The 144,179-nt window shown below is 36.8% G+C and overlaps 3 protein-coding genes across 5 annotated transcripts in view; all 3 read right to left on the bottom strand.

Moving 5' to 3' along the window:
• Positions 1-2,338, bottom strand: part of LOC138713653 (chromobox protein homolog 1-like) — a 125,999-nt gene extending 123,661 nt beyond the window's left edge. For both annotated transcript variants that reach the window (XM_069845910.1, XM_069845911.1), the window contains exon 1: positions 1,956-2,338. In XM_069845910.1, coding sequence (XP_069702011.1) covers positions 1,956-2,243 — 288 coding nt within the window. In that variant the 5' untranslated portion in view covers positions 2,244-2,338. The remainder of the gene's footprint in view (positions 1-1,955) is intronic.
• A 16,224-nt stretch (positions 2,339-18,562) lies between these two features.
• On the bottom strand, positions 18,563-50,899 carry ND-24 (NADH dehydrogenase ubiquinone). Its single transcript, XM_069845909.1, has 7 exons — positions 50,622-50,899; positions 35,401-35,466; positions 31,952-32,014; positions 28,105-28,292; positions 26,766-26,973; positions 22,187-22,263; positions 18,563-18,766 (listed from the first exon to the last, which is right to left on the bottom strand). Exons 1-7 carry the CDS (start codon positions 50,655-50,657, stop codon positions 18,673-18,675), a joined length of 732 nt encoding a protein of 243 aa, XP_069702010.1. The 5' UTR covers positions 50,658-50,899; the 3' UTR covers positions 18,563-18,672.
• An 18,652-nt stretch (positions 50,900-69,551) lies between these two features.
• Tgs1 (Trimethylguanosine synthase 1) lies at positions 69,552-121,443 on the bottom strand. 2 transcript variants are annotated; one of them, XM_069845908.1, is made up of 10 exons: positions 121,151-121,443; positions 111,601-111,763; positions 106,455-108,301; positions 103,082-103,339; positions 100,935-101,049; positions 98,650-98,789; positions 92,153-92,541; positions 88,430-88,561; positions 74,575-74,873; positions 69,552-69,968 (listed from the first exon to the last, which is right to left on the bottom strand). In XM_069845908.1, exons 1-10 carry the CDS (start codon positions 121,336-121,338, stop codon positions 69,861-69,863), a joined length of 3,639 nt encoding a protein of 1,212 aa, XP_069702009.1. In that variant the 5' UTR covers positions 121,339-121,443; the 3' UTR covers positions 69,552-69,860. The 2 variants fall into 2 exon arrangements, with proteins under 2 accessions (XP_069702009.1, XP_069702008.1); XM_069845907.1 differs by having other exon boundaries at positions 100,935-101,208; positions 121,151-121,442.
• Between the last annotated feature and the right edge of the window lie 22,736 nt (positions 121,444-144,179).

The raw sequence follows: 144,179 nt of genomic DNA, 5'->3' as shown, positions 1-144,179 counted from the left end.
GAAGGGCAGCACATACTCTCATTTCCGTATGTTTCCTTACTGATCACAGAGAAAAAGTTAGTTTTCGTAAGATGAAATTAGTGACAGATTAGGTTAGTTTACGCTTTTTCTATATCGTGCATATACTCACAATTGTCTGTAAGATAGGCCTATACCAAAATAAATAAAAAACCTAACCTAACCTGACACTGATTCAACTCACTTTGGTCGAATCAGTGATAGATTAGATTAGGTTAGGTTACTTTAGGCTTTTGCTATGCCTTGCATATACTCACAATTGTCAAAGAATGTACCCTTCTTCCAAGGCATATCAAAAGCATAAACTAACCTAACCTAAGCTAACCTTCACTGATTCGACCTTACGAAAACTCGCCTTTTCTCTGTGAATCAGTAAGGAAACGCACGGAAATGAGATGCATGTGCTTTCCCTCCCTGTCACTTACCCCTTGCACCTCACTCAAGCAATTCTTCCTGCCCGTACCTCTCTGCTGTTCAGCACTTTCACAGCAACTTTCGACCCTTGTTTTCGGTGGTGGGGAGAACCGCAATGACTGTTGCTGATAAGCCCCGTCCAGTATCTCCTCCACCAGACACTCTACGGGACGTGTGGGGAATAGTGGGTACTGGGTGGGGACATCTAGTGGGCAAAAATGAAAGCTGAGATATGCTATCTGGTAACGAAATATAGAACTTTAATCTACGTGCGTTTTCCCTCTCTTTCTCGTTCCTCTCTCCCTTTCTCTCTCTCCGTTTTTTCCCTATTACTTTGGCGAGGGTGGGTTTTAATCTCACGAAACAGCCTACTGAACACGCTAACGGTAAATGGGCTATGCGCAAAGCGTCTGACGAGATGCGAGATGAGGGAAAATGATTCTAATGAAGTTCACTATGAAATGACGAGAAATGGCAGAGGTTCTTCCACTGGGGAAAATTTGAGTATACGGATACCTCACTGACAAAAATTACCTTAAAATCTGAAAAGAAAAGATTTGTCTGTCGAATACGCATCATCATACACTTTTTAGTGTCAATAATTTATTTTGTGTGCACAAAGTTGGAATTTTGGAGGAAGAGGGAAAGGAAGGTATCCGTATTCTGAAATTTATCCGAGTGGGGATAAGGCGCAGCAAACAGCAACAACTGTTGCGTATGTATCAGAATTACTAGGGCAAAAGACCATAAAGGTACTACATTCATCTGGTAATACTGAGGACACAATACTAGGAATTCGTTCTGGATCGTAAAAATATACTATTAGATATATAGGTACCTATTTCGCTTATAATGCTGAAAGTACTTCTGGGCGCAAACCAGAAAACCGTTTATTATTATTCTTACAGACATTATAGAAACCAGTGAAGCTCGTTAATCTAGATTATTAGACCTACCCAAAGAAGAGCAAATCAAAATATGGTATTCAGAGAATTATGTAGTATGGATCGGCCAGCATAGTCATCTTCCCGCAATAAAGATCCAGGGCACATACTTTCCCGTTAAGAGTGTAAAAAAGGCTGACAATATACTAATCATAAGAAAACGTTGAAAATGTATTTAAAATAGATAAGACTATTTGGTAATGTATGTGTCCTGAATCTTTATTGCGGGAAGATGGCTTGTCGATACTTAATACATAATTACTCCATATTTAATAATAAAAGTGTAAAATTATACTTTCTCGTGCAAATCTGGCAAGTAAGGTTAGGTTATCAAAACACTAGGGCCTATCGTATTTTTGTCGGTAAGATGAAGAAAACACAACAAGAAGTCTTCCGGATTATGTATTGCTCTATTAAAAAAAAAAAGGCGCGATGTGAATAACACTACGTGATTGGTTATATACACATCAAACTGATTAATCGTTTTACAATCGACATCGTATAATTACTGCTATCGCATGCATAGCGTGCCATACACTATGTAAATTTTCAGAAAACATTAAAATTACAATGGCTTACCTCATATTCTTCCGTTTCTGCGGATTCTTCCTCTTCTTCATCGGCATTTGGTTTCTTTTTCTTCGTATCTGTAGCCTCATCATCTGCATCCACAGCATTATTTCCTTTTTTCTTACCACGCTTGTTTTTCCGTTTTGAAACTACTTTTGCGTCCTCGCTAGCTGCAGAATCTCCCTCGCTTGCCGCAACATTGGAATCGCCATTACCTTGCTCTTCATCTGGATGTGCACTTTCACTATCACTAACTTCGGCTTTTCCTTTCTTTGCCTTCATGGACAAACGCCTCATATTTCTGTATAAATAGTTCAAATACAACGACGATAAGTAACACCAATCACTCTATGATAGCAAAGACAAACAGGAAGGACGCCAGAAAACAGAATAGCCAATACACTTTCCGGGACAAATCGAAAATTTCTACGGCATTCATATCCAAGAGCCGAAAAAAGAAAAGGCAGAGCCATGGATAAACCGTATTTCAAACATCAGATATTACCAATGAGAATAAACTGACATTACTATTGTATAGTTCGTTCTTTACTTTTTTTGGAACGGAAAATGCAATTTTTATTGAACTCACGGAGACGGTAATGAATTTATGGGAAGACGTTGGGGCAATTTTCCCTCAAAAAAAAAATTATTCCCCAATAGCTCTACTCTTGATATTCATAATAATGGTTATTTGTAAAATAAAAAATCCACCTAATACAGATATTTAAAATAAGACCGCAGTTCTATTGTATGCACATTGATCGATAATCATGTAAGATGGCTGTTTAAAATATGATAATTTTTTCACAAGTAATGTAAGCTGGCACAGGTGGAAATAATACATTTATTTTCAATGTCAATTCGAGTCCACTTTAGTTGCATGATCTGTGAATTAGCATTTATCCACTAAAATCAAGTGATTTATGCCCGTCAACATGCAAAGAAATTATGGAAAGTCGATTGTATAGGACCTAGTATTTTTATATAAAGCTTTTAGCCATTAGTAGTAATAATAGTAGCAGTGGTTTAGTTGGGGCGCGAAACGCCGTTCCGGAAAATAAAATTATATGGATGTCGGATACATGAGGATGCCAAAATTGACACCTATAGAGTGCATTTAACGATTGCTATATTGATACGGTGAGTTCCTGTAAATATTTTTTTCCAACTAAATCACTGAGTAAGTTAATACATACCGTAGTAGTACTATTTTTTTTAAATTATATACTGTATTAATGTTTCTAGAATATTAAACATTTTAAAAACAAAATGAACTTATGTTGTGTCTGTGTACTCAGCTATTCAATTGACTTTAATTTTAGTTTTTTTTTAAGAAAATTTCACACTTGTATCGTCCACAATATTATTATTATTATTATTATTATTATTATTATTATTATTATTATTGTTTCGATTATGATATCATTATTAGTATATATTGTCTTTCAGCTCAAAAGAAAATGTAAGTTCAGATGTGAAACTTACTTATAGGCTGAGTATGAGTCGAATATTATGACAGTAGATTCTGTGATTCGGTGCTGCTACGTGTTTGTGCTATGTTATCGCGTAAATGAAGTTGTTGGTAACTCTTTAATAATAATTTTTAATCACATACCTTAATGTTCGTCCTCAGCACAAGACATTGCAACCTCGGTTTTAGTCCACGTGGATTAGACAAGTAGGTGTCATTTATTACTGAAGGCAGCTTATTGGTTGCAATATTGAAATTGAGGCGAGTGATTGGAGCGGCGACATAAGAAATTGAAAACAATAATACAATTAAATTTCAAAGACTTGCCGATTGTTATGCATGAGGCCGCTCAAAGATCTGCCGAATGTTAACCATGAGAGCGCGGCGATAATACTTGAGGTTTTCCACCGATTTACACAAATTAATGCGAGAGTGGGGCTGCTTCCGAGCTGCTTCTGTGTAGTGTTGTGATGTTATTCAGTAGAAACTGTGAATGAAATTACTATTGAGAAATGCGTTGCTAGAAAATATGCCGAAACCAGCTGCTGAACGAACGAGAGTGGCGCGCAAGAAAGCGTACAAATTAACCGCTGAAAATTGAGCCAAGAAACGACACTTCTACAGCTCCAGTTATTTATTGAATGTCCCTAAACCGCGAATAATTGATTATAATCCCTATCCAGCTGGTGTCAGTGATTTAGAATGAAATCGTAGTTAACCGTAACGACTTTAAATGAAGTAAAATTTGGTCAGACATTAGAAAGCAATAATTAATTAAACAAGGTATTTGCTTTTGTGTGATTCATTTTTCATATCTTATTTTAGCTATCATAACCGAATTGTTTCATTTTCGAATTCTCAAGCGTAGTGAGCATAAAAGTGGTAAATATAATCCTACTTTATCGTCTGTTATTGCACGAACATTTAAAAAGTTTACGACATATAGCACAAGAAATTTCATTTCTGCCGCGCGTAGAAATTACATACTCAATCTTTTTTCAAATATTGTACTTCCATATACAATTATCTAGTACACGTTTTTGGGCTTAAAAGGAAGCAGAAGGCACATAAACCGATCAAAGATGCCTATAGTTGGCAAATGGCAAGAAAAAAGTGCTTTTCTTCATAATATAGAACTATTGTACCGTCGCGCTCTTTACGTATGGTGTGGCGCGGGAAGTGTGCAGAATTGCCAACTACACAGTAAGAAACACACCATGTCACACTAATATCCCTGTTCAGATGGGGCAGATATACAGAGCTGTTATGATTGCAATGGAATTAGTGCTAGGCTTTGGAGACTAGATTTTGAAGAAAATTTATTAAGCTTGCTATGGAATTATAGTACGGTGTTGCCAGGCCTGCTGATTTTGCAGTAGATCTGCTTTTTTAGAATATTGACCTACCGGTACTTCTGAAAATCGAAAAATTAGACAAATCTCCTGTTATTTATCCTTTCGCAGATTATTTCCAACAAAATTTATTGAAATGCAATATGAATGGAAGCCCTCTTTAATGCATTACATGTTGCAGGCAAAATCTTCTTAAGAGATCTGCAGAGTGTTTGGTTCCTATTCCATTAAACAAGCAAGGATAAAGGTACCATACCATAAAACATACCAAATTACTTACGAGCGCAATACATACATACCACAACCACAAACAGTCAACACCACTTCTTGCTAGCTGGGAATGTCTGACAAAAGGACACCTCCCTCCTTTGATGTGTTGCAGGTTGCCGGCTGGTTTTCTTAAAAGTTTCGCAGAAAGTTTTCTGAGTCCCTACTTCCTTAAACAAGCATGTAAAACCATAAAACGTGCTGAATAATTCTTAAATTATCACTTCGTTGGAAATGCTTTCTCCATTAAATTTCCAAGATTCGAATTTTCAAAATGGACAGTGTAGCAATAACTGTAACTCAGAAAACTCGAGTGTTAGAACAATGTATCGACATAATACAATGCTGTCACACTTTTCTTCATCCACACTGCCTCAGAAGACAAATTTTTAGCATCCAAGGGAGTGGGTATAGGGGGAAGAAGGGAGAGGAGGGATAGGGGGAGAGAGGGAAATGGAAGAGGAGGTAGAGAAGGAGGCGGAGGAGAGGAACGGTGAGCAAAAGGGATGGGAAAGGGGAGGGTGAGAGCAAGTCCGAAGGGTCAAAATAAGCGAGAGAATTGTCGGAAGAAGGTTGGAAGAAGTCAATATTCTCTCCAAAAGAATTGCCATGAGTCCAGAACTCACTTGGTAACGTCATGCAGCTCCACTGCATAATGCAAGAGAATATTGTGGCTGACAATGCAATAGTGGAAGCAAGCATTCTTCATTGATGTCGCAATTTTTGGTCACGAAATGGCAGAGAAAGTGTGTTGAGGACTGGGAAGAGCTATTTCCCCGAAAATTTTCTTCCAGGACAGTTCTGTGATAGTGTGGATGGGAATAAGTCTGAGACAAGGACGGAACTCCTCTTCATGGAGCATGGAACATTATGCTGCTCATTGATATACTGAGGAAATCCTTCAGAAGCATGTTGTGCCTTTCGTTCCACTGAGGAAATCCTTCAGAAGCATGTTGTGCCTTTCGTTCCATTTACTAGTGATGGGTTCATGCTGCTAACACATGACAGTGCATGGCCACATATGGCCTGATGTGCGCAACAGTGCCTGGATTATGTGAAAATTCAAAGTCCGGCTTTGAATCCCATCAGGCATCTGTTTGTCTAACTGGGAAGAAGAATCCACTAGTATTATTCAGACAGCCTATAGGATCTGAATGAGGCTATTTAAGAAGAATGGGAAATGATTCCTCAAAAGGAGATTGCAGCATCAATCAGGAGCATGCCTGAGAGGTTGGAAGACGAGATTAATGCAAATCCGAAGGTAAAAGAAAAGTGTCAGTGGAATGCTGTAAACAGAAAAGTTCGAGTGAATAAACATTAATCAGTTTAATAAAAAATGATGAAGTATAAGTACAGATTATGTGTTACTTGTGTTCATTCTTGCACAATTCCATCAAAATTTGATAAAAATCGCCTCTTTTAAAAGAAAATGATTATAAAACCTTCAAAACTCAATATTAAACCATAAAATACGTAATATAGTACCCTTCACGAAATTCACAAAACTATATTTTTTAATTTGAAGTGTTTCCTTCCTCTCTCCTCTGTCAATGTATAAGTTATTAAAGAGGACCATCTTTTAAGTCGTTTTTTTCTCTCTTGAAAACAAACTAATATTTGTGTGTTTATGAACATATGCTGTCAACATGGTGTGGGAGCCCTTCGTATGCAGCCCCAGAGCTCTTTTAGTGCAAGAAATATGATATATTCAGAACAGACATTTGGGTACGCGAGAGACGTGTTGCATTTGTTATTTTACTGTGCTACTTTATATTATAAAAAGATTGATTTTTAACAATTTACAAGAGAATTAACAAAATAGTACATGGTTATGATCAGTACAGAAAACAGACTACTAGTGCGTGTGTGTAATGTAAATAGTAATTTTATTGTCAACAAAGTGTGTGCTGAATGAATTCAGAGGCCTGCCTCATTGATCATGAGTTTGATACATCCAAATTATTTTAGTTCTGTTTGAAGCATTTATGAAAAGTTGAACATCAAAGCCGAATAAAAAATTTAAAGAAATCCCTTGTTTTCAGTTATATATAAATAAGTCCAAACAATACTCTCTCCCAATAGGTAGGGATGATTATATGTGGTGTTATTAGCAGAAAAGGAGACGATAGGTACTAGGAATATGCTACTGGAGCTAAATGACAGCTGTAAGCAGTATGGGATGTATATATGTGCAAACAAGACGAAGACCATAGTTGTCGAAAAAAAATAAAGAAGGTAAACTTGCGAATAGTAAATGAGGCAGTAGAGCAAGTGAACTGCTTCAAATACTTGTCTGTAAGCAGTAACATTAGCTGCTGCCAGGAATTCGAAAGAAGGATTGCAATGCAAAGAAAGCTTTTAATAGAAAAATGAGCATCTTCTGTGGACCTCAGGGAAAAGAACTAAGAAAGAGAGTAGCAAAGTGCTTTGTGTGAAGTGTGGCATATCATGGGGCAGAAACGTGGACATTACGACGAATTGAAGAGAAGCGAATAGAAGCATTTGAAATGTGAATATGGAGAAGAATGGAGCATGTCAAATGGACAGACAGAAAAGATAAGCTGTATTGGAAAGAGTGGGTGAAAAAAAAGAATGATGCTAAAACTGATCAGAAAGTGAAAAAGGAATTGGTTGGGTCACTAACTGAGAAGAAACTGCCTACTGAAGAATGCACTGGAAGGAATGGAGAATGGGAGAAGAGTTCGGAGCAGAAGAAGATATCAGATGATAGACGATATTAAGATATATAGATCATATGCGGAGACTAAGAAGAAGGCAGAAAATAGGAAATATTAGAGAATGCTGTGTTTGCAGTGAAAGACCTGCCCTGGGCAGAACACTTCTGTATTATTATTATTATTATTATTATTATTATTATTATTATTATTATTATTATTATAGATTCAATATGAAAAAATTATCAGATTACCAGGAAACAATCGGCATTCATACAGTTCTCTCTGTAGATTGAAAAGTCAAAAAAGTTTCATATCCATGGTTCAAGAATTAAAACAGAAAATCAATATCCCGAAATTAAAAGAAAACTTACAAATTAAACCAAACCCTTTAACTCTTAAATATAGAATATAATCTAAATTTAAAGAAGAAATACTGAAATCAGAAGTAAACACTGAAATAATGAAACAATTGTCTTTAGAGAAAATATTAGGTACCCTCCACAAAACTTGCTTCATTTATACACCGACGGATCCTTGATCTCCAGAGAACAAGGTGCCGGTGCTGGTGCTGGTGTTATGTGCTGTCTCTTCTCACTTTATAGATCTCTTGGATATGGAACAACAAGTTTTGATGGAGAAATCATTGCAATAAATGAAAGTCTCAGGAATCTTCTATGCCACATCCATAAATTTAAGAATGCAGTTATATTGTCAGACTCCAAAGCAGCTATTCTATCAATAGTCCCTAAACACAAACCTTCATCTTACACAGCAGAAATAACTAAAATGCTTTCTCAATTAATATCACTCAATAAAAGAATTGTATTCCAATGGATACCATCCCATTGTGGAATCCTGGGAAACGAGAATGCGGATGCTTTAGCAAAGAAGGGCAGCGCTGCTACTTACAGACCTGTTACTAAATCTATGTATTACTCTGTGAAAAGATTTATTAAATCTACATACTTAGACTTCAACAAACAAAATTTGATAACACAAGCTCAAGGCAAAAAATGGAACTCTCTGCATCATAATCCACAGTTAATTTCCGATTTACCACGAAAATCGTCTGTAGCTGCATTTAGATTGGCAACAGGCCATGATTGTTTGGCCAAACACCTGCATAGAATTGGAATATATCAGTCCCCTAATTGCCCATTGTACAACTCAAACCAAGAAATGGATTTGGAACACCTCAAAATCTGTGCTTCAATGGCTGGCCATGATAATATCTTTGAAAAATATTGGAGTGCAAGAGGTCACATGACTTTATCACAGGCTACTATATACAGTCACGAAGCTTGAGTTTTGAAGGTGCTAGAAACAATAGACTGTGATGGTACTATTTTGCATTGCCTGTAATGAGGCGATATTAGTGATCCTAGTGGTGAGCAACTACCTAATGTTTGCATATTTACTACATATTGAGCTTCGCGACTGTATATACTAGACTGTGACTTTATTGTCAAACGCCTGGCATTAGAAAACAACAACATTATTGATTTAGTGATGAAATCCAAGAATTATTTTAAATAAATTTTATTCAGCTTCCTCAAAGTGAAGAGTGCCTAGAAGACAAAGCTTACCAAAAAAAAAATTTTTTTTTTTAGTAATGGTAGGTAAACAATTATAATGGAATAAAAGACAACAATGAAGGAAAAGAAAAAGAAATAACACAATTAATTATAAATAATTGAAAACCATTAAACAAAACATCATTAATTCCAGAAGAAACATAAAATTTTCTTGTATCTATTTGCTATCAGGTGATCATAGTCGTCTATTTAGCACTAGTTGCAAGACCCAACTTAAGTGAGCAGATCGCCATAGGAAAGAGATCAATCTATTTACGTGTAGAGATGGTTTCTTAGGATTTTTATAGATCCCTTCACTGCAGACACAGATACTTCAGTGACAAGAGTTTGTCCTAGATCAAACTGCTTGCAAAAATGCGCGAATTTTTTTGTGATGGTCCCTCTAGCCTCAATCAGTAATCCAATAACTTCGATCGACATTAGAATGGTGATTGTCACATAACACAGACATTGGGTCGCTAGAAGCAGTACATACTGGAATAGTTGTAGATTTCTGGAATGATGTCCGGAAAAGATCATTTGAGATCCGTAACAAGTGAGTCATTCAGATTCAAAGGCACTGTCATCTGTCTAACATAGTTTTGAGTAAATAGCAAGAGACATTTATAAAACCTGATTTAATCTATAAGTAAACAGAAAATTATCATTGAAATTTCATAAGGATAAAATTTATTTTGGTACTTAAAAACTTAACAGAAACGTGCAGAAATACAGTAACAACTAAATATAAATCAATAAAATTTATATCTCAATATTTTAGAACAATAGTGCCTTTGAAACTACACTCAAGTATTCCCTCTCTTGTCGAAGTATCTTTAAAACAATTAATTTTGTATCTTTTGAGTCTACGCCATTCTAGTGCTAGAGTCGAGGGAGTCGTTTTCGTTGGTGAACTTCATGGAAACAAAAACAAGAAACAGACTACTAGGTACTCGTCCGTTGTAAATTTACTGGTGTAGATTCCACGAACTACACTTGTTTTTTGAAAGATGGTACATGACAGGAGCATTGCGATCGGAAAAACAACTGAATGTCACATAGCGTGGTAGGCCTGTTGCTATGGTAACAACGGTTGAGTTGCCAAACTTACAGTTCGCATGTGGCGAGTGCTTAATAGCTATCTTGGCGACATTTATTGTGCACACAATGTTAGCATTGTTACATTTCATCGTTGATTCTCTGTCGATTTTTGTACTGTTTTCTTACCTTCACGTCAATTGTCAATGAATGTTTTAATGTCAGCCATCTGCTACCTTCCATCAGCTGGCAGTGTGGTAGTCCATATTGGCAACATGGCACTGTAGTTCCAAGCTCGGCCGCTTAACTGTCATGTCCCATCTTTCAAAAAAACAAGTATAGCAGATTGCGTTACCCCCTCTCCATGAATGCTTCGATCCCCTCAATGCTTCTTTCTCCATTATTGCCTACAATGTCTTGCATACAAAGACAGTGGCGATATCAGAACTGAGCAATTATTGAACATTGAATGACAGTTCCTGCAAAGACATTGTGGTGGTTGTCAAGAGATATATGTCAAAATTTCGATGCCAGTAATTTAATGTAACACAATTTGTTGCTGAAGAAGGCTAAAACATGATTTGTATGACAGCAAGGAGGCGTGAATTGAGTGTGTGATTATCAGCTGTGTTTTATTATGGAAATTTAAAAATCTGTAACTTGAAATTTATACTGCAATCTACTGTTTTTTGCATGTTTGAATCTCTTGCTTTTATAACAGGTAGGGCTGACAACACTGTTATAGTATCTAATTCAAGTTTCTGCATCTGCTGAAGACAGATTTTTTTCGGCTCTCAGTTGAGTCGCAGAGATACTTGGGGGGTGTAAGGAGCAGTACCTCCCACCATGTCAAAGTGATAATACACTACTGTCTTTCTCCAGGCTTAAGTATGAAAAAAACATAATTATCCTGAGTACCTAGTTACAATATGTTTATTTGTAAACGAATATACAAATTAACTTTTACGTACACGTCATGTATCTAAATATAGGCAGTCATTACGGGGATTTATCTTTTTATAGTCTGAATACAAAAGAAGTATGACAAGCTTGGAACATTTTCTAGAGGGTTCATTCACTTCATATCATGTGACAAATTTGCGAGATATCTGTTCCTTTTAAAAGTGTGGAACAAAGTGGAAGTACATGTATTTTTTTTCTCTTGTACAGAGGAGGGATCCGAAGGCTTACACTGCAGCCTGAGGCTTATTGTGCTTACTGCTCTTATTCTGTGAATGATTGGGTAGCTGAAAGGCCAAGCTCTTGTACAAGTACAGGACACCGCACCATGAACTTAACCCAGACTATGATATGAATGATGATGATATGTGAATTAATGATGGTGAAATGAGTCCGAGGTCCAACACACCTCATTTTAATCTCAAAATTTAATTTCACCATGTCAGGTTCGATTAAGAGAATTACATTCAACCAATGAACAAATTATTATTTTCACTCAAGAAATCAAAAATTCTTTTAATGAGAAAAAGATACACTAGCAGTTATTATAGATTTTCAAAGTGCATACGATTCTATCTGAAGAGCAAAATTATTGAAAAATTTATATGATTTAGGCACACGAGGTTGTGTTTTTCCTGGATCTTTCATTTCTTAACTCAATGTATAATTACAACCAGATATGATAGAAATATCTCCAAATGTAGACAAATTCACCGAGGATTACAATAGAAAATCAAAGTCTTCAATTAATTATGGAAGTTGTCAAATCTACTCCAATACCTGCAATGCAATTACATAATAGTTCACCAGTCTCCTATTGTATATGAACTAGAAAGGGATGTTATTATTCGATACAAAAAAATTGATCAGATTTCTATTTAGCAATTGGAAACTAAGAAACTTCATAGCTAACTTTAAATCTCACGAAAGCTTTCTCTCTAAAGTACGTGAAATTACGAAAAATATAAATCTCCTAACAAGCAAAGGAAATCTAATTCATAAAACTAAATCTACACATGCAATAGAAATAGAGTATTATCTGAACCTGGTTGAAGATACCAAGTAAAAGTGACACTCCAGAAGATGTCTAAAATTGCTAGTATTGGAAACTATTCATAGTAGAAAGAATGGCTCCATATTTTCACTGATGGATCCCTACTGTTGAATCAAAATGAAGCAGGCGTTGGTGCTACATGTCCAGTTTTCTTGTTTTGTAAATTCTTCAGTTATGAAACTACAAATTTTCATAGAGAAGTTGAAGCAATCTATTCGATACTTCAAAATCTGTTGTACTGGATCTCTTATTTTCAAAAACCTGTTATATTCAGTGATTCTAAAGCAGCTATTACTGATATAACAACCTATGTGTCACCTAAAAATAAAAAAAATATAATATATACAGGGTGATTCAGACCACCCGTAACAGTCATTTATTTCGGAAACTAGTGCATTAAAATTTTCGAGAAAAAAATATTTATTACTAAACCACATGTGAACTTTCACTTGAGCTTAATTTCATTAATCAGCTCTAACAGGAAGTAGGGTCAGTGGTGTATCACTTTAAAATTTAAAATGGGAGTATAGGGTACCATTTCATAGAGCTCTTCAAAACAAACAACTTTCATAGGAAACATTTTTATTAATTCCTATTCTTTCAATGAGAAAACGTGCGAAAAGGAAATAGGTGATTCGGACCACACGTAAGTCATTTATTTCGGAATCTAATGCATTAAAATTTTCGAGACAAAAATATTTATTACTAAATGACATGTGAACTTTCACTTGAACTTAATTTCATCAATCAGCTCTAACAGGAAGTAGGGTCAGTGGCGTATCACTTTAAAATTTCAAATGGGAGTATGGGTCAAATAGGGTACCATTTCATAGAGCTCTTCAAAACAAACAACTTTCATAGGAAACGTTTTTACCAATTCCTACTCTTTCAATGGGAAAACGTATGAAAAGATAATGCCATCAATATTGAGAAATGTTAAAAGACGAAAATGTAAGCAAGACAATTAATGTTGACATTTTACTGAAAGACTGGACAATTCCATTAATTTTTATAAATGTTCAACTGTCTGCCGTTCTGAGCAGCACATACCCGTACTCTTCTTCTAACACTGTCAGTGACTCGTAACACTTCGGCGTGGTCAAGTGACTGGTAGGTCTCCTGGATTCACTGTTTTATGTCATCTCTTATTGTGGGACAGTCTTGATAAAAGATGTTTTTAACTGTTCCCAAGAATAGAAATCCACAGGATTCAAGTCAGGAGATAGTGCTGGCCATGCCACAGAACCACATCTCCCAATCCATCTCCCAGTGAAGAGCCAATTGGCTGTATCACGTGCCACCAAAGAGAAATGAGCCGGGCAACCATCCTGCTGAAGCCACATTACTACTCGTGTTGCCAGTGGTACGTCCTCCAAAAATTGGTTGAGGATGTTCTTCAGGAAGTCAGCATACATGACACTATTCAGAGCATCTTCAAAGAATTAAGGTCCAATCATTCGGTGTCCGAAGATGTCACACTGACACTCCACCTATGCTGGTTGTCCACTTCTCTCAGCCAGAGAGGACTGACTTGAGACCAGTAGTTACCATTATGGATATTGACATCGCCATTTCTCTTAATGTCGCTTCATCTGCGCAAAGAATACAGCGATGAAACCGACAGATTTTACGTGACAATTAACTCTATTTTTGGGGACGGTTAGAAAACATCGTTTATCAAGACTGTCCCACAATAAGTAATGACATAAAACAGCGAATCTGGGAGACCTGCCAGTCACTTAACAACGCCAAGTGTTACAAGTCACTGACAATGTTAGAGGAAGAGTACGGGTGTGTGCTGCTCACAACGGCAGACAGTTTGAACATTTATAAAAATTAATGGAATTGTCCAGTCTTTCAGTAAAATGTCAGCATTAATTGTCTTCTTTACATTTTCGTCTTTTAACATTTCTCAATATTGATGGCATTATCTTTTTGTACGTTTTCTCATTGAAAGAATAGGAATTGGTAAAAACATTTCCTATGAAAGTTGTTTGTTTTGAAGAGCTCTATGAAATGGTACCCTATTTGACCCATACTCCCATTTTAAATTTTAAAGTGATACGCCACTGACCCTACTTCCTGTTAGAGCTGATTGATGAAATTAAGGTCAAGTGAAAGTTCACATGTGGTTTAGTAATAAATATTTTTTTCTCGAAAATTTTAATGCATTAGTTTCCGAAATAAATGACTGTTACGGGTGGTCTGAATCACCCTGTGTATATGTATGTATGTGTGTATATATATATATATATATATATATATATATATATATTATACACCATCTGATGAAGCTTAACAAAAGAATAGTTTTTTAATGAATACCGGCAAACTGCAGATTATCAATTGCTGACCATTTTGGTAAGAAGTGTATTAAAATCTTACAGAACTCCATATCAACTTTAATATCAATTATAATATCATACCATTTTCACGAAATTTCAAATAGTAAGAGATGGGAGTGTCTCTATGTACGTACAAGGTATCCAAGGAAAAGTGCAGTTGCATCCTTTCAGTTGAAGGGTTCAGAGCCATAGTGGGCCAAGCGCCATTTATTAAAAATGGAGAAAGCAAGGCTTAAAGTGAAATACCATAATTTAATGAAGATTGACATATCATTTAATTTTAATGTGCATACTTTATCTTACTTGCTATAGGTTTCTTTAAATTATGGTACTCATTTAATTTTAACTCTTGTTTTCTCCATTTTTAATAAATGGCACTTGGCCCACTATGGCTCTGAACCCTTCAATTACTCATAGGGGATGACTGTTTGTCAAAACACTTGAACAGAATTGGAATTTTTTCTTTACCACTTTGTCCACTGTGCAGTCTAGGAAGAAATTATTTTAAGTACTTAATTTTTAGGGTGGGGGGAAGGGTGGAAATTGTCCTACTAATAAGCTAGTTGTCGGTTCCAATTCCTTTCAGAATCAGAATCATCTTTAGTGATGTCCATGCCTTTTCTCTAAATAAGCTGGGACAAAGACTATTATGCTCATGAGTGACTTCGCCAAGTGTGCTTACCTATTTACATATTTCGTGTCAGTGACGAAGGGGTGAGTATATTGAACAAAGGTTGAACAATGCATTATACATGTCAGAGCTCAGGAATCACTTCATTACTGAAAGAATCTCCATAAATAAACAAATTGTCCCATCTGATTTATTTGCAGTACTTTTTTAATTGGCTATTTTACGATGCTTTATCAATTGCTATGGTTATCTAGCATCTCAATGAGATGGTGATAATGCCACAGAAATGAGTGCAGGGTGGACTATTTGCAGTCTCATAATTTGACTGACACATCTACATGTCTGGTGCAGTGCCATATTGTAGCCCTCAGTATCCATACCATGACATTTGGTATATCAACACCTATAAGATTTTTTTCTATTTCACGGACATGTTGTAGTGTGATTCGCATATACTGTATGAGCACTTGTGGACAGATATGTGGACTTTTTTTATATATTAAATATGTCTGGTATATTAAAAAAAATAATTACTTTATTTTGATAATCCATTTTGAATCTTGCATACACTACCTTTAACGCTTTAATATAAGTAATTGATTAACTAGCGGACTTACGTGTGTTAATTATGTAAGTAAGTGTGGCTTACAGCTGTTTCGGTACTTTATCACACCATCGGCAGAGAACTTCGAGATGACGCCGAGATCTAGTAGGCTCTGAGGATGGTGTGATAAAGCACCGAAACAGCTGTAAGCCACACAGACTTACATAATTAACACACGTAAGTCCGCTAGTTAATCAATTCTTACTTTATTTTATTTACCTCAAAAAAACTGCTGTTCCCTTGATGTTATGGCCTTTCTCCAGTGAATGGGTGTCTAGCTTTTTAAAATAAACTTCTATTTTACTGAACAATATGTCAAAACAATTTTCAAATATTCTGAAATACTAAAAAAAATTTCTTTCCATCATCAATCAATTCCTTATATAGGGTTGCAAATTCTCTTTCACGTTCTTATTTCTTCCATGCTTTCCATTTCTTCACCTAATATACTTTTTGTTCTTCATTCAAAATTATGGCGATCATTAATAATTCCATGTCTGTGAACTTCCCCATTTCGAAAATCACAGACTATAATCTGTTCAAAATGTATGATGTGTGCATAGACCAGTGGTTCTCAAAGGGTGTGCTGCAGCACAGTTATGCCGCGAAAATTCTGAGACTTTGTGATATTGTTGGTAAAACAGAATAACTTCATTCAACATTTATTTTGAAAAAGAACAAGAGAATAATATTCAAGAACTTAAACTTATTTTACAGGAAATTTATTGGCTTACGCCTTACAACAAAAGTAATAAGTTATTAATGAGATACTTGAGCTTGTCGCTTCTTACACAAAAATTCAATTTGTGGCGGAATTAAAGACAAACACACACGCATTTCTTGTTCAACTCAGAGAAGTCTCTCGCGCTTCTTTTTTATTATGTTTGTTAGCGCAGCTCATTTTGTTGCAAGATGCTGGATTTGAAATTAGGCCTATACACATCTATTCCAGTTGACGTTGAGGGTAATTCTGTACATGAAAGGAATTGTTCAATAAAATAATAGAATCCTCATCAAAAAATCTGATGTAACTAAGCAATCGACATTTCATAATTATGTCAATTGATTCATCGAGCTGTACTGAAAATACTCGACCGTCGTTTAGCTTTTCATGTACATGGCACTGGATATCTGAAGACATGTCATTAATTCACCAGGAAATAGTATCGCTTGACAATGGAACCAAGGATATTTCCTTCTCTGCACCGTCACCTAACATCCATTTCACTATTTCCTTGCAGGCAGGTAAAATTATGTCCTCTGCGACAGTGTGGGGCTACATTTTTTTCACTATTATTTCTGAAACTTTATAACTGGTACTTGTGCTTTTTCAGAAATAGTTTCTCTCCGTACCATGGCTTTTCCTTACTTTTCTTCCGATGAAAACAATCTGCTAAAATACAGTTCTAATCTTTCCCAGATAAGTTACTATGTTTGGTATTCAATTGTCTTTTCAATTTACTAGGGACCGTGGATCCATTGTTTAGTTTTTCTCCACACACGACACATTCTGGTGCAGGACAGTTTTGAGATCCACTGAACGTAAATCCAAGCTTTAAATAACTATCTTGTTAGTTACGAATTGTTCCAGTAGTTTCTACGCCCCCCCTACCCCCCAATACTGCTTTCACGACACTTACACTTGGAATTATTTACTTTTCCCACTTTTGTTATATTAAATTATTGTCATTGACTCATCTTCAACTTTTCTCCTTTTAATCAAAAACTTATCCAAATTGAAGTTAGATTAACACAATAATGCAAATAACACACGTGAAACTAAAAATCAGTCTCAAAATACACCAGAAAACGGACAAAATGGCGTCACGACTGCAAGCCTACAAACAACTGACTGTTGAAGACAAGGTGTGAGTGCGCTAGACCGAGGCTCTTGCACTGTTGCCAGCTCGTATGTTAGTCTCCTCTTGCATTGTTGCCAAGTCGTACGTTAGTGTGCCGCGGGGACTTGCTACATAGATTAGTGTGTCGTGAAAAAAAAAAAAAAAAAAAAAAGGTTGAAAACAACTGGCATAGATATTACTGTTAAGACACAGATGACAATTACACTGACTTGAACTGATGTGGCACTGATAGTGACATATGTGAATACTTGCCGTTATTCATCCCCTACTCTATAAGCATTGCTCATAGAAGCCATTCCACCGTAGTTGAAGCACGGCCTTGTCATCTCACGCAAGTTATGTGGGCGACAGCACATGGAAATCTTATGAGGCAGACGCATTTTCATCAACTACACATCCAAGGTCATGCTTCAACCACTGTGGAATGGCTTCTAATGCCAAGACTATCAGAGTGCATCACAGGAGATAGTCTACTTTACACTCAGAATGATAACAGAGAATTGTCAGGATGTTACAGGAGAAAATCCCTGTGTTGCTTGGACCATGGGCTTGCCCAACGCCAGTTACAAATTCAGGATAGATAAACTGGAACTTGAACCTGGACCTCTGGCTTATAAATCCACTGTGCTAGCACTGAGCCACTGCGGTGGTATATAATGAAATTTAAAGTCTGATATTTGGTTTTAGTTTAAATAAATTATTTATATATGACACTGTAACTTGAACAGAATGAATTCTGAAAAGTGTAACTAATTTTTCATTTCAAATAAAAAAAACAAATAAATACAGAAGTTAATTCTTTTTGTAAATATTATATACATTCTTAGGATACAAGATTAACACAATCCAATATGTCAAGCATATTACTAACATTAAACAAATTTTTTTTATTACAAGTCGGATCTTACACCAAACCCAGGGCCTCGTGGTTCACCTGTAAGACTAGTCAATCCACCTGCAGGTTCAGATGCAAAACGTCCATTCCTAAAAACAATAGAAATTTACATTTTATAACAGAACTTGGTCATCAATTAAATAAGAAATGCATATAAGGGTCTCCAAGAATGAATGGTGGGGTTTCATGAGGTTACTGTGCTGTATGTATTGTGTGTAATATACTGAAAGTGCTTTTATTTAATTCAGTAACTCAAAAAGATTGCATTGATGTATTTTTATTTTCTGCCATTTTGTTAAATTTATAATTCTGAAGTAAATGCACTGAAAAGTCACGATAATAGACGTGTTTTTATGATCACAGGTTGTTCTGCAATGTTTACTGTACAAAAAAAAGCTGTGTCTTATGCCTGGTGAAACACAAATTCATGTATATCTTGATTACACAACTTTTAACACTATATCACTTTGGAATATGTATTATGTCTTTCTCATGTTAAATTTTACAGTACCTGGTTAACATGTTTTGGCCTGCTATTGGCCTTCTTCAGAACTGGTTGTTGCAGAACACATCACAAATGCTAATCACACCTACAGACATCAACACAGACACATCCAACCAAAAAGTCAGAAACTAAACACACTAGAACAATACGAAATATGCTGACATACAAAAACACATCCAAATGAAATCTCAACACACAACTCAATTTCAGAACACACACTCTCTTTGACTCCACATTACACTACACAAACACACCCCACTAGAAACAAAACGAAAGGCGCCAAGACCAGCAACAACCAGTTCTGAAGAAGACCAATAGCAGGCCGAAACATGTTAACCAGGTATGGTAAAATTTAACACGAAAAAGACATATAATACATATTCCGAAACAAATTCATGATTCTAGTACAATGATGATTCAGATGAGAATACCCCAAAGGATCCACCACACAAGAACAAGGAAAAATTACAGGAGGACCTAGAACATCCGAAGAAAATGTAAAAAGGATCTGTGTTCAGAGTCCTCGAAAGTCCACTGCATGCCATAATAAAAAATTAGGTCTTCTTAAATCATTGTTTATGACATTGTGTGGAAGAGAATGAAGTTACAAAGTTACATGCCTATGAATTTCAATTGCTGCATGCAATCAAGGCAAATGACAAAATGCGTAGGGTTGAATATGCTGCTAACATGCTACAAAGAATTGTTGATGAACCAGGATTTCTAGATAAGGTCCTCTTTTTAGATAGGCAACATTTCATATCAGTTGTTGTGTCAATCAGCACAATTGCGCATTTGGAGCTCTGAAAATCTACAGGTCACACTCGAGATTCTCTAAGTTAACACTGAGTGCAGTCTAATGCATAACCAGATTTTTGGGCACTTTTTCTTTGCTGTAACCAACATCAACCACACTGTATACATGGACTTTCAGGAAAACTTTCTGTTTTCTCAAATCGAGCAAATAGAAGATACAGTAGCATGCAAATTAATCCGAACAACGTAATTACTTATGCAAAAACACTCAAACGGGATAAAAAAAAGGATCTAAGACATACCTCAGTAATCTATGTGGCCTCCCTTGTTCCTAATAACAACTCTGAGAAGATTTGGCATGGATTCCACTAATTTCCCACAAATATTCTTCATTTCTTCATCACGAAACCATACACCAATGAGGGCAGAAATCATCTTCTCCTTTGTAGAACAATCCATTTTTTGCATTCTTCTTTTGCAAATTGACCACAAGTTCTCAATGGGGTTGATGTTGGGTAAGTTGCCTGGCCAGGGGAGTACCTGAATATTCTTCTTGTTGAAGAATTCTGTAGTTTTTCGAGACGTATGGCATGGTGCCAGGTCTTGTTGGAACACACCTCTGCCATCCGGAAATGATTTTTGCAGCTGGGGTACGATTCTGGTTTCCAATAAGTGAATATATTTGTCAGAATTCATCATTCCCTTGATAGGTATTAATGCTCCAGGCCCTTCATGTGTAAAACAACCCCAAAACATTACTTTAGGGGGGTATTTGGGTGCTTGTTGGAGATGAGCTGCTGTTACTTTTTCGGATCCTTTCCGTACGTAAGAAACACGGTGGCCATGGACCTCGAAATGAGACTCATCGGAAAAAAGTACATTCTTCCAGTCATTCACTGACCAGTGTTGTAATTTTGCCCCATTAAGCGTTTTTTGCACATAACAGGGGTTAGCAGTTGCTTCTTAATAGCCTTACGAGCCCTTCGTCCAGCTTCCAGAATCCTACGCCGCACTGTTGTGACGTAAATATTCGCCCCAGTGGTAGCCATTAACTCGCGGGTTAAGTCGACAGCCGTTAGTCTAGGATTTAATTTACTTTTCCTGACAATTAAACGATCATCTGCAGGTGAAGTCTTCCTTTTCTGGCCACAGTTTCCTTTTTCTGGGGTGTGATGGATCCAGTCTCCCTGTATCGTTTTATGATCGAATTAACAGTAGCCAAACCGATGTGACATTCTGCAGCAATTTGCCTCTGTGTCATAGAAGAATGCTCTGCTAATGTTATAATTTTAGACCGTTTTCGTGGAGTTGTATCCATTTGTGAAGACGACAGAATGTACACAGGATTGCAGTATTAAGTCTTTAACACAACTGAAATGCTTATAAGTACAAAACGACAGGCAAAATGTCACATATTATAAAAAAAATAATGACACACCTTCAACAATGGAATTACACGTACTACAGATGTCAATTAAAGCGGTATGAGCAGCTGTGAGGCCAACAATGACAGAAAATGTAAAAATATGTCGTGTTCGGATTAATTTGCACGCTACTGTACTGAGTTTAAGATCTTTCAATAATATGCAGCACAACCCCATGTGTACAAGAAGAGTTGAATTGTCGATTCCGAGAACAGTGGATTGGCAGAAACACACCCATCCTATGGCTCACAAGAACTTCTAATCTTACCCCATTACACTTCTTCCTCTGGAGTTATGTCAAAAGTAACGTTTAGTAAAAACATTTCGAATCTTATCTTTAATGAAGAATCAGACAAACAATTACAAGTGTTACTGCTGACGTCTTTTTTAATTGGTTTATTTCACGACACTTCATCAATTGTGATGGTTATCTAGCATCTGAGTGAAATGGAGGTAACAATTCCAGCAAAATGAGTCCAGGCTCCAATGCTGAAAGTTACCTAGCATTTGCTCTTAATGTGATAAGGGAAAATCCTAGAAAAAACATCAACCAAGGAACTTGTCTCAACTACGATTTGAACCCAGGCCTGCTTGTTTCATAGTCAGACATGCTAATTGTTACTCCACAGAGGTGGACTTCAATGTTCTTGTCAGAGTGTGGACTAAAACTGAATATCGTTATGACATGTGTTGTTCTGTTAATGGTGCATATATTGAAATTTACTGATGATGTCTGGAATCTTTTTGAGTTACTGAAATAAAATCTTTAATGCACTGCAGAACTGTACAATTTTAGGTTATGATATGAGCTCTTATAATCATACCTTGGTCCTGCTTTTGGCACTCTGTCATTCTTCAGATCTTCTAAAATTTCTTCTGTATCTTTCACCGACAGGTCTTCCTGTAAAAACATAAAAAAGATCGTTAATTCAAAACAAAAAGAAACTATGAAATTTGCAAAAAAAAAAAAAAAAAATCTGATTGTATTGAAAGATTTCTTTTTCTCAAACTGTTGAAGAGATGAAAATCTTTTCAAAATTTTCAAAATTTGAGCACTTAAAATGTAGAAGGGCTATTTGAGACAGAAAATCGTTCAGATAACTTAGTTATAGAAGACGAAGGAGCTGTATCAGATGACGAAAAAGGATTTTCTATTCTAAGGGAAGAAGTTGAACTAGCACTTAGGGAAATGAAAGCAACAGGAATTGATGGAATCTCCACGAATTTGTGAAATACGTGAATGAAGATAAGAAGGAAATTCTACTGTTATGCAATGAATTATACCAGAGAGGGGAAAGGCCTGAAGATTTCACTTAGACAGTGTTGCTGCCAATACTGAAGAAAAATAATGCCAAGAAATGTAACGAGTTGAATACTGTCAGCCTGATACCACAATCAGCAAAGATTATCCTGCAAATACTGAATCGACGTTTATATTCTAAGATGGAAGGACAGCTGGAAGAAGAGCAATTTGGCTTCAGAAGAGAAACAGGCATGAGAAATGCAATTGGACTGCTGCAAACAACAGGCAAAAGATATTTAGAAAAGAATAAAGAAGTGTATGTAGTATTTGTGGACCTGGAAAAGGCTTTCAATAGAGTGGATTCTGAAGAAAATAGGTGTGGATTGGAAAGACAGAGGAGGCTCTTCAGTAATCTTTACATGAAACAAGTCAAAGTCAGGATAGGAGAAGAAATGTTAGAGGGAAGTGAAATAGGAGAGGAGTACAAGGATGTCCTGTATCATCAACATCTGCTTGGAAAACTGTTTTCAGAACATGGGAGGGGTGATAGGAAGAGGAAGAAGAATAAAGTGCATAAGATTTCCTGATATGGCACTGTTAGCAGGAGAGGAGATGATATTAAGTGATATGCTTTTTATTTATTTTAGTAAGTTAGTTTATGATGCTACTGGAGCTAAATCACAGTGAAGTAATTTGTGTGGAATGTGACATTGTATGGGACAGAAAAATGACATTACAATGAAGTGAAAAGAAACGACTAGAAACATTTGAAACATGGATATGGAGGAGAATGGAGCGTGTGAAATGGATGACAGAATAAGAAACGAAGCTGTGCTTGAAAGAGTGGGCGAAGAAAGAATAAGGCTGAAATTGTTCAGGAAGAGAAAAATTAATTGGCTGGGTCTCAGAAGAAATTGTCTACTGAAGGATGCACTGGAAGAAATGGTGAATGGGAGAAAAGTTCGAGGTAGAAGAAGATATCAGATTATAGCCGATATTAAGATATATGGATCACATGTGGAGGAGACTAAGGGAAAAGCAAAAAAATAGGAAAGATTGTGGAATGCTGGATTTGCAGTGAAAGACCTGCCCTTGGCCAGAAAACTATGAATGAATGAAAACTTATTTCATTATTATTGGTTCTTCGTCACAATTTATGCTTATTTATGTGTAGAATGTTTATGAAACAGAATTCAGTAACTAATACAATTATTTTTAAGAATCTAATAATGTTATTAGTGTGTTTATGAAACAGGCTCCAATCCCTTGAGAAGTGTAAAAGAGGAGTTCTACTGTATGTAACAAATTAAAAATATTAAGGTACTGGTAGTCTAAATAAAAAAATATAATGTTTGTAATAGCCACATTGTTTTCAAATAATTTTTCCACCTCATTAACATATTGTTAACTCATTAAATATGAAGAAGCTTGCAGGCAGGAAATAAGTGGAATGAGAAGAAATCACTGGTGATATTTGATCAAGTTTCGTACTTACATACCCTACTTTCAAACCACTACACATATTTATGTGCCCTGTTTCAGATTTTTTTTCTTACCGTAAACACACAGACGATACTCCACAGCTATGTATGCAATCACTTTTGAACACAATTGTGGGAAATAAAATTTTCAACAAAGATACAGTAAAGCTGGACTAGTCAAAAGTCGTGTATGGGCAGCAAGTAACTCCTACTACCTTGAGAAGATATTAGGAGTGTTTGGAATGTTTTGGTATGGACGTGAGCGATGGACAAGTTGTTGTTGTTGTTTTCTAATGCCAGGCATTTGACAATAAAGTCATCTGACCTCTTGCACTCCAATATTTTTAAAAGATATTGTCATGGTTAGCCACTGACGCACAGATTTTGAGATGTTCTGAATCCATTTTTGATTTACAAATGACAAGTTGTAGCCGACTTAAGTGAACACCATATTTTAATGTTTTGGTGGCTACTTCATTCACACACAACCCCCAGAATGTCTGGAGGACCACACCTGCTGTTGGTTGACGGGTCCACTGGACCTAGATGGGAGATGTTGTTGATCACCAACTTTCCCTCCTTAAGCCACTGGAGGACGATTTTAGTGCCATAGGTCAGCACTAGGAACAGAAAAGTAGGAAGGGTAGGAAGGAAAGTGAAATGAACCCCTAGGCCTCGAATGCTCTAATACTGTCGGGGTCGAAGAAAGTAAGAGTTCAGTCAGAGGACTCGATAGGAAAGGGAAAGAGAGAATTAGGTATTGAATAGAGGAAAATTATACCAAATTCGGTCATTAACTCATCAAGCTGACCAGTGCTAATTGATGAGTAGCCCTTCCCTTTAGTTCAGCTTGTAAAATTATGCTTACTAACAGCTGCACCACGGGAAGGTAGGGATGGGACATTGGGTATTTGTCCAGGTTGGTTCCTTAAAGCCTTCAATGGGAAGGATTAATGGCTCTCTCTCCTGTATTCGACAAATACCGTTTTGCAACCAAGTTTTGCGATGGACAAGTACAGGAAGCATTTAGAGTAGGAAAGAAGCAAATACAAAATTCAGAACAAGTTAGGCCAATATTAGTAACATTTAAGAGTTTGGCTACAAAGGAAAGGATTATGAAGAATAGAAGGATGCTACAGAACACAATGATCAGAATAGATAATGACTGGAGCTACGAAGTGAGAAGTAGAAGAAGAGTTTTAATCGCTTTTCTTAAAGCAGCATGAAGAAATGGACAATTCGCGAAACTTATCAAGGGCAAAATTAAGATAAACAATTTGATTTTTAGTGTCGAAGAGTGTCTAGTAACGTTAAAGGAACTGATTGTAGGCTCAGATAAAAAGGAAAGGAACAGAAAAATTTTGAAAGCAAAAATCAAGAATATTGTATCTAAAGGCGATATTAGTGACACAAGTGTTGAAAGTATACATGAGGCAAATGCAAACGTGTTAAACTCAGCGAAATTTTCCGGAAAGCAGGCAGCGAAGTCATCTGAAGAAGAAACAAGAGTGACGTGAACTGGTATTCAGCAAGCATAGCAGAACATGACCTCAGTGCAAGCGAATGGAAATAGTGGACATCAGATGGGAGCAATTCCGAAGTGGGTGAAGGAGCTAAGATCTAAATCGAGGCTGACAAGAAGTAGAGTAACGCAAGTAGGAGATAGTTCAGGAAGCAATGATGAAGCAAGAGGGGAAAACAAGGGAAAAAAGCAGTAGAGTTAAGGAAGTGATGTGAAGGGGAAATAGATTGAAAGAAAAGAAAAGAAAAGAAAAGAAAGACCTAAAATTAAGTAGCATCTTGGAAAAATTATCAGTGAAAAGTGCAAATAGATAGAAATGTGAAGTGAGGGGAAATGTGTCATACGTGGGGAGAGGGGGTAAAAAATGAGAAGTATAGTATTTTTGGTATAATAATGGGTGAGGAGTAAAGTAGTGAAAGAATTGATGACAGACAAGAAAAGACTTGAGGAAGAATTTCAATAATAAATTAAAAATAAGTAACGATCTAAATGACTTGTATGAGAGGCATTGTAAAATGGGGAGACGTCACTGTATATTAATAATGTGAAGTGCCGCCTCACCAAAAGGTATATTGCTTTTTTTTTTTTTTTTTTAGTTGGTTATTTAACGACGCTGTATCAACTACTAGGTTATTTAGCGTCGATGAGATTGGTGATAGCGAGATGATATTTGGCGAGATGAGGCCGAGGATTCGCCAGAGATTACCTTGTATTCACATTACGGTTGGGGAAAACCTCGGAAAAAACACAACCAGGTAATCAGCCCAAGCGGGGATCGAACCTGCGCCCGAACGCAACTTCAGACCGGCAGGCAAGCGCCTTAACCGACTGAGCCACGCCGGTGGCTGGGTATATTGCTTAAAGACAAATATATACAGACATTCATTCATTCAACTCCTACTACCTTTTGTCTTCAAATTGCCTTTACACCATCTCTGCACATAAAGCTATTCTCTATTTAATCAATTTTCAGGTGTCACAAAGTCTGTGAATTGCACTCTTACCTTAGCAAGGAAATGTCTTTCATTTGTAATCAGCAAAGAAATGGACAGAAATTCATACACAAACATCACTACTGACTAGCTCTTGTACTGTACAACAAGGAACATTCTAGACACTGAAAAATATTAATTGATTCTCATCCTATCTGAACTTACAAAATAGTCATCATTGACTTGAATCATTGGAGCATTGACACAAGCGCCAAGACATTCCACTTCAGACAGAGAAAATTTTCCATCTGGACTCATCTCTCCAACATTTAAATTTAACTTTTTCTTAATGCAATTCATGATATCATCTGAACCTCGAAGCCAGCAAGGAGTAGTGGTGCACACTTGTACGTGGTATTTTCCTGTTGGATTTCTGTAATAGTATAAAAAAGTAAACTGATTATTAACAGAATAACAATAATATACAGCAATGAAAGAGCACAATAGGTTTTTGTAATTATGTAACAGATGGCAAGGATAATTTTGTTTTTTTTTTTTGCATTTCCCAAAGAACACGTACAACTACTGAACAGTTGTATTTTCATTAAACCTGAAAGATAATAATTGATCTCTGTGTATTATAATGTAAAGTGTATTTAAATGTGCTTGCACTTATGATGAAAAGTATGTCGTCTTCAGTTCTGACCACTTGTTTGCATGACATAACTAGACTCCCACTATTTGGAATTTTACGAAATTTAAAGGCTAGCAGCAATTTCCCATAATTTCATCAACAAAATTTAAGAGCCAGTATAAACCAATTCACGTAACTCTGCATACAAAACCCCATTCCATCACTGCATAGCTAATATTTATCTCATGACAGCATAATTAATTTGTTACTCTGTAATTCACAGCAATGTATTTTATTTTACCATGACACTGACAGATTAAAGAACGAAAGTGAATATGTGTGATACATTAATAACCATGGTTTTGCTTGATTGTCAGTGTTAGAAGTGACAATAATGTAATGTCTTCTTCTCTTTCTTCTAATGGTCTGGGAGGTGCGAGAGCATGTTCTTTTCTTGGTTGGATTTATCTAGCGTGCTGCAGTGTAGAAGATGTTGTTTGTTCATCGGGTCTTAGCTATTGTAGTGTGTGTATTGATTTGATTTGAAGATTTTTAATCTATGAAGGTATTGTGCTAAACAATCATGACCTGTATCCAGTCTGAAAAAAATCTCTCTTCCCCCCCCCCTTTCAATTAGGCCTATTTGTATTTTATTGTTTCGATAACATAACATTTTGTATCTTAACAATATATCAAATATGTATGTCGGTGTGGGTCATTGGTTATTACTTCGGCATTAGTAAGTACAAAAAAATGAAACACAATCTCATTTTGATAATTAATCCTCATCTATTACAAAAAATTGCAGAAATAGGCCTACCTATTATATTATTAAGGTCAAAATAACACAGATGCATAATACTCAAAATTATATGTTATTTTAGCAACGTTATTTCTAAAAATGCAAAATATAGGCAATAAAACTTGTACCTGTTGAACATAGTGTAAAATGTAGCAACTTCATACACTCGCATCTTTGGCATGCTTAGAATTTCAGCAACTTTATGCATTGCTGTAATTGGTAGCCATCCATGCTGTCTTTGTGCCAAGTCAAGCAACGGAATAACTGCTGCTTTTTTGTGTCCTTCTGGATATATAGCCATGATGGCTTCAGCACGCTACAACATAACATTTAATAAACTTCTTCATTCAAACTACTGTATACAATAAGAATAAGAGGCAGAATAATTAATTGGATTTACAGTTTCATTAATCAAAGTTTATGTGCTACGAAATATGGACATTCAATATCTCAATTTAAACCACGAAAAGGGCTGGCTCAAGGATCCGCTATTAGCCCTACTTCTTTTAAAATAATGATCAACGATTTACTATCGCATTCAGAAAAAAATAGATTATATAAAATATGCTCTTTATGCAGATGACTTGGTCATTTGGACATAATCTCCTATAACTTACCATGATAAACAATAGGAGAAAATATCCGAGACTTTAACAAACCTGGAAAAAAATGGTGTCAAGATAATAGTGTGGAAATTAACACAGTAAAAACTTCCCACCAGATTTTCACATTAGCACACAGCCTTATAGATAATGATTAATATAACTGGAGAGAACATCAAATACCGGGAAGATTAGAAATATTTAGGCATAGTTCTAGAACAGAAGTTAACATGGGGTGCTCATATCTGAAAGAATGTTAAAAAGGCTAATAAGCAGTGAATATCTTGAAAGGTTAATACGAACTAAATGGGGTTGTCAAATATCTATACTCAATATGACATAAATCCTGCATTAAACCAGTATTCTTTCATGGAAGTGAAACCTTAATTATGGCAAATTCAAAAAGAGTAGAACAGTTAGAAGTAAAGAGACTCAGAACCAGTGCAGTGAAAACCATACCCATAACAACAATGTAGATACTTACTACTAGTACAAGCAGCCCCATAGAGTGACATAAAAAACTGGCCTTGTTGCAGTACGAAAAATTGATAAGGATGCCTCATGAAGATTACTGGTCAAGATATCAGAAAGGAATTTAAAAAATATGATAAAAGTTTAAAACTTCATAGTGTTAAAATACTGTTAAAAAAGATAATTAACAGTAAGACCGCTGATGATGAAGTAAACATACTTCGAAACAGCTGCACTACATATTCAATATATATTATCTTTCTTAACAGTATTTTAACACTATGAAGTTTTAAACTTTTATCAGATTTTAAAATTTAGAAGCATTATAAAGTGAATCAATATCAAGAGAAATCACAAAGGAACTTCAAAACTCAGATTGGCTTTATCCAAGTCCATACAATGGCCGAAATTTAATGGGAAAATTCCTTCTCCATGACTATTCAAACCAGCACACATACATAATTCAAGTCCTAGGCATGATGCCTTAGACTAGAGATGTCCAAAAGGTGATTCACAAATTACCGTCTAGTCACTATGCAACCTGCAATGTAACCCCCTCCATTCGCCCTCCTCCCCCTTATGACTGCCACAGCGTGTGCTTGATACAGTAAACAATGCAGTGGCGGCCGTACTGGGTGTATAAGGAGGTTTATGAATGTCTCTGTCCAAGCCTTCGACCTCCAAAAGAAGGAGATTTAGTGTAGAGTGGGAATTAGAGTTTTTTTGCTGTGAAGATGGTGATAACATAAAATGTCTTATATGTTCCAAGATAATTTCTGGCATGTTTCCAGGGAATGTACGCCATTATGTTGCATAGCATTCTCAATATGCTGAGTTGAAAGATATTATTGATTATTATGAATATATTATTATATTAGCGTTATTGGATATTTTATTAACGTTATTATTATGCATATTCCCTCATTATTCCAAGAGTAGATCGGGCAAAAGAATTGAGTAACCTGTTAAATAAGCATGCCCTGCATATTGATGTTCCTCCATTTGACATGACACAAAAATAAGACTCGTTAGTTACAATGCGTCATGGGAGAAAGCCAAATGTCTCGAATCATTTCAGAAAGGGGAGTTTGTAAAAACATCCATGATTAAAGTTGTGGAAATTTTGTGCCCCAAAGAATTGCAACTCTTTCGCAATTTACACCTTTTTCGACAAACTGTTGCACAAAGAACTGACATATCTAGGCAGACTGATGCTACATTTCATAACTTTGTACATTTTTCTCTCGCTTGTGATGAAAGCAATGATTTGACAGATACAGCTCAGTTATCTGTATTTATACTCGTTGCTGACAAATGCTTAATGCTGAGGAATATTTATTAGACCTGATTCCTTTAAAAAGTAACACCACTGGAAAAGAAATATTCAATGACCTTTGCTCATGTGTACATAAACATAATTTACAGTAGCCGAAGCTAGTGGCCATAGCAACTGATGTAGCCCATTCCATTGTTGCCGAGAAAAAGGGTTTAATTGGCAGACTAAAAGTGTTTCTTAAGGAAAGAGGTGCATCAGATTTGTACCCAGTACATTGCATTCTTCATCAAGAAGCCCTTTGTGTGAAAACTTTGAATTTTCAGCACGTCATGATGTGGTGATACATAATATAAACAAAATTCGAAACTGCGTAAAGTCAAAATGTAGACCCACATGGCGGACGAACATCTTCGTGACCAGGTACGGCTGGCAGTATGTGATGTAACTCCGAATTTCAATACAATATTGCTGAAACGAATATGTGAAACTGAAGAAGGTTAATTTCAGCAGAATGCATTTCATTCCTTATACGCAGACATAAATATTGGTTTATTTTTACATCAGACTAATGATGATTACGTTTTAATTTCAATTTACATGGGACTTGTAGTTCCTAATAATTATTTCCAAAGTGTTTTGATTCTATTTAATGGTTTATACTACGAAGAGTTACCATACTGTTCCAACATCTATAGTTCATGTATTTGTTTGTATTTTTATTTGTGATTTTGCATAAAGTAAAAGTACACGAACTTCCTCGATGATGTCTAGCTTACAATAACCCGCCACTGTTCTATTTAACGCACCTGTAGCTACCCACGTCTTCAACACTCCCACCCGAGGTCATGGGCTTATGCAAGTGATTTGGCGCAGACGATCCTTTTGGCTGCCCATGCCTTAGACCATGATGTTACAGCACAGAACATCTTACAACTAACAATGTCTATGATGAGGTCATAATACCATGATATGATCATATGGTGAGAGTAATGATGTGATTTAAGTGTAAAGTCATTCATTGTCAACAGACTAAAAAGACAGATGGTTCATGCATAATAGTAGTAAAAAGAAAAAAGTGGTAAAAGACAGGGAAAAAAACAAAGGAACTATAACAATGGTAGAGAATCTCTACATCTGTTGTCATCATGTAATTTCTCTGCGAGGTGTGCAGATGGTGGCAGGTGGGCTAGAGGTGGAGCTTACAGCATGATCAGTTTGCGAGAATACAGCACCTCTCGTTTATTTTCACGCACTTGCAAAGGCAAAAACGGGATCAGGATGAGATGCCTATTGTGCTGATACAACTCCTGCACAAGGTTGGCAAATCAGCAGACTGGGCCAGACACATGTGTGCTAACCATGTCTGAGCGGCTGGGAGCACTATCGGGGAAAGCAGAGTAGAAAGGGAAAGACTCCCGTCATGTGATCTTAAGGTAGACATGACTGACCAGAAATTGGTTTCTGTGTTGCGGACAAATTACATGATGACATCTCTAATGCCATAATCAATAAGCAACATCTCTATCAGATTAGCTATGGTTTCTTACTCTTAATAAGGATACACATGGGCAAAAGAAAAGAAAATATCACGATTTTTTTTTTTTTAGATTTGCTTTTATTTGTTACCTTTAGGTTTTCTGGAGTAAACTCGAAGTGTACATCTGGATTATTTTCTTTTGTGTCTCTATGCTGTAAGAAATTGCAAAAACATAATATAGTTCCATGTTTGTGAGTAATAAACCTACTATCTAATAATGTTACATGGAAATTATACAGAAACAGAAAAAAAACACATGCCTTCTGTTATATTATTAAAAATTACAAGTCACCTAAAATGTCTTAACATTATTGTTAATACTGGAGGAGGGGAGTTCGATCCGGTGCTGTGGACTGAACTTCACTGTAACTCAATTGTGAGAGCACTTGGTACGTAGAACCAAGGACCCAGGTTCGATCCCCGGCGCCGGAGCGAATTTTTCTCCTCAAATATTAATTGTTACCATAACAGCTGTATTCTGTAGGACCAAAATATAATAATCTTTACGTAGAGTCTTAACATTATGCCACTCGCACTTAATGCCATAATACTAAATTGAATGTATACTTGTTTACTATTTGGTTGCCTAATTGAAGTTAACACTGCTATTTATAAGAACTCGAATGCATCACAAGACCTTTAGTCTACCAAATACTGTACTCCAATCAGGAGAAAGTCTTAGGGGAATGAGACACAGCGGGTCAATGCTATGAATGAATGTTGATGTCATAAGGTCACACACGTGGGTACATGCATCTCCATTGGCTATCAAAGCACAAACGATAGCACTGATACACACATACTTATACTACCCTAGTTACAAAAGTAGATCACGGTTAATTTCCTGGTCTTTTAATCCCTCCATACAGGAAATAACATATGCAGGAGAGCGTATGTTTTTTAAACTGATGTTATAACTGTAATATTATCTATCTACTTCGCTCCAATAGATGACGTAATAGTAAGCACATTCCTTTCACGGTTAATCTCCTGGTTGGAGAACAGTATGTTACCTATTCCTCTAAGTTAATGGGCATTATTGTGAAGCATGTTCGGAAAATCAGTACCATTTGTGTGAATATTTCCACTATAGAGCAGCAGTTATAATTTTGTACATGCGCACTGACTTCTCTCATTTCTTGGCAAGCCGGGGACACAATATCATACTGTGTTTACACTGTTCTCTGCAATTAACATGTTTCATTGTCAGATTTGTGATATCTTTGGCTTAAATACCACAAGATGACGGAATGACGAGGAAACAGGACAGAAAGTTCAACAAATGTTGTGGCAACAAGCATGAAGAGGTGCAGAGAGGCTGGTCATCTGTGGTCAATGAACTGGAAGTATAGCTGACACAAAAGGTTCGTGAGGATAGTCAAATCATAATTCAGATCCTTTCATTGCATTTTACGCAAATTTCAAGGAATTTTCTCTACGAAATTGTGACACACCATTTGGACTTTCGGAAATTGTGATCATACTGGGTCCCGAAGGTATTCTCCAAGGAGCACAAGAACAAGATGACTGCAGTGTGTTGACCTTTCACACATGATACAATGACAAACGTAATAAGTTCTTGATCCGTATTATCAGAGATGGTGAGGAAGCCCATGTGACTCTAGAATCGAAGTAGAAGTAAAGAAAGTGTCTCTCGCAACATAACTGAAAAAGCAGATATTCTAGCAGACAATTTCAACCCGTAAGTTGTGAACACTATTTTGGGATGTGAAAGGAGTTTTGCTTATTGAATAATTCTTGCCTCAAAACAGAATAAACTTGGCAGCCTATGTGGGATTCTGAAGAAACTGTAACACAATGAAGAACAAAAGGTGTGACATGCTTACTCACAGCGTTGCTTCATAACAATAATAATCGGTCATGCACTGCTGCTCAAAATCAAGTTCTTATCAGGTCACTTGATGGGAGCAAATGCATCATCTACTCTACAGTCCATACTTAGCACTAAGTGATTTTCATCTATTACTGCGGCAGTTCTCAAACTTTCGTGTATCGCACTCCCTTTTTTTCCTTGATAATTTTACGCCCCTCCCCCATAATATAAAATAAAACGATAGATGAGTATAACCCAATATATGCGGGAATTTAAACTCGACTGCAAACACTGGCTATCGTTGCCGAAGTAGTGCAGTCGGGCTGTATTATGACGTCATTTCCTGTTACCCGAATGTTCATGGCAGATATCGATGAGTCTCGAACTTTCTGGATTAAAAATATATGAATATAAATGCAGCATGTCTGCAGGTGACTTGTTAATTGTTCCACTGCAACCGTGTTGGGAGTTCCAATGCTAGTGTATGTCTCGAACTTTCTGGATTGAAAATATGCGACTATAAAAGCAGCTGTCTTCAGGTGACTTGTTAGTTGTTCCACTGCGACTGTGTTGTGAGTTTGTCACTTGGAGTTCCAATTCTAGAGTATGTCTCGAACTTTCTGGATTGAAAATATGCGACTATAAAAGCAGCGCGTCTGCAGGTGACTTCTTGTTTCATTGCAACTGTGTTGTGAGTTTGTTATTTGGAGTTACAATGCTAATGTATGTCTTGAACTTTCTGGATTGAAAATATGAGACTATAAAAGCAGCGTGTCTTCAGGTGACTTGTTAGTTGTTCCACTGCGACTGTGTTGTGAGTTTGTCACTTGGAGTTCCAATTCTAGAGTATGTCTCGAACTTTCTGGATTGAAAATATGCGACTATAAAAGCAGCGCATCTGCAGGTGACTTCTTGTTTCATTGCAACTGTGTTGTGAGTTTGTTATTTGGAGTTACAATGCTAATGTATGTCTTGAACTTTCTGGATTGAAAATATGAGACTATAAGAGCAGCATGTTTGCAGATGACTTATTAGTTGTTCCATTATGACTGTATTGAGAGTTTGTCATTTGAAATTCCAATGCTAGTGTATGTCTCGAAAATTTTGTAAATCTAAATATAGAAACAAACTTCAAATAGAAAATAAGCTCAGAGTAACTATCTCTAATATAAAACCGAACCTGACAGGCTGCGTACTTCAAAGCAGGCACATATTAGTCATTAGATCTATGCCTCAGAAATGTTTTATTTCAATTCGTTCGTTTTGATTATATTTTAAATTTAAAATTGGAAAAAAAAAAAAATGCAAAAAAAATTCTTGTTCGTTCATCTATTTGATACCCCTCACTCCCATTAAGCTACGGCATGCCCGACAGTTTCAGAACTGTTACTGTGTTATTGCATAGCATATAATGAAGTTCCTTTCCAGCCAGCATTTCTTCGATGACAACATCAAACAGCAGTGCAGAAATGGTTGTCTTCACAGGCAGTCTTGTTCTATGAGTAGGGATATAGAAACTGATGGCCTGTTATAATAAATACCTAAATAATTATACAAAACCATGTAGAAAAATAGTTTAAGATATAGTGAATCTGATAAAAATATACATTTTTTTCACATAAATCCTCGTACATTTTTAACAGTCAAATGGTACTTACTTTCCAAATATGCCTTCCATTGTTAGGAAACTATAATACCACTTACCACAAATAAACTATCACTCAATGCATATGGAGTAGTTTGAAGACCCCTCACATTTGAATTTCGTAGCTAGAAAGAAAGAAAAAAGTTATATTAGTTAATTTAATTATATACTCACTGTTGTGCAGAGTATGTTATTACTATTCTTTACCTTCAACTTCTGTTTTTCATTATATACAGTAATGAGGATTTTAGGTAAAAATTTTTTTGAGTACATATTTGCACAGAAAGTTACATGTCTTAGAAATAATTACGCTCAAATACATAGGTTTGTAGCACCTAAAAAGTCTATTTTGACACAGTGCCTGTTATTTATTTTTTCCTGTTTGCCTGTTTTTCATTGTAGATCAAACACTTGTTTATACAGAGAGTATCTAAGCAGACTGGTCCCACTCCAACCTCTACCTAACAAAATGAATATAATGTCTTCTCTTTGTGGATTATGAGAATGCATATGAAACAGTGAACAGAATTAAACTCTGAAAAATTTTTGAAGAACACAATACAGTCAACTCTGGATATAGTGAACTCGGTTATAGTGAACATTTGGCTATAGTGAACCTAAATCGTTGGTCCCAACCCGCATGCATTATAAAGTACATTAATATTTCCGTTTATAGTGAACCCTTACTTCGGTTATAGTCAACCTAAAACTAGAGCATCCGCAGGAAAATGTAATTTTAAAATGGTAATTTAAGAAACCCTTCTTCCTATGTTCAGAACAAATCTCAAACCTACTACTCATTATGTGCATTGAAAGACAAAGAATTTATTCAGAGAATATAGTGTATGCAGTGAGGGAGAAAGGAAGGATTAGTTCTGACTTCTTTAAAAGAGGTTATTCGAAGAATAGGAAGAGAAAGTGTTTTCTTTTGTAAAAGGAAGCAGAGTCATATCAAAGGGTAAATACAAGAAGGATTACAGTGTAATCACAGTCTAGTATATACAGTCGTGAAGCTCAATACGTAGTAAATATGCACACATTAGATAGTTGCTCACCATTAGGATCGCTAATATCGCCTCATTACAGGCAATGCAAAATAGTACCGTCACAGTCTATTGTTTCTAGCACCCTCAAAACTCAAGCTTCGTGACTGTATATAGTAGACTGTGGTATAATGGTCTTCAACCCTCCCTCACGCATCTTTATGAAAGTGAACCTGGGGAAATTCCAAGGCCGAGTACACAGTAGGCATACCTCTAGTGGGAAGAGATGCGAATCAGTCAGTGCCTACTACCTACATGGTCAGATTAGATTCAAGTTTCGAACTGTGACTATCTGAATGTCGAAGCATAAAGTGTTTAAGTTGGAAGATAAAGTGAACATTAGTACTGATGCTGAACGTGGTCTGTCCCAAGTGAACATTAATATTGTATGTATAGCAACGTCAATAGTATAAAAACACACACTTCGGTTTTAGTGAACCTTGGATATAGTGAACTAAATATGCTGGTCCACAGAGGTTCACTATAACCGAAGTTGACTGTATATCTAAATAATTAAGTCTTGCAGTTAAATCTTTGTATGAAAGGATTTCAATCAGTATTACAAATGAAAACAATAAGATTAACCTTCCAGTAAATATGGGCAGGCCTGGATTTAAAAGTTCTCACATCCTTTGATAATAACAGGAAAAAAAGAAAGTTAATTATATTGTGAATTTTATTAGTAACAACAATGTAATTTATTCCTCACAACAATAATTCCTTTCTACAATTCGCCTTAAACGCTCTCGTCAACAATTGGATTTTCACTCAACACAGTATTCGTTATAGCACTCCACTGATGACAATGACAATTTACTTGGACTAGTATGAACAACAATGAACTGTTAATCTTAACTAATATTTACAAAGTACTATTTACAAATCAGAACTATCAGTTCTCAGTTCACAGTTCTTCTATCTCAGTCACTTGAGTTCACAGTATCTCGAACCACAGACCTTCAGAGATAGTTCACTGTACTTGAACTCGGGTCCCTTGCACTCGAACTCAGGTCCCTCCAACTGCGGTCCACTGCACTCGAACTCAGGCCTTCGGATGCTGATACAGTTGCGGACGCACACTCGAGTCGAACTGCGGTACACAAGGCTTGCTTGCTCTGGCTTACTCACTGACTGAATAACTGAAAACTGGAAACTGCTGTCGTTCCTTCGCGTCCGTAATTTATAACCACAGCGATGTAGCCTCGAAGGTTCCACGCGTCTCTAGAGATGGCACTCCAGAAAAATCCCGAGCCCTCTCCTCTCTACCAGCACCAGATGCGCGCGCACTCTCTCTCCACTCTCTCGCCGCGTTGGCCCTTTCCCCTCTTCGCCGCGCGCCATCCCAAAGTGCTCCGCGCGATCTTCTCTCTTGCGGGACGCTGGTCGTGCGTTCGAATCTCATGTCGCTGTCACATTGCCCCCTCCTTAGGGCTGCTCGTCCCGGGCAGTCCCTTGGTAGGCTGCTAATCGGTCCAGATGCACCACCATCATTTTCCCTCGAGGTTGTCGCTGGATGCGGTACACCACGTCGTTGATCCGGGTCACCACGTGGTATGGTCCATCCCAGGCACGCTGCAGCTTTGGTGATTTCCCTTTGGTCCTGGTAGGTCGATACAGCCACACCAGGTCGCCCTCCTGGAATCCTGCAGAGTTGGCTAATCTGTCGTAGCGCACCTTCATCCTGTCGCTGGCCATCTTGAGGTGCTCTCTGGCCAGTTGGTGAATTCCATTCAACTTCTCGGTGAGTTCTGCCACATAGTCGCTGGCTGGTCGGCGCTGGGTGGCGTGCCAAACAGCAGATCACAGGGCAGGCGCAGCTCTCTCCCGAAGACCATGTTTGCCGGTGTCATCCCTGTTGTATCGTGGACCGAAGCTCTGTAGGCCAAGAGGAACAGTGGGACTCTGGCATCCCAGTCTCGTTGATGGTTGGACACCACCTTCCGCAGATGCTCTTCCAAGGTTTTGATGTAGCGTTCCACCATACCATCGGACTGTGGGTGGAGGGGAGTGGTCCTGGTTTTATGCACCCCCAGACGCTCGAACAATTCTCCCATCAGGTTGGATTCGAAGTTGCGCCCCTGATTGCTATGCAATTCCCGGGGCACCCCGAATCGGCAGATGAAGTTGTCAAGCAGCTCGTCGGCCACCGTCGAAGCCTCTTGGTTGGGAATCGCGTACACCTCTGGCCATTTTGTGAAGTAATCCATGGCGACTAGCAGGTAGCGGTTCCCGCGATCCGTGACCGAGAACGGTCCAGCAACGTCGATGGCGATCCTCTCAAAAGGAGCTCCCACGTTGTACTGCTGCATGGCTCCCCTGCTACGGGTCCTTGGTCCGCGACTGGCTGCACAGGTGTCGCATCTTCGGCACCATTGTTCCGTGTCGGTTCTCTGATGCAACCAATAGAACCTCTGCCTTAACTTGTCCAGCGTCCTGTTGGCTCCCAGGTGGCCTCCAGTCACTCCAGCATGAGTCTCCTCCAGCACTTCCTTCACCTTGCTCCTGGGCAGGACAAGTTGTTCTATGCGGGTCCTTCCATCGGCCGACTCCCAAATCCTCTTCAGGATACCGTCCTTGACAGTGAAGGATTCCCACTGGGCCCAGTAGCTCTTGTAAGTGGTGCTACGGTTGGCGATATCGGCCCATACTGGTCTCTGGCCGGACTCCACATCACGCAGTAGCTGTCCAATGTTTGGGTCCTCCAGCTGCTCCCTCCTTATGGCGGCGCTATCCCATCCTGGGCTCGGCTGGGCGGCAATTGCTCGGACTGCGTGGGCGCTATCCTGCTCTTCTACTTTCAGGCAGTGTTTGCAGCCATCCAGGCACGGACGTCGTGATAGGGCATCAGCGTTGGAATGTTTCTTCCCTTGTCGGTGTTCGGAGGTGAAGTTGTACTCCTGCAGACGTTGAACCCAACGGGCGGTCTGCCCCTTGAGATTCTTGAAGCCCAATAGCCAGGTTAGTGCAGAATGGTCTGTCCTCAGATGGAATTCCTGGCCATACAAATACTTGTGGAAATGCTTCAGGGCTTCCACAATGGCAAGAAGTTCTCTACGCGTCACACAGTAGTTTCTCTCTGCCTTGGATAGTGTTCGGCTGAAGTAGGCAATCACCCTCTCTTGCCCGTCCTGTTCCTGAGAGAGTACTCTGCCGATGCCTACGTTGCTAGCGTCCGTGTCGAGCGTGAACTTCCTTCCAGGGATGGGATATCCCAGTACAGGAGCAGTGCAGAGCGCCTCTTTCAGTGACTGGAAGGATGACTCCGCCTCGTCCGTCCATTGGAATTGTCGTTTCTCCTCGGTCAGCTGGGTTAGAGGCTTAGCGATGTTGGCGTACCCAGCTACGAACCTTCTGTAATAAGTGCAGAGGCCGAGAAAGCGGCGCAGCTCCTGCTTGTCCCTTGGTCTCGGCCATCCTCTGACGGCTTGTAGCTTCTCCGGGTCCGTGGCCACTCCGTTGGTCCCTACTACGTGTCCCAAGTAGTTGACCTTCTTCTGGAATAGATGACATTTCTTCGGGTTCAACTTCAGTCTGGCTTGTCGCAGTCTCTCGAACACTTTCCTCAGGTTCAACAGCTGTTCGCCGAAAGTCTTGCCCACTACGATGACGTCATCAAGGTACAGCAAACAGGTGTCGTATGTCAGGCCTCTCATTACGGACTCCATTAGTCTCTGGAATGTAGCCGGGGCGTTGCAGAGGCCGAACGGAATAACGGTGAACTGCCATAGTCCCTGGCCTGTAGAGAATGCCGTTTTCTCCTTGTCCTCAGGATGTAGCGCCACCTGCCAGTATCCTGACTTGAGATCCAACGTCGAGAACCACTCTGCTCCGGCTAGGGTGTCCAAGGTGTCGTCAATTCGTGGAAGCAGAAAGCAGCCCTTCTTAGTGACGTCATTCAGTCTTCTGTAGTCCACGCAGAAACGCAGGTCCCCATTCTTCTTCTTCACCAGCACCACAGGTGATGACCAAGGGCTGTCGGATTCCTCGATGACCCCTCTTGCTTTCATACCCTCCAGTTGGCTGTCAATCTCCCTCTGTTTAGCTAGAGGGACGCGTCGAGGAGGTTGTCTGATTGGGCGAGCATTTCCGGTGTCGATGCGGTGCTGAACTTTCTCCGTTCTCCCGTAGTCATTTTCAGACAGACTGAACACGTCTTGAATTCTGTCAGTAGATCGTGGACTTGTCTTCTTTCTCTTTTGCTTAAATTCTCCGCCAATTCTCGAGCCAGCTCTTTCAGTGATGGGTCTAGATCTGGACGTGGTCGGTGACACTCCTCGCTATCTGTCAGCGACGTCACAGACACAACCGGCTCGACGTTACCTAGTACAGTTCCACTAGGCACCTCCTTGTCCCGATTGGTGACATTCAGGACCCTCATCGGTACCACCTTCTGATTCGGGAGTAGGGATCTGGCCACATAAACCCCATCTATCGGAGTTGTTTGCGAATCGAGGAGCAGGTTTCTCTTAGGTTGTCCGTCCAGTCTTGCCGTCACCACCATCTTGCAGCCTGCTGGGATTGTCACTTGATTTTCCAAGGTGAGTCTGCTGGCCATGGGTTGGTCTTCGACGTCCCTCAGGAACACTTCATCCTGACCAAAACGGAGGATCCGGCGCCGGACGTCCACCGTTGCATCGAAGATCCGCATGGCGTCGAGTCCCAGGATGACGTCTTCAGTGATGTTGGCGACGAACACCCACATCTCCAGTCTCCTCTTTCCCAATGTCAGATCCAGGAAAACCTCTTTTTGGATGGGCAGGTTCTCGCCTGAGGCAGTACGTAGTTCATACCGGCGCAGCGGTGTCCTCCCAGGTAGTCCACGCACGACTTCCGGTCTGGCGATAGTGAGCGACGCCCCGGTGTCTACCAGTACTCTGCATGGGCGGCCTCTTATCCATCCGTCAGCAATCAGCCCATCGTCGCATCTTCTGTTAACCGTCTTCAAGATCAGCCGAGGAGATGGTGATGACGGCGCCGACGTGCCCCTCGTCGCATCGGCCCCTTTTAGTTTTCCTGTTTGTGACCAGATCGGTCACAGTCCCTCCTCAGGTGTCCAGGCTCGCCGCAGGACCAGCAGGTGGGCACTCCTCGTCTTCGTCGCTCGGGTGATTTCGGTTGACGTTCCTCGACGTCGGCCGCCGCGACGCTCCTAATCCGGTGCGATGCCGAGACGTTCGCCGTCAACTTGGCTGCCTCCATCCTGAGGGCCGCCGCCAGAGCTGCATTGATGGTGCGATGCTCTGCCAAGAGTAGCTGTTGCTATATTTCCGGGTCTCGAACTCCGCTGCCGAAGGTGTAGGCCGTCTCTCCAGCGATGAAGTCATTAGGTAGGCCCCTGAGCGCCTTATGGGCCAGTTGTTCCACCGCCATCGCGAATTCTTGTAGGGACTCGCCTGACTGTTGGACCCTCGTTTTTAGTTGGGTCCTAAATGCTGCAGCAAGTTGATGGTCACCATAACGTACCTCCAGGGCCGCCATTATCTCAGCGGCTGTCCCGTCTTCTGGAACGCTGTGAAGAATCTCCGACGCCTGTCCCTGAAGCGCGGCCAGCAGCTGAGTAGTTTTCTCTGCCGGCGTCCACCCATTGTGCTCTGCGATGGCCTCGAACTGGCGACGGAATATCGCCCAAGACGTCGTACCGTCGAACTTCGGCGTCTTGACGTTGTAATGCCTGGCTGAGGGCGATGGTTCTACATGGCCACTACATGAGGTCCTCAATTCCGACGTCGATCTTTCCACGGCCCGTTGAACTTCCTCGGCGATTATCTGTTTCTGTTTTCTAGCCTGGCGATCCACCAACGCAAGGATTTGCTTGTTTTCTACAGTATGTTGGTCCATCAGCACACTCGTTTCCTCTTGACGACGTTCGAGAGCGCGAATTTTGCCGTCAAAATGGTCTACATCCTGTCTCAACTCGGCTACTGTCTCGTTTATAGTTGTAAAATTCTTGTTTAGGTTGTCAAGATCGGCTTTGAGTTCGTCTTTCACGATGGCGACAATTCCATCTACATGGGCCGAAACGCTTTCAATTTGCGTAGTGACGTCATCTTTCACTCCGCTTATGTCGCCTTTCATCTCCGTTTTCACTTCACTTATGTCACTTTTCATCTCCGTTTTCACTTCACTTATGTCGTTCTTCAGCTCACTGATGTGCTTGTTCATTTCGTCTTTCATTTCTGCTTTCATTTCCGCGATGGCTTGCAGGATCTGCTGTAGGTTCTCCATTGTCGATAATGTCCCGATTCTGACACCAATGTGAATTTTATTAGTAACAACAATGTAATTTATTCCTCACAACAATAATTCCTTTCTACAATTCGCCTTAAACGCTCTCGTCAACAATTGGATTTTCACTCAACACAGTATTCGTTATAGCACTCCACTGATGACAATGACAATTTACTTGGACTAGTATGAACAACAATGAACTGTTAATCTTAACCAATATTTACAAAGTACTATTTACAAATCAGAACTATCAGTTCTCAGTTCACAGTTCTTCTATCTCAGTCACTTGAGTTCACAGTATCTCGAACCACAGACCTTCAGAGACAGTTCACTGTACTCGAACTCGGGTCCCTCCAACTGCGGTCCACTGCACTCGAACTCAGGCCTTCGGATGCTGATACAGTTGCGGACGCACACTCGAGTCGAACTGCGGTACACAAGGCTTGCTTGCTCTGGCTTACTCACTGACTGAATAACTGAAAACTGGAAACTGCTGTCGTTCCTTCGCGTCCGTAATTTATAACCACAGCGACGTAGCCTCGAAGGTTCCACGCGTCTCTAGAGATGGCACTCCAGAAAATTCCCGAGCCCTCTCCTCTCTACCAGCACCAGATGCGCGCGCACTCTCTCTCCACTCTCTCGCCGCGTTGGCCCTTTCCCCTCTTTGCCGCGCGCCATCCCAAAGTGCTCCGCGCGATCTTCTCTCTTGCGGGACGCTGGTCGTGCGTTCGAATCTCATGTCGCTGTCACAATATCATATATACGTACTGGTGAAATCTTTATTCTACAATTTTTACACTTTTTCAGACATTTAAAAATCCAATACGTGGAATTATAAAAAAATAATAATAGATGATTATGCTAAATAATACATACTAACAAATATAATTAATTAATGTTCCATTAATAACTAGACTTTCGAACTACCTGAATATTTACGGATTTCATTTAACAATGAAATGTAATATTAGCCTAATCTATTTACATAATGACTGCTATCTTTGTAACATGAAACTTAAATACAGCTATAAAATTTTATTTTGACCAAATGAAACTATATTTTTATATATCGCATTTTGGGAAGAAGAGGACTACTTACTTACTTACTTACAAATGGCTTTTAAGGAACCCGAAGGTTCATTGCCACCCTCACATAAGCCCGCCATCGGTCCCTATCCTGTGCAAGATTAATCCAGTCTCTATCATCATATCCCACCTCCCTCAAATCCATTTTAATATTATCCTTCCATCTACATCTCGGCCTCCCTAAAGGTCTTTTTCCCTCCGGTCTTCCAATTAACACTCTATATGCATTTCTGGATTCGCCCATACGTGCTACATGCCCTGCCCATCTCAAACGTCTGGATTTAATGTTCCTAATTATGTCAGGTGAAGAATACAATGTGTGCAGTTCTGTGTTGTGTAACTTTCTCCATTCTCCTGTAACTTCATCCCACTTAGCCCCAAATATTTTCCTAAGCACCTTATTCTCGAACACCCTTAACCTATGTTCCTCTCTCAGAGTGAGAGTCCAAGTTTCACAACCATACAGAAGAACCGGTAATATAACTGTTTTATAAATTCTAACTTTCAGATTTTTGGACAGCAGACTGGATGAGAAGAGCTTCTCAACCGAATAATAACACGCATTTCCCATATTTATTCTGCGTTTAATTTCCTCCCAAGTGTCATTTATATTTGTTACTGTTGCTCCAAGATATTTGAATTTTTCCACCTCTTCGTAGGATAAATCTCCAATTTTTATATTTCCATTTCGTACAATATTCTGGTCTCGAGACATAATCATATACTTTGTCTTTTCGGGATTTACTTCCAAACTGATCGCTTTACTTGCTTCAAGTAAAATTTCCGTGTTTTCCCTAATCGTTTGTGTATTTTCTTCTAACATATTTACGTCATCCGCATAGACAAGAAGCTGATGTAACCCGTTCAATTCCAAACCCTGCCTGTTATCCTGAGCTTTCCTAATGGCATATTCTAAAGCGAAGTTAAAAAGTAAAGGTGATAGTGCATCTCCCTGCTTTAGTCCGCAGTGAATTGGAAAAGCATCAGATAGAAACTGACCTATACGGACTCTGCTGTATGTTTCACTGAGACACATTTTAATTAATCGAACTAGTTTCTTGGGAATACCAAATTCAATAAGAATATCATATAATACTTCCCTCTTAACCGAGTCATATGCCTTTTTGAAGTCTATGAATAACTGATGTACTGTACCCTTATACTCCCATTTTTTCTCCATTATCTGTCGAATACAAAAAATCTGATCAATAGTCGATCTATTACGCCGAAAACCACACTGATGATTCCCAATAATTTCATCTACGTACGGAGTTAATCTTCTCAAAAGGATATTGGACAAAATTTTGTACGACGTCAACAAAAGTGATATTCCTCGAAAGTTACCACAGTTGGTTTTGTCCCCCTTTTTAAAAATAGGTACAATTATGGACTCCTTCCATTGTTCTGGTACAATTTCCTTTTCCCAAATAGCAAGTACAAGTTTATAAATTTCGCTATATAATGCACTTCCACCCTCTTGTATTAATTCTGCTGGAATTTGATCGATACCTGGAGACTTGTACTTTTTCAGATTTTCTATCGCAATTTCGACTTCTGAAAGCATGGGTTCGGGTATAAATGGCTCCGCAGTTTGTATTTCAATTTCGTCCCGATCATTTCTATTTGGCCTATGTATATTTAGTAGTTGCGCAAAATAGTTTTTCCATCTGTTTAGGAGATGAAGAGTCTGCAAGCAAGTCACCATTCTCATCCTTGATCACGTTTACCCTTGGCTGATATCTATTCTTAAATTCCTTTATACCCTTATATAAATCTCGAATGTTTTTATCCTTACTATTTGTTTCTACCTCATTCAGTTTTTCCTTCAAGTAACCTCTCTTTTTATTCCTAAGTGTACGACTTGCTTCCCGTCTTTCATTGAAATAATTATCTCTCTTCTCCTCAACTGGATCCTGTAAGAATTTCAATTTTGCCTGTTTCCTTCTTTCTACTACCATGCAACAATCTTCATCAAACCACGGTTTCTTTTTCTTAGTTTCATAATAACCTATGCTCTGCTCAGCTGCAAGTTTGATACTATCTCTGATATTTTCCCACACGCTATTAACATCTAATTCTTTCTCAACTTCGTCGGAACTTTCTAAAGTGGCAAAACTATTCGAAATTTCGACCTGATAATTTTGCTTAGCTTCCTCGTCCTTTAATTTCAAAATATTGAATTTAGTAATATTAACTTGTTGCTCTACTCGCTTGGCTACTGATAATCTTTCTCTTAATTCTCCAATCACCAAATAATGGTCAGAATTACAGTCTGCACCCCTGAAAGTTCGAATATCTACTATACTAGTATGTCTCCGTTTATCTATCAAGATGTGATCTATTTGGTTGTGTGTCAATCCATCTTGAGAAGTCCAAGTATATTTATGTACTGGTATATCCTTATGGGAGAATGTTGTACTTTTGACAATTAAATTTTTCGATGTGGCAAAGTTGACTAAACTAATTCCATTGTCACTACTAGTTGCGTGTAGGCTCTCTTTTCCAATAGTTGGTCTAAAAATATCCTCCTGTCCTACTTTAGTGTTGAAATCCCCCAGTAAAATTTTCATGTGATATCTAGGTAACTGATCAAAAGTATGTTCCAATTCCTCATAGAAGCTATCCTTTATATGGTCGTCTTTCTCTTCTGTAGGGGTGTGAGCATTTATAACTATGATGTCGCACCATCTACCCTTAAGTACTAAATATGATAACCTGTCACTGATAAATTCGACCTTTTTTACTGCTGATTTTATTCTTTTATGAACAAAGAATCTTGTTCCTAATTGGTGATTATTGTTTCCTTCCCCATAATACAACAAGTAATCTCCTATTTGTGATATGCCATTCCCATCTAACCTAACCTCTTGTACTCCCACGAAGTCTATTCTATATCTAGCTAGTTCTTTTGCTACTAATGTTACCCCTCCTGTTCTATAAAGACTAGTTACATTCCAAGTGCCAAATCTCAAAACCTTATTCCTTTGCTGTGGTCGTGCCAGAGAATCAGTCCTATATCGAGGCTTATTGTAGGGATTCGTAACAAGCTGTTTTTTACGGTGATGGGTTGTTAGCCCTTCGCCCAATCCCCAAGCTGGAGGACCACCCCTTATCAGCTGTCCACGACTGCTTATTCAATATATTCGCAGCTACCCAAGAGGACTACAAGTGCAAAAACTTCATGAATTGAAATAACACTCCTGCCTAATAGACAAAAATTTTCTTCTGTCTGTTTCTATAAGGCCACAAGCGGTAGGATCATCATAGTCAATTGCTCTTACTTCTGATTCTATCATAAGCACAGCCAACCAATTGAAGTGATTATGTGACATGATAGACTTCATGTAATTTTTTACTTTTTTCATCACTGAAAAAGATCTCTCTGTAGAACAGTTTGATGTAAGAGTACATACGAAGATTCTCAATGCAATATCAATGTAAGGACAAATTTCTTTTAAGCCTTCTGCATGGATCATCTGGCTCAACTCTGAAATTATGACAGGAACTTTTTTAAGCATTTAGCAAATCTGAAGAAATAAAGACATTCATTCTTAAATGATTCTGGGTCTGGTAAGTCATCTTTGTATACCTCACAAAACATGGACCATAGGAACGATTCTAGGTAAGGAAAAAAAGCGTGAATAGTACTAGAAAGTGTGAAATATTTACATTAAAGGCAGCTCATATAGGCACTTAGGTGTACACGGCAACCATTATGGTCGGCAGTGCAGCTTAGTTTCACCTGTGGAATTGACCCTCAATGCTATCTGATGTCACAATGTAAGATTATGGGTAAAATTATAGACGTACAAAGAACAAAAGCATCCTGGACCAATCTATAACCGAAAGTGCTTCTAAAGCCTATAGTGTTTTATTTTCTATGTAACAAAACATAAACGCACCCTGGACCAAATCAATGACTCAATCATCAGTATTTTACTATACAATATGCTTCTGGTAATTTTTTTAAGAGAATGGATGGAAACGAAGAAATAGTGCTTATTTTTGTATTAAATTAATTCATGAAAGGAATATTCATGCAATATTCCTCCCATACTTTCATTATATGATTGACAGGGATTCTAGTAAGCCAGTAAACATAAAATTAGGCCTATCTTATTGCCCCTATAACAATGCTAACATCTCCAGATCAGACTTGAGTGCTTCCACAACTTCTTTCCAGTCTCTACCAAGACCCTGTACATGCATCATTACAGACTGACCATCGAGTCTGTAATAAGCCCTTGAGAGTTTGATTTTTTGGCTTTGTTAAATGCTTTTGTAGTACACCCCATTGACGAGCATAGCTAGGAAAAAAAATACCAGTACATAAACATTTTTAAGAAGCATTATTTTGATCTTCATCTTACGATGTTTGGATGACGTATATACGTCCGTTGATGTGACATATTAATGAATTAAATACTATTATAGTCACAATCATGCCATGGTATGAAAGAAAAATTTCACAACCTCGAGCGGGAATCGAACCTGCGACTTCTTGTTCTCCGGTCAGGCGCTCTACCACTGAGCTATCGAGTTCGTCTCACGCCAAAGGCTTAGAATTATCCTTTCATACTGGCGACTCTGTTATAGAGTACTGTCCATAGCGTCTGATCTTAGTCAGCACTGCTTATGGGTGGAAAGAAACTTACAAATGTAATCTTCATCTTACGATGTTTGCATGATGTATATACGTCCGTTGATGTGACATATTAACGAATTAAATACTATTATAGTCACAATCATGCCATGGTATGAAAGATAATTCCAAGCCTTTGACATGAGACGAACTCGATAGCTCAGTGGTAGAGCGCCTGACCGGAGAACAGGAAGTCGCAGGTTCGATTCCCGCTCGAGGTTGTGAAATTTTTCTTTCATACCATGGCATGATTGTGACTATAATAGTATTTAATTCATTATTTTGAGTCATAGTTGACCGCAGGTATGTCTTTAGTCTGCATAGTGCACTGACATTTCTTTCCGACTTACGCTGGATGATGCGCACATCAGTAAAAGCCAGACAAGATTATCCACATTTCTGAATGGACAACTGACTCTTTCATCATTGAATTATTCAAAGTTTCTCTATCATAATTTAAGCAGAAATTCTTGTTCTTCTGTTGGAACATCTGTATTTACACTCTTAATTACAATGTGTTTATTTCAGGGTAAGGTTAACGCATCAATATTTTCCCTTTTTATGAAGACATTTTCTGGAAGAACTTGTTTCTTTATACCATGCTGATTGAAAAATTGATTTTGAAATCCCACAGGAGCTGTGTCTATCACTTCAAAGTATTGTTGTTGATAGTATTCTTCATATGATTGATATGCATGTGATTCAGGCTGTTCCATCAAATTTTTGGTGGCTTCTTATGCCTTGGACGTGTTAATGGTTTGAAACCAAGATCTTTAATCTTCTCATTGCAATCTTTTAAAATAGACAAACTTTTCATTAGACCTAAGTCCGTTTAAACCACTAACAATGATTTCAACAGATGTAGTAAGACATGCCGTATTTTTCTCCCTCTGTAAACATTTGTTGAAGAGTTCAAGAATATCAATTACCTGTTTTCCCATCAACAAACAAAGATATGTCACTTCCACTTCCAAACACACTGAGTAGATCAATGGCTCCTTTGTAACCTTCTTCTGACAGTTTACTCGCTTATTTCGAAGACAAGATCATTCTTTATCAGAATGTCCTCTATGTGACCTTTGGTAGATCTGTTTTATGGGACAGAACGGTTTGAGTCTGGCAGCATTTCAACTGGTTCCTGGACTGCTTCCTCATGAATGTGGGTGAATACAGATTTAACTTTTGTGTTAGAAAATCGGATTGTTAACTGACTGGCCCAATTCCCAACACATTTTACTGTTCTATATGAATTACGGCTCTCTTTCATGACAAAGTTACATCAATGAGCACCACATTGCACATAACTAACCAAAAGCTGTTTTCAATATTATTATGATAGACAGAATACTTTTATGGATCTCACTCATGTTTTCGATCTCATCATAAGCTTTTCCTCCCAATATTTAGCAATGGTAGTTGTAATCCAATGACAGCATCACAAACGAGAGGTTAAAGCAGTTTGTAAAACCCCACAAAACAGGATGTACTATCCTAGTCAAATCACCATGCCTCCAATTAAAAATGTTAAAAATCAGGGGAAAATATGGGAGATTCCAGGAAATACGGGAGGGTAAACAACTTTATATACACACCAAGTAAGCTGAATATAAAGCCTCTTACCAATGTAACTCTTATTTTTAAAACCCTTCTTTATAACAACACAACTGTTTGTAACAATATTTTTCTTTGCTTCCCTAAATTGCTATTGAGAGATTTGATTGTATGTTACTAGTCAGCGATGGGTATGATGTATACAATGGAGGGGGAAAGGAACTGGCCACCTGCCCCCATTGTTTCCTGACTTAGTTGCCTCATGAGTGATGTCTTATTGGTGTCACTCATGAGCTTCAAACCTGCCTTCGGACAGTTGACTGGACAAGAGCAGATTTGTAATTTATTACATCATTTGCATTTTCGAGAACTCATGAAAACCAATCTAGTAAATTCTGAAACTGTTACATTAACCTGTATTAACCATTTATTAATTGAAATACCCCTGGTATTATAGCTACATCCTTCGTAAATATTTGGCTTTCCAAGCTGCCGATTCCCTTACTGCGTCCTCTCGCCAATGCTGCTGCTTTAACACTCACGTACTAATAATGCATATTTGGTACCTCGTAAAATAACAAGCAGCAGATATTCCGATTTTCCCGAAATCTTAAGGTCTAAGTAAATTAACAGCATATCAATACACATTTCCGCAATCAATACAGAGAATTTACACAATTACTTTTTTCTACTTCTGTCATATTTGTTATTCCATATGTTTAATACTTACAACTATCTGACCAATGTTTCTAATACTGGATAACATTTTGTATTAAATATTCGATATAAGAAATACAGGAACTTCTGCTCCTTCTGCTATAAACACACAGCCTTCCAAATCTTCATCTTCTAAATCTTTCATGGCCTCGATATTGTAACAACAAAAATACAATCTAAAAAGTACTACAGCGATCCCAGCGCACTGTGGTGGCATGAAATGAACACTAACAACCCGCCCCGATCACCTGTATAACCTCGGTTGGTAAATTAAGTAGTAGTCCTGATAGTGTGACTACATTGTGTTGTATTACTTTAATTACAACTTTCTTTCTTCATCATTTTTATGTTATGTGCATGGTCATATAGAATGACTGTGTAGTAATTACTTTAGCTTGGCTCTCATAGCCAAGCTTTCTGTCTATTAAAATAACGCAAAATGCTGAAGACTAGTGTCTAGCAGTGGCGTCGCGTGACATTTTGACATAGGGATGATTAAAATACAGTAGTCTGCTTTCGTGATATGCGGGAGTTGCGTTCTGCTTTCGTTCTATGCGAGAGTTGCGTTCCTGGAAATAGCCGCTTATACATGAATGTTTGAGTTGAATTTTCAAATTTTCTTTACAATTTTCTTGTAGCGTGTTTACATGCAACACGAAAGACGAAAGTGCATAGAATGAGACCGACTACACTGTTGATAATACAGTAAATCAAAATAAGCTTCATAGTTTTCTTTTAGGTTTAACAAAATTTCTTCAGGAAGCGAATTTGCAAAGGTGGTGAATTGTGTAAGCCATCGGCATGGCTCAGTCGGTTAAGGCGCTTGCCTGCCGGTCTGAAGTTGCGCTCGGGCGCGGGTTCGATCCCCGCTTAGGCTGATTACCTGGTGTGGTTTTTTCCGAGGTTTTCCCCAACCGTAAGGTGAATGCCAGGTAATCTATGGTGAATCCTCGGCCTCATCTCGCCAAATACCATCTCGTTATCACCAATCTCATCTACGCTAAGTAACCTCTTAGTTGATACAGCGTCGTTAAATAACGAACTAAAAAAATTAATTGTGTATGATCAAGCAACTCAAAAGTTTCAATATGGAATTTTCAGAAAACTTTTGAGTAATATCGATTTTGATAACGTGTAGGATTTCATTGAACAATCGCCTATCTCCAGGGATTGCATCCAGCCGTGATCTTTCAAATTGAGGATAATTTTCAGCAGCAAAATCATCTATGCGTTCCCAAAATTCCTGAAAGTAATTTCTCAGTCCTTGCTTGTACTCCTCTAAATTAAGAATTTTTGTTTTACAAAAAGCAACATCTGTTGTTTTTGAAACAGAATATTAGAATGTTGCAATATTGCAGCGAATAATATTAGCAGAAAATAAAATCAAAATCCTTCAGTAAACTTAACAGCCTTCGTCCATAAACTACAGTTTCGTGGTCCCATTAACAATTTTCATTATCCATTATTGATTCAAATAAACATTCCAACTTTGATGATTTATACTTATTTTTTTGAAAGATGGGACATGACAGTTAAGCGGCCGAGCTTGGAACTACAGTGCCATGTTGCCAATATCGACTGCCATCCTGCCAGCTGATTGAAGCTAGCAATTGTCGTTAAGATTGCTTACGTTAAAACATTCATTGGCAATTGACGCGAAGGTAAGAAAACAATACAAAAATCGACAGAGAATCAAACATGAAACGCACCAATGCTAACATTGTGTGAACAATAAATGTCGCCAAGAGAGCTATTAAGCACTCCTCATGTGGGAAGTATAAGTTTGGCAACTCAACCGTTGTTACCATAGCAACAGACCTACCACGCTATGTGACATTCAGTTGTTTTTCCGATCACAACGCTCGTGTCATGTCCCATCTTAAAAAAAAAAAAAAACAAGTATAGAGAAAAAACTCGAAAATCGAGCAAGATTAGTGAAGATCACTTTTACTTATTTCGTAAAATTGGCAGACTGAGTTAAGACGAGGTTTAATAAATTTGTACGTGAAGCGTACACAAGAATCGCTGACTTACAGTGGCTGCGAAATTTTGCATGTACGTAAATCATTATGTTCGCATGCCATCACATTCGCTCCATCGTAGGTTTGAACAATAACTTTATCATTACAATCAAAATCGTTAATGACTTCGAGAGCATGTTCAAGGAGAGCATTTGCAGACTATCCATGCTGACGCCTGTTCCTTTTTAAACTCCAATGTCGCAATCTTCTGTTATATATCGCAGGATTGATTTCATGCTATGTCAGAGCTCTCATCCAGAATTAAAGCTACGAACGGTGCTTTACAATCCTCTTTCCTAATTTTATTATCCATGACTTCGCCACTGAAAATATCAAGCCACTCTGAAATTTCTGAATTGAAGGTGAAATGAAACGAAACGAAACATAGTGCAATATTCTAAGTATGTTTTCAGTAAACTGTCGTGCCTTGCAATCTCGTTAAAAAAATTGCCTTGATTCTTTGAGAATTTACTTTCGTCATGCCCTCTAATGCAAGACTTAATTTTCCAAGACTCATATAGAATGGCCAAGAATTGTTTTGTTCTGTCGAACAAGTTCGCTATGCTTTTTAATAGAAAGCCTATACTGATCACTTAGAGCAAATTCAATACTTAGGGTTTTGACAAAGAAATTCAGTTGTTTTTAGAAATTTGTTGTGGCTTGCAGAGTCTTTGGGTCGTTTTCTGGATCTGTAAATGTTATTTAAATCACTATAATCTGTATCATTCCACACAGATTTTTCACGAGAAAATAATAAACAAAGGCACAAAAAAGTTTACTCATTCCTATACGTCTCGGTTTTATCATCATTAACAGAGCAGGTAGAATGGGTTGTGAACTAGCAACGTACCGGGCGAGGATTGGTACCTGGGCGGCGCGGGCGGTGAAGTGGATCCCGGCAGCTTCAGGCCAGAGGAGTGCGGAACCGACCCTGAGCAGCTTTGTGATCCTGATACTAGCCATGCTGTTGGTGATTGGAGGAGTGGAACTGAACCCAGGACCTGTGGAATCTGTGAAGTGCGGAGTCTGCAAAAACAATTTGAGGACTGGCCTTCTGTGCATCACCTGTTCGACGTGGTTTCACTTCAGCTGTCAAAAACTCAAGAGGGACCAGCATATTGAGGAGAACTGGCGGTGTAGGGAATGTATGAGGGACATAGCTGTTGAGACCACGGACACAGAAATTGAGTTGCTGAAGAAAGAGGTGGCGGAACTGAAAGAAAAGCTGCAACAGACGGAAGAACGACTGAGAGAGATGGAAGCTGAGAACAGGCGGCTACGCGAGGAACAACACGGGGAGGCGAGCGAGGAGAAGCAGATATTGGTGATAGGAGATTCCATGGTGCGACATGTGGGACAGGAAAATAAGGACCTCGAAGTGCTGTGCTACCCGGGGATACGAGTCGACGAAGTGAAACTCAAATTGGAGCAACAGGAGAAACGGGACATAAAAACTGTAATATTACATGTGGGGACCAATGACCTGAGGCGACGATTCGAGTACGTTATGGGAGATATGTACGACTTGGCGGTAAGAACGAAGGAGCTGTACCCCCAAGCGAAGATAATTATCAGCGGGATAGTGCGGCGACGAGATTTTCACTGGACTCGGATTGGGCGACTCAATGAGGCATTCGACTGGGTGGCAGATAGAACGGGAGCAACATTCGTGGACCCAAATTCGTGGATCGGTGACGGGGACCTGGGACGTGATGGAGTTCATCTAAATCGACGAGGAGCGACGGGACTAGGAGCGCTGTTCTCGAGGGCGGCGGCAACGGAGAGAAGGAACGACCGGGAATGACGGCGGCAAATAGTATGTACGAGTACTATTACAACGGCGGAGGAAGCGGCGACGGCGACGGCGATGGGAGAGACGGAGGCGGTAGCGGCGGCCACAGCGGAAACAACAGGGATCACCAATATTATGTCATGTAATGGTAAGTCTTTAGTGGTGCTGCAGGTGAATTGTAGAAGTATTTATAATAAATCAATTGAATTCTGGAACCTAGTAGATTCGCATAATCCTGACGTCATAATAGGAACGGAATCATGGCTTTCCAGCGAAGTAGCAGACTCAGAAGTATTTAGAAACGACTATGTAACATACAGACGCGACCGTGTAGGAACAGGGGGAGGGGTTTTTATATGTGTAAAAGAGTGCCTGCAAAGCGCTGAAAATTTTAAGGACTCGGAGTTCGAAATGTTGGGTGTAGATATAGAGGATGATTATTCGCGAAACATATTACACATCATCGGTTTATACAGGGCCCCGAAAGAAGGCTTGAACGTACTGTATAAAATAAGAGATATGTTGGAAAATAGAAAAATCCGCGGGCAGTATGTTATCGTTGCAGGGGACCTAAACTTGCCTCAGGTAAACTGGCAGGGTACAATAGACGGAGGGATGAGTCAAGCCCAGTCATTAGTAAACACACTCATCTGGAAACATAACTTAATTCAAGTAACAGACAGAGCGACAAGGGGAGATTCGTTACTAGACATATTTCTTTTAAGACCCTCAGAAATAGTCGCAGGTATTGAAGTGATTCCAGGTATTAGTGACCACGACGCGGTAATTCTTGAAATATTATGGAATGCTAAGTACAAGCAAAGCGGTAAAAAGAACAAAAATATCTTGCAATATAACAAAGCGGACAGAGAAGGCTTCCAAAATTATCTTAGAGAAAAGTACTCATCATGGGTAGTAAAGGGCAGTAGTGTAGAAGAATGCTGGGCGGAGTTCAAGCAGATTATATTAACAGGAATACAGAAATTTATCCCGGTTAAACGCTTATCAAACAATCCCGATCAGGAATATTATAATAAATACATACGGAAACTGAAAAGAAAACTAAGGAAATCCTACAGACAGCGCAAGGAAAGCCTTGCAAAACAAACAAAATTCACACAACTATCGAAAGAACTGCTTAATGCGAAGAAGATAGCGCAGGAAAATTACCTAAACAAACTTTTCAAAGGTGAACAAAACGGGTGGGGGGAATTTTATAAATATGTGAAGAGACGACGCAAGGAAAATTATTCGAGCCTCCCCCTAAAAAATGACCGCAATCAATTTATCGTACAGGACAGCGAAAAAGCAGAAAAATTAAATTCCTATTATGCCACTGTTTTTGGGATGAGGACAATAGTACCACACTTAGCTTCTGTGGAAAATACGGGTCAGTTTTCTATCAAGCCTAGGGACATAAGGAGAAGGATCTCTAAGTTGAAAACTCATAAATCAGTAGGACCTGATGGTATCGCCGGAGACGTACTAAAATTGGGAGGGGAAGCCATGATTCCCTATCTAGTGCCTCAGGGTACTGTCCCGCGAGATTGGAAAGATGCAATAGTGGTTCCAATTTATAAGTCAGGGTCTCGCTCAGATACAAAAAATTACAGACCGGTCAGCCTTACCTCTGTGGTTTGCAAACAGATGGAACACTTGATTTCAGCTTATCTAAGGCAGCATTGGGATGACTCAAATTGGTTACATAACTGTCAGCATGGATTTCGGGGGGGCTATTCATGTGAGAGTCAATTAGTAACGGTATGTCAGGATTTAGAAGACGGAATAGATTCCAATAGCCAAGTAGATGCAGTGATTATTGACTTTTCACGCGCATTCGATGTAGTCCCACACGATATATTGTTGGTTAAACTACAATCAACGGGGATTGACTTCAGAGTGCTCCAGTGGATCAAGGAATTTTTAACTTGTCGCACTCAGAGAGTACGGGTAGGGGAGGAATTATCGAACCCAATTGAAATTACTTCCGGGGTCCCGCAGGGGAGTGTCTTGGGGCCTCTTCTATTCTTGGCTTTTGTAAATGATCTGCCAGTTAATATCTTATCTAGGGTTCGCTTATTCGCGGATGATTGTATGTTATACAGGGAAATAAAAAGTCATGAAGATACTACTCTTCTCCAGAATGACCTCAATAGAATAAATGATTGGGCAATAGCCAACAAAATGAAAATAAATTCTCTAAAGAGCAAAGCCATCAGCTTTACAAGGAAAAGAAATAAAATAGTCGCATCGTATACGTTAGGGGGTGAAACCATTCCGGAAGTTAACAAATGTAAATACCTCGGAATAACATTTAGCAGCGATCTCGGCTGGGGGGAACACGTTACAGACACAGCGGGAAAAGCATGGAGAGCGTTACACTTTGTGATGAGGGTACTAAGAAAAGGTTCTGATAAATCCAAAGAGATTGCATATAAATCACTAGTACGTCCAGTAATGGAATATGGTGCTGCATGTTGGGATCCTTACAGATTAGAACATATTAAGACACTGGAAAAGATTCAAAAACGGGCTCTTAAGTGTTGTTGGAAAAATTCACCATTAAAATGGGACACACTCACGGACAGGAGAACGCGAATTCGATTATGCGCACTGTTCAAAACATACAGAGGTGAGCCTGCCTGGAAAGAAATAAAAAATAGGTTGCAGCCGCCAAATTACTCTTCAAGGAACGACCACTCATATAAATTGAGGGAAAGAAGGCAGAGGACGGACACTGGAAAGTTTTCTTTTCTCAATCGTACTATCAGGGACTGGAATGCTTTACCTGCAGACTTACTAAAGGCTTTACCAACAACCAAAAATGTATTTAAAAATAGGCTTAAGGACCTTACTAATAGACGGTAATTATACACAGTACTTAAAGGGTGTAAATGATATGTTGTTATTGAAGTGTTGTATCAGTGAAGAATTATGTTGTGTCAGTGAAGTGTGTTGTATCAGTGAAGAAGTATGTCGTGTCAGTGAAGTGTGCTGTGTAAGTGAAACGTGTTCCTGTCAGTGAAGCTGTATAGGTTATAGTGGCAGTGCAAAGTATTTGAACAGTGAAATGTTTTTGAAGTGTTAGTGAAATCAGGATAGAATCAGTGAAATGTGTCGTAGTTCCAGTGCAGTGAGTGAGTTGACAGCGAAATGAGTGTAATGTTGAAAGGTACTTGTGCAGATATGAACATATACTCGTGGGTTTTAGTTCGATCTTAGTTTTAAGATACAAATTAGAATATTTCAAATGTTATTTTAAGTGATCGTTTCATTTAATTTAGTATATTCCCTGTTGTTGTTATTATTATTGTTATTATTATTATTAGTATTAATTATTAGTATTATCATTAATTGTATTTTTAATTAATAAGTTTATTATTGTCATTATTGAGTGTAATTAGTTACCACTGCCACCGGGTATATATCCATTGCAGTGTGAATAAATACATACACATACAACACAGAGGTTTCTGATTCGGCAAACATACCTGCAGATGCGATTCTTAAATCCACAGGTTATTCTGTCGCTTGAAAGTTGTGGCAAAATTACATATTTAGATCCGACAGTTATACAGAATGTTGTAGGTTAACTTAAATGACACTATAAATAAAGCACAGCTCTCACATATAATTTTTAAAAGTATTACTATTAGCAATAACTAAATATGTCATGCAGCAAAGTTATAAAAAAAATTGAATATAAGCACACGCGCGTCGTCAAATGCGAAACCTACATCACATCCCTTGCTAACGATATAAGTGACGTTCTTCCACTCAGCAGTTGCCTGTTTTGATATATAGCTCAACTGATGTGACGGATACTGTCACACTTTGCCACATAGCCGCAGGACGGTTATACGTAATCTACTTCGCATCCTCAGCACAGTGACGTTCTTCCACTCAGCAGTTGAACGTTGCCTCGCTCCGACATACTCCTACCGATGCGACATACACAGTCACATTTCTTGGGAGTAAGAACTCGCCGTTAATAAATTGGCACGGGTGCGCGCCTTTGTCACTTCGTGTAATATATTGCCATTGCTGTAGCAGCGACATTTAAAATTTGAAAGTAATCTTAAAATAATAATAACATGTGTAACACAATACACCCAAAATAAAGTACCGGTAAATAACGATAAATATATTTTTGTTCAGAAAAATTCAGGGGATGCGACACATCACCCGCATCCATGCACGCTACGCCCCTGGTGTCTAGTCGAAAATGACCCTGGCATATAATTGAGGCGTTTCCGCTTCTTTCCAAAACTTGCCTTTATCCATTTGAAAAAAAAAGAGTTAGTGGTGCGTGGCTTTCTTTGTTAGGCGTGTAATAATTCTATCGTAAACAATTAAGTCAAAAGGTCTTTTTCCCCGTAGAAATCTATTCGTAACTTGCCTTATCTATCGTACTTGTCATTTCATAACTCGCGTAATGCAGTCAACCAATGAATGAGAGTCTTTCCTTCACGAGATGTGACGTCACATTTTTCCACGGTTTGTGTCTATGTCTAGGTGTATCACAGTGATTATTCTTATTTCAAAGGCCTTTTGTGTGATGTGAATAGGTAACTGCATCAGTAATATACCTACTTGTTCATTGTTAATATTTAGATGATGATAGAGAATATTACTCTTACTATTAAAGGCAAAGGAAGAAGACGGAAAAGCGATCCAGATTCCTGGAAAAAGAACCAGTAGAAGATAAGGAAGCAATCCAGCAAAATAAAAAGAATTCTTTCTGAAAATGCTGAATTTTGGAAATTAGTTGCTAAGAATTTTCTAAAAAAACTGAATTGTGGAATTCCATATATTCCTCTGCCAAACGATAATCTTATTAATAGAGGTGTACAGAAAAGCGTGACAGATATGGGAGAACCTTCCTGTATTACAGACATCGATGTGGGGAAATCGACAATGAAAAAAAGGAAAAAGTCTGGAAGACATGAACGTGCCTCCTCCAGAAATTCCAGGAGTAGTCCTAGAACCCGCCAAAGCGAAGAACCTGTTTCTCACAACCGAAAGATTACGCGTATCAGCAAAAAAAGAAAATTGTAACCGATATAATGTTAAAGAAACGCCAACTGAAAAGTAAAAATGGGGAGCTTCCCTTAGCTTCTGAGGCTCACTTAAGAAAATTGGTGAAAAGTCTTAAATGTCCCTGTGGAATATATTCCCATGTCGCAGATGCCATTGCACAATATTTATGCCAGAACTCTTACATTTGATGAAGTTAAACTTAGGGAGAAATTCAGTTCAACTCGATTCGTTGAAAATAGACGGCTTTATTGATTTGGAAAATATTGCTCCAGAAGCAAGCAAAAATGATCTAGCAAATCATACTCTAGTTTCATGTTTTTTCCTTTCTTTATAGCTGGATTCAACTAATAGCAATATTTAGCTGGAGCGCCACCTCTATTGACATTACCGCAAAAAATACAGGTCATCATACAGTATAGCTAGAACAAGCCTGTGTTAAAATCACTGGTTTCACGTCAGATGGTAGCGAGCCTAATAAGAAGTTAGGGAAAGGTTTGGGAATATCCGGCAATAGAAGACACCTTAAGCGTTCTATTACCAAATCCAGCTGAATCTGGTAGAAAATTTAGAGTATTTTCAGAAGCACAGTATATGTTTAAATGCATACAGAATAATTTCCACGATAAAGTGCAGGTACATTACAACGGTGAATATGTTGATTATTCATTTTACAGGAAAGTGTACGAACGTGATTCATCTCCGGAATTTTCCGGTATGAAGGATTGTAATAAACTGATCTATGCTCATTTGCACCCTAATTCCTTCCAACGAATGATTGTAAGGCTAGCATTCCAGCTATTTAGCAGATTTGTTGCTAATGGAGGGATAAGTTCTATTGGGAAAATAACTCAGAGGGAATAATGGAACAATGAAAGATTCTGCAAGGGACTTAAACTGCTTGATTAATGCATTGAATTCATCTATTCCTATACAGACACTCTGTGAAGGTCCAATGCAAACGAAAGTTTAAGAGTGGAAAACTTATATGTGTGGGAAAACAAGAAGTCTGTGTTGACAGGAAAATTTAATAAATATCCTTTAGAACGATATTTGGTACATTGCGATCGTTAAGTTGTGCTGATCATCCGTCCACAATCGAATTTCTAAACTTACGTATGTTGCAATCTACCTACATACCAGTAAAACGTCCACACTTGTGGAGTAACAGTTAGCGCGTCTGACCGCGAACCCAGATGGCCCTGGTTCGAATCCCTGTCCGGGCAAGTTACCTGTTTGAGCTTTTTTCCGGAGTTTTCCCTTAGCCCAATATGAGCAAATTCTAGGTAACTACCTGTACTGGACCCCCAGATTCATTTCACCAGCATTATCACCTTCATTTCATTCAGACGCTAAATAATCTGAGCTATTGATATACCAGAGTAAAATAAAAAAAAAACAGCAAAACTTGCTTTGTTTACTGGAGGTAACTGTGAATACAGATCTGAATCCCAACTAACGACTTTTGTCAATCAAATGAGTAATTCAAACTAAAAATATTGCCCTGAAGACACAAGTTGCAGATAAAATCAGGGGGGAAAAATTGGCATTCTTGAAAGTGAAATTAAAATACATGACAGGTAAAACAATTTACCTGGCTTAAATGGACAGTGTTGGCACAGAATATTTAGGGTATCATTTAGCAGGACACATAGTGCGATACGTTTCGGGAGTAATGCGTTGTACGCTGTACCCCACTTTTCTCCGCAGTGAACCAATAAATAATGTACCTGATTCAATAACACTAATTAAAGATTTTGGTTTTAGCAAGGAAGGTACTGTTCTCGTCTTACCTATGCTTCGAATAGAATTTACGGTGTATTGTTGCAAGTGGAAGAAGTTATCGCTGAAAAGCTGCCATGTGCTGGATATACATATATTTTTAAATGTTTAGATAATTTAAATGTAATTGCAGTAAAATCGTCGCTATTAGGATACTGTGAAGATCGTGTGTTCTGTATTATACCCCTGATCTCATATAACAGATTCGACATCCTCATGTTAAATAAAATCGGTGACATATAGAAGACAACAACTACCAGGATCGCCACCGTCGATTGAGAACGACCGTTAGATGGAAGTACAGGTGCTCCATGCAATTCTATTGAATTTTTTAAAATAAAAAAGCCGCCCTAAATAAGAGTTCGAATAGATCGGCCTACTAATCAATTCATAAAGAATAATCATGAAAACCAATTGTGTGACAATTTGAAAGGAAAAAGAAAACATTAAGAAAAATGATATGAAAACATAGGAAATCATTTACAATAAAAGTTTGTTGGGTACAAATGATTACTAATTATACTGCTAAGGATGATTGTAACACATGAGATCCTATGGCATCAATCGTTGCATCAGAAATTATAAATTGTTGAAGTTGATTTAAAGTTTCTCGTGGGATCGTACCACAGGCACCGAACATGAGCCCAGAAACTGTGAGAAATTTTATGCTTATGTTGAGGGAAAGTCATGCTTTGTAGTCGTGGCTACTCTGTATACAGGGTAGCCAATGCAGCGAGTTTTCCGCTAGATCTGGAGTTTTTCCGTGTTAGTGTGGCGGGTAGCATCCCAGGTAACATCTATGAAAGTTGTACTATGCTGATACAGAAATTTAGCGTTTTTTTAACACATAGCTGCAAAATAAACTTATTCTATATTGATGGTATGATTTAGTGACGTCTATACTGTCTGTAGCTGGTTTTTGGAAATTGGGTTGGCGATTCTGTAGTGTAGTATCGCTTACCTTATGAACGCCCGGCTTTTGTGCGTGTTGTAGTTGAGTGTAATTTAATAACAAGTAAGGTGAAACTAATGATTATTATTATTGTTTAAATAAATTAATAATGCATTATTTACTTTCAACATTTATTATTTCTTTGCAGGATACAGGATGTCTGCGGCTATGCCAATAAACCCAAAACCATTTCTCAACAGCCTTGTTGGGAAACCGGTTATGGTTAAACTAAAGTGGGGCCATGAATATAAAGGTTTCTTGATTTCTGTGGATGGTTATATGAACCTTCAGTTAGCCAACACTGAAGAATATATTGATTCGTCACCTACCGGCAATTTAGGAGAAGTGCTAATCAGATGTAATAACGTCTTGTATATTCGTGGTGTAGAAGAAGAGGATGAAGAAGGTGAAATGAAAGATTGAACGTTTTGCCTAAGTGAAATTGTACAAATAATTCACTAGACTATGAATTTGCAATACTTCGATCTTCAACGCAGTGAAAAGACAGTAGGTTATTTCTGTTAACAGACGGAATTAAGGTTAAGTAAGTTAATATCACTGTGTCAAGACTACTGAAATATTTATAAAATAATGAGATAAACGAAGTACAGTTGTTTTCATTAAACTTTTCTATGAACTACTGGCTTTTATTGAAAATTGTGGATAAATCGCAATATAGCGAACGCCAGTAGGGGAAGTTATCCCCATCCACATGAAATATGTATTCGACACAACACTCGCCTATCACGTAGAGTGTCTGATGAGCTAGTAGGGGAAAAGTGGAAGGGGTCGTGGGCGGAGCTTCTATGTTCGCTATATTGTGATTTTCCCCAATTACGTACTACGAATATTATAGAGTACTAAGCACCGTGATTTTACTTCCGGCACCCAATACTTTGCACAGAATAACCTAGAACTACTCACCTACTGAACGCAGTAACGAATTAATGTATCATGCACTAAAATGCTTCTTGCTGGTGCGATCGAAGCCTTTGACAGAGGTAATGTTACAGTCTAGTATACAGCGTGTTCCGCTTATAAGTATAACAAAAGAAATAGCTATAACTTCTGAATTAATACAAGTATATAGTTGAAACCAACTGCTACAAAGAATGAAAACTGGGAATTTTTGTTACCTTATGTTCCATAAACCTCAACATGGCTTCCATTGGTGGCACGGGAAATATCCAACCGGTATTCAACCTCGACCCAAGTGTTATGAAGCATCTGTGGTGTAACATTGTTGACAGCAGCATAAATTCTTTCTTGTAAGTCTGCCAAATCACGTACTGGCGTCCTGTAGACCTGGTCCTTAACAAACCCCCACAGGAAAAAATCAGGTGGTGTTAGATCTGGTGATCTGGCAGGCCATGTGATGTACGGTGATCCTCTTCCGATCCATCTTGCAGGGAATTGTTCGTCTAAGAATGTGCGAACCATGTTGGCAAAGTGTGGTGGAGCCCCATCTTGCTGGAAAATTGCTCCATCTGGGAGTTGTGGCACAGCATACAGTTGCAACATATCCAGGTACGTGTTTGCAGTGACTGTCTTTTCAGCAAAGAAATAGGGACCAATGATTCTGTCACGCATGATCCCACACCAAACATTCCATTTAGGGGAATCCCGTTGGTGTTCAATTACGACACTTGGATTTTCCGACCCCCAGATGCGACAATTGTGTCGGTTTACTTTTCCACTGACGTGGAAGGTTGCCTCATCTGAGAAACAGACTCGAGTTAGAAATGTGTCGTCATCGTCCACTTTATCCAACATTGTTTCTGCAAAGCGTTTTCGTTCCAGTTTATCATTCGGCGTAATCATCTGATGAAGTTGCAGCTTGTACGCTCGCAAACGCAATCTTTTATGGAGCACTGTATGCACTGTTGTTGGTGGGATGTTCAACTGCACACTAGCCTGTCGAATGGATTTCCGCGGGCTTCTCTGAAATGCCTCGCGAATGCGTTCGACATTTTCGTCAGACACTTTACGCTTGGAATGTTTACCTGCATTAGACAACAAACTTCCTGTTTCTCTGAGCTGCCTATCCCATTTCATTATTGAGACGTACGTCGGTACAGCTTCCCTCGGTCTAAGATTGTACTGACGGCGAAACAAGCGCTGTACACGAATTATGGATCTATGTTCTGCTAATGACAGCACACAAAAGGCTTTCTGCTGTGGCGTCCACATGCTGACTGACTAAAGATACGATACGAATTCTCTTATTTAATGATCTGCGCATGCGTGAGTCTTCTAAAAATAAGTAACAACAATGGATTAAAACTTCCCAATTTCCTCTTTACAATGGTACCAATCTTAACCCATTTGCATGCATTGTTATGAAATTATAACTATTTCTTTTATTATACTTATAAGCGGAACACGGTGTATACAATTATGAACCTCAATATGTGGAGAATATGCATCCACAGATAGTTGCTAACCACTAGGATCGCTACTATCACCTCATGACAGACAATGCGAAATAGTACTGGCACAGTCTATTGTTCCTAGTACCCTCAAGAACTCAAATCTTCGTAATTGTATATACTAGACTGTGGTAATATTACTCTTTCACTTGACTTCTATTACGTCATTTCTTTAAAGTAACTCGGATCTATGGAGCAAACTTAAATATCTACATTATGTGATCAGTACGTGCCTTGTTAGCTGAATGATTAATGTATCCGGCAATAATTCCAGAGAATGCTGGATAAATGAGAGGGGGAAAATGGGAGGAGAATCTTTAAAGGGTACTTGAAAACGCGTCCTTGCAAGGGAGTTCGGGCTGAGAAAAACTGAATGTGTGAGCACCAAGCCTGTTGGCCACTTGTCTCAGAGTTTCGCTGCTCCAGAAAATGTTGGAGGCGAAAATGGACAAGTTTAATAGCTCCACATAATGGGGGGAGAGGGGGAGGTGGTGAAGAAGCTGATTGCAGCAGCATTGGAAGAAGAAATGCTGGATCGAGAATAATTAAAAATAATAATTTGAAATTAAATGCACTCTACGTTGTGGTTAGAAGGATTTAGGTGAGAGACACAGAAGGTCGGAAGATATGACAGAGAATTGGAGAGAGACTAAGTAGATAGTCATCTTACTCATGGCTTTTAAGGAACCCGCAAGTTCATTGCCGCCTCACTTAAGCCTGCCATCGGTCCCTATCCTGAGTAAGATTAACCCAGTCTCTATCATCATATCCCACCTTCCTCAAATTCATTTTAATATCCTCCCATTTACGTCTCGGGCTCCCCAAAGGTCCTTTTCCCTCCGGCATTTAAACTAACCCTCTGTATGCATTTATGGATTTGCCCATACATGCTACAGGCCCTGCCCATCTCAAACGTCTGGATTTAATGTTCTTAATTATGTCAGGTGAAGAATACAATGCGTTGTGTAACTTTTTCCTTTCTCCTGTAACTTCATTCCTCTTAGCCCCAAATATTTTCCTAAGTACCTTATTCTCAAGCACCCTTAATCTCTGTTCCTCTCTCAAAGTGACAGTCCAAGTTTCACAACCATGCATAACAACTGGTAATATAACTGTTTTATAAATTCTAACTTTCAGATTTTTTGACAGCAGATTAGATGACAAAAGCTTCTCAATTGAATAATAACAGGCATTTCCCATATTTATTCTGCATTTAATTTCCTACCAAGTGCCATTTATATTTGTTACTATTGCTCCAAGATATTTGAATTTTTCCATCTCTTCGAAAGATAAATCTTCAATTTTTATATTTCCATTTCATAGAATATTCTGGTCACGAGACATAATCATATACTTCGTCTTTTTGGGCTTTACTTGCTTAACCATACAGAACAACCGGTAATATAATTGTTTTATAAATTCTAACTTTCAGCTTTTTTGAGAGTAGACTGGATGACAAAAGCTTCTCTACCGAATAACAACAGGCATTTCCCATATTTATTCTGCGTTTAATTTCCTTCTGAGTGTCATTTATATTTGTTACTGTTGCTCAAAGATATTTGACTTTTTCCACCTCTTCAAAGGATAAATTTTCAATATTTATATTTGCACTTCGTACAATATTCTGATCACAAAACATAATCATATATTTTGTCTTTTTGGGATTTACTTCGAAACCTATCTCTTTACTTGCTTCATGTCAAATTCCCCTGTTTTCTCTAATAGTTTGTGAATATTCTCCTAAAATATTCACATCACCCACATAGACAAGCAGCTGATGTAACCCATTCTATTCCAAAACTTTTGTTATCCTGGACTTACCCAATGGCATATTCTAGAGCAAAGTTAAAAAGTAAAGGTGATAGTGCATCTCCTTGCTTTAGCCCACAGTGAATTGGTAAAGCATCATCATCATCATCCTAACAGATGATAGTCCTAGGACTGTTCTGGTCTACAAAAGTTTTCCCGCATCTCTTCACAGGGCGACCCAGTGATCTTTTCCCTGTTGGTCTGTAGTTCAAGATTGCTTGAGGAATCCTTGTTCTAGACATACACTTGACATGGTGAAGCCAGCTGTCTTGATATTGATGAATATACTGCAGTACAGATTCCATTCCTAGTTCTTATATGATGTCTTCATTTCTTTTATGATCCCATTTAGTGTATCCTGTATTCATTATATTATTGCTATTAATTTCCAGAGCCTCGTGGTCATCTTTAATTAAGGCTGGACAATTTTTTTTAAATCACACACACTCTCTCCCTTTTCGGAAATGCCTATTCTATTTTAACTATCCATTAATTTAATTCGTTTAGAAGACCATGATTATGATTGCCAATATTAGAACAAGATCGTCAAATCTCGACTTTCCAAAATCAAAGTCTATGAACAGAACTTGTCTCATTTATGAATACGACTCTAAGCCACTTATCTTCAGAAGAAAGATTCTGTACTGTTTAAAATATTAGTACTTAAGATGATGTTTCTGTTTTCCTGTTATTTAACTTTACTTATAGTCCGGGTCAGATTACTTCATACCTTAAGGGTGAAACGTAACCATTTTTCCCCCATTACTACATATGCTAGTGAATTGTAGTGATTTTCTAGTTTATAGGTTGAATTTTCTTTTGCCAACTTCGTTTCGAATTTCGATACTGACAAATACTACAAATGGTAGTGATTTTGTAACTGGTATGTTGGCAGCTGAGACAAATATCAACAATATTTGTCGGTACTGGAGTTCCATGAAATTAAAATTGTACTAGATTTCTGAGCCGGTTACTGGAAGCTAGTGAAATTTGAACATATTAATAATTAATTAATATCAATATTAATACTAATACATAATAATTATTTTGTGTGTTGCGTTGTGGTTATAATTCAAGACTATAGTCAGGTAAGTTTTCGGAGTTAGTACTAATAATTTCATGTGGTCAAACAAAATACATTTTAGGTTGGGTCTCGTGGATCAATTGTTTAGTCAAACCAATGAATTTCGTATTGCCAGACAAAATATTCGACATGTTGATCCCTTTCTCGTATGGTTTGCCTAGGAAAATATGTTAAAAATTATTGAATTATTTAGAATAACCTTCCAACATAAAGTACAGTAAGTAAATAAGTGATTTAGTATGTAGGATCATGTGATATCTGGTAACAGTTGGCAATACTGACAAGACGGCAATATTTGCTGTTTAGGAACTGTTCTTATGTGTCCCTCACTATACAAGGGAACCATCTCAGGTTGTAGTGCTTGAATTAAATGAAAATGCATATTTAAGCTAATTTTCGTTTGTTAAGAAACTTGGCGATAGTCGTTCATTTCGCTTTTTCGTCACTTAAATATGACTTGAAAATCAATGCTACTTATGCCACTTCTTGCATGCACTCAGATCCTCATAGTTCATATAAAAAAGTTTCTGTTAGCACTGCTACGTAGTTTTATTAATGCATGCATATGTTTCTGTATGAGAGAGAAAAAGGAGATTGTTTTAAGTTATGCCCTTTTATAATTTGTAGTTGATCTACAGCCCTATACAACTAAGTCTGAATCATCTCAGATATGGATGTAACACTATAAGAAACATGCCCTCGAAAATACCTTTATTAAATAATCATATTCCGATATACTGTACCATGGTTAAGCTATAACGAGAGGAGGAGGTAAATGTTGTCCCCCATAACCCCATTATATGGGGATTCTATGGCTTTGCTTTGGCCCCCCCCCCCCCCCGGGAAATTGTTCTTTCTCTGCCTATGATCACATTAATACAGTATTCTTGCTGAAATACAACTTCAATTTGAATTTAAAATATGTATTAACTTTGTGACTCACATTAAATATGACAATGTGGACTCTGAAATGAAGTGGTTGGGACAAAGAGCCATTGAACATTATTGAACATTACAAACATTTTATATAGGCTGGTTTTTAACACTCTTCTGTAACACATACACTGTTTCCAACATGCAACATTGTTGCAAGAACATTATCCAACTTCCTCACTGTTTTTCAGTCACATATCCACACCTCTGCCTTTGAAGACAGGTGAGTGAAACTGATGATACACAACTGAATGTAATGTCATTATGAAGCCCCTATCATGCAATATCTGGAATGTTTACAACTTTTTACAGATAATATTATGTCTGAAATACTCTTCTAACCTTCAAATTACAATTTTATATTGCCTAAAATACACATCCAAGGGTTGCACAAATCTTGTCGTTTTCGGAGGGATATTTTGTGTTATAATTGTTTTACTATGTATAGTATTGTTTACTTCATCAGTAAATATAGTGTCATCTATATGACCACTTGTACTCCAGGAATCCAGAAGTAGTAGTGTGTCTTTCTTTACATCCGGGAGAAATACATCTCTTAACCATCTTCTCACATGATTTCTTGTCAGTTTACGGAACTACTTGCATCAACTACGACATTAAATGGCTTATCTTTGTCTACACGTTGTTTTACTTTAGGTTCAAATTTCCCTTTTGGTTTTTGAAAGCATATGTACAGTCGTGTTCGTAGTTGCATGCCTATGGATTTGGCTGGTGTATGAATGACAGATGCCATGGATTGCACTACTACTGTATTAATGTGAGTTAAGAGAAAAATTCGAGAGCTGTGATACAGTGTAGAGGAACTGCAAGGATCCGAGTGCGTTCAAGAAGCAGTATAAGTAGCAACGATTTTCAAGTCAATATATTTCGTAAATAGGGAAAAAGTGAACGAATGACTATAGCCACATTTCTTAATGAACAAAAATTCAAGCACCATGACTTGGGATGGTTCCCGTGTTAGAAGCAACTTGCATGAGATTATTATATTTAACTTACCACAACCTTTCTTTCCTACTCTTTCTGCATAACTAGATGATTGTGTTGCTGGAGTTCTTTTATTTCATGCAAAATGAAAAAAGTCACTCCCAGGTATAATATATAATTTTTTATTAAAATTACATATAGATTTGACTATAAAAGAAATAAAAGGAGACATAAAAAAGCATTAAATGACAATGATGAACGTAAGCCATTTCAATATAAGTTTATGCAAATATTGAGGTATTGCATAACTCTTTAAATATATGAAGTCATAATGGTAGTCAATAAATAATGATGTATGCAAAAATGTAGAATAATCGAGTCCCAAGTTATGACATGGGATCACTTTTAAATAAACTATATATAACACAAGTTTTACCCAGACTTTGAAATTTCATTTTCTTCCTATATTCATTCGTGTATTAATTCTCCATAATATGCAGTTATTGCAACCAACCGCTTGTCCAGGAAATTTTGTTCAATTTCCACCTGCCCTCCAGGTCCAGCAAGCATCACAAGCTGTAACAGAACCATGGTATATTAATGAAAGGCTCAATGGAATAAATTATATGTTTTTATTCTCGTATAAAGTATACAGAACATATTGTGAGCTGTAATGTTCTTAGCTTTCTCAATATGTAAACTCTTGTGTACAGCTTCTTACAGAACTATGGTCTGTTTTGCTCCCCCCCTCCCCAAGCAAAATTTGAAATGACGGCACTGCTTACATTTATGTTTACATTACTACTACAGTTGAACCCCGATTATCCATCACCCTATTAACTGATCAGTGGATTATCCGATTGTCTTTCTCTCACGCTTTTCTTTCTTGCTGCAGAAAAAGTACAGTAGCCTATGTGGTACTATACCTTATATTAGTACCTATTCTTTTCTAGAGTCTGTTATTATAAGCCTTTATCCTTACATATTACTACTGCTGGCAATAGGAACAGTTATTGATAGGCCTACTTGAAAGTGTTTTGCCCAAATTGTAAAATAGTCACTACCTGCTTTCAAAGAAATGGTCCCAAGAACTTCCACAAAATTTATAGCAAACCTGTGCAGCATTCAGTCCTTGTTCTACTGTTCCAGTGGCCATGCTTAATAATTTCTATGCAAAATATCTTCCACAGATGTCAGAATTGTTTTTTCTAAGTATCGAAATAAAAGTACAAATAATTGATCAGTTTGGGAAAAGAGAAACTTCGGCACATCTCGCATCAGAATACGAGATTAGTGTTACAAATATGCGCAATTTAATTAAAAACAAGGATAAAGTGTATAAAGTCTGTAAATCTACTACAGGAAACCTCTACTATTCCTATCTTTCCACAAAGAATCAATGCAAGGAATTTACTTGGCCCTTATAAACCCATTGTTGATAATCTGACTTAGAGTGAATTTCTGATTAACTATCTAGCATGTTAAACACAAGACCACGGAGCAAATTATGAGACTGTGTTGTCCGCTTAATTTATGAAAATATTAATTTATGGTACGGATTATCCGATTTTTTTTATTAACCGTCCAGTCCACCCCCTTGATTACCGTGGATAATAGAGGTTTTACGCTCCCAAGGGAATCGACATTTGCATCTAAAGGCCTCCATATTCTCCACACTCAGGGTGTGAATAAAGTTATCCTCCTCTCATAAATTCATATTAACATCCCTGCCAGGGATAACTTCTATCCCCCCCTCACAAAATTATATTCTTTTAATACGAGTATATGTACTTTATAAAGTACAAAATAAGCAAAGAAAATAATATTTCTGTATTATTATCACCGGCAAGCTGACAACAATCAATAACTTGGGAACTACACATCTTATCTTAAGCCTGTTCAGGGATATAATTATAATTATTATTATGATCAAGATGCAAGACAAGCAACTCAGTGCAGCCAAGCGTTGAGCTATATCGAATAAGGATAATAATAATTTTATGTATGGCATTCTTTATCTAGGATTCTATCCTCTCATCAGAAATATTAATTCACACTCTGTCTACACTACACAATAGATCTGAACACAGATATAGGGCTAATTGCCACATGCTCTACACTGTATGACTGTAACATGGACCTTTATTCCAACTAATGTTTCCATGTTTTAGTTACTGGAATACAAAGTTGTGCTGGTACCTGATGAGATTATTTTTAAACCTCATATACTAAATAATAGGAGTAGAACCAGAGATTTCTATTCTACTATAAACTCAACATTATAGAAAATGTAACACAGACCCTTATTCAGCTGCATGCTTCAATTTCTGGCTTCCTTTTTCTTTCTTTATCTACAGTATATCACTGTCACCAATAATTCTGGTTCGTAAAAATTATTTAACGTCGTGTTGTGAACAAGCATCTAACATTTCCCTATCAATTTCTGGTTCTGAGTGGATTTTCGTGTAATTTCACGATTAGCTCATACTGTATTTCTATACTGTTACTTTTTGTGGTTCACTGATGAAATGATTTTCACTGGATACACCATCATCAACTAATAGTTGAGAAACAATTTCTTAGCCACTGGTGTAGCTCAGTCAGTTAAGGTGTTTGCCTGCCGATCCAGAGTTGCATTTGGGCACGGGTTCGATTCTCACTTCGGCTGATTACTTGGTTGGGTTTTTTCAGACGTTTTCAACCATAAGGCAAATGTCAGGTAATCTATGGCGAATCCTCGGCCTCATCTCGCTATCACCAATCCCATCGATGCTAAATAACCTCGTAGTTGATACAGCATCGTTAAATAACCAAGTTAAAAAAAATTCTTTACGAATTTTAGGCAATACCTCTCTATTCTTTTCTTTTATTTCCTGAAGGAAGACTACTGAAAGTTGTTGAACTAAGTCTATTATATAAAACACATTCATTCACATTTGATCTGGTGGTTGTAACTGTCCCTGGCTTTAACAATGGTGCTCAGTTATTTTGCAAACAACATAATTTTTGTGTTTCAGTCTCCTTTAATTATGCTGCAATAGGAATTCCTACATGCAGTTGCACCACATAAATTGATTAATAAAGAATGAATATTAAATTCTGTGTGAGGTTTGAGAATGTGCTACTGAAATTTACATTGCAACTTTAGTAACAATAACGAACCGAACCCATGATCTATTTCACGCAGAATCATCGAAATTATCCCAGGACAAAATTTGGAGAAATATTAAAGAAACATGGCAGATGAACAAAACCAAACCTAGAAAAGAAGCAACAGCAAGCTTCCGACTGAGCACCGAGCATGAATGTCTAGCATCACATCTATATCGCATGAAAATTTCTAACTCCGAACACTGCACCGTCTGCAAGGACCAAAGCACTAAAATGAATGCAGAACATCTCTTCATTGCCGAAAACTGGATCCTAATCTCCAGAAGACGAAGAACCTCTCAAAACTGTACTGGAATGCCAGAAGACTCATGGATTGAAGCCTTATGTTTCGCCATTAGATAACAACACCATTAGTAAGTACAGTGTAGCTGAATGGCTAGTGTCTGCTTTCCATGCTGGTAACTAAGGTTCCGATCCTGGTGGGTGGACAAAGACAGTGTTCTATGGTAGGTTTTCACAACATACTCCCTTACTGGCATTCCACTATTGATCTATTAATCTTCTTCTTCTTCCTATCACGTATTAAGCCTGGTGGCCTGTTACGGTCTCACTCCATTGTTTCAGCGGACAGCCCAAAGGGTGGTAATTTAGTGCTTGGCGTGGTATCCTTGTTCTAGGCATCCTGAATATACGAAATTTCCATTTCTGTCTATAAATTTGAATTTTCTCTAAAATTGGGTCAATATTTAATCCTTTCAAAATATCCAAATTTTTCTTCTTGTCTAATCTAGTATAGCCAGCAGTTCTTCTTAAAAGCTTTTGGCTTTTAAGGAACCCGGAAGTTCATTGCCGCCCTCACACAAGCCTGCCATCGGTCCCTATCCTGAGCAAGATTAATCCAGTCCTTATCATCATATCCCATCTCCCTCAAATCCATTTTAATATTATCCTCTCATCTACGTCTCGACCTTCTCAAAGGTCTTATTCCCTCCAACCTCCCAACTAACACTCTGTATGCATTTCTGGATTTGCCCATACTTGCTACATGCCGTGTCCATCTAAAACATATGGATTTAATGTTCCTAATTATGTCAGGTGAAGAATACAATGCATACTGTTCTGTATTGTGTAACTTTCTCCATTCTCCTGTAACTTCATCCCTCTTATCTCCAAATATTTTCGTAAGAATCTTATTCTCAAACACCCTTAATCTTTGTTCCTCTCTCAAAGTGAGAGTCCAAGTTTCACAACCATACAGAACAACCGGTAATATAACTGTTTTATAAATTCAAATTTTCAGATTTTTTGACAGCAGACTGGATGACAAAAGCTTCTCAACCAAATAACAACAGGCATTTCCCATATTTATTGTGTTTAATTTCCTACCGAGTGTCATTTATATTTGTTACTGTTGCTCCAAGATATTTGAATTTTTCCACCTCTTCGAAGGATAAATTTCCAATTTTTAGTAGTTCCATTTCGTACAATATTCTGGTCACGAGACATAATCATATACTTTGTCTTTTCGGAATTTACTTCCAAAGCTATCGCTTTACTTGCTTCAAGTAGAATTTGTGTTTTTCCTAATCGTTTGTGAATTTTCTCCTAACATATTCACATCATCCGCATAGACAAGAAGCTAATGTAACCCGTTCAATTCCAAACCCTCTCTGTTATCCTTAACTTTCCTAATGGCATATTCTATTCAGGGGAATTCTATGCCATTTTATTCAGTTTCTGTTTGAGCCTTAATGAGTAAAAATGCCTCTAAGTTGAGAAAATATTGTATGTGTAATCGCCTTGGTTGAAGACGGTGTAGAGCAAAGTTAAAAAGTAAAGGTGATAGTGCATCTCCTTGCTTTAGCCCGCAGTGAATTGGAAAAGCATCAGATAGAAACTAGCCTACATCTTAAAAGCTTCATACCTTTGTTTAAGGAAATCTGAAAAAAATCTCATTAGAGCCTCTAAAGTGATTTTGTTTGTTTGTGGGATCACAGTACCGGTACTTTAAGAGAAATGGGAGAAGAAGAGAAAATCTGAGTACTAGTTTTGAAATTATTATTTCACTTACCTGGTCTGTGTTGACATTCCGTGGGACATAGTAGGCTATGTTCTCTGTGATGCCTGATGAAATTTTGTACAACTGTGATCCTCCTACAGGATGCATTATAGACTCAAGATCATAGGCATCAACAGTCAAGTACTGTGGTCCTCCCCAGGGAGGACTGAGGAAAACCACATCAGCTTGTAGAGAAGGAGCCAGACTCATGAAGTCTCCCACCACAAATTCTATCCGGTCAGCAACCCCATACACATCAGCATTGTGACGTGCAAGAGCTATCTTCTGTGGGTCAATGTCTATTGCTATAACTGAAATTAAATTACAGGATATGTATATAATTGTTTTAAACTGGTAACATAAACATAAGTGCAAGTATGCTGTATTTACTATACTACGGCCCGGTTTCTTTGTTAAAATGCACCTAACATAGTGTTAATTAACTGTAAGTTAAAAGTATGAATTGCTGTTAAAAATATTGCGTTTCTTAACTTTACATTTCACATTTTAACATTCAGTTTGTTAACTCTCTGTTAGGACCAGAGATTCTAGAGTTTAACCATAACCTATAACCAAGTATAGGCTCACTTCTGTTTTCTGAACTCTGACAATTGCGATTCTCGCTTGTTTCTGTTGTTTGATTCAGAGAGGATAGAAGTCTTTCTATTCTCTCAGCTTTGATTACTGCTTCTTTCCTCGTTTGTATCACAATAGCGTGGAGTGGCGTATTGATATTGCTGTTATGAAATGGAAAACACTGGAACAAAAAGAAAAGGTGGGACTAATTTCTCTTCGTTCGAGAGAAACCTTCTGCTGGAAATTATTTCGCAGTATAAACCAATTAATGAGAATAAACAAACAAACGGATCTAAGTTGAAAGCGAAAAGTGAGGATTGGCAGAAAATAGCCTATACCTTTGTATGAACTTCTGGTCTGTCAAATCACAAAAATCAACCCCTCTGTTTATGTATTCATGGATATCATTTTCTAAATAATCCAGATATGTAAGTTCAGCATCTAACGCACCAGCCATATTGGATACTTTTATGCTAACAGGAGTTAAATGATTTAACTGCATGAAATTGGGCAGTTAAATTAACATAGGTTAGTACTAACAGTAGTTGAAGAAATGCTTCAACTGTTAAGTTTACAGTTAAAAATGGAATAACACACTGTTATAATTTAACAAAGGTTGAAGAAACCGGGCCTACATGTGTTAAAATTTTCTGTCTTGTGAATTTTTTTGTAATTGAGATAAATGAAATAAAAATGCCTCAAAAACAGGAACTGTTCCTACAGTCTGAATAAAATAACTTGTGTGTATGTGTACATTATGTCACAGAATTCACATCAATTAAAAGGAGGACATAAAGCTTCAAAAAGGAGGACATTGTTCGAAAAAAGAGAACAGAAAATGTGTATTTAGATTTAGACTTAGGCCTATATTTAAATTACGTCAATATCTATTTTATTACAAAATATTTACAGTGCATATTTAAGCCTGTAACACACTACAGTGAGAAATATCTAATACGTTTGTTGAGCTATGGAAAACGTTCGAAATTAGCTGACATTAGTTGGCTAGCAATTTTTTGAAAACATAGCTACCCCACTATCTACGTTTCCCTGCTCCCATAGGTAACCTAACCTAATTGTAGCCTATAAAATATTTTATATTACGTGAATTAAATTGAACAATTAATAGAAAGTCAGATGTTCAAATTTATGTAACTTTATTTCTATCACCACATATCAAACCAAAGATCTTATATAGTATATAGTTCTTGGTGTAGTGTGTTACGGGCCTTAAGGCGTATATTATACATAAAAGTATGCTAAGATTTATTTTATTACAAAATAATTATGAAAAAACTTAATAATAATTATTTTTGTTACGTAGCTACATATGAAAGTCAAGGAAACTATAATAATTATTAAAGAGGACAGAAAATATCTAATTAGATTTATATTTGCACCTCAATTTACTACCTACCTCTGAACAACGGCTATAACAAGGAGGAGCAAAGAGTATATTCCATCGATACTGCTGCCACCTATAGGCAAATTACTTGTAAAAGGCGTCAAATCACGTAATTTCAAAATATCAGGCATACAAATTACGAAAAGGAGGACATTTCTTGATTTTTTTTTAAATCTCCCCAGACCCCACACAAAGGCCTAAAAAGGAGGACATGTCCGGACAAAAGAGGATGTCTGGTCACCCCAGCATATAGATAAATTATACAGAATGGACACTTCGCGTCGGTATCTTTGATGTAGCCGGACTGATTTCAATGACCTTCAAACCAGTTTGAGCGTGAGATTCTGCTTTCTTCCTGGAGTTGGCACTGACATCACACCAGCTAGCAGTCGACACAGTGGAAATATAACACATACAATGAATACATCTAGGTACATTATGTACTCAAATAAAATAAATTGGACTGTTGAAATAATAAATCCGTCATTAACTGTAAAGTCTAGACTCTAGAGTTCCTTTATAATGAAAGTTGAGACGTTGACCTCAACAACAATAATTAAAACATGTAATGACTTGATAGCGCTGAAAATGGAAAAACAAAACTCCTATGAGAAGTAAAACCATATATCTATATTATATTGTATACAAATATTAAACGAATTTGATACATAATTTTATATTATATTATTTTATAATATACTTTATTATATATAAAACATAAAAAATTATTATTACAACTAGTTTGTCACTGAGAAATAAGGAAAACCTGTTAACTTGAATTTATTTGAAGCAAAGCGTTACTGGATTATGCAATAAGGTAGGCGATGTTTGCATCCTGTGTCTCAACTCTTACACTCAATTATTATTTTAGCGTGTGCTCGATTACACTAACCTCTAGCACTTGAAAGTGGAACTAAATGCCGGTGCACAAAACAGGGTAATTCGCTGTGTCCATTCTATATAATCCCTATTCGCTGGTCACCCTAGGAATATTGGAAAACAAGTGAATGACAAAATTTAATGATGAATGGACCAACATATGTGACTGAATTTGAGAATGACTGCAGTGTACACTACAGTGTTTGTAATTCCATGTTTACAGTAGGTACCTCACACCTGAATAAAAGCATTGGAAATACAAGGCTATATGACTACACTGCACATTAATAAAGCATGGGGAGAAAAGAGATATTGGGAAAAAATTGAATGAAAAGTTTGTTATTGTCCAGAGGTATTCCTTGTAATGGTATGTGTGTGAGTGTAAGTTCGACAGAATGTGTATTTAGCAATTTAATTTTCCAATATGACCATTTGAGTGATTGTTCGATTCTATGTGCATGCGCGGTCCTGACCTGGCCCAGGTACCTGGTGGGTACATTGGAGAGGGTAGTTGCTGTTCGGAGCTCAGAACAGCTGGTTCAGAATTCTCAGTTCCTGCTCTTAATCGAGAACAAATTTCACTCGTTCTGAATGAGTTGCAAAGCATGTTGGAAGAGGAAGCTGGGAGTTCAGAACTAGTTCTGAATCAGTTCAAGTCTTGTTGGAACACACATTGAGCTACTGCACATGAGCAGGCAATTCAGAGTCGATTATAAACCATGTTGGAACAATCCTATTATAAGACATTCTTATTACTTTTGATATAGTTCATAATTCGATTATGGCATATGTGTCATATAGGTTGTCTTACCAACATAAGAACAATAACAAAGTAAACATACAACGACCATATTTATTAAAGCAAGATTTTTACATTTATAGGAATTACTTCTGTTGATAAATATTGAAAATACAATTTCTTATATTTGAAAATGTGCTGCATTTAGATTGGCAACAGGCCATGATTGTTTGGCCAAACACCTGCATAGAATTGGAATATATCAGTCCCCTAACTGCCCATTGTGCAACTCAAACCAAGAAATGGATTCGGAACACCTGAAAATCTGTGCTTCAGTGGCTGGCCATGATAATATCTTTGAAAAATATTGGAGTGCAAGAGGTCAAATGACTTTATTGTCAAACGCCTGGCATTAGAAAACAACAACAACAAAATATTTGAAAATGTTATTCCTGAACCACTACTGATATTATTTTTGTGGAATCAGTAGAGTTTCAGCTTCCTGATCTTGCTTTATTAATTCTTCAGGAATATTATCTATTTTGGCCGAACTTTTATTCTCTTCATCCATTTTATTAAACACACAGAACAAAGCTGTCTTGGAAAACATTACGTAATTTTTTAACTAGGCCTAGGTCATTACTTACTTACAAATTGCTTTTAAAGAACCCGGAAGTTCATTGCCACCCTCACATAAGCCTGCCATCGGTTCCTATCCTGAGCAAGATTAATCTAGTCTCTATCATCATATTCCACCTCCCTCAAATCCATTTTAATATTATCCTCCCATCTACGTCTTGGCATCCCCAAAGGTCACTCTATATGCATTACTGGATTCGCCCATACGTGCTACATGGCCTGCCCATCTCAAACGTCTACTAAGTCATTACACGAAATAATAATAATAAAAAAAAAGCATGAAATTCAATTTTCTAATTTACTACTAATTTATGATGCTAGAATTGCATAAAACGTGGTGTATATATAACTCGTGTATAATCTCGAATTATGACATTCGTAAAAATTAGCACACACATTCCCTCATGTCATAATCCTCAATATTTTACATGTCTTGATATGACGTATGTATGTATGTATGTATGTATTTATTCACACTGCAAATGGGTATATACCCAGTGGCAGTGGTAACTAATTACACTCAATAATGACAATTAATAATAAACACAACTAATAAAAAAAACAATAATTAATAATAATGAAATAATAATAATAATAATAATAATAATAACAACAACAACAAGGAGCATCCTAAATTAAATGAAGCATGATCACTTAAAATAACATTTAAAGTAAATCTAATTTGTATCTTAATCCTAAGTTCGAACTAAGACCCACGAGTGTGACAGGTTTATACATGCACAAGTACCTTTCGGCACTACACTTATTTCGCTGTCAACTCACTCACTGCACTGATTCTATCCTGATTTCACTAACACTTCAAAACCATTTCACTGTTCAAATACTTTGCACAGCCACTTCACTGACACACACACACTTCACTTACACAATAGACTTCTCTGACACTATACACTTCACTGACACAACACACTTCCTCACTGATAGAACACTTCAAATAACAAGATATCAATTACACCCTTTAAATAGTGTGTATAATATATTACCGTCTATTAGTAAAGTCCTTAAGGCTATTTTTAAATACATTTTTGGTTATTGGTAAAGCCTTTAGTAAGTCTACAGGTAAAGCATTCCAGTCTCTGATAGTACGACTGAGAAAAGAAAACTTTCCAGTGTTCGTCCTCTGTCTTCTTTCCCTCAATTTATATGAGTGATCGTTCCTTGAAGAGTAATTTGGTGGCTGCAACCTATTTTTTATTTCTCTCCAGGCAGGCTCACCTCTGGATGTTCTGAACATTGCGCATAATCGAATTCGCGTTCTCCGGTCTGTGTGTCCCATTTTAATGGTGAATTATTACGACAACACTTGAGAGCCTGTTTTTGAATCTTTTCCAGTGTCTTAATATGTTTTAATCTGTAAGGATCCCAACATGCAGCACCATATTCCATTACTGGACGAACTAGTGATTTATATGCAATCTCTTTGGATTTATCAGAGCCTTTTCTTAGTACCCTCATCACAAAGTGTAAAGCCCTCCATGCCTTTCCTGCTGTGTCAGTAACGTGTTCCCCCCAGCCGAGATCGCTGCTAAATTTTATTCCTAGGTATTTACATTGGTTAACTCCCGGAATGGTTTCACCCCCTAACATATAAGATACGATTATTTTATTTATTTTTCTTGTAAAGATAATGGCTTTGCTCTTTAGAGAATTTATTTTCATTTTGTTGGCCATTACCCAATCGTTTATTCTATTGAGGTCATTCTGAAGAAGAGTAGTATCCTCATGACGTTTTATTTCCCTATATATGATACAGTCATCCGCGAATAAGCGAACCATGGACGGACAAGATGTTAACTCGCAGATCCCCTCCCCTGCGGGACCTCGGAAGTAATTTCTTTTGGGCTCGATAATTCCTCCCCCACCCATACTCTCTGAGTGCGACAAGTTAAAAATTCCTTGATCCACTGGAGTACTCTGAAGTCAACACCCATTGATTGTAGTTTAACCAACAGTATGTCATGTGGGACTACATCAAATGCGCGTTTAAAGTCAATAACCACTGCATCTATATAAATATAAATAACTACTGTATTAATTCAGTTAAAATTAAGTTTAATATTTCGTTAAGCTTTTACACGTTAAAAACATTTCACGTGAAAATTTTCGAAGTCTATCTGATACTGAAATCACAGATCTACAGCAACTGTTTTAACACAGCCCCTCTTGTAATAAAGATCACATTTGGATCGCATCTTAGGCTGCATAAACTGCCTGCATAATCAAAGTTATTTTGCTGCTAGGTGGCATATAGTGTACATTGCTCTTATTGATAACATTAATAGTGGTGTGCATCCAGAGTAGCGCAATCAGCTAGTCAGCTGCCATTGTTATTCCATTTCAACATGCTTGGGATAGGAACATTTAAAATAAAACTCAATTTAGACCAGTATCCATGGCCCTTAAAATTAAAAATATTTCACTCTGATTTAAGCTACATTAATTTCCTATACAACTGTATATGGCAAATAGAGCGTGCTGGAATAACAATGGCTGATTTATTGGCATTTCCTGTGTAAAGGATTGCGGTTCTCTAAGGCTGTGTCTCAAAACTCAAGTTCATACAACACACTAGTGACTAGCAACTAGGTGACTTGTAAACTACACACTAGGGACCTTTGAACATGTATGGTTGAAACACAGCCTTCTTAGAATATTTTTCTAAAAACCATGACATTACAGTGGAGCACTGAATTAAGAAGGTAGTGTCCTAATGCAGTTTGATAAAGATATAAATCACTGAAATGAAGAAGCATCAAAATACTTTATTCATTTATTAATTAATACGTCACTTATTGCATCCCACTGGGCTGGGTGGTTTCTTTCAGGAAATGCTGTGATGCACAGAACCTCTTAAAATACTGTATAAAAAGAAATGAGGATGGATCCATTAACATAATAAGTATATGTTGCGCATTCCACTTGATCAGTGTTGTAGTTTCAGGAAATGTTGCGAATGAACATACACAACTTCTTAAGGGGTTGGGTACAGCTTACAGCAGTAAAATTTTGGAAATATTCATCATTTTTTTCCTCCATTACTGTATCTGTACAATAATGAAAATTAGTATGTGTAAAACACTGTCCTTCTGTGATTAAATTTTTTGTGTGCATTTATGCATGTCATATCTACAATATGATGCAAGATAGCTTCTCTACCTTTGATAGATTGTCTGATAAAAAATAAATTCATTTAAAAGAAAATGATCAAATATCAGTATTTTCTTCTAACATGAAATAAAAAAAAAAATATATTATTTATTAACGAATGTAGTTGAAACTTATTGTAAACATGAGTTTCAGCAATAAAATAAAAGAGAGAGAACATGAAAAAGTTAACAAGTTTATGAGTTATGAAGGAAACGCTTCATCACTGCACAGTGAACTGCCACCATTTTGAATTTAAATAAATATATATAAATATATATATAATTGTTTTTAAATCATAAAAATATTTTTTTCATATAACAGAAGGACAGTGTTTTACACATACCAATTTTCATTATTGTACAAGATACAGTAATGGAGGAAAAAATGTTGGATATTTCCAAAAATTTTACTGCTGCAAGCTGTACCTAACCCCTTAAAATAGGAAACAAACAAGAATGGATGTTGTAATTTTTGTTACAATTTATCTCAATGGTACGCAGAAAAACATGCTCCATGTTAGAAAGTAAGACAAATAGTTAACAATAACTTCGTATAAAGAGTATTAAACATTTTGAAAACTACGCATTTTACTACAAAAATAAAATAGTAAATTTCTGTAATATTTCCTTTTGAGCAATCAGCTATTTGTCAAACTGCACTGTGCATTTTTATAGTTAGAAAAAAAAAAAGCTGACAAGAATATCTTGACCACAAAGCAAATAAATACAATTACAAGCTTCAATTTTGAAATCTATGGAAAACTTACCCAGAACAATATTTTTTCTGACATAATATCCCGATCAATGAAACATGAATCTGTAATAACATTATTCTTTTAAATAAGTTAAAATGTCGCAAAATGAAGTCCACTGGTCAAATCATCTGAAATTCAAGAGCATTATGTAATCATATAATCAACATACAATAATTTGAATATATCCAGTGGCTTACATATTTTTACGCAATTATACACAGGTATAATTTATATTTAGAGCATGACACCACCAAATCAGTGCTACAACTTCATAGTAGATAGTGTTTCATGCAATGCTAGAAAGGCGAGATATTATTATTATTATTATTATTATTATTATTATGTTGGACTATGCAGGATAGGGTATAAATCTATCTACAACAAAAGAGCGTATAAATTTTACTTTCTCTGTATCAGTTCTAAAATTATAGGTTTGTTCTAACAAACAGTACGTTAATCGTAGGGATCGATGTTATCTGGGCTGAAAGGCCACGTCTATTGGTGCTGTTGCTACCATACGTTTCATCTGCTACTCCGGCAGACATCATCAGTGGTGTGGCACATGGGAGTGCAAAAATCTCCTTAGCATGCTGGGAACGACTGACACTGAGGCTGGTTGCCTTATGGTATTTAAGGTTGGGATGGATCGTGGCTCGCGTTGTCGCACTGGTCCGCACCAGTGGTCGACGTGTTGTGATGAGCTACCGTCGAGTTCGGCTGTTGTGTGAATGGTTTAATGCGTGTGTTTCTCAGGGCCAGGTACCATGCTTGATTGACTTTAAGGCCTTCTTCCTTCCAATTGACAATGTCTGTCGGACAAAATGTATGGTAGCAACAGCACCAACAGATCATGACCCTTCAGCCCAGATAACATTGATCCCTATGACGCCGGCCGTGAAAGCCTACATTCCAAGGTTAGTTCATTAATCAGTTGGAACACTTTCCCGAATCATCATATTCTAAATCCAGAGAGCTGTTAACAACTTTGCTCGAGAATGACCTCCATAATTATCGTTTTGCAGCTAATTCAAATTACAGATAACAGAATTTATTTCTATAATTATCTTTAAAAGGATAACAAAAAATATGGAAGGTAAAAAGTAATTTTACTAATTCGATGTTGTTGAATTGGGCAACTTTTTAAAACAGACTTTTATTACAAGATTTTATTTATTTACTTATTTTACTTTTAACCAACATTGCATATTGAAAATGTATTATTTATCTAATTATCCAAATAATTTTTATCATTTTTCCTTTTAGAGAAAAATTGCATAGCTGCTCTGGATTCTGATTCAAGAAATTTTCTCTCACTTTCCACCTTAACTTTTAAGTTGTGATGTAAAAGATGTAAACAATCGATGTAATTTATCCAGAGGTGTTGATCGTATGTGCATGTCAGAGACATGTTTCAATCAGCCTACTACTTCTTATTGTTCCGGATTTGTGTCAAAATTTAGTTGGAAAGTTTGGTTTGGAACTGATTTACACTGTGTTGGAATGAAGCTTTTAACATTCGAAATTAATACTGACTTTATAAAGGAGGGGACATGTATTGGTACGTGGGGATTGCAAGCTCTTTGAGCGTGTGATAGATATGTAAATTACACCGACTTATTTTCCATATAGGGACTTTGCTTTTAAAAGGTACAAAACATACAATCTGCTTGTAATGTATGAAAAGATTTCAGGCTTAGTTTACAAGCTGCAATATTCTGTTGCTTTAAATTTTTTAGTGTCAGAAATTTATAAGAAATGGAAGTTAACGTTAAAAAAAAAGTATCCAATATTTTAGGAGGTGATAGTATGCATCAAAACAAGAAAAAAAGTCTAATAAACATGGGTCCCACAAGACATTCTGAGATCTGAACACTTGTTCATACGAGGTGCTCAATGTGACGTTCATTTATTGCAATGCATTCCTCGCCCTACAATACAGCAGACTACCAGATAATCTTACCATAGTTGACACCCCTGGCATAGAATACTGAAAACAAAAGTTTGGTTGCGGATATGAGTGGAGTTCAGCAGAGATGGTGTTGTGAATTTTCATAATCAGCATTTGTGGACTGATGAAAATTCCCATGCAGTTGAAGAAATAAGGCATTAGCACCGATTCTCAGTCAACTTATGGGCAGGCATTCTTGGTGATAGATTAAGGGCCATATGTGCTACCATAGAAATTAACTAGGGCTCGTTATCAGGACTTTCTTATTAATGTATTGCCTACCTTGCTGGAGTATGTGCCATGTCAGCAAAGACTACAGATGTGGTTTATGCATGATAGCACACCAGCACATTTTTTCTGCAATGAGCATGAACACCTGACGCTGATATTTCAGGACAGCTGGATTGATTGAGGAGGCCTCACACCTTGGTCTGCTCATTCCCCAAACCTAAATCCCCTAGACGTTTGGTTATCAAGAACAAGCAGGTCAATTTCAAAGAGTGCATTATTCCTTACGCAGAAGGGCAGAGGATTGCATTGCCATGAATGGACGTCACACTGAGCACCTTCTATGAACAAGTGTTTAGATGTCAGAAAGTATGTGTTGTAGGACCCATGTTTATTAGACATTATTTTCTTGTTTTGATACATACTAGCACCTCCTAAAATATTGGATACTTTTTTTTTAACACCGTGTATTTGTTCAATGTACTGTATTTCATCGCATAATCATTGCACCCTTATTTATAGACAAACTGATCAGGACTTTAAAATTTCACCACATAATCGTCGCATGTACATTTCTGTTTATCATGATCAAGAATTATTTTAAAATAACGTGCTACCACTGCAACACAAGGTATCTTTACGCTCAAGGTCAAATATGCGAGATACAGTAGCAGCTGAGGAAAGTGAATGGCGTGGAGGTGCGAAATGTTAGCACCAAGTCAATGGCCATAAATGCCATCATCCCGAGACCAATTATCTTTTCACAGACTGGTCCAGTAGTCAGATGATATCGACTTAAGGTATAGCAGATGTATCGATATAATGAGATTCAACAATACTGTGAATGTTTTTAGTTAATAAAAAAGTGTTTTATGATTCAATAATACCACAGTAATTTGTATTTTTTACAGTACTAGTATTATTCACCTTATGGTTCCAGCATCACGCACTAATACCGGTTCCCTCTTTCTTCTCTCCTTCCTCTTCTGCTACGAATCACGCAATTTGACCCTACTTGCTCGCACACACTTCCACTATATGCTAGCTCATCCGTCAGCAGAAATATCATTGCAATGCCTGTTACTAAGTGACGTTGCAGGGGCAGGCAAGAAATACATATCTCCCCTCCCAACCAATCCTTTGCAGGTATATTGTAAAAGCACCTACCAGTGGATTAACATATAGCTAGTTAAGCATGGCTCTGTCCAAAGGTAGGAAACGTGTATTTAAAGAAGAATGGGAGGACACGCATTTTTCTTGTGTTTATGGAAACAACAGTAACTTATATGTTTATTGTGCTCGAAAGTTTTAAAGGGCATTTATCAACATAATATTAAACGTCATTATAATGTAGCCCATGTCATAAAGTGCATCAGAAGATCACAGGTATTTATGAACATTTAAAATCCAAATTGCAGTTTGAAGGGCAATAGCAAAACGTCGTAAATATGTATGATATGGTGCGATCATTTATTACAATGATAGGTATCTGGAAATTAAATATGAGGGAAAAACAGTTCCATCATTTCCTATGCTTACAATCTCTTTCTGATATTTCTGAATCAAATTTAAATAATTATGCTCAACTAAATCTAAAAACAGAATTTCAACAACAGAGATTCGGTGATTTTGAAAATATTGCAAATTATTTCTTACTTTTTGTGAATCCTTTGACCATAGACATAAATAAGGTTAAGCCAGAAATGCAGCAAGTAGTAGCTGATTTACAGAGTGATACATATTTACAAACACAGTGCAAAGACAAGTGTGGTTTAAATTTCTTTAAAATTCTGTCTACGGAAAAATAGGCTTCCCTAGGTTATTTGTCGCCAATATAGCGGCTATGTCTGGTTCCACTTACAGTTGCAAACATTTTTTTTTTCAAAATTGAAACTTGCAAAATCAAAACAAAGATTGCGGATGAAAGATGAAAGTTTATTCGCTATCTTGAAATTGGCTACTTGTGACATAAACTTAGAATTCTGTGGCACCTTGAAAAGTTACGATACAGTAAATATGAAGTTTGTGATGGCTGCACGCTACTGATGTCTGAGCGGGCCCTCAACCCTAACCACAACCATGCGACGTCATGTGTATTGCTGGTTGCATTGCCTGATGTCATTGTGAGTACAATTCTGCCAATGACTGTTAGCTGATCACTGAAAGTTGACGTGACCATTCATTACCATTTTAATAATTTATTGTTTATATATTTTCAAGACAAAAACAAGTAATAAAAATGCGATGATTACATAATGAAATACGGTAAGTGAGATTTTATTATATAAATAAACAGATAGGACTAACATAATTGCATGTTGTTTAAGGAAAATAATTTGGAAAAACACAACATTTAAGGGTTGATGCAAAAGTAAGAATATATCTTAAAAACCAGTTGTTAGAACAATTACTTCATATACTGCAGAGACCAGGTCAGACACAAGTGACACAAGGCATTATTTAGAAACAAGCAATTTTAAAGTTTTAAGAGCAATAGGCCTAGAGATGTCTGTTCTTTTTAATTTTTTGGTCCTATATGTCAGGAACTTGGAGTCAGGCCACAAAGGAAAAAATAATGGAGGAGAGTGATTCGATCCGGTGCTGTGGATTGAACTTTGGCGTAGCTCAATGGTTAGAGCACTTGTATGTAGAACCAAGGACCCAGGTTCGATCCCCGGTGCCGGAGTGAATAATAATTAATAAATATTAATTTCTGATTCAGGTGTGAAAACTGTTGAATGTAGGAGCATTATTTGATCCTTGGAATGCTACAAAAAGTGCATCTTCAAATGAACTGCTGGTGTTAAAGAAAAATGCGCTATTTATCCAGAAATTACAATCTTGGAAGCCCACGTGTCTTTCCCTAAGTGGAATGAAACAATCTCATAACAATTACGCAGTTGCTGCTCAAAGGAGCATATGGTACTCATCCTTTAATGTCGACAAAGAAAGATATTTTTTCGACGTACAACGTGGTAGTGAGTGACAGAAGAAGACTGGCTGCTGTGATTGCAGAAACACTTACCATGATTGCATTCGAATAAGGTAAATTAAATATTTCCATGTAGTATAATTTAATGTAATATTATGGTCATCAACAAAATGAAAGGTAAGGTTAAGAACTGCATTAGCAGATAATCACTCCACATTCAGTATGATACCAAAAATAAAAACAAAACGACACTTGCATTTTAAGTAGCTAATTAAAAAAAAAAAAAAAAAAATCTTCAAAAACCTGTAGAATAGCAAATAATAAATTAGGAGATCATGTCAAAAGTAAAAAAAAAAAAAAAAAGACAGGACTTGAAAACAGATCAAATATCACATTGGACTCAAAAACAGAAAAAAGAGTGGGATTATTATGTATGTCATATGGAAAATGCGAGAATTCTAAAGATAGCAAGGAATAAGGTTCCAATTGGAAAGAATAGGTCTGCCTAAAGGAAAGTGGAAAGAAGGTAAAGTATTGAAGAGAAACAGGCAAAATGCCTCTATTGGAAGATAGAGGAAGAAGAATATTAGCCTACTTACCACGAGCACATGTGAAAGCGAATTGAATTGAGTTACCACCAGCACCACAGAATGCATCCACAACAATGTCACAGCGACATCGCTCCGCTATGTGTCCTGCTATGCGCTCAGGTGTTACTGAAAACCAGCTCTCTGCAACATAAGAAATGTACTTAAATGTGTACAGGTAGTGCGCAATATGTATGTATGTATGTACCGAGAGTGAAATATTTAAGGATAAAATTATTATTCATTAAATTTCCTAATAATTACGTGTTTGTTCAGTGAAGAGCTAGGTTTATTCTAATGTGAAAGATAGTGGGACTCTCTAATAACTTACAAAATATAAAGTTGATAGTTTAATAAATGTGGAGTGTAGAGTAGATAGCCTCCTCATGATGCACCCTGGATAATACAAAATGAGGTACTCAAGGCGAAAATATACCAGCAAGAAATCTGCTCTTTTAAAGAACAAAACAAGCATATACCAGGGCCACTTACTAAGTCATGGCAACTATTTTTTTCCACAGAATCCCAGACCGCAATCCACATTTCTTGATATGCAACAATGACATTGAGACATATGATACTTAGCCTATTGATGCCGCTAGATGGTGTAGATATTCAAGAATGGAAGAGGAAGGGATATGCTAAAGTCAGTTGGTTTTCAACCGTTGTCAAGTATGGATGTCAGAACAACAAGCATATATGTCAAAAATGCGAGGAAATGTCATGCACAACTCGTAGAAGCTGTTGGAGATCGTGCTCTCCCATACAGAAACGTCCTGAGTTGTTGAACAATGCAATCATACTTCACGATAATACAACAGTCCATACAGGAGAATAGTTAAGACCTGTTTACAGCTCTGGAGATGGGAAGTACTAGACCATCCCTCCTACTCGCCCGATGTCACCATGCTATTTCAATTTGATATCTGAATTGAAAGCTCCAATGTGTGGGAGATGCTTCTCCACACAAGAAGACATCACTAATGCAGTGCGACACGACATTACCAAACTGTACAATGGAGCTTTCCCTCACAAGAAGACATCACTAATGCAGTGCGACACGACATTACCAGACTGTACAATGGAGCAGCTGATGGTATTCATCGCCTTCCTCATCGCTGGCAGTGAATGGCTGATTGCTTTGGTGATTACTTCAAAGGTTCTTAATGTGTTAATGTGCGTGCAGATTATTGTCCTCAACATTATTACGGTAGATGATTTTTTTTTTTTTTTAATTTTTACTCTTCTCTATTTTATTTACTTAGAAAGTCACAGCTCGATATACAATCATCAAAAGGATGTAAGAAAAATTTACTACAATAAAACAGATTGAATGTGATATTATAACGGAATTTTGGCAAACAAATGAGAAAGGAAATTCAACTGAGATTCCATAATATAATATCAAAACCAAGTCTCTTAAACGGAAGGACAAGAAGAGATTTGAATTGTTCTGATGACAAAGACTGCCAGGTGGTTTGAGAAAGTGTCAGTGATACCAACTTCCAGGATTTTGTTTCTGCAGATGAAAATATGATCTCTCAGACTGCTTTTGACAGAAGACAAAGGTAAAATGAAAAGTGATACTGGTGTCCAAAAAATATTGTATGTCATGAGATGTTGAAATTGACTCCAAGCTGTCATCAAGTCCTAGATATTATATCCCTGATCCATAAATATATCATGGTAGTTCAACTGACAACATTAACTAACTTATTCGTGTTTAAAACTCAATATTGATTTGAAATCTTTAATTGCTTATTCTTCTGTAGTTCATATGGGCATTGTCATTGGTAGATTAATAACTTTGAATTATTGAGAATTTTGTGGTTCATATGTTTTAATAATTGCTCATGGTTTATGTTCTTCTGGTTTATTTTGTTTGGCTAATCAATCAGGACATAATGGGGGGGGGGGAAGCCTGAATTAACTGATTGTGCTTGTGTATGAGTGTGCAAACGTGCATGTATGATTTTCCTTGTATTTTTAAATTTTATACTGTAACAGAATGCAATAATTTCACAAGTTGAAATAGTTACTTTAATTGCATTGAGAGCATCCAGAAAATGTAAAATAGTTCCCTATTTAAGTATGACAGTGACAAATCAAATGCCGATAAAATTCCTGTTATTTTCCCACTTTAAGAGAATTTTTCTTTTGGTCCATTGAAAAGTATTTTAACAGTTGTTTATTGTATATTTCTTTTTTAAACTGTAAAATTTATGATTTATTTTTCTTCAATTAGATTATGAAGCAAAGATGAAATATTTCTGCATTAATTCCACGCAATAATTCACTGTATTTATAAAAAATAGTTGCTAATCACACTCCAGAGTGAAGTTTTGTTGCTAAAAATAAATTCATTCTGATGGATGACAAATAATGATGACCATATTTTGGATACTTATCTAGAACTGTTCAATAAAAAAAAGATGTCCTAGATGAAAACGAGAATAAGCCACTTAAAAGCATTTTCAGAAGTGATAATGATGTCAGTGAACTAATTTCAAGAATTCCCCTCCCCTCCTTTCTGCCTACTTTTTGGCGATTATGATGATGAATCCTACTCCGAGGTTGAGGCACTCATTAGATTGGATTCTATTAGTACCTTATAATAGACATTAGTATGGAAGTAGGCAGGAGGGATGAAGATGAAGGTGGTAATGGCGGAGAAATGAGCCTAGGGTTCAGTGCCCAAAGTTACACAGCATTTGCTCTCAGTGAAAAAAAAAAAACCTCAACCAAGCAACTTGTTCCTGCCAGGATCTGATCCCAGGCCTGCTAGTTTTGCAGTCAGATAGCAGTGGATGTGCAGAAAAATGTAGAGAACCTATTTCGACTAGTAACTGTTTACGTTTCGAGCTACAATGAATAATAACTAGGGCTAGGATTTTGATTACCTATAAATCATGAAAAAATGTCCTAAAAACAATGTATTTATGAACTAAAAATCTTTCAAAATGCCCTTAAAAATTGATCTTACATAATTGGCTTAGTAGGAATATTAATATTTAGACTAGTAATTAAATTAAATTCTAGTACCAACATTCAAGCTTATTTAATTTTACATAATTTTTCTAAGTAGTACACTTTCATTAATTATTTTACCTGGTGTAGTTCCATGTAGTCCATCACAAGACCACTCTTATCCGGAACTAGCAAGTATAGAAGAGTCTATATTACTCGTAAAGGGGTGGATGGACTGACCCATTACATGGGGGTGTACTACATTAAAATGACAATATTTGTGTAGAAAAACGATTAAAATAATATACAAAATAATGGGTATTAATGGGCAAAAGATGTAGAGGAAATATAAAAGGAAATAAATAATATTTTACATTAATAATGGGAATTTATGGCCAAAATTAAATGAAAATACCGTAAAACTGACCGAATGAAACAAAAAAATGCTCTTATGAGTTGTAAAAGTAAAAAAATGCAAAAAAAAAATGCCCTAACAAATATGTCTTAAAACACTCTGTTTATCACATAACATATAAATACTAAAGCAGCAATGTTTCTGGTTTACTAGAAGAGATGCAATTTCATCAAAATCCTAGCCGTAATAATAACCATTTTCTCAAGTTATAGGTCCAGCCATCACTAATACAAACAGATGCCATGACAAAGTACTTTTTGAAATATGATGTCATAAGAACATGCATTTGTCGAAATAAAGAGGTTTAACATTTAATATCACAAATCTTTTCGCACTCTGAATTGAGAAATTACCCTCATCAAGTTTGATGCCCTCATCAAATTTGGAGAACAGCTGATAGCGACGGATCCAGTACTTCTGAAGTAATTTATTAGTAGCCACTTCCTCTGGTAGAGAAGCTAAGGATGCTCTCTTATTCTGCTTTTTCTTCTTCTTCTTTTGTTGCTGAGATTTCTTTACAACTTTCTCATCCTTGTCTTCCTCCACAGTTACATTCCCAACTTTAGGCTCATCACCTTTAGCAGATGATGGAGCTTCTAGCTCAGCTACGTCACATTCATCCATATTATTCATGAACACACTACCCTCCTCATCTGGTTGTTCCATGTCCTCGTATTCACTCTCTGCCAAGTCCATATCTCCTTCCACATCCACATTTTCTGATGGCAATCTTCTTTTCTCTCTGCAACGTAAAAATGTACATATTTTTGGAAGGGTTCACACTCAAATTGAAAATATGAAAGCAGAAGAAAAAGTTTAAGAGATTTGAAGCAACAGTACAAAGATAAATATGGGTGAATATTTCATTTTAAGGCATATATTTAAATGTAGTTTACTAAGGACAAAATGATTTGTATTAAACAGTAGCAATGGCAATAGCAGTAGCAGTAGCAGCAGCAGCAGCAATAATAATAATAATAATAATAATAATAATAATAATAATAATAATAATAATACCATAAAATGGGGTGAACAGGGACGAAGTGTTATTATATTTTATATCTTTGTGTCTGGGGAAATTTTACAGATAGTAACAGTATATTCCTACTACAAAAAAGAGTAATTAGAATAATAGTAGGTGCCAAATCTAGGGAATTGCATAGGACTATTTTAAGAAAACTGCAAATAATGCCCATGGGTCGTCAGAATATTTTTTCATTAATAATCTTCCTCGTATGCAATCATGAAAACTTTGTAACTAATTCAACAATTCACAGCATAAATACAAATGACTTTCATACTCCATCGGCAAGTCTATCATATTATCAAAAAGGAGTGCATTATATGGCAGTAAAAATTTTTAATAGCCTCCCTATGGATGTAAGAAATGAAACTCAAAACATAAGATTATTTAGGGTCAAATTAAAGAAGTACCTCATTTCTCACACCTTCTATTCTGTAGGTGAATTCATGACATTCAACAACACTTCATGAAATTGATACCAAAATTTTGTGTTGTACTAGTAGACTATATTTTAAACCTCTTCTGTACATATTTCAACTAGACTGTGACTATAAATTAAGATTTTATAATAGTATTAAGTTTTTTGACTTGTTCCATATTCTAGTTGCGAAGCAATGTACGAATACCATGAAATGTTAATAAATACAATACAATACAAAGATTAAGTACAATAATAAGAGTGTTTATGTTTTCATTCATAATGAGTGAACAAATAAACACTCTTATTATTATATTTACTCTTTGACACAAAGAAATAAAAAAATAATAAAACTTCGTCCTTATTCACCCCCTGCATCCCTATTCCCCCATTTTACGGTAATAATAATAATAATAATAATAATAATAATAATAATCATAAGACTATGTCAGTTTTAGGACTTTCAGTTCTGGTTCAAATGTTTTTGTAATGTCTATCTCCTCTCTAGTGTTCCAAGGTAATGTTTTCCATTTGGCATGTAATATAATTAAGAACTAATTTTGGCGTTCGATTCTCGGCCAATCTGTTGACATGTTGTTACCATTCCAGTGACATGCAGTGCCTGCTGCCTTAGAGTAGGCTAGGACTGCCAGGTTTTCAAACTGAAAATACGGAGGATTTTGGAAGTAATTGCCAAAATCATTATCAAGACATTATCGACACATTTTACCTTTAGAAGCATGTTATATACAGTATAACTGTAAGCAAAAATAATTTAAAATGAATCTCATAGCACTATTTATACTTACCACTTGCTTTGTATTCATTCAGAAACTTTTACAAGTGAAATTTCCCTTAACAAAACAGGTTGAAAATTAACGAGAATTTGTCATTGTAGATTACACTTAAAATATAATTAGAATAGCTTTCGTAGCATCATAGCACTATTCATATTTATCAATTCAATAAATAAATAAATAAATAAATGATGAGAGAAAATATTATCAAATACACGAGATGACAGACTGGCAAAAATGTGCATAAAATACGGGAGACCTGGCAACTCTAGGGTAGGCTCTCCTTTTAGAGATTAGTTAATATCACTACTAACCGGCTATAATTTATAATCCAGCTTTAAATGCATATTATGTATTACAATTATTAATCATTCTAGCAGATTTCGACAACGAGCACAAACCTAATAAAGAAACAACACAACATTTTAAAGAAATTATATCTTTTTTACTTGAAGAAAAACTTCATTCTTTCCTTTTGCTTCATAAACTCATTGATAACATCATTGTAAAATGTTGGAGAATTTTTAAGTTCCTGTAGCTCCTTCTTCTCTATTGACATCAAGGTTAGGTTGTTCAATCTTTCGTATCTCTGAGTCGATCAATCAGTGATTTCATTCGTATTAAGGACAGAAAATATCTTTTGACTGATGCTGATGTACTGGGTATGAACAAAACAAGTGATGTCAACTCATACAGTCCAGAGAATGCTATGTGGAGCTGTAAATTTCATATGTATTACTAGTTCATGAGGATATTTACCATGAATAATTTTTTCATGTTTATGTTTGAATTTCAAGTCCGTCAAACACCTGGCATTAGAAAACAACAACATTTACAGTTTCACTTTTTTCAATGAAAGACCAGCAATCAAAACTACTTTTTCAGGATTTCCTCTATTATGCACTTATTTTAAGTCATTATATGACACTTACATTTCAATTTACACTTTCGAATCAACTATGAAACACTATTCACTTCTATTTTTGTATACGAACACTCTTGGAAATGGAAATCACCGCTAAAGCACACCTGCTTAGCGCTTACTAGACCGACATAACAAACCAAATGGTTGCATAGAGAGCAAGCACGCATGCACCAGAAGCCAATGAGAAAGACAGAAGCCAAGGAAACGCTCATTGTAGGGCTGTACAGCAGAGCCCATTGTGGTGATACAGGTGAAACAGCACGAAGTTTGACTAGATTTGAAAGAATAGGTAATTTACGAGGGGGATCCAGGAAATAACGACAGTTTTGTTGCAATAATTAAAAAAAAAATATTTGAAAAAACAAAGTCTGTTACATAACTGAAGCTTCCTTCACTTCTCTACATAATCACCACCTACATTTAAACATTTGTCGTATCTGTTCACTAGCTTTAGAATTCCCGTGTTATACTCCTCTGCCGCCAGTTCATTAAGCCAGGTGTTCACTGTCTTCTTCAACTCTTCATCACTTCCAAAACGCGTACCACCCAGAAAGTCTTTCAGCTTAGTGAAAAGGTGAAAATCGCTAGGAGCAAGGTCTGGACTATAGGGCGGATGATCAAAGATTTCCCAACCGAATTGATCCAGCAATTCTCGAGTTGAAGCAGCAGTGTGCGGGCGGGCATTGTCGTGAAGAAGCACAACTCCTCTCGAAAGCATTCCTCGCCTCTTGTTTTGGATGGCTCGCCGTAGTTTTCGTAAAGTCTCACAATAACGATTTGCATTGATCGTAGTGCCTTTTGGCATGAAATCCAGTAAAAGAACACCTTTGCAATCCCAAAAGACAGTAGCCATGACTTTTTGTGTTGAGAGAGTCTGTTTGAATTTTCTCGCTTTCTTGGGTGATGAGGGATGATGCCACTGACGTGATTGGCGCTTGGTCTCTGGGGTGTTGTGAGACACCCAGGTCTCCTCACCAGTCACAATTTGATCAAGAAAGGCGTCTCCATCTGTGTGATATCGCATCAAGAATGTCAATGCTGAGGCCATTCTCTGAGTTTTGTGTTGGTCACTCAGTTGCCGTGGAACCCATCGTGCACAGATTTTGTGGTAGCCAAGATGTTGCGACACAATTTCACCAAGCAAAGAACGAGAAATGTCAGGAAAGGCAATATGCAATTCGTCGAGTGATGTGCGCCTGTCTTGCAAGATTCTGTTGTTCACTTTAGTCTTCAGGTCTTCTGTGATGAGTGATGGGCGTCCGGGTCGAGTTTCATCGTGGACATTTGTTCGCCCATTGTTGAACATTTCGCACCATTTTCTCACATTTCTTTCATTCATTACAGTATCACCATACACTTCTTTCAATTGCCGGTAAATTTCTGCAGGTTTCAAATGACGGGCATTCAAAAATCGAATCACACTCCTCACCTCACAGTCGGCGGGATTATCAATCACGTCGTTCATTTTGAAGTAACACAAAATGCACAATGGCGACTTGTTGCAACCAGTACTCACAACATTATGAGAACACATGTTAAGGAAGCCAGTTGACCTTCAAACAAGGAAGGGGAGTCAGTTGCGCGGCGGGTATGCGCGAACGGTCGTTATTTCCTGGATCCCCCTCGTATGTAAAAAAAAAAAAAAAAAAAAAAAAAAAAAAAGAAGAGAGATTTATTAGCTTCTTCTTCTTTCTTATCCCGTGGTACTTAGACCAAGTCTATGAGGTTGTGTTGTTGCAGGCGTTGCAGCTGATGCATCACTTTTTTTTTGGTTCTGAGTATACATGGTTTGGAGTGAGCCTTTACACATGAGAATATGATTTGGTGAGGCTGGTTCTGTGTTGCATTTTGTACATAATGGAAATATCTTCTGAAATGCTATGATCTTCATATGCTTTGTGTGTCCACTTTTTAATCTTGCTATTGCAGTTTATGATTCACGATTAAATTGACAATTGATGACTGTTCCCAGTTGTTGCTCATCATACCATTTATGTTGTAGTGGCTGTTTCCAGATTTCATTTATTCATTTCCATATTTATTAGCTTCTGAAGCTAGTAATACCTTTAAATATAATTTATTGTTAACATTAAAATAGCCAGGGAGGCGCAGCACACCTAGCCTACCCTGAATGCACACCACTGTAACATTCTCACAGACTGTCCTAGATTTCATTTGCAATATTATTTTTGACATTCAGGTATACTTACTTCTATTTGTTTCGTTATCCACTTTTGTATAATCCCATGATAAACACTGGTAATATTGTGACTTGTGAGTTAGCAGAAATTTTTTATTTTTGTGTTTGATGAAAAGCTGACAAATATGAATGGAAAAGTAATTTGGTTATTGATACACTTCTGATGCATAACTCCTAATGAAATTTTTGAACTGAAAGAGAGGGGAAATGGGAGGAGAAATTTAAAAGGAACACAAAAGCGTCCTTGCAAATGGAGTTTGGGGCTGAGAGAAACTGATGTCTCACTCTGGGTTATGGGTCCTAATGAAACCTGTCCATACACATTATATTATATCCTCATTCGACTTCAGAAAATTAGCAATCCTATTATCAATGAGTTATTTCCTGCCAGAGAATATCTCTCTATGTAGAATTCACAAATCACACAGTTGATATAGGTAAAGGCTAAATACTCATTTAAAAGAGAGGGGGGGGGGGGAAGACAGAATTATAGAAAGAATTTATGACTTTCACTAACTTCAACAAAAACAATGAAATGTAAACGAAATGCCCAAAACATGAAAGAAAGTACGTGAAAAAATTTAAACTGAAGCTAAAAGGTGCTACAAACACTACACAAAATAATAGTAATTAAGTTGTACAGACCAAGAAACAAAATTTGGGACTTTATAACTACGGGGTAGATGTTGATGAAAAGTCATCTTCTTATTTTTCACATTAGAACGATCCTATTAATATAGAAATCCTTTCTATGTTAATATCAAAGTAAATAAATAATTTCTTATATTGCATTTTTTTTACGTTTTTTTAACTAATAGGTCATTTTTAATACTTTGAAGAACCTTTAGATGATTTGGAATACATTTTACTTTCTTCTTTACCGATAGATCTGTTAAATCGTTTTCTAACCAAATAGGTTACTAGTAATTACCTACTGAATAAGTGAATAGTAGTGAAGTTTGAGTTTTATAGTTTGGAACATACTCTAAGTCCATCCCTCATTCCACTGAAGGCTTCACTTCACACAACAGAAGTAATATAAAAGGCTTGAAAACAGTTTAGTTTAAATGAGGGCTTTCACCGACCACTTCTGATCGAAATACATTTTAAACCCTCATTAAAATCTATAGTTTTCCCTTAAAACCTTCATTTTGTTGCATGTTCTTTTCCTTTATCTTAGCTAAATTCCAGGAAGTTGCCTCCTCTCTCCGAGATTTCCAGGGCAGTCATTGAAACAAGGTGACTAATTTTTAAGAAATTGTGGTACGAGTACGGTGGATAATATTTAAATGTCATTTTCTTTTAATTTCATGTCATTTTTCCTTTAGTTTAAGGGCATTTTAATGATCATTTTAAGTAGATTTTTAGGTCATCAACATCCGCCCCCTATTTATAACATACTGCACATGCTCAGTATTTACTCAGTGGCCCAAATTTTGTTTCTGGGTCTGTACAATTGAAAAACAGCTGACATTATGTAACATACCTGGTTAAAGGAGCGACAGGTCGAGATGGTAGTGTAAGCTCCTCATCAGAACTAGAATGACCTTCGTAACTTAAAGCTGCCTTTATAGCTGCGTCCTCAGCAACAAAGTTCTTTGTGTCATACTCCAGGAACTGTTTTGTCTGCGTAATACAACATGATATCAGTGTTTCTAAAAGAGAAGAGGATAGAGGACAGAGAGAGAAGGGAGAAGGGAGGAGAGAGAAGAGAAGAGAAGAGAAGAGAAGAGAGGAGAGGAGAGGAGAGGAGAGGAGAGGAGAGGAGAGGAGAGGAGAGGAGAGGAGAGGAGAGGAGAGGAGAGGAGAGGAGAGGAGAGGAGAGGAGAGGAGAGGAGAGAAGAGAAGAGAAGAGAAGAGAAGAGAAGAGAAGAGAAGAGGGGAGAGGAGAGAGGAGAGAAATGAGAAGAGAAAGGTCGTAATAATACGAAAAATATTAAAAGCAGGAACATTATATGCGAGATATAAGGGACCAGGAAAAATTATTGTTAAAGGCAGAAAAGCATTATAAGCAGGAGTGTTATATCGAGGTTTTACTGTAATACATTTTATTGTAAGTTTTATTAAAAAGTTTCAGTATTAAATAGATATAATGTTCGGTAAAATAGACTATCAGGTGCCAAATTTCGCAAATGGGAACTGGAAAAAGAATGTGATATTAAAAAAATAATGCGGGCCTTTACGTAACTTTAGTATCTAAAAACTGAAACAGTGATGTAGGACAGGAGAATATAAGCAAATGTATCGAAACAAAAATGATTCTGAGCTCATGACAAGTACTTCTAATTCAGACTACAGTAAAGTAGACGTAGACAGTACTAACACTGTCGAAAGTGAGATTGATTTGACGTTTTGAATTCCATGAAGTGATGAACTTGAGAGATGCACTGATCTGGCAAGATGGAATTCTTTCAAGTGATACAGAAAGCCACCAGAGAATCCAAAAAATAATTTCTTTTTTCCGCACAGCTCTAATGACCAGAAATTTTCACTAAATTTTTACACCAGGGAGCTAAGCAATGGAGAACATATTCATTGATCATGGTTAGTGTATTCAAAAGAAAAAGATTCTGTATTCTGTTTCTGTTGTAAGTTGTTTTCCTATAATAAAATATCACTCACTACTCTATAATGATTGGAATCATTTTGTATATGTAGCTCAGTGAACATGAAAAATATAAAAACCACTAGAGTCCCATAAAAAGTGAAATGAATTACTGCTCAGGCTTACAAACCCAGATGACATCAACAGTCATGAACATTTTCTTGGTTTCACTGCTGTAGAAGCCACTACAGGCTCAGCATTAACCAAATGAATTTTAAGAAAATTGTCAGAAATGAATGTTCCAATTGCAAACATGTGTGGCCAGGGTTATGACAATGGCTCGAATATGAAAGGAATATCTTCAGTAACTCAACAACACATTAAGGACCTGAGAGCTTTTTATATTCCTTGCTGATATCATTCTCTCAACTTCATGGTCAATGATACCGTGTTGTCATCTAGAAAAGAGATTTTATTTTTAAACTGTTCATAAATTGTGTTTTCCTCGGAGTCAACACTGCATTGGTGAATCCTTAAGAAATATATTACAACTCTAATGTCTAGCCAGTAAGTACAACTTCATGGGAATCTAGAATCGAGGCCAATCGTCCTTTAGGACATTATTGAGGAATTTTATGATGTACTGATACAAATTGCTGACAACGAGTCAGTAGACAAAATGGCGAGACATGAAGCTGAAACACCCTTGCCTCAAAACTCAGAGATTTTAAATTTTTATGTTGTCTGGTTATATGGCACTATGCTTTAAACGAAATTAATGTTGCTAGTAAACTGATCCAATGCAAAGCATACTAACTGAATTGTCTAGTGTCATAACAACTTTGAGGAATAATCTCCAAAGTCTTAAGAATCTCATTTGATGAATCATTTCTTGTTGATGCTACATTATCTGAGAATGTCCCTGTTACATCAGAATGTAGTACAAAGAACACACTGTAATAATTATTTTAATTAACGATTTTTAACAAGATTATATATTTAAAGTGTATTAAAAAATACTCTAATGATAACCTGAGATATGTAGTTACATGTGCTAGTCACTTTCAGGTAGTAGCTAACAGTTTGTGCTAACAAAAATCCATACTTTTTAGACTCCAATAATAACACATGATGATTTCTGTAATCAAATGAACATACCATTTTCCCACACAAATTTAACTTAACCATTTTAGTCATAAAAACATGAACATTCCTGAATATATTACCCTGTCAAGTGCAGAGATAGTGGTGCTAGATGCCAGCAACTGCTGTTGCCGCAGTGCTCGGCGCTGGTGAATATTCATCTTGAGCTGACGATTCTGATCACGTATGTTGCGTTTCCTATACAAAATAGATCCACGATGAATACTTGGTGTTACAGCCATATCACATGACGAAGAAGATGATGTGTATGATTTATTGGGAGCAAAAGCTAGACCAATCAGCTTAAATGCACTCTTCACTCGATCAAGTCCAGATTCATCAGAATCACTTTCATGACTGAAATGAAAATTAGAATCAAACTCAGTTTTCGATACAGTATAAAAAAGTATGGAATTTAGTTTTCTCAAATAATAAATGCAGTAATACAAACATTATAAATACAAAAATAACAGATACATTTTTACTTTTTCATTACAAGTAGCACATATGAAGTATAGTAAAGATTTTACTTCGAAATTTTTTGAAAATACACAAATGGGTAATTGAATTCCTAAGAAAATATTAATCTAAACTACAAATTTTTAGGAATGTATAATCTATTTCAATTGTGAATATTTCTGGCAAAAGACAATAATTACAGCCAATTTAAAAGATGCTATTTTATACACTTTTGCTATTAGGGCTTTCAAATAGACTGCACTATCTTTTGTTTGAAAATGACTTGCAAACTCTTCAGAATAAAAAAACAATGTTGAACACAAAACAAAATATGCCAATTCAAAAAATCTCTATCATGAAAATAAAAGATATACATACATTCCCAATCAATGCTTTTCATATCTCGCAACAATTCAGTCCTTTATCATGTCACTTAACAATATTTCTGTCTGTAGTTAATTTTCTTCAACTATCATTCAAAACACACAAAATAAAAAAATCGTTATCAGACATTCAAAGAGAAAGATACACTCCAGTTTTTTGCATTGCATACAAAAGACTTAATATACTGTAACATAAAAAAATAGTTATCTGGCTTCATTTATAAATTTATGAGAAATAATAATTATTTGTTATTGTAACTCATAGGTTCACAATGAAACTCAAAGTCTGTTACTTCTTCTGAAGCAAATAACAGTATCATGAAAGCAAACTATTAGAGAAGTAGTTGTAAAACACGACTTTTTTTTATTGGGTTATTTTATGACACTGTATCAAATCTCAGAACAGGTCACATTGTCACACAATTTTACCTACACCAATTTCACATCTCTGATAATCCTACTTGTCTGTGGTGTAATAATCATGATGAAGATCTGGAACACATTCTTCTATACTGTCCATCCATAAACCACAAAAGAAGTAAATTTAAATCATCAGTACCAGTTGCAGACGACACAGCCCTGCAGTAATATATTGCCTACACCCCAACTCTGGCTACTAGCGACAGGGATCTATAATGAACACTGGTCAAAATAAATGTCCCTCATTTCTCGTGTAAAACAACAACTGAATAGACTACAGTGGACTATAGTGGACTTTATGTTGTCAGCAAACAGCTGGATACATTAAGATTGATTGATTGCTTGTATATACTAGTTTGGCACAAATAAAAGGGTAACAGATGATATATTTCTACATTTGCTTCTTGCTTACCATTTTGCAATGATTTGAGTTACATGTACCTATTCTTAATCATTAATTTTCTGGACATTTTTCTTTCAGTCTGTTGCACTAATGCTGAAGATCTGGTAGCTCATTCAACTTGTTATAACACGTAAAAAGATGCAGTGCTTTTTGTTTCATAAATGGTAAAATCTATAAATACTTTACATATACAGTAGAACCCCTTTTTAACGAATCTCTTAGGGATTGCTCTTTTTCCTTAAATAGGGGTTTACATATATTTCATTTTACAATAATTCATATTTGATTTTGTTCAGGTAAGTCAGCAATCGCGAAATTAATATGTACTTCTTATTTTATTTCATAAATAATAAGGACAAATACATTTCTTATTCTTTTTATATCTCAGCTAATAACTGTTACGCATTTGTTATTTATAAAATATGCAAACATTTGCACACTCACAAGGTGTTATCATCAGACGCATTTTGAAAATATACATAAATTTCTACATTCGATAAAAATTGGACATGGGGTTTTAGAAGTAAGCCAGGTATATATAACTATGATATGAAACTACCATTACCTTCGTTTCAAGGTCACTGGTCTCTCTTCTGGAGGTTCATCTCCAGAGCCCCTATTCTTAGTGATTCTTGAAGACGAATTATTATTTGTAAATGTGTGCGTATTTGGGCAAGTGTGGAAGCTCTCATCTTTCTCTTGAACAGCAGTGCTATTACAACAATTATCACCACTACCTTCTTGAGGACTTTTTGTATCAGATGACTGACAATCCAGCATGCTCAAACTTTGTAGAAGGTGACCCACAGAATCCATAAAAAGTCTACACATAAAACAAGAACCACATTAAAGGATTAAATTAAAATAAACACTTTAATTAAAATTACACACACCTTTCCATTATGCGATAATTATTTAAAGCTATTTTACGGAATGACCAAAAATAAATAATTCACTTTAAAAACTGCTCTAAAATATTACACAAAATAATCTCAAAAGCCAAAGAACTTCACTTTAACAAAATATTCTAAACTGGAATATTAAAATTAAAACAACTTGAAATATAATTAAAAAAAAAAAAAAAAAGCAAATAGTTTAGAAAAACTTTCTCTCAACAACTGATAAACTAAATATGCCACATAATAATAATAATAATAATAATAATAATAATAATAATAATAATAATAACAATAATAATAATAATAATGATAATGTTACAAATTTTTTTAAAGTGTCTCTACGTACAGCTTTTCCAAATATTCAAATTTTTCCAACAAATCCACGAGAAATAATTACAAATATAAAGCAACTAGAATCTAAAAATGAAAGATGTTATGCGAGGGAAGGTTCGCTCATTCAAAGTTTAATGGATGCAGGTTTTGTATTGTTTCCTGCATTCTAATATAGGTTGCTTTGACACAGCATGCTTATTTTCTGTTTAAAAAGTAAATCTTTCAGGAGTTCAGTTGTGATCTAGTAAAGATACTTTGAAGGTGTATTAAAATGCTGCCATAAAATCTGCAACTTTGCCTATGAAAGCCAAGGAAGAATGGTTTGTTTGCAAAGACACCAAAATAATTAATACTCATAAAGTCATAAACCATAAATTGCCTATAGTTATTATGTGAGTCAGTGAATGAAAGAGCGCTTCATAACAACTATGTCCATTAGGATTTCAGTCACTAGAGCACATACAACAATCAATGCACTGCATGATGTTTTTACAAAGTGCAAAATCAATATCATAAACCCTTGATTAGTGTTGTTTTATGATGAACATTCCTATCACTTCCTGTACTGTGGTAAATCAGATATATATCAGGAGCATAGTATCAAAGTTAGACAACTCCATTTTTTGCGATTTCGAGATATTGATTGTTTCTCATAGAATTGTGTGTGCTGAATGCAATTCTGGAATTGTTTAGGTTCAAAAAACGGACAGGACAAAGCGAAAATAGCACTTAATTGTGTGCTTTAGAATCAAAATGTAGACAAATCCACTGTGGCTTGGTTCCAAATTAGGACAATTCCTTCAGTAGCCAATGAGAAGCCCACATTCGTACCATCTTTTCCCATCTCGCATCGCGAATCCAACATGGCTGATTGTTTACATAATCGGTTTGTGGATGAATAGGTACTGTTTTACGTAAATTTACTTTGAAACCGAGGTACAAGAGACTTAGATTCAAAAGTAGACAATTTCACTTTAAATATGGCTTCGTTTGGTTTCAAAAACAGACAACTCCACTTTAAACATGGCTTCATTTGGTTTCAAAAACAGACAACTCCATGACTTAGTTTCAGAGATGGACAATTCCACTTTTTAAACTTAAATTTCGACCTGAATATTAACTTTAATCGCATTTTGAGACTGAAAAAATATTTCTATGATCCATGAGAATGTTAACAAAAAATGTACGTATAATGGTGATATTGGTTTCCAAGGATCTAGTATTTCGCCTCTCCTGTAAAGAAAGCAAAAGTGGAGTTATCCAATTTTGATACCAAGCTCCTCATATATGTTTTTTAAATTCTATTTAGTAACAGCTGTATAGTAGAACCCCGATTATCCATCACCCTATTAACCGATCAGCAGATTATCCGACTGTCTTTCGGTTGCTCTTTTCTTTCGTTCTTTCTTCCTTTACTACAGAAATAAACATGTAAGAAACTTAGTACTATGCCTTATATTATAATCCTATTTTTTCTAGAGTGTTTTATTAAAAGCATTTACCTTTACATAGTACTACTGCAAGCAATAAGAACGTTACTTGAAGGTATTTTTCTCAACTTGTAAAATAGTCACTACCTGCTTTCAAAGAAATAGTTCCAAGAACTTCCGCACAATATATAACAAACCTGTGCAGCATTCAGTTCTTGTCCTATTGCTCAAATGCAGGTACTTTATAACTTCTATGCAAAATATCTTCCACAGGTGACAAAAGTGTTTTCCTAAGTATCAAAATGAAAATGCAAATAATTGAGAGGTTCGGGAAAAGAAAAACTGCGGCTCATTTCGCATCAGAATACGTGATTGGCGTTACAACTGTGCGCGATTTAATGAAAAATAAGGATAAAGTGTTCCTCATGGGGGAAGAAATTTTCTCATGAAATTTCAGCCAGTGTATGGGACCGGTGCCCACCCAGCATCATGATGCACTTGGGGAGCTATGATAGGTAGCGAAATCCGGTTGCGAATGCCAACTATAATGGCTGGGGGGGGATCATCGTGCTAACCACACGATACCTCCATTCTGGTTGGATGATCGTCCACCTCTGTTTCGGAATGTGGGCGTGAGGCCAGCAGCTGGCTGGTCGTTTAGGCCCTTCACAGGCTGTAGCGCCACGGATTATGATTATTATTATTTATTTATGATAAAGTGTATAACGTATGTATATCTACAACAGAAGCCCTCTACTATTTCTATCCTTCCGCAAACAACCATCATAAGGAACTTCCTTGGCCCTTATAAACCCGTCGTTGACAACCAGAATTAAATTAGCGAACTTCTGATTCACTATCTAGCATGTTAAACGCAACACTATGGAGGAATATTATGAGACTGTAGTATGGACTTATGCAAATATTTTATAGTACGGATCATCCAATTTTTTCGATTTTCTACACCCCCTTCATTACCACGGATAATAGAAGTTCTACTGAACTTTTGTTCTGTGTGTGTGTGTGTGTGTGTGTGTGTGTGTGTGTGTGTGTGTGTGTGTGTGTGTGTGTGTGTGTGCATTGTATAGTCAAGAGTCAGCATGCAGGAACTACATGGAGAACTGTAAGACTCACACTGTATATTATACATTTGAATTTGCACATGCTCTAAGTGAAATGCACAAAAAAAATTACGAATTATATGATGTGGTTCATACAAGTGCATATTATTATAGCATTGTTTCCTGTACAACAGTGATTATAAAAAATGTCATACCTTGATTTTCCCTTTCTGTTTGGAAGTTTTTTAATTCCTGGAGGCAGCTCAGCTTTTGTCTTGAAAGTATCTGAATTTCTGTCATGTTTTTTGACTGATGAATCAAGTGCAACATCTGTGATGCTATTAGTAACAGTACTTTCCTTTTCCTCTACTGCCGTACCTGAGCTGCTGACAGACATGAACTGCTGTTTCTCATTACACATGTCATCAAAACTGTGGTCAGTTCCAAGATTTAATTCCATTTTTCCGCTTGATACAGTGTCTTCACATACTTTTCCATTAGACTGATTATATTCCTCAAAACTTCGTTCATTTTCAGCAGTGAAATCCATTTTACTTCTACTTGAAACATCATCAAAGGAGAAAGCTTGTGTATATTCAAAAGTTTCTTCATTTACTGTCTGCGAACATGAGCAAGATAATTTCCTTCCAGATTCCTTGAAATTATTAATCTCAGAATAGCAATATTTACAGCTGGATGTTTCTACATTTCCAGAATCAGGAAGATCATTGGTAACAACAGTAATATTAGCTACTGAAGTGTCATTATTGGAGTAATAATCATCTACAAAATTTAAATTAAGATTATCCTTAGAACAACTAGCAGAGACGTTACCTATAACATTTTCCATATAATTGCAAGAATTCTGTTTGGCACTTGAGGGATCATCTCCCACGTGAAATATAGGCTGATTGGTGTTTAAAGTTATATTCCCTTCTGTTTCTGTTTCTGTTCCCTCATTACCTTCCTTCATTTCCCAAGCTAGGAAAGCATTATAATGTGCGTAGTACTGTTCATTAAAATGCTTTTTCCAGAGATTCTGCCAATAATGGTCTGCTTCATCTGTGGTGAACGGAGCACTTCGAGAACTGCCTGAGGAGGATGATAATGAACTACTATGAATTGAATCTTCAGTGTCACCGCAGCTCAAATCTAAAGATGACACTGTGATTTTGGTCACATTGGTCATAGAGTCAGAAGTGATAGCTGTATTAGCAACACTACCAGCTACGATACAACCATCTGCGCTACCATCTCCTGAAGAATCATCTGTACTTGATGGTGATAATGGACTCCACCTATCAACTGAAGATGAACCATTTTCCTCACCGGTGCATATTAATACATCTTGTTTAGATACGGCTTCTGCGGTCTCACCTATTGGTGAAGTGGGCAAGTCTTTATCTTTGCTTTCAACTTCAGTTTTTACAACATCTGAAAGCAGTAATTCTTTCTGCTCAGTCTTGTCACCATCTAATCCTGGAAATATACCATCGCCATTTGGAGAGGATTCAATTTTTTCCAGTTCACTGGATGAAGAGGTGAAACATTTTGAAAAATCTTGTTCATTAACTTTCTGAAGCGAACCCTGGAATGTGTTAGAATAAGTGTGAGAAGTAGTTTCTTCTTCATGGAATGCTGTCTGCTGTTCATCAGAAAGATGACACTCACTTTCTTTTATTTTAGAATCTTCAAAAGAATCTTTATTCTTACTGGCTGAATGATTCTCACATGCAGACAAAACATTGCTATCATGTTGGTTAAGATAATCTGGATTGATATATTCACCATACTTGGCTATCCAACTTTGCCATATAATTCTTTCTCCATTAACTGACCAATAACGCTCCCAATCTTCATGACGTGAAGTTGATGTATACTGAACATCTCCACCACACTCTGACAGATCAGCACCACTGTCACTTAGCTGCAAGCCACCTCGGGTTATGCCAATTCCACCCCCACCACCACCACCTTCCCTTATGCTGTCATGCTCGTGCTCATCTGTAGAGTAGTTGTTGTCAGTATGTGAAGCGCTGCAGTAACAGCTTACCGCTTCCTCCTGAAAGTAAGAGAAACAAAAAATAAAATCACAAGAACAACTCACATGTCTGCAATACAGTTTATAAAATTAAATTAAAATGATAATGGTATTTATACCACAAATAAGAACCCAGTGTCCAACTGATAGGACACAAGTTAAATTTATCAGTTATTTCGCGTTTCTTTCAAAATTTCCCTCTGTTAATCATTATCATTAGAGACGAGAATTCCATGCAAATGCATGTTTTTATAGGAACATAGGACAAGCTCAAACTAGTACTTATCCATTTCATTACTTTCCGGTTCCAAATATGTGTACTTTTTCCGTGCATGTTTGCATGTTTTGGCCTTTTGGAGATAAAACCATGCATAATGCATATTTAAGCAACTTTTAGCTTAATAATGCATATAATATATATTATGATCAGTTTAAATGCATGTTTTAATGGTTTTGAGTGGACACCTAAGTTTCTCGATTTTTATGACCCTCATTTTAGCTTCAGGAATCAGCACTGAAAAAGGAAAAGAAAAAAAAAAAAAGTAACAGAAAAAGGTTCATTCAAGTTTGCACCCATAACTTCTTGCGATGTAAAGAGGTCATTCTCTGCCTACAAAAACATACTGATTGACAAGAGCACGAACCTTAGTTGTCAATGTGCAAAAAGAAGAGTCAAGTGAAATAAGAAATTTGGAACAAAAATGAAAGTGCATTTTTGTACTTTTTTGCTTGATAGTGCATGTTTCATAGTTTGATAGTGCATGAATGCATGCATATTTTGGGATTTTATAGTGCATGAAATTCTCGTCCCTAAATATCATTGTTCCTACCATTCTATTAAATGAGGAAAGAGTTTTCCTTCAGGTGACAACATTTGAAATATGCGGTGTGAGGCATCTTATGAAGACGTCATTTCAAACATTCTGGCTTTAAGTGTGTTCCCTAGTTCTCAATCAATGCCACTACTGGGTAATTCCACAATTTATTATGGATGTTAACATTTGAAGACTGAGCAAGCATATCTGATTCAAGAAAACATTATATATAGGTAACGGTTTTTTATAAATAGAACTTCATACATAGGCTCTTCAGTCAAGTTTTAAAGGGTCTAACTGTTAAACAGTTAGAAAGTAAAAAGATGCTGTTATAAATTTAATGTGAGAAGTCTCATGTGTTTGTCTGACAATGTCACACATTATGCTACATAAATTCATAAAGAAAAGAAGAAAATGTGATTGTTCATCACTCTTCCATAAGGAGCAAGTTGTGTAGACCAATTTACCAATAGAGTCATTGCCCAGTGCATGCTACACCTGCGATGAGATAATATGGAGATTGTTTGGGATGCCACAGGGGAACTGGAGCTCAACCTATGTGTTACCTGGACCACAGGCTTGCTCAACATAAGTTATAAATCGAGGATATGCTGGAGATTTATTTAGATTTAGATTTATTTAGATTTATTTATTTAACCTGGTAGAGATAAGGCCGTCAGGCCTTCTCTGTCCCTCTACCAGGGGATTACAACTATAACATGAACAATAAGATTACAATTAATGTGATCGAAGCCAGGTCCATAAGATTGTAAGTTCAGTGCTCTAGGCACTAGACCACTGGGTTGGCAATATACAAAATATAAAACTGAAAGAAAGGAAGCCAGTTTTTAACTGATACAGTTATTAAAATGTTTCGAATATAAGTTGTACATGTAACATCATATGACAAACTTATAGTATTAATAACAACAATTTGGAACTTGAACTCAACACATTTTACAAGTAATTACATCCACAAAGTTAGTCCAAAAAGATAAGATTTACTTTTGGAATAGTAAGTCTTTTCAGGTGTTTATCAAATGCTCTTGTAAAAGACTTTATACCAGGTGTTTCAGACCACCAGTATCAGCCTTTTTTTTCTCGAAAACTATGCGATACTGGTTGTTCATAAAAAAATTTATATAACCACAACCTATGTAAAGAATCGATTGGTGGTAGTACCATTTCCTGTTACAAACCGGAAGTAGAGGTACCTTGTGGTCAACTTCGAAATTTCAAATGAGAATATGGCTCATTGAACGTACCATTGGAAACTACTTTTACTAAAACTGTTTTTTTTTCCCTAACTTTTATTGTTTACTCACAAAGCAACAAAAATGCTATCTTCTGAGAAATGCTGTATGTTGTTTATGTACATACACTCTTCATAGTAAGTGTTCAAAATGTATGCCAACCTGTGCTAAACAATGTTCTGATCACCTCCTAACATCCGTGATTGCACTTCAGCACAGCTAAGAGACCCACAGGCTTCTCTAATTCTTTGTTTCATGTCTCCTCTAGTTGTTGGATGCACCTGGTAGACCATGTCTTTAATGTGCTTACGAAGATAGCAGATCAACACCACATTTACATATTAAAATAGTTGACGGTGAAAGATAATATTATGATTTATTTAACAATGCAACTGCCAAGGTTATAACAGCATCGCAGATGTGCCAGAATTTTGTCCCGCAGAAGTTCTTTTACATGCCAGTAAATCTACTGAATGAGCCTGTCGCATTTAAGCACACTTAAATGCCATCGAACCCTCAACCTGACTACGTTATACAGGCCGATGATTGATGGTGGAAGACAAAATAGAAATTTTCAATTGTCATGATATAAGAAATATCCTTGGCTAACGGGGTACTCTGAGACAAATAAGTTATATTCTGTTTAGGGGTGAAAATGAATGGTCATTCTGTTCTTGTGGGGTCTGTGTCGCAGAAAATTTTGATAGAAAAGCTGATAAAAAATCTGCTCTATAAAAAGATACAAGGTAAGCAGATTTTTTCAGCCTACTCAGATTTACACCTTGCTTCGCCACTGATGGATGGTTATTTGTACAGAAACTATGTAGAATATCTCTGCGTTGTATTGCAACAATGCCCATTTTAAAAGTGTTTGAACATGAACTTGAATAAGCAAATGTATAAAATTAGTCATAATAAATTCCAACAAGTCAGAGACTACTGATTGTTTTTCTGTTCACTACGAACCATACAGCACATACTATGCACTACATTGCATAGCACATTGTTCTCAACTAAATATCTTTGAGTTCAGGTTGGTGAAAGAAGCCGAAAAATTTGACACATATATTCTAAAATTTTTTATATCTGCAGATCAGTATAAAACCTATCCCACTATGCTCTCACAACACAAACAGCGCTATAGTACTGCTTTAATTAATATTCTTACATCTGCTCTAAAACTGCTGAGATTCCATTTACATATCTTATGAATTCACTAGTTATTTGTTTAATTGTATACCAATATGCTCACCGTATCATGCTTTCCAACTGCCCTAACAGTTTTATGATCATATAAAACACTGCTAACATGGAAAGGTACGGTATTTGTCTTGTCATAGTCATCATACTGGGTACTATCATCTTCACTTCCATCTGCCTTCTCACACATTCCTTTGGATAAATTTTCACCATCACTGAAAGAGATATAAAACATAAAATATTTATTTACATCTTATTATATCACTCGATTCTAAAGAATATCTTGCCACAAGAGTGATACAATGGAGTCAAGAAAGGCATAAGTGACACCCTCATAAGATTCGCCTGTTTATTATGCTATCCCATATATAATACACACTTTTTGTCTGGTCACTGGACACCTCTTATATAAAGCTTTTATAAAATACCCTGTTTATTTCACTGAGATACCTGGATAAGTCTTTTCCTTATAAACTTTTTGTTTCGATTCATTTTCATTAATTTTGGCAGAAATGGCCAATTTTAGTTTATCATCAATTCATAATCATTAGGTTTACCAACATGAAGAGCACTGAACATTTTATTTGGTGCTTAAGCCCACATACATACAATACCACACCCTTTTGTTACTCTCTCTTTCTCACAGAACCTTCCTTACATGGAAAATTCTGGAAATTTTTTGTTGGTCAGTTTCAAATTGTTGTACTTGGTGCAATACTGAAATGATTATATGATAACAAGAGAAGCAGGTCACTGACGTCGCTCAGTTGACTAAGGTGCTTACCTGCTGATCTGGATTTGTGCTCGGGCACGAATTCGATTCCCACTTGGGCTGATTACCTGGTTGGGTTTTTTCAGAGGTTTTCCCCCCAACCGTAAAACGAATGTCAGGTAATCTATGGCGAATCCTTGGCCTCATCTCGCCAAATACTATTTCACTATCACCAATCCCATCAATGCTAAATAACCTAATACCATATTTGCTCGCGTAATTTGCGCACTTTTTAATTAACTTTGGCCATTGAAAAATTGGGGTGCGTAAAATATGTGGATTTTTCAAATAAGAGGTCCTGTTCTGAGTTATCTCAATTTTCTATACCGGTAACTGGTCTCTACCAAGGACAAGCATTGTTAAAGTAGCGGGACTTAGGGGTTTCTTTCTGAAGCAGGTACTTCAGTTGCTGGTGAATGACCTATGATGGACTGTAGGGAAGGAAAATCCCTACTACACTGAAAAAAATATGTACGTAATCCCTACTACACTGAAAAAAATATGTACGCAAAATGTGTGTGCAAAATACACGGAGCAAAAATAAAGTTCAAAATAATCCCTTAAAAATTAGGGTGCGCAAAATACCCGGGGGCGCAAATTACGCGAGCAAATACGGTAGGTGATACAGCGTCGTTAAATAAACAAGGGGGTGGGGGGGGGGAGAACAAGAGAAGCAACAAAATGTACTGCAAATTAAACCACTGCTAGCTTAACAAGTGATTCTCAATCAGCCCTACAAAGTATTGAAGGCGAATATAATTTGGACTTATGTGCCTTTGAAATTAAACACCTAATTAGCGTAAATCCAAATCACATTTGCCTGTTATTAATTTGAGGGCAGGTCGGGAATACTGGGAATAAGAGAGCAGATGAATTGGCAAAGTTGTCTGCTGATTCAAATCTCACACTTTTTCCCTCTTGTTTCTCAAGAACCAAATAGGAAAACATACTAATGAAAAACGGGATCAAAATTGGCGAGTGAAAAAGTACTACCAGAAACCTTTCTTTCAACAGTTCAAGACAGATTACCTTCTAAGCATCTAAAACCAAATTTCATTCTAAAACAATATTTGATGGTGGTGAGGTGGTTTCGCTGTAGATAATGCTACACTAAATCAATTTTTCACATTTCATTTCCTATTACCATTCACTGTAATAGCAGCCGTAATAGTACATTTACTATTCCGACGTGGAAAATTTGGTGAATATCTTCAAAGATTTCACATCTCAAATAATGCAAATTTTATATGTGGAGAAGAGAATCAGTATGTCAAACATCTTTTGTTCGACTGTTCCTTGTTCATGTATGAAAGATATACCTATGTAGACTTCATATTTAAATAAATAACTCCATTTAGCACCACTTGGCTGCATATTTTTAAATAAGCTGTAAATATAATTTGTAAACAGTTTATTTGCTGAATTTTAATGTACTAACTCAATAATGTATATACAGTGGAACCTCAATTTAAGATTTACCCGCATTTTGCGGTCCCGGCAGAAGTCCCATATACACAATGCTATTTTTACCCTGATTTAATGTTTCTCGATTTAGTGTTTTACCCGCATTTAAGAAACAAATTTTTTGTCCCAACAGAGCAAACTAGCTTCGATTGTGGGTTTTTTTTCAGCCCTAAATGCTTATTTCCTTGTCCAAGGTCGTTTCCGTAACAGTTCCTATCCATTTCCTTATCTACCATGCATACCCAGGTGAGATACCTGACGCAACACGCTGCCAGAAACCACGTGTTAATCATGTGCTGCGCTGCATGAGAATCAATTCACAACAAAGCATCACATTAAGACAAAGTGGACAATTTTAGGGCTTCTAATGGATGGCTGCATCGCTTTAGGCAGCATGACATTACATACAAAAATGTGTGATGAAAGTGCAACTGTTCCAGATGAGTTGGTGGATCATCGGAAAGACGAGGTGCTTCCACGTCTCATTGAAGGCTATGATGCCAAAGATATCTTTAATACTGATGAGACGGGGCTCTTCTACTCCCTGATGAGAGCCTCCACATAAAAGGAGAGACCTGCCATAGTGGGAAGAAAAGTAGGGAGAGACTCACTGTTCTTCTCTGTACAAATGCAGATGATTCCAAGAAGTTGAAATCCTTGGTAATTGGCAAATATGAAAAACCAAGGTGTTTTAAAAATGTCCGCATGCTGCCATCTAGTTACAAGAACACAGGACTGCCTGGATGACAATGGACATTTTTAGCAGCTATCTGAGACAGCTGAACGTGAAAATGGGGGCTGTTAACAGGAAGATACATGAAAATGGGAGCTGCTAACAGGAAGATAATTCTTTTAGTGGGTAAGTGTCTGGCACATCCCTCTGATACATCATTTCTGAAGAATGTGAAGGTTGCTTTCTTCCCACCTACCTGCATAGCTGTCTCCAACCCCTGGATTTGGGAGTAATTCATGCCCTCAAGGGGAAGAATGCAGAAACAGATCGCTGTCGTGGAGAGACAAACTGGAGATTCTGCTTTCTGCCATGCATAGGTCTGCAGTGCATGCTTTCAAAATCTCCATCCTCACTGCCATGCATATGGTCTGCAGTGCATGGGAGGAAGTGTCAGCAGCCACCATCACCAACTGCTTCAGAAAAGCAGGCTTTATGAAGGCTGTCAGTGGTGACATCAAGGAGGATGAAGAAGACTGCATCGATGAAGAAGAGTGGAGAAAAATTGTCCAAGAACCATAGATAACATTCAAGGATTTTCTGGAATGTGATTCTTCTCTCTGCACTTCATCAGCAGTGTCTATTGAGGACCTCTGTGATGCTGCCACTGCTGATGTAGCTCCTGATGATGAGGATGAAGAAGACAACAGTGAAGTATCAACACCTACATTTGGTGAGGTGGTAGCAGGACTGGAAGCTGTATGAAGATACATGTGTAGCTTCAAAATTGATGAATTCAGTTTGCTCCTCCTAAACCAGGTGAAAAGGGAGTTACTCTTCCTCCATCAAAGATGTGCAGCAAAACAGACATCCACTCTTGATTTCTTCAAGAAGTGGCAGATAAACTTGATGCAACCAACCAGTGTACTTAATGTTGTGAAGCTCTTTAAAGTATTTTTGTTCTTTTAGTTGAGATTAGACCATAAAAATTAGTTTTTAAATACGTTGATGTGTTTCTTTTTCAATTTTGGCAAAACCCCTATTTTGGGTTTTTCTCGATTCTGGGTATAATTTATCCGGTCCCCTGAAAAACCTAGAATCGAGGTTCCACTGAACCTTATATTGTTAAACCTACAACCCTGAAATAATAATAATCCATGGCGCTACAGCCCGTGAAGGGCCTAGATCGACCAGCCGGCTGCTGGCCTCAGGTCCACATGTCGAAGCAGAGATGGACGCTCATCAACCAGAATGGAGGTATCGTATGGTTAGCACAATGATCCTCCCAGCTGTTACAACTGGCTTTCGCAACTAGATTTCGCTACCTATCGTAGCTCCCCAAGTGCATCACGATGCTGGGTGGGCAGTGGTCCCATAACTGGCCGAAATTTCATGAGAAAATTTCTTCCCTCATAAGGACTCGAACCAGTGCGCATTCCATAATGCGAGTCCAAGGCAGGATGCCTTAGACCACGATGCAGGACACCTACAACCCTTACATATCTATATAGGGTGTTTCACAATTCAACCAAAGAAATATATCTGATTGCAGAGGGGTTATAGACAAGCAATTTGTTATAAGGAACCCAGGGTCTCTGATGGAAAATATCTGAGTTATCAGTTATTAAAGCTGTTTGCATTTGATACTCATATTTCAGCACTGAATTGAAAGAGAGCTATGGAATGATGTGCAATGCTTTCAGGCCTTATTAGCGATTGCATGAATCCCAACTGTTAAGAACTAATCAACTGTGTTTTCAAAATTTAGCCTTCACTCAATCTGTAAAATTGCTGGTAAATAATGAGGCAGCACACTACTGTACTGCTTGTTTCACCCTCATTTGTTTTCGCTATTGTACTTACTTTAAATCAGCATTATCAACATAAAGGTCTGGTGTAATGAATCAGACTTCAGGCCAAAAGGTAGGCCTAGCATGTTCCAGTCTCACAGAGATACTTTCTTTCGTTTTTAATCCCATTACCTCTTATTTTATTGATGAGAAATATGAATTCTTTCTTTTCTGAATAACCAAAATACATATTATACCGTAGTATTTATTTATTATGCTTTCGGCAAGAGTGTACTGTATAGTACTAGCCATTACTTCATTACAGTTCACTTGAGATCAAGTCAAGTCGTATTGGATTCCTATGGAGCTCAGCTAGGTATTTGTTAGAAACTCGCTGGCGTTTGGTTGCAAACGTCACGAGTGCATGACCTTTTTATGTTTGTATTATTATTTTCATGCATTTTTGTCCAATTTTAATAGGATACATACATACATAATAAATGCAATATCCATATCATTTAGTAGCAGTTCAAGTTCTTGAATCTCTGATTAAACTCCAAATTGACAATTATTTTTCGAACTATTCTTTCGATTTATGTTCTTAAATCTCAATTTCTTCATCACCAGAAGAAGAATAAATGCATTTTTTACAAAACACACCTCGGCCAAATTTAGGATCTAAAATAATATAACACCAATTCAGCTATTTACCCCTATCAAGAGTAGGGTAAGAATTTGTTACAAAATTTGTAAAACTGTAAACAAATGGTACTAACTGAATTTGTAATATCATGGCCTTTTCTATTTCACATACAAATTTACAACAGTATCTTTTGGAACACAAAAATTTGTAAATATGTATATTTGTAACTTTTCTCGCCTGTAATTTGTCGAAATAGGGCCCAAGAGATCGTAGCAGACATGGTACCAGGATTTGCCTACAGGCACATGTCATCTGTCTGAGAGAGCTGCAAAGAAACCCATGGAGCCATAAGGGCTTCTGCAGTGGACTACGGCAGATCGGGGAGTGTAGCTTCCTCAGATAAATGGTGACTTGGTGAGTCGCAGAATCTGCTATGCTGGGATCTTTGGGTCAAAGAATGCAGCAGAACGCAAACACGTGAATTGTGAACAGATACCATCGATCTGAGGAGACAACATATTAAGAGGGAGATGGAAGGGCATTTGCGGACTTCGTCAGAACTGGATGCCATAGTCGAATTGCAAAGATGGCACCAAGCAGTGAATCACGTGCTTGAAGAGTGGAACTAAGCATTTCAATAATCATCCCAATACAAGGAGGTTGCACAATAAGCCTAAGGTGTGCTTCTGTGCAGGTCCTCCTCCAGATGAAAAAAAAATGAAAGGAACAGGGCTCAACATGAAATCACGTTTATTTAAATTTAGATAAAGGTATGAACACAGCTTAGTATCAATGATCCTTTCAATGATTCGACGCAAAACAGAAAAAATTGTAATAGGGCGCCAGTTGTTGATATCATTAGGATCTCCACCTTTATAGATCAAAATTGTTCTTGCTAGTCTAAAACAGGCTGGAACATGTACCCATCGAAGCACATACAGTATGTCACAATAAAAGAAATTGCTTTGTAGACTTGAAGTTCTTAAATAATACTTTCATTCGAACACCAACACCTGGAGCAAATAAATGTTATTGCACACAGACTTACTAACACCAGGGAATGAAAATTCTGGACATATTAAAAAATAAATGTACTTACTTACTTACAAATGGCTTTTAATGAACCCACAGGTTCATTGCCATCCTCACATAAACCTGCCTTCGGTCCCTATCCTGTGCAAGATTAATCCAGTCTCTAGCATCATAACCCACTTTCCTCAAATCCATTTTAATATTATCCTCCCATCTACGTCTTGGCCTCCCCAATAAACTTAAAACACATTTAAATGTAAGTACACACATTTTGAAGCTTGATTAAACAATTAGAAGTAGATTTTCTACTATTGTATTAATATTTGGTTGCATGTTGAAACAGGTGACACACAAGTCCTACACATTTAAAAGGACAGGAACTGATATAACGAAGGGATTACTTTTGTTTTCTTAAATAGGAGTTTTCCTTAAAAGGGGCTTTACATACAATGGGAAGAAAAGGATAAAATAACTAGTAACATGTATTATATACCAAACATTATAATTAGGCTAAGCCTACAATTTTATTATTTACAATACATTTCATTACAATATTTTTTAACTCTTCAAATGGTGAGGCACGAATGTTTTTCTGTTACAATGAACCCAAACAATGCTGAAACTCAGCATTGAAAATTTCTTCTTCATTATTCCCCATAATGAAGTAATTGGCAAACCAAGCCTTTTTGCCATATAAGCAAACCAAGCCTTTTTGCCATATAAGCAATAGTGTTATTTGAGGATTAACCTCGATATCCTTTATTATTTTCACTTTCTGTCCAATAAATTATTAATTTCTTCCGTTTAGTAGCCATTATTACATGCATAAACAGCATAAACTAACAGAAAAAAATCTTGGAAATAGGATGAAACAGGATTCACACAACTCATGAGAACAAAGCATGCAAAGCAACCACTCTGTGAAAGCAACGCAAAGCAAGTCTAATATATACAGTCACGAAGCTTGAGTTTATGAGGGTACTAGGAACGATAGACTATGCAGGTACTATTTTGCACTGTCTGTGATGAGGCGATAGTAGCAATCCTAGTGGTTAGCAACTATCTATGGATGCATATTTACTACATATTGAGCTTCGTGACTGTATATACTAGACTGTGACAAGACCATAATGAACTATAAAAAATAAAGATGTCTCGTAGTGGTGCATTACTATCGATTAGAGATGCACTATAGAATATTCTGGTACCTACTATTGATTATTGAAAGTCGATTCGATATTTTGCGCTTCATTATTACAAAATCCACTTCAAAAGTATTCCTTAAAAGCAGAATTTTTCTTAAACCGATTTCCTTAAAAGTGAAATTCTTTAAAAAATGGGAATGTTAAAACGAGGTTTTACTGTATCACCAAACTCGCTACATTAACACTATTGTCTAAGAATACTTATTGCTTACTTTACTTTTATTACCGGTAGTTCTTTGTTTGTGGAAACAAAATTTAAAAAAATTATTTACAGGACATATTAAAGTTCGTATTTACTAAGAGTTCTAATTTCACAAGTTCTGGCCTCATCTGGTTCCTCTCGTCAGTCCAGAGATTTTTTATTTGAGAAAACCTCACTCCATATGAGCACTGCTTATTTGAAGAGGATGTAGGCCTATATGTGTTAAGCCATTTTCTTTAGTCTGGCACATTATATGTCTTCAAAAAATTTTAGAACATAAAATTGCAATGAACAAAATTTCTGCACAGGGAACTGATTTTCTGACAATCCAGAATAAATTCTGGACAGTTGGAAAATCTAATTGCACACTACATTCCAGGATTCAATTTATAAAGGATCTCTTTGCTAAATTTACTGCCACAAGAATCATTAGGAATACAATGTCATTTAAATATCAGGATATAACTAGGCTTACTCACGATGGTATGAGTTCTTTATAATCATTATGTCATACATAAAATATAATTTTAGGGTAATTTCCTAAAATTCTTCATTGAGCCATTTCTTACATCTGAAATGTCTTTAAGCACATTTCGAGACACAGATAACAATAGCTGAGTCAGATGAAAGACCACGTGGATATTGTGTCGCAAGTTGCCTTGCACTTGTAAAAACTTCATCACTCTTTTCTCTACAAGAATGACATTCTGTAAGTTCTCGCATTCGGTAAACTTCTAACCTATATTCTTAATTGGTTCAGTAAAACAATCAAATTATTATAGAAAAGGAGCTCATCTGAATCTTTAGTCTTTTATCTTCACAGAGAGCATCAAAATACTTTCAATTTTTCATAAGAATTCACATTCAATTTACAATGTGTTTGCCGTACTTCATCATATTCTTTACTTTCTCACAAACATTTATCAAATGGAATATTGTACATTTTGTAGCATCGTGTAAATTTCCATTAGAAGACAAATTTGGATAGGAATGTTAATAGTTGAAGGCTACTGAACAGTTACCGAGTTCAGGAGTTTGAATTTGTTTCTTTTCCTCACTACATTCATAATATGAATTTTTTGAAGTCAAAGATAGAATTTAAAGTTTAGACCTAAGGTTTTTATGATATCACTTCACATCAGAATGTTGTAGATAAAAAAAACATACAACCCTTATTCATATAGAATTTTTTTTGCAATCCTTAAGAATGCACCGTGCATTTCTCTGGTCTATATAGAACAATGCTATGTTCTAATGTTAAATTATGATAGGTGAGCAAATTAATCTTATTAAGTACCGTGAAACGGAGTGAATAGGGACGAATGTTACTCTTTTCATTTCTTTGTGTCAAAGAATAAATATAATGTAAGTTAAGAATGTTTATTGGTTCACTTGTTGTGAATAAAAGCATAAATACTCCTAATATTATACTTAGTCTGTCACAAATAAATAAAACAGTAATAATTCGTCCCTATTCATCCCATTTTACGGTACGGTACTACAATTTATACATTATTACATCGTATTTGGTAGAATGAAAAACTTCAACATGTTGACACAGACTTAAAACTAAATTAAGCAATATGTCCGTAATATGTAGCATTTTATTATTGTCGTATCATATTTTAAATTTATGTAGTTAATTTCAGAAGACAATGAGACCCGTTATGAATTATCACTGACACTGTCCCCTCCTCAAAACTACTCATAGGCCTAGGTCCCTATTTCTAAATCTTGTTCCCTTTTAACTTTACTTATACACATAAACTTAAAAATTGAATACTCCTAGTTCTACATTATCAAGATAACATTCAATTTGATTACCGAATAAATACTCTGCTGCAAAGACAATAGATGTTTTCTTCACTGGGACTTCCAGCCAGGCTTAGTTGCACTTCTGCAAGTGGTTCCCAGAAATATTCACACATGTTAAACTGGAAGCATGTATCAAATGTCACACTCAATGATGCATGTTCTCTGTACTCGGGTGTAAGACATTTTCCCCTCTTCATGTACCAAAAAGAAATCAACACACTTCACATTTTACAAATCCCCATTCTCTATCCACACATGAAGCACTACATGTCTACGACTCCTCTCCAACCTTAACAGTGTAGCCAATGCAATGAAATTTCCTCTTAAATAAGAATAGCGTTCACAACGCTCAAAATATACCACATAACGAAATTAAAATAACTACGATACAGCACAAGTCTAAAATGTTCTTCTGATAGATTATAGAGGTATTTTGCACAGATCATAAATTAACAAGTTTGGAAAAAAAATTGTTTCGACTTTTTCCATCCGCAGAGGCCACATTTGCCTATAGTCACTAATCGCGATCGCGGTTATAGACTGTGGTTATCGTGTCACTCTCCCGATCGCGATCAGCTTACCCCGTTTCCAGAACTATATAATCACGCTGATGCATGGTCCAATGGACGATAGTTATTACTCAACCGAGGCGAGTGGAGCTGCGGACGTAAATGTGAATTATCGCGACGACGCTATACGAACGCAGGAGTAGTACAAGTGGCGCCACCAGCTGCAAGACTATACTGGCCTTGGTCGAGTAATAACATTTTAGTAATCTCTGGTTTCGATATTTTTGACGAGAGGCTCGGGGCAGGGTCATGGAGGTTGTGAGATGACTTTGAACAGACTGTGAGTTGAACCCAGATATGCCTACTGACCTTTTAAGAGGACAGTGGTCATTGTTTCAAATTACCTTCTCTAGTAATGCATTTGTCTTTTCACAGGTATCACTATTACTGGTCTTAATTAGAGGCTTGCTAGGTGTGATAATACTCGTAATGAGAGTTTTGATCGTTGTTGAGTTTGAGATGTGTACGTGAGAGTGGTTCGTTTATTTCAGCCATGCCATCCGAAACTGAAATCAGATATGAAAGTTAAATATTGTTACAGTTCGAAATTATTTTACAAATTGTTACAGATCAAATTACTCCTAATAAACATAAATATTACGTGAAACCACAATACGTTTGAGATAACTATTCATTGCGACATTACAATGACGAAAACTTATGTGTCCTTTTAAAAGGGCAGTAGGAATATTCCCATACATTTTGAAATTATGTCTCTTTTTCAAATTCTAGTGGATTTCCCCTGTATAAAATGCTATCTATGTTTCAAATTAAGCCAGAGCGAAAGTTCATCTGAAATACAGACATATCGCTATGATGTTGCCTACAAATGCCACTGAAGACATAACAGACGATGATTCAAGGGACAAACGTGATGTAACACCTACTAATCTATCTGATTAATAGCTTGCAGCAGGAGCAGAAATATTTCAGCATAGCCTTCTTGAAGGGGTGGGGGAGGGAGACTAGGAATGGGGTGACAAATTTGTTGCGTGTGGAGAGACAAAAGGTCATAGCAATGCTTCTGCGAACACAGCAAGATCTGAATAAATTCAAGGGAAAAATTATTCCGGGCCGGGCATCGATCCCGGAACCTTTGCCTTAGCGCACCAACGCTCTGCCGACTGAGCTACCCAGGAGCTACACCGGCACCGTCTCAACTTTTCCCTTTATATCTACACACCTCAAGTGGGCTGACAAGATGCCAGAAACCCAATTTTGAGTGGTTTTCTGTCAACGTACCTACAGTGACGTACTGTATATATTATGCAAATCTGGCTTTCAGGTATACGTTAACAGAAAACCACAATTCAAGTCACACAGTCACAGTCATTGATGGAGCTCAACGAATTAGAAGAGAGATTATAGAGTGGGCAAGTTGCCTTGTAGAGCGCTCTTAGCGTGCCGACGCGAAACACGACAGAAATGAAATAAGGGCCTTCCATTGTATAAATTCATCTGCTTACAACGTTGTGTATACGGAGATGGGAGCTACGAAAATATATATATTTTGTGTGTGCTGCATATAACTGCATAGCAGAAGAAAAAAGACAAATGATATATCATAATTTCAGGTAAATTTTATGAAGTTAAGTCCATAGTTTTGTTAATTAGCAGCATTTTTTTTTTCTTGCGTAAATGTGTAACAAAGCCCGGCATACATGCCGTGTGTGCTACATTATTTTTATTTTCTTGCAAATTCCCTTAGAAATAAAAGGAACTGATGAAACCGTGAATAATAAACATGAAATGAGGCAAATTGTGTTCCTCCGAGCATTGCTTTTGTGTTAACGACACTTCTTGTGTCTTTCCTTGCTGCTTATAGAAGAAGACGATGTGCTGTAGCTTATAAAAAGTAGGCCTATTTCGAAGACAAACGATAAACGAAATAAATGGTTCACTAGTAATGAACTTAAATTAGTACGGATGAAATCAGTATTCTACAATTCCGTTTCAAACCCAGTGAAAAACTAATAGCAATAAAATATTTAAAATTGTATTTCGATACTCGCATCCAAAATTCCGCAGAACTCTCGGGTAGGCAGCACTGCTGTTAGTATTTTGACTGGAAGCACATGAAAGAACATAATTGAGCATCCACGTGCAATAATGGGATAAGTATGAATGTATTTCGTAACTACTTAGGCTACCCCATTGTTGCACTTGGGTACTAATACTACTACTACTACTACTACTACTACTACTACTACTACTACTACTACCAATAATAATAATAATAATAATAATAATAATAATAATAATAATAATAATAATAATAATAATAATAATAATCTGTGGTGCCACAGCCCTTGAAGGGCCCAGATAGACCAGCCGGCTGTTGGCCTCACGTTCACATTTCGATAACTGTGCGCTTTTTTTTAAGCAAGACGTGAAGCGCTGCAGCAAGACCGTTCTTTTATTACATTTACTCAACGAGTTAGAAAGAGAAGAATATAGAGTGGCCATGTTGTCTTGTACAGCGCTGTTTGCGGTGCCACCGTGAAACACGGCAGATATGAACTAAGCGCCCACCGTTGTAAAAATTCTTCTGCTTACAATGTTGTGTATACGGAGGCAGAGCTACGAAAAACCAAAGAAAAAACATCCCTGTTCTATGTGCTGCATATAACTGCGATGTCAAAAGGAAAAAGACAACTGATTTATCATATTTCATGTAAATTTTATGAAGTTAAGTCCATAGTTTTGTTAATTAGCTACATTTCTTTTCATGCATTAATGTGTAACAACGCCCGGCATACCATGCGGTGTGTACAGTATTTTTCTTTTTTTGCAGATTCCCTTTGAAAAAAAAAGGAACTGTTGAAACAGTGGATAATAAATATGAAACGAGACAAATGGTGTCTCTCCGAGCTGTTAATTTCTAGAAGTTCTTTCAGTACTCCATCAAAACATTTGTTTATAATTTATGATTCAGTTTCACACAACCTATTGTTCAAGTCCCTAAATTATTTACTGTAGTTTTGGTGAACTGCATTTTCTTGAGAAAAAAAATGAAATTAACGCTGTCTTTATTATATCATAAGCTTTACGTTTCGTAGGTGAGGATCTGAAGTTCATGTTGTTCTGTAAATGTGCAAGAAAACCAGCAATTGTTTGTACTGCCTTGTCAACAACTGCCTCCTACTCCTTGTCATGTACATATATTTGTCTTCTGAATGTGGAGAGCATAGGAAGCTGTGTTTAGTTGGATGCCATTTAACCCTTGTTGTGTTTTTTATCCACTGATTTAACAAATCTTTGTTTTATAAAGTAAAAGTGTAGGTTTCTCTGTTGTATATACCTAATGCGTAAGTAATTGCAGTGTATTATTTTTATTATTATATTTGTAATTATTGAAAAGTGTTTTTCTCTTACATTTAATATGTAATTAATACATTTTCTGAAGAAAAAATCTTTAAGTGTTGAGTCCTTTCTTAATGAACAAAATTATGTAATATTCTTTATTTCTGTTCCTTGTGTCCGTCCTGCTTATAGAGAAAACGATGAGCTGTAGCTTATAAAAAGTAGGCCTATTTCGAAGACAAACGATAAACCAAATGGTTCACTAGTAATCTACTTAAACTAAATACGGATGAAACCACTACAATTCTGTTTCAGACCCAGTGAAAAACAAATAGGAATAAAATATTAAAATTGTGTTTCGACACCGGCATCCTTTATTTCTGCTCCTTGTGTCCTTACTGCTTATAGAAGAAGACGATGAGCTGTAGCTTATCAAAAGTAGGCCTATTTCAAAGACAAACTATTAATCAAATACATGGTTCACTAGTAATAAAGTTAAAACTAAATACGGATAAAACCGCTACAATTCCGTTTCAAACCCAGCGATAGCAATAAAATATTAAAATTGTAATTCGACACTCTCATCCAAAATAACGCAAAACTCTGTGGTAGGCCGTTATTGTTGTTAGTATTTTGACTGGAAGAACATGAAAGAACATAATTGAGCACCTGCATGCAATAATGGGGTAAGTATGAATATATTTCGTAACTACTTACCCCATTATTGCACGTGGGTGCTCAATTAACATTAATAATAATCTGTGGTGCCACAGCCCTTGAAAAGCTCAGACAGACCAGCCGGCTGTTGGCCTCACGTTCACATTTCGATAATAATAATTATACTCTACTGTAACAAAAAAAAAAAAAAAAAAAAAAAAAAACTGAAAGCGTATTTGGTCATGTTTTACCACGGTCGACTTTATGATATGATATGAACCAATCGTTAGCCGAGACAGAATCATTTTTCCCTCACTTCACATCAAGTTTGACTTGATGAAACAGTTTGTCAGAGCATTGAATACTGATTGCAATTGTTTGCAACATATAGTTTCAGCCTTTTCTGCTTTGTAAAATCAATGGACCTCAAATTCGTGCTCTTGTACGTGACGAGGAATTAATCAAGAAGATGAATAACAGGAGAAGACAGCATGACTGTTTTTCATGACAGATATAAAAACTTTTTCTGTAGCAGTAACAAAAAGCCGGACAACTATGAGTTGAATCCTCTAGATTCAAAACCCTCTAAAAATCATTTTGTTCATAATTGAGTTACGCCCACATATTGCTTGCAGAGAATGAATTATAATGATTTATATAGTTTGAATTAAGAAAGCCACTAAATTTAAAGCAAAAGGTTTGTTAAAAATCACTGTCATATAAGACGACCCTGGTTTTGTGGATTTATTATGCAAACTTACATGCCACGTAGTGGATTAGCAGATTAGGAAGTGGAAGAAAGCTATGACAAGATAGAAGAGGTAGTTGAGAAGGAGAAGAAGGGAGCTGCGTAATCCTAATGGGCGACTGGAACGCAGTAGTAGGAGAAGGACAAGATGGACGAACAATTGGAAAATGTGGATTGGGAAAGAGAAATGACAGAGGAGAATCTTTGGTGAATATCTGTAAGAGAAATGCAGTAAATGTTGAAAATACACTATTCCAACAACATAAACGAAGAAGATACATCTGGACATGCCCAAGGTACGAAATCAGATATCAGATTAGACTACATAGGGGAAACCCGGGCAAAGCGAATAAGCTAAGAATAAAGAATGCCACAGGCTATATTTTGAAGCCCCCGAAATAAAAACAGCATGAAATTGGTTGTGACACGTCATGTTGCCCACACATTAAAAAAACAATAATTCGTTTCACGTACCAACGGACAGTGATATGATTTGAGAAAGAAAATATAGTTAATTATTCGCTTTGCCCGTGTACCTGGGCAAAGCGAATAATTAACCCGGGCAAAGTGAATATCCCTATAACATGTTCACATTTCTATTTAATTTTTATTCACTGTTAATAAAATTAAATCAACACATAAACACGATGTTAATGAGCCATATTACACGATAAGAAATGTTATTACAGCACTTTTCAGCATGTTAGATTTAGTACAAAATACAAATTTGAACAAGTCGACGTTTCACTGGCACTGAAGACTTGGATTTCTTCTGCTTTAGCTCCTGCCCATAAGTTACTTCTCTTTCAACGTTTTTAATCGGTATAGATGTACGAGTTTGAGAGCGCTGACATTTTCTTCGTTTACCTCGTATATTTCGAGCATCCACTTTTGGCACTTGCCTAAATCAAAAGAACTGACTTGGCTTCGCCTGCTGACGATGTTGAGGGTTTTGATGTATCCGAAACTGAAAGTCTAAGTGTAAATGATGTATTTTTGGATATTTCTTAAATCTTTGAAGATGCCGACATCACAGAGGTGGTTGATTTTGAGTCAGCAATAACTGTTTATTCAGTCGCTGAAGAAGCTGGCAAAGCATAATTTGTTCAATCTGAGCCACCTGGCGTTTCGCTGATTTCTGTGTCAAATGGGCGATCTGTAAGTTGATCTGGAGCAAAATCTTCATCAACAAACACATTATGGTAGTATGGCCAGATAGCAGAACCACTGATTGGAAGATTTTATTTCTTCAAGTGCTTTCTTCATGACTTCTTCAGACCATTTGGCTTGTTCCGTCTTCCTCTTGAAAAATTAATCATCTGAAAACACATTACGACCTTTTTAAGTAAAAATTAAGATCAGTGCTGCTGTTTTATAATTTAGTTAGTGTAATTATTATATTAGAGACCGAAGATAAAAATTCAAATGTAAAATGTATCTATTATTTAGTAAATATACAGAAATCCGCCACAGCTAACACTTACTCGTATATAGTCAAATAAAGGTGGCAGGGCAAAGCGGATAAGTTATCCAATTTGCCCGCAGACGCCACTTCGCTTTTCATTTAAGGTTATACAAATATAAACGTTAATAATTTTCTTCGTAAGTATGGCACTTTAGAAGTAATCGTATCGCCTATGTATTACTATCACATAACAAAGAGTTTCTAAATTATTGTCTGCTGTAAACATGTTTCTCTTACCTTGAAATATTTTAAGAAAACAGTAAATTTTCTTCAAACGCACGCTGTTTTCTTCTCTCACGAGCTAGAATGGCGACAAGTCACTTCCAACAGCAAAATCTGGTTGGGATTCTTCCCCAAAATAGCAGAAGGCGCTACCTGTTGACGTTTCTAAGAAATAGGCATAATCCCCTTTGCCCGGGTTATTCGCTTTACCCGGGTCTCCCCTACTGGTGCAGGAAATATTCCGAAATTGCTTAAAAAATGCAAAGGTTTTACCATATTAACTCAGACCATGTCCTGTTGGTAATCGAAGTAGATTTTCATCTGAACAAGACAAGAGGAAAACAGGTGACGAAGAAATTTTCAAGAGAAAGCTGCTACATTAAAATTCACACCTGAGTGTAGCAATGAATACTGGACTCGTCTAAAAAGCTGTATAAAGATACCAGCAGGAGAAACAATAGAATACAGAGAAGATGTGGAAATGAAGAAACCTTGAGTCACAGGGAAAATGGACGAAAGGAGAAAATGGAAACAAATACAAAGAAGACTTCACTATGAACCTATTTCTTGTGAACTTCGTTGAATATTTCTACTGAAATAAATAATTTCAAGTCAATGATATGTGATACAAATTATAACCAATGATACATTTATATTTAAAAACAAAATAAGTCAATTTGTAATCTCTAATTTACTTTAATGAGTCTCCGATCAACAGCGTCCATGACCTGGCCTTATGTATGTACCACTCCTTGTAGTTATCCTGTTTAGCCAAAGAAGGACGCATTAACATTTCCATTTTACAGTATTTATTGTGTTGGTAGATAAAGTTTTACTAAGAAATTTTATATAAGTGACATCTTAGAAATTTGTTATAGGCCTAAACATGAATTAATTAAAATATTGAGTGTCCTAAAGAAGGCAAGTCACGGAAAATTGGAAAAATACTTTCAGCCATTAATAAAAGTGGCATCATGCATCATTCTTTGTTTCACCCGCTCGCCACGATGAGGCACAGGATATGAGCGGGGCCTGAAACAAAAGAAACAAAATAAAACAAAAAAAATTGTATTAGTGAATATACAAAAGTAGTTTGATTTCTATTAATACCATTTGAGTACTACCTCCATTTTTCCTTCACTTACATTTACTCTCCCTTCATAAATCAGGATCCTCAGTCTGGTGGCTTCTGAATTCTGCATATAAAGTTGTAAGGATTATAACAAACGGGGAAAACCAAATATTGCAATGTGTTCAAGATGTAAATCGGATAATTCCATAAATAGACACAAACTATTTATATTGTATTTGCAAATAATTTATTATTATGTTTAGGAATTGGTTGGGTCACTGGCTGAAAAGAAACTGCCTACTGAAGGATGCAATGAAAGGAATGGTGAACGGGAGAAAAGTTGGGGGCAGAAGAAGATACCAGATGATAGACGACATTAAGATATATGGATCGTATGAGGAAACTAAGAGGAAGGCAGAAAAGAAGAAAGATTGAAAATGCTGGTTTTGCAATGAAAGTCCTGCCCATGGGCAGAGCAGTTTTATATACATATACATATATACAATATTTATACATATTATACAAAACCATCACGATGGTCCAGTGGCTAGAGCGCTGGACTCAATCCTGTGAACCCAGGTTCGATCTCCGGCATAAGCACGCATCCATTAACACAGGTATTCTCCGGAAGCTCCTGTTCCTCTGCGGTATCCTAACAAATCTCCCACAACCTCTTCTCAAAGTGGGTGTAGTGAAGACCAGTCTTCTATGGCGCACCGTGGATGACTGTCTGTAAATTGGTCTACACAACTGGCTTCATATGATGAAACATATTGATAAACGCACAACAATTTAACAGAACCCATCTACATAGAGAAGTATTCATTCTATGCTAAAAATATATCAAGAAAATTTTAAACTAATTTATGCTGAGAAGGAAAAGTAAATAAATATAATAAAAACTTATTGAGAAAAAAAGAACACTTATTTTAAATATTCACGTTATTTTTACATTCACTCTTTAGAGAGGGAATTTCAGTATTTTATAGGACAACTTTTACTTTTAATTACAACATCAATTCTACAGGGAATAGATCCTTCTTCTTCTTCTTCTTCTTCTTCTTCTTCTTCTTTGTTTCTACAGCCGGGTTCCAGCCTTGACCGCCCCAACTATGCTTCTCCATGTCCTTCAATCTAACACCTTTGTTTTCCATCCTCTAACACCTGCTGCTATTATATCCTTCTCCACTTCATCCAGCCATCTTAGCTGAGGTCTCCCTACTTTTCTGGTGCCAAAAGGTATAGTGAGAGTCAATTTCTTGCAAGGATCATTTTCATCCTTCCTACAGATATGGCCCAGCACCTGACTCTCCTAGCTTTAATTTCTCTGCAAACATCTGGTGCTTTAAAAAGTTGGTATAATTCATAGTTATATCTGTTCCTCCAACTGCCCTCATCATTTACTGGTCCGTATATCGTCCTCAGAACCTTTCTCTCAAATATACTCAGCCTACAATTGTCGGCACTGCCAACTGCCCAGGTTTCAGATCCATACAGCAAGACTGGTCTTATTAATGTTTTATATAATTTGCACTTAGTGTTGAGGCTGATAATATGGGAATAGATTCTACTAATTCTAATTTCTTTGGCAGTCATAGCTCAAAGTAAGATGCTCTTCTTCATTAGACTTAAGTAGAAGAAAAATACATCAGTTCGCTTTTCATATAGTTTAAGGTGTAATCGAAAATCATCTTTTGTTGCAGGATTAGCACAGTTTTTAATTTTCTCATTCATTCGTAAACATGTTGAACAGCAATCAGTAGCAGGACTTGCAAAGTTTATGTTGTACTCATTAACAAATATACTTCGAAAGTATTCATAATTGACATGAAGCTCCTAGTCATGAGCTTTCTTGTACTCATTCCACATAGCTGAAATGCTTAAATGGCTGGTTTACATTTTTTGATCTGCAGTAGTGACTCTGAGATGGTTATTTCTCAATTAATATTTTAACTGATGTTTCTTATGGGCAAATTTGTTATTTCGAAAAATGCCACCTCTTGCTTTTTTTTTGTTTTTTTGTTTTTTTTTTTTTTGACCAAACACCTTGCTTGAGAAATTTGTTACATAAATTTTGAAGACGAGACCTTCCTATTTGAAGTGCTCCTAGAAACAGAATTATTTCTACAGAGCGGTCTATGACATTCTCTACGGCACTCGGCGGCAAGCGGGCCCAGCGTCAGCGTTTGTCATTCCCGGTGAACGGGGTCCGCCACAGTCGCACGCTACAGTCTTTCTCTCTCTGTCCCTGCTTTCTATCTCTTTCCCTGCCTTCAAGGACACATTGCAACAGATAGCTGCTCTTCTGTTGTCTATGAGCTCTGTTGACGTTTGAATTGATGTACGTACGTCTTAGACGAAGAATGAAGATTGTGGCTTAGTATGGCATCACAAAAGTTTACAAGCCACAGTTATTAAGCCACAATCTTCAATCTTCATCTAAGACATAGGTACATCAATACAAACGTCAACAGAACTCATAGACAACTGAAGAGCAGCTATCTGTTGCAATGTGGCCATGTGCTATGTCCTTGAAGGCAGGCAAAGAGAGAGAAAGCAGGGACAGAGAAAGAAAGACTGTAGCGTGCGACTGTGGCGGACCCTGTTCACCGGGAATGACAAGCGCTGACACCGTGCCGGGCTCACTTGCTGCCGAGTGTTGTAGAGAATGTCATAGGCCGCTCTGTACATACCTGAGGTAACATTATCCTCTCTCCATATTTACTCGGTAACATTTTAGTGATATAGACTTGCTGAAAGAATTATTGCGAGATCGTTTGCGTTTTGGTGATAGCACCGTCACATACTTCAGAACCATTTCATTTTGCATGTAGATCTGGCTCCTGGAAGAACTTCTGGTTGATTAATCTCACATCCTGTAATGTAAATTCAAAGCATCTGAATTTTGAATTTGTGGATGCTGACAATTTGGGGGTCTTGGGAAACATTTGCAGTGTATCTGAAACAATATAAAGTAATATTATAAAATTACATGCATTACTGTATAGTAACGATAATAAACTAAACAAGTTATTATAGAGCATAAAATAAATTATTTATACTAATATTTGAATACAGTAGATAGTAACTGAACATAGCTAACCTCATTCGTTTCGCCTTGTTTCCTTTCAAGGATTGTTCATTTCTCGTCTTTTTTCGAGCTCTGTCGGGAGCAGCAGATGTTACTTTGTTGTTTGAGGTTGCCACTCTATTTTCCTCATTCATGATTACTACCAATTCACTGTATTAAATGGCAACTATTAAAACTCCAATCGTATCTACAAAAGTACTTTCCCTGTTAACAATAATCAGTACATAGCTGTTCTTCAATGCTGAAAACATTACAACATTCTTTTTAAAATTCTCTTCAAATCATTAAAATAACATGGTACCACAACAAGAAAGAAATAGCATGAATTATACACAAGGGAATCATTTATTGGACAGTAATTTAATGTATGTATATTACTTCCAGCACAATATGATTAATAACGTGGCAATAATTATATACCTTATAAAAATCTAAAATTCGGAAGGGGTATTTAGTAAAACTTTACTTTCAGTGTACTTCAAACATACAGCAAGGGACAATAAAATATAAATTCTTCCTACAATGTGATTTGTAATCAAGCCTTCGCTTACTTCAAGCAAGACATGGCATAATTCCTCAGTCTACAGCCTAATATGCAGTAGGCCTATAGTGATCATCCAAACATTTATATACCGGTATTTAATATTAGATGTTAATTCACATTAAATTAATAAGGTTTTATTCTATGCACATTATATCCATGTAGACCTACTTATGTTATAGCCTTTGTTAATTTAATACCAATTAAACTTCTAACCTTATATTATTTAATAAAAAGTATGCAATTGATCTTTCTGATGAAAAGTTTCATTGATCGCTAAACGTTAGGCTGCAGACTGAGGATCCATGCCATGTCTTGCTTGAATTACCTGAAGACTTGATTACGGATCACATTGTAGGCTATACACGTCACAGCGTTACTTTTAGATATTTGTTACAGATGTAGATTGATCCTGCTCACATTTCACGCGTTTTGTTAACCACTAATCAAGTCACAATTAGCACGATATTAAATGCATCGATTGAAATAGATGTCCATAACCGTAAAGGTAATTGGTAACCATGAAAACGTAACAATATCATTTCGTCATACTGTGTTGTGTATTTCAGCGCTCTGCACTTTGGATAAGCCGAGACATAGATGGGAGGGTAATATTAAAATGGATTTGAGAGAGGTGGGATATGATGCTACGGACTGGATTAATTTACCTCAGGATAGGGACCGATGGTGGCTTATGTGAGGGCCGGTTTCTGTGAAAGCCATTTATAAGTAAGTAGGCTAACAATTTAAACAAGGCGAATTTCTTTCTGTGCGATTTCACCGAATGGAATGTATCGAATACAAATTGTACAAACGTACGTACGTACATAAATATATCATACGCTTGAAATATGAAAATTTTTTATTTAGGTCTGATATGTGGATACGATTTAATAGTTTAATTGTGCAATTTGTACCAGAATTCATGTTGTGTAACTTCGTATCTTGAAATAAAATATGCGGTATTGCAATCCCTTTGTTAATGACAGAATTAATGTTGTCTTACTAAAACAAATGAAAAATATTTTACAATTAATAAAGGAAAATTATAGATATGAAGTATGAATAAATTCTTATACTATGGAGCTTCGATGTAAAACAATAACGTGATGTACTAAAATTCTTTTCACCCAACCCAGGTATGGGACTAGTGTTTGAAACTTGAGGTACTATCCCCAAATGAATAAGATTATTTATGCTACAGAAATATTATTCATCAAGTAAAGAAGCGAACTGTGAAGGAATCGCTGCGGTTCGCAGGCAGGTCTGCTTGGACTCCGCGGGCTAGCGGTCTCGGTCTCTGTTGGGCTAGAGTTCATTGCCTCGAGCTCGAACTCTGAAGCAAGAGTTCACGAGGACCGCGGGTAGGCTTAGTGGGCTTACTGCTGTACAGGTAGTCGGCTGGAGGACCACGGTTTACCCGTGCTCAACTCTTGGCCTAGCGAAGAAGTTCTGTGAATCAAAGTTCACGTGTTCCAAGATGAAAATGGAAGCAATATTGATGTTCTCAGCTATGAACATGATGACTTCTCAACATTAGCTATTAATGTTCTCTTTCTTCTTGTGGTTCTACCGAATACAATTTAATTTTGTAGCTTATGATTTTCAATGTTATGTTTACAGTATGTTTGATATCTACCCACAATTTGTTCTAGTTACCGTTGCTTCAGGATGTAGACTACCTTTTTAACAAGGTATCTGATGTTTACGTGTCGCGCGGATAACTGTAGAATCGCCGTTTGTATTCGTATTTCAGGACGATTTTTTCAATGTGTTCTAAAACGTCCGAAAGTTTGAATGATGTGTTCTAATGATTTTTTTAAAAACGGAAGTGCCACACTTCCACATAATTAACTAGTACTCTTCACACTATTTGTCTCTTGGCCAGTCGACCTGGTTGGCGAGTTGGTATAGCGCTGGCCTTCTATGCCCAAGGTTGCGGGTTCTATCCCGGGCCAGCTCGATGTCAAGTGTGCTTAAATGCGACAAGCTCATTTCAGTAGATTTACTGGCATGTAAAAAAACTCCTGCGGGACAAAATTCTGGCACATCCGGGGAGGCTGATATAACCTCTGCAGTTGTGAGCGTCGTTAAATAAAACATAAGATTTTAACATTTCTCTTGGCCATAGACATTCCAAAGTGCGAGCGAAAATCTTGGAGCTAGCCCTCTTCAGTCTCTTGCTAGACGGTCTCTTGCATATGTTTTGTCAATGTATGCAAAAAGATCTTGGACATCATCTTCACAACTATCTGCTATTTGGTCTAAATTATCTTCTACATCTTTCAATGAAAAAAGAGGAAGGATCAGAAGGCGACAAAAGCCAATGCAAATTATATTATTTATGAAATATTTTTGAAGTCTAAGATTTACTGCGTGACGCCAAATGTTTTAACGAAAAAGACATCCCTGTACCATACTATTTGGGAACGATCCTTGAGCGGCTTTTATTGCACTAATTTTGAATTCCATGAAGATTAATTGTAGCTCTAAATCCGAGTTTATTCCTTGTGCTGTAATTTTCAAATGCTGGAATATACTTCTTTATATACTTTCGTCTTTTCTAAGGAAAGTGCATATAGGTCTACTGTATAACCGCAAAGATTTTCTTAAGCACAATTCCATTGACTATGTTTAACTGTAAAAATTGAGGAGATATTTTATTACTTACAGACATTAGACAGCTAATAAAATGGACGTAGGTCCTAATGTAGAGTGGACGTTGTATCTGTGAACGAAAAGTTGTGGTTAAGTTGTTACTTATGGTAGTAACTATTTCTCCTCATCGTTGTCATCTTTTATTCTTATTGTCCTCCACATCAGTATCACCCCAGCTCTGTCTTCTATTCCTTTACCTCAGTAAAGATACATTTTATATGCAATAGTAATGTTGCTTTTTAACCTAGAATTGCATATTTTAAATTGCTTGAAAAGGAAATACAGAACATTAACATTAATTATAATTAACACAACTTGAAACTGAATTTTTATGTAGACACTTTTTTATTTGTGAATAATTCGTTGTAATAATAATTTAGTATACGTAATGTAGGTACCTTTCGCTCACTTTAAGTTACTGTGAAGGAAACTGTTTATGCGTTACTATCCGTACTACTGAATTTATACCAGAATTTACTGCTCTATATCGATAACCTATACCTTTTAGATAAATGCAATGTGCTTTACTTTGCCCGCGGAGTAGGGACTAAGGACGATACAAGCCTGCATGATATGATGACATTAAACTCTGACGGCGTTAAATGATATGGAACGCAGAAGTACAAAAAAGTGGGTGCCAGAGATTTTTGCAGGTGAAATTTGTTAATCTGAACTCCAGAGCGAGTTACTCACCGCTGTTATCTCTGTCGCAAGTAACCTGCAGCTGGAATGGGTGGGATATAAAAATAAATATACAGGCCCGAGCACCAAAGACGTTTTATAGTTTAACCTATAATCACTAGGAGCGCTGTTCCTCGACCCAAAAATTGAACACTTTCGCGCATCGCCATCTTGAGGTCAAGAGATATGTGATTGCTCACGGTCGACTTTAGTTTCACCCAAATTACAAGCTTGGGGGTAGAGGGTGTTTGCTACAGTTAGAGTTAGGGCCTACTTTCATTCTGTATCTTATGATATAATAAATAGTTTTGCAACGTGTAGAGACTGGGAAAACAATTTAATAAAATCAACCCAATCATACTCGTTCATTTTATAGGCAATCTTGCGGGTCCCATTTAAAAGAACCTAGAAATATTAATATTTTCTTCAATATATTTGCCAGGCTTCTTGTCATACGTACATGACAATTTTGCTTAGGTTATTCCTTCTAGGAATAGCTCAAGTGTTTTGAATTTAGCCCTACATAAGGTCTTTGTTTTAGATTAAGTTACTAGCACATATTTGACGAAATACTAGGTTTTTCCAATTCAGTTTAACTGATTTAAGGTAAGCGTTCACTACATCGTATCGCACGCATTGGACGAATCGCACGGATCGGAAAAAGACTATCTTGCTGTAATTGTTATGTAATCGCGTTCACTACATCGTATCGGACGCATCGCCTCAAGGCAAATCCGTCCACTTTTTTCGGATGGGCAACTTTTCCGATGCGTGCGATCATGGCCTTCTTTAATAAATCAATTTTAATTGGTCAACTATTACTATTATGTTGTGCCATGTTCAGTGACGCGCCAAAATGGCAGACGGAAAACTTATTTCGCGTGTAGAAAATTGCGAAGAATTATATAATTTGAGGCGTTCCCATTACAGTAATCAAGTCATTTCTTGCAAATATATTATGTAACCAATATTTCTTTCGTTTCTTCCTCTTCAATTAAGACGCATGAAGCAATTACAAATTCTTATTCGCTAACAGACGTAATTAATAGACCTAACCTCAACTCCTTTGCTTTCAGTAATGTCAATATCGTACGACGTCATGTTTTAAACAGCTGATAGGGGAATCCGATGAGGCGATGAGGTGAAGCCGTTACAGTGAACGCACTGCACTTAAAATATCCGTTGCGTGAGATTCATACGAGCAGTGCGATACGATGTAGTGAACGCTTACCTTTATGCAAACGAAATTTTGACAGCTGGCGATTGCAATTTAACTTATCGCCACGCCCACTTTGTTTTGGGCGCTTAAGTTAATGGCGGACGGTCGTTCAATTTTCTTCAAACATGGCGGCGCAATGGCCACTCTATATCTCTCTCTTTCTAACTCATTGCATTTGCTTCACCGTCGCTGCAGCAGCGCTGTAGCAAGCGTGCAGCAAATCAAAACCATAGACTTACTAAATAACCGCTAGACCGCTCACTGTCGCTAGTGTTATGTTCCCAAATTGAACAGTCTACGAGCGGCCATTTGCTTGGTAGAGCTGAATAAGTATGGTTCTTTCGTGTGCTGCTTTTTATTGCAGCAATGCACACGGATGTAACGGTAAAGAAGGAAGGAATGTTATATTTCACTAGTTAGTTAATTCTTAATTTCTACGACGATTTTTTCTCCATATTATGTTACAGAAGACAAACTATTGTACTTATCATGTGACTCTTTATGCTTCAAGTTTCCTCTGAGTAAAGATTCCCTTAACCGAAAGTGGATAGGTGCAATCCGCAGAGAGAATTTCTACCCTACATTGAATCATTCAGTGTGTTCAACTCATTTCTAAGATAGTAATTACCTTTCAATCTACGTTATTATACACTGTTATTGTCCTTACTCTATATCATTCATTTTCTTCAAACAGCTGTTGTTTCAGTGCATACATGAATAATAAAATTATTTACCGTACTTAAACATACAGAAACTGCATAAATTATTATATATATATATATATATATATATATATATATATTTTTTATATAACTGATTGAAAGTAATTCCTGTCTTAGTTACGGATTAATGAAACATTTTCTTATGCTATTTTCTGCTGCTACTGCTATTAAGTTATTACTACTACTATTCCTGCTACTGCTGCTACTACTTTTTTGACTTCATACATCAGTTTAACCTACAGATTGAATTAAAAAGTTGACATATTAATTCTTTTATTAACCGTGGTTATGAATGTTCACATTCAGAGTCCCCATGAAAATGATCCAAGTCTGAACACATTACCTATGTCTGACAGCCAGGGTTGTCGGGTATCCCAATTTAGGCGGGATTCTCCCAATTTCCTGGTTGAGTCCCGATTAATGGGAGTCGGGATTGACAAAAATCCCGATTTTACAGATATTAGCCTTGAACATACTTAAACAAATTAGTCTGTATTTCCTATTATCCGATATTTTTATTTATATATTGACTCAAATGGTAACATTGTGAACACAGAGATAACCTGCGGATATTTAGTAAGTCTATGAGGTAGCCCAGCTGATTGCCGTAAGGCAACTAAATTCGCAAAATAATACTTCTTCTAGTTCTACCGCATTGTTGATTATTCCGTTCCGGTCCCTAGTCGCTGTTCTCGCAATTTGTAAACATTGTGCATCTCAAGTGCGTTGACTGGCAAGAAAGATAGGATTTTGATATCGTACTTTACACTAATAACAGAAACATACAATTTCTGCGTTTTATAGTTTAGTGAACTATGTTTAAACATGCATTCATCGTCAGATAGTGAAACTGTTGCAGTACCGGTTCCAAAATTAATTTATTAGCAAATTGTTAAAACGTAGGCTATTCGCGGTTAGTAAAAGAAAAAATTATTGTAGTGTTCACTGTACTGTGTGTCCTTCGTATTTTAGTGTTTCTCACGGAGGCAAATAGGCCTATTACATTAAAAAGCACGCGAACACTGCAGAAAACTGCTATAAATCTTATGATAGGCTGAACTGTTGACAAGTCTAATGTCTTAGGTTAGCTTCTGATATCCCGACTTCCCTCGCAGAAAACCTAGCAACTCTGCTGACAGTAGAGACACGGTATTAAAGGTATCGCAAAAAAAGTATTGTTTCTTTAAACAAAACCATTTAGCTTTCGGATACGCAATACGACACGTATTCAAATAGCGGTTTCGAAATCCCGCGCGTTTTCTACCTACAAATGGCGGCTTTCTGCTGCTTCAATTTGGGAACATATTTCTCAGTTCTCCGCTACGGATTGGTAGGGGCTCGATCAAAACTTCACCTTACGAGTTTGCTGCACGATCCATCATGGCGGAATGCGTGTTCTGGTCTTTTGCAACGTTTATTATTGTTAAAATCGTCTAGTAATAATAATTCCATGTCATTATCATGGAACTCGAAACTATTTAACATGTTCGGTTCTTTTAGGGTTAAATTTATTACGGCAGAAATAGAAGCAAATATTAATTGTTCACCATTTTGCAGTCAGTTAACCTACTTACGATTTTTTTCGACCCTAATTTTGCTGCAGCAAAGGCATGAAGCGCTTTAAAAAAACGCACGATAATTATACACTACTGTAACAAAAGAAGCTGAAAGCGTGTTGGTCATGTTTTACCCAAGTTACAAGCTTGGATGTGAAGATTGTTTACTAAAGTTAAAGCTACTTTCATTCTATATCTTATGGTATAATACATAGTTCTGCAACGTGTAGAGACTGGAAAAACAATTTAATAAAATCATCCGAATCATACTCATTTATTTTATAGGCAATCTTGCGGGGTTGCATTTAAAAGAACCTAGGAATATTAACATTTCCTTCAGTATATTTGCTAGGACTTCTTGTCATACGTACATGACAGTTTTGCTTAGGTTATTCTTTTAAGCTTTCCTTCCAAAATAGCTCAAGTCTTTTAAATTTAGCGTACATAAGTTCTTTATTTTAGATTAAGTTACTAGCACGTATTTGACGAAATACTAGGTTTTTCCACTTCAGTTTAACTGAGTTATGCAAACGAAATATACGGGCTTGACGATTCCAACCTTACTTATCGCCACGCTCACTTTGTTTTGGGCGCTTAAGCTAATGGCGGACGGTCGTTCAATTTTCTTCAGACATGGCGGCGCAATGACCGCTCTATATTCTCTTTGTAACTCGTTGGTCACTCTATAATCTCTCTTCTAGTAGGTTGTCAGGACCACCGTAGAGCCATGTGTATGCTTTTGTAAACATAGTCGGTAACAGCGTATACTATCTTACTACCCATCTCTCTTGCTGTGTCGGTAACAATACTTACTACTGTACCATACCATTTTATTCGCGATTGCACTGCACAGTACCATTATTTTTTTGTAGTTTATTTTATGACGCTATATCAACATCTGAGGTTATTTAGCGTCTAAATGAGATGGTGATATTGCCGGTGAAATGAGTCCAGGATCCAGCACCGATAGTTACCCAGCAGTTGCTCATATTGAGTTCAGGGAAAACCCCGGAATAAATCTCAACTAGGTAACTTGCCCCGACCGGGATTCGAACCCGGGGCACCTGGTTTCTCAGCCAGACGCGCTAACCGTTACTCTACAGGTGTGGACACCATTAATTTGTATTATATTTCTATTATTATTATTATTATTATTATTATTATTATTATTATTATTATTATTATTAGTTTAACCTCCTTTTCCCAGCCCATCTGTTGGTAAGAATAGTCAATAGTTTCAGGTTGGTATTTCGTGTTGGGAAGGTAATGGAAAGTACATTTTCTTTATAACTCTTAAGGGACAAAATATCTTATAATTATGTGTTATTTTACATTGTTCAGCAGATTATCAGGTAAGGAGTTGATACTTACAGGTTTTAAAATGGCAATGCATTTACTGAAATTGTAAATATAAATTAAACGTAATGAGAATAATAATTATTCTCAAGTTTATCAATGATTATTATTGATAAACTTCAAGCAAACAAATGGGAACGAATCAAATACGTAATAGATGTAGGTTTAAGTCACTGCCTGTTTAAATAGAAGGGATCCGGACTTGATATTTTTTCCACTTTCCGAAATATGTTGAGAGGTATGTAATATTGTTTGTGCGAGATCGTGCGTATTTGCTTGCTTTCCGCACAAAACCAATACGCGGTAAGTGTGAAATACCACATTCAGTATTCCCAACGTAACACACATAACAATTTCCCTATTCTTACCGCTTAACCGTCATATTCATTTTACTGCTTTAGGCTTTTAACATATTATTTTTAAAGACATTCAATATAGTAATAATTATAAATTGGAAACTTACCACTGCAATTTCACCTAAATTGCACTCTTAATTATTGTTTTTAAATATTTGCAAAAATTAAGTAAACTCTACAACCACAGTCTCCAGTGCATCGACTTCCTGCCAGACGGAGGGTTTATCAAATGCTGCCATCTATAGTGCTAATGCTTCAACTTCGACGGAAACTGGAAAATCAATATTCATGCAAAAAAGTTTCACAATAGAAAAAACTGGTGGTGGTGCTCCAGTGACTGAATAACTGCACAAATGTGAAAATTAATTTTAATATGCAGAAATAAATAATTTTGTTATAATTTCAATGTGCAGAAATAAATAATTTTCTTAAAGTATTAAAATGAAAAATAAATCATTACATAACCTTACCGTTTGTTTTAAGTTCGCATTTATAGACTGGGGGGGAAAAAAAGACAGAAGTATATCACGGCCTGCTGGAGTATAGTAAACACAGAAAACATTTTATAGGAACAATGTTGAAGATAGATATATTTGTTTTCCAAAGTTGCCGTCATTGAACAGAAACCAAGATGGAGATTTCATTGCAACTAATCAGAAATTCCTCTTTCAGGTATGTAATAAACGATCTTCGCACAAAATAATGTACGATATACGAGCGGTATGTTTGTTTTCATGTTCTCGGAAATTAAAAAAGCTCAACTACGTTTCGCTTTTTCAATCTTTTCCTCGAACATGAAAACGTCAACATACCACTCTTGTAACGCATATTACTATTACTTAATGTATTTCTTTAAATACAACCGTATTGTTTTTAGGTGAATCTAACATTGAAGCATACGATTATCTGTGTGTCTATCATAGACAACAGTGTCGTGATGTTTCTTACATCCCTAAGTAATAAATACCTAACGCATTATGTATTTAATTCTTTTGCATTTGTTTGCTTGAAGCGTATCAATCACTTTACCTTACAATAAACTCAGTGATAGTATGTGAAAGCTAGATCAAAATAATGCTCATTATGTTTCTGTTATATTTATAATTGCGTTAAATACATTTCCATTCATATAATCAGCAGTATGTATAAACTGCTTACCTGATATTCTGTTGAATAGAATAAAAGAACACATGTAATACATATTAACAAAGACGTGAATAGTATATTCTACTGGTACTGTGGTCAGTGAACTCGAACGTTGACATTTTAATTTCAAATGAAAATACCGTCACTCATGTTTGGAGCAGAATTCGATTTGTTTGGTATCTATTGAGAAATTATTTTTTTATTTTATTTTTGTTATATTTTAATTGGTATTTATATGCCTGTTTAAATAAGTTCCAGGTCTCTTATGGACCCTTGCCTTTCGCAGTCGTATGGAGAAATATGATTAATGTGACACTGACGTTTTCATCTTCCTTTTATCTTCATCAGTGATGGAGATAGGTGAGCTGAGTGTAGCAAGTGAGAAATTATTGTAGGAACGAGGAATTCTTGAAGACAGATGCCGTTAGATGTCTCTCTATTTCATGTAAGAAATCTTCCAATAAGAGTTGCACAGCCCTGGTTTTGAAATTTATCCGAGTCCTGTGCAATAATAAATGATTGGAAACTATAAATGATTGGAATTACTATAAATGATTGGAATGACCTACCTGCAGCGGTCTTTGAGGGCTGTCCTTCCTTAAGGAGATTCAAGAATAACTTAAAAAGTTGTGTATAAAGTGCAAATTAAAATTAAGGTGACATTCAACATTTAATTTTTTAAGGTGACATGTATTTATCTAGCCTGACGAGTTACTTCCTTGGTTTGAATTGTAAATTATTTAAAAATAGCGTGTAAGAGGGCCTTAGACTAGAAATGTTTAGTTTAAATGTAGTTCTGTTTATAAGTATGCATAAGGATGTAATTATTTGACTTATTTGAACTGTTGTATCAGTGAAGCGAGGTGAGTCAGTGAAGTTATGGTTTTACAGTGCAGTGAACAGTTCCGATCAGTGATAATTTATAGCGTCAATGAAATGTGTTCTATAGTGTCAGTGAAATGTGTTAGTGTGTCAGTGAAATGCGTCATAGTGCCACTACAGGGAATGAGATGAGAGTAAAGTGAAAGACTATTGAAACTTATGTAGGGCCTATACATATTATGTAGGTTGTATTGTAAAATTACGTATTTTATTTATGTTTTATTATTATTGTGTTAAATTGTATTGTGTATTCTTATTGTATTGTGTATAAAATTGTATATGTATTGTAAAATTGTATTGTGTATTGTAAATTTTATTGTGTATTGCTTATCATTTTATTGTGTATTGTTTATATTGTATAATACCACTGCCACCGGGTGCTTGCCCACTTGCAGTGTAAATAAATACATACATACATACACTAGAAGCTTGGGAGCGTTTGTTTACGGAAGATATGCTGAAAAAAAATCGTTCAGGATATTAATGAGACTTTTCTGATCAAACTCGGACAGAATTACGAGATACTAACTTCACTGATCTAAGGACATTTATTGGTTATTGTATTTTACAGCTAGTTTAAAATCCAATAATGAAAGTGTTGAATCGATGTTTGCTACTGATAGAACTGGGAGGGATGTTTTTCGTGCCACATTATCAATGAAGAGATTCTTTATTTTGATATATAGCCTGAGATTTGATGACCACGCCAACCGAGCTGAAAAGAATAAAAGTGATCCTGCTGCACCAGTGTCATGGCTCTTTCAAAGAAAGATTGAAAATTCTCAGAGTTGTTA

The sequence above is a fragment of the Periplaneta americana genome, chromosome 14 (genome assembly GCF_040183065.1).
Source record: "Periplaneta americana isolate PAMFEO1 chromosome 14, P.americana_PAMFEO1_priV1, whole genome shotgun sequence".
Classification (NCBI taxonomy): domain Eukaryota; kingdom Metazoa; phylum Arthropoda; class Insecta; order Blattodea; family Blattidae; genus Periplaneta; species Periplaneta americana.
The sequence above is the reverse complement of the archived record's forward strand: the minus strand, read 5'-3'. Positions and strand labels throughout refer to the sequence as shown.

Excerpts from the sequence above, each read along its gene's own strand:
- ND-24 (XM_069845909.1), bottom strand. The coding sequence starts at position 50,657 with ATGTTATCCAGTATTAGAAACATTGGTCAGATAGTT. Across the intron at positions 26,974-28,104 it reads TTTTACACTATGTTCAACAG|AAATCCAACAGGAAAATACC; the intron begins GTACAAGTTTTA and ends ATACTATTACAG. Across the intron at positions 22,264-26,765 it reads AAGTCAATGATGACTATTTT|GAAGACCTGTCGGTGAAAGA; the intron begins GTAAGTTCAGAT and ends ATGTTTTTACAG.
- Tgs1 (XM_069845907.1), bottom strand. The coding sequence starts at position 121,338 with ATGAAGAGGGGAAAATGTCTTACACCCGAGTACAGAGAACATGCATCA. Across the intron at positions 108,302-111,600 it reads CAGTTGGAAAGCATGATACG|GAGGAAGCGGTAAGCTGTTA; the intron begins GTGAGCATATTG and ends TCTTACTTTCAG. Across the intron at positions 88,562-92,152 it reads GGGCATCAAACTTGATGAGG|AGAGCTGGTTTTCAGTAACA; the intron begins GTAATTTCTCAA and ends CTTATGTTGCAG.